The sequence below is a fragment of the Arachis hypogaea genome, chromosome 3, assembly GCF_003086295.3.
Source record: "Arachis hypogaea cultivar Tifrunner chromosome 3, arahy.Tifrunner.gnm2.J5K5, whole genome shotgun sequence".
NCBI lineage: Eukaryota > Viridiplantae > Streptophyta > Magnoliopsida > Fabales > Fabaceae > Arachis > Arachis hypogaea.
Genome location: NC_092038.1, coordinates 42,799,221 through 42,913,584, shown reverse-complemented (window position 1 = coordinate 42,913,584; position 114,364 = coordinate 42,799,221). Strand labels below are relative to the sequence as shown.

General features: G+C 30.2%; 17 protein-coding genes and 1 long non-coding RNA gene across 27 annotated transcripts; 13 read left to right on the top strand and 5 right to left on the bottom strand.

The window, feature by feature from the left end:
- The first annotated feature begins 2,158 nt into the window (after nt 1-2,158).
- Nucleotides 2,159-3,037, top strand: LOC112776697 (3'-5' exonuclease-like). Its single transcript, XM_025820926.2, has one exon. It carries the CDS (start codon nt 2,201-2,203, stop codon nt 2,849-2,851), a length of 651 nt encoding a protein of 216 aa, XP_025676711.1. The 5' UTR covers nt 2,159-2,200; the 3' UTR covers nt 2,852-3,037.
- An 865-nt stretch (nt 3,038-3,902) lies between these two features.
- On the top strand, nt 3,903-6,627 carry LOC112790421 (cytochrome P450 71AP13). The gene is made up of 3 exons (XM_025832815.3): nt 3,903-4,686; nt 5,205-5,618; nt 5,753-6,627. Exons 1-3 carry the CDS (start codon nt 4,153-4,155, stop codon nt 6,362-6,364), a joined length of 1,560 nt encoding a protein of 519 aa, XP_025688600.1. The 5' UTR covers nt 3,903-4,152; the 3' UTR covers nt 6,365-6,627.
- A 1,179-nt stretch (nt 6,628-7,806) lies between these two features.
- LOC112790419 (histone acetyltransferase of the MYST family 1) lies at nt 7,807-12,152 on the top strand. The gene is made up of 9 exons (XM_025832811.3): nt 7,807-8,163; nt 9,015-9,103; nt 9,264-9,326; nt 9,878-10,087; nt 10,691-10,759; nt 10,927-11,088; nt 11,355-11,448; nt 11,539-11,681; nt 11,756-12,152. The coding sequence occupies exons 1-9, from the start codon at nt 7,860-7,862 to the stop codon at nt 11,957-11,959; spliced, it is 1,338 nt and encodes a 445-aa protein (XP_025688596.1). The 5' UTR covers nt 7,807-7,859; the 3' UTR covers nt 11,960-12,152.
- A 246-nt stretch (nt 12,153-12,398) lies between these two features.
- Nucleotides 12,399-15,946, bottom strand: LOC112790420 (rhodanese-like domain-containing protein 11, chloroplastic). Of its 2 annotated transcripts, none has more exons than XM_025832812.2 (10): nt 15,569-15,946; nt 15,371-15,463; nt 15,008-15,115; nt 14,574-14,670; nt 14,403-14,442; nt 14,010-14,084; nt 13,709-13,796; nt 13,527-13,594; nt 12,900-12,972; nt 12,399-12,809 (listed from the first exon to the last, which is right to left on the bottom strand). In XM_025832812.2, exons 1-10 carry the CDS (start codon nt 15,719-15,721, stop codon nt 12,726-12,728), a joined length of 879 nt encoding a protein of 292 aa, XP_025688597.1. In that variant the 5' UTR covers nt 15,722-15,946; the 3' UTR covers nt 12,399-12,725. The 2 variants fall into 2 exon arrangements, with proteins under 2 accessions (XP_025688597.1, XP_025688599.1); XM_025832814.3 differs by having other exon boundaries at nt 15,371-15,460; nt 15,569-15,912.
- Nucleotides 15,947-17,824: 1,878 nt separating this feature from the next.
- LOC112790418 (uncharacterized) lies at nt 17,825-20,217 on the top strand. The gene is made up of 3 exons (XR_003196640.3): nt 17,825-18,084; nt 18,310-18,403; nt 19,342-20,217. It is a non-coding gene; the product is annotated as an uncharacterized lncRNA (long non-coding RNA).
- Nucleotides 20,218-21,867: 1,650 nt separating this feature from the next.
- LOC112776691 (probable ubiquitin-conjugating enzyme E2 24) lies at nt 21,868-22,767 on the bottom strand. The gene is made up of 2 exons (XM_025820917.1): nt 22,577-22,767; nt 21,868-22,480 (listed from the first exon to the last, which is right to left on the bottom strand). Exons 1-2 carry the CDS (start codon nt 22,765-22,767, stop codon nt 21,868-21,870), a joined length of 804 nt encoding a protein of 267 aa, XP_025676702.1.
- Nucleotides 22,768-26,145: 3,378 nt separating this feature from the next.
- Nucleotides 26,146-31,189, top strand: LOC112790416 (E3 ubiquitin-protein ligase RGLG2). Its single transcript, XM_025832809.3, has 12 exons — nt 26,146-26,479; nt 27,196-27,462; nt 28,158-28,242; nt 28,332-28,472; nt 28,565-28,678; nt 28,761-28,858; nt 29,079-29,158; nt 29,229-29,334; nt 29,448-29,575; nt 29,801-29,990; nt 30,105-30,161; nt 30,943-31,189. The coding sequence occupies exons 2-12, from the start codon at nt 27,208-27,210 to the stop codon at nt 31,021-31,023; spliced, it is 1,335 nt and encodes a 444-aa protein (XP_025688594.1). The 5' UTR covers nt 26,146-26,479; nt 27,196-27,207; the 3' UTR covers nt 31,024-31,189.
- Nucleotides 31,190-32,713: 1,524 nt separating this feature from the next.
- On the top strand, nt 32,714-38,311 carry LOC112790414 (pentatricopeptide repeat-containing protein At3g53360, mitochondrial). Of its 7 annotated transcripts, XR_011879844.1 has the most exons (5): nt 32,714-32,848; nt 34,216-34,289; nt 34,429-34,725; nt 34,827-36,991; nt 37,785-38,311. XR_011879844.1 is itself a non-coding variant. In XM_072232892.1 (4 exons), the coding sequence occupies exons 3-4, from the start codon at nt 34,723-34,725 to the stop codon at nt 36,762-36,764; spliced, it is 1,941 nt and encodes a 646-aa protein (XP_072088993.1). In that variant the 5' UTR covers nt 32,714-32,848; nt 34,216-34,289; nt 34,429-34,722; the 3' UTR covers nt 36,765-37,262. The 7 variants fall into 7 exon arrangements, 3 of the variants coding, with proteins under 3 accessions (XP_072088993.1, XP_025688590.1, XP_072088992.1); XR_003817730.2 differs by having other exon boundaries at nt 34,429-36,991; nt 37,796-38,311; XR_003817729.2 differs by having other exon boundaries at nt 34,429-36,991.
- LOC112790415 (aldehyde oxidase GLOX) lies at nt 37,669-40,124 on the top strand. The gene is made up of 3 exons (XM_025832807.3): nt 37,669-38,686; nt 38,928-39,219; nt 39,571-40,124. The coding sequence occupies exons 1-3, from the start codon at nt 37,669-37,671 to the stop codon at nt 39,995-39,997; spliced, it is 1,737 nt and encodes a 578-aa protein (XP_025688592.1). The 3' UTR covers nt 39,998-40,124.
- A 906-nt stretch (nt 40,125-41,030) lies between these two features.
- On the top strand, nt 41,031-41,993 carry LOC112770348 (3'-5' exonuclease). The gene has a single exon (XM_025814720.3). The coding sequence runs from the start codon at nt 41,143-41,145 to the stop codon at nt 41,761-41,763; it is 621 nt and encodes a 206-aa protein (XP_025670505.1). The 5' UTR covers nt 41,031-41,142; the 3' UTR covers nt 41,764-41,993.
- A 3,240-nt stretch (nt 41,994-45,233) lies between these two features.
- Nucleotides 45,234-50,957, top strand: LOC112790413 (probable galactinol--sucrose galactosyltransferase 2). The gene is made up of 13 exons (XM_025832804.3): nt 45,234-45,548; nt 46,537-46,832; nt 47,097-47,187; nt 47,294-47,434; nt 47,618-47,725; nt 47,828-47,947; nt 48,273-48,683; nt 49,008-49,149; nt 49,257-49,324; nt 49,409-49,543; nt 49,761-49,972; nt 50,338-50,426; nt 50,550-50,957. The coding sequence occupies exons 1-13, from the start codon at nt 45,355-45,357 to the stop codon at nt 50,844-50,846; spliced, it is 2,304 nt and encodes a 767-aa protein (XP_025688589.1). The 5' UTR covers nt 45,234-45,354; the 3' UTR covers nt 50,847-50,957.
- A 493-nt stretch (nt 50,958-51,450) lies between these two features.
- Nucleotides 51,451-54,334, top strand: LOC112790411 (28 kDa ribonucleoprotein, chloroplastic). Its single transcript, XM_025832798.3, has 4 exons — nt 51,451-52,272; nt 52,685-52,786; nt 53,353-53,634; nt 53,989-54,334. The coding sequence occupies exons 1-4, from the start codon at nt 51,628-51,630 to the stop codon at nt 54,049-54,051; spliced, it is 1,092 nt and encodes a 363-aa protein (XP_025688583.2). The 5' UTR covers nt 51,451-51,627; the 3' UTR covers nt 54,052-54,334.
- A 268-nt stretch (nt 54,335-54,602) lies between these two features.
- LOC112790412 (protein-L-isoaspartate O-methyltransferase 1) lies at nt 54,603-57,206 on the bottom strand. 2 transcript variants are annotated; one of them, XM_025832802.3, is made up of 5 exons: nt 56,879-57,150; nt 56,609-56,744; nt 56,168-56,438; nt 55,414-55,578; nt 54,603-55,114 (listed from the first exon to the last, which is right to left on the bottom strand). In XM_025832802.3, the coding sequence occupies exons 2-5, from the start codon at nt 56,696-56,698 to the stop codon at nt 54,864-54,866; spliced, it is 777 nt and encodes a 258-aa protein (XP_025688587.1). In that variant the 5' UTR covers nt 56,699-56,744; nt 56,879-57,150; the 3' UTR covers nt 54,603-54,863. The 2 variants fall into 2 exon arrangements, with proteins under 2 accessions (XP_025688587.1, XP_025688584.1); XM_025832799.2 differs by lacking the exon at nt 56,609-56,744 and having other exon boundaries at nt 56,879-57,206.
- A 4,536-nt stretch (nt 57,207-61,742) lies between these two features.
- On the top strand, nt 61,743-75,063 carry LOC112790410 (protein SIEVE ELEMENT OCCLUSION B). Its single transcript, XM_025832797.2, has 11 exons — nt 61,743-62,092; nt 62,846-62,891; nt 68,048-68,246; nt 68,865-68,963; nt 70,127-70,581; nt 71,451-71,560; nt 71,644-71,786; nt 72,363-72,842; nt 73,342-73,574; nt 73,678-73,747; nt 74,284-75,063. The coding sequence occupies exons 3-11, from the start codon at nt 68,070-68,072 to the stop codon at nt 74,596-74,598; spliced, it is 2,082 nt and encodes a 693-aa protein (XP_025688582.1). The 5' UTR covers nt 61,743-62,092; nt 62,846-62,891; nt 68,048-68,069; the 3' UTR covers nt 74,599-75,063.
- A 5,292-nt stretch (nt 75,064-80,355) lies between these two features.
- Nucleotides 80,356-82,507, top strand: LOC112790409 (leucine-rich repeat receptor-like serine/threonine/tyrosine-protein kinase SOBIR1). The gene has a single exon (XM_025832795.3). The coding sequence runs from the start codon at nt 80,410-80,412 to the stop codon at nt 82,321-82,323; it is 1,914 nt and encodes a 637-aa protein (XP_025688580.1). The 5' UTR covers nt 80,356-80,409; the 3' UTR covers nt 82,324-82,507.
- A 6,128-nt stretch (nt 82,508-88,635) lies between these two features.
- On the bottom strand, nt 88,636-92,689 carry LOC112776682 (uncharacterized). The gene is made up of 3 exons (XM_025820912.1): nt 91,883-92,689; nt 91,436-91,471; nt 88,636-88,884 (listed from the first exon to the last, which is right to left on the bottom strand). The coding sequence occupies exons 1-3, from the start codon at nt 92,687-92,689 to the stop codon at nt 88,636-88,638; spliced, it is 1,092 nt and encodes a 363-aa protein (XP_025676697.1).
- A 13,890-nt stretch (nt 92,690-106,579) lies between these two features.
- On the top strand, nt 106,580-110,673 carry LOC112790408 (uncharacterized). Of its 2 annotated transcripts, none has more exons than XM_025832794.3 (5): nt 106,580-107,125; nt 108,871-108,907; nt 109,009-109,245; nt 109,355-109,402; nt 109,780-110,673. In XM_025832794.3, the coding sequence occupies exons 1-5, from the start codon at nt 106,824-106,826 to the stop codon at nt 110,296-110,298; spliced, it is 1,143 nt and encodes a 380-aa protein (XP_025688579.1). In that variant the 5' UTR covers nt 106,580-106,823; the 3' UTR covers nt 110,299-110,673. The 2 variants fall into 2 exon arrangements, with proteins under 2 accessions (XP_025688579.1, XP_072089031.1); XM_072232930.1 differs by having other exon boundaries at nt 106,582-107,125; nt 109,790-110,673.
- A 1,872-nt stretch (nt 110,674-112,545) lies between these two features.
- Nucleotides 112,546-114,073, bottom strand: LOC112790407 (GCN5-related N-acetyltransferase 1, chloroplastic). Its single transcript, XM_025832793.3, has one exon. It carries the CDS (start codon nt 113,289-113,291, stop codon nt 112,704-112,706), a length of 588 nt encoding a protein of 195 aa, XP_025688578.1. The 5' UTR covers nt 113,292-114,073; the 3' UTR covers nt 112,546-112,703.
- Between the last annotated feature and the right edge of the window lie 291 nt (nt 114,074-114,364).

The following is a 114,364-nucleotide window of genomic DNA, read 5'->3' as shown; positions in this document are numbered from 1 at the left end:
GGTGATTATTCTAGCTGTTAGTTTAAATCGCCGCAAATTGTTTACCTGCAACCTATTTTTCAACGGATATTTAACCACTGTAATATGACTCTAGAACTGCTGTCATATGTCGGTAGTGTTGTAGTGGTCGAATATTAGGTAGATGAGTTGGGAGTATATCATCAATTTACTTAAATGAGCTAAATTTTTTTACAAAATTTTTAAAGAAATCATAGTTTTTACATTGTCCAAATAAAATTTAATTTCACCTTTATATATTATTTTATAAAATATGACATTAATCTTTTTTATTATTATATCATGTGACATGTCATATTGATAAAAATATCATTTAATTTTCAATTATATTTTATAAGGATTAATATGATTAACAATAAGAATAGTTTTATACAATTAGTTTAACTTACCTAAAGTCATCTCCTTAGTCTATGAGCCCAAGTAAAATTATGGTTGAATAATTTTTGCATAGTGTTTGAGTGAGAGTTTTAAAGAGGGTGTCGAAACTTACGAAAGGAGAATTTAGAAATCATTTAACATAATTTTTTAAGAAAATTAACGTAAATTTGATGTTTGAATATTTTTATTAAACAATTTTTTTTATATAGATATAAGATGAATTGATTTTTTTATGATAGTTTTATCAATGACATTTTTAATTATCTTTATAAATAAAAATAATACTTTATTAAGATGATACTAATTGATCTTTTTCACCATCTCTTTGTTCAATAATAATAATTACACATTGAACATCATTCTCTTTATAAAAACACAAATATGATGACAGGGAAGAATAGCTAATCTATATTAATAATTATAACACATTCAAAAATACTCTTTTTAAAAGTAACATATATTATTAATAATAGAAGGAGTAAATGGTCCTCATAGATTATCCACTTTTTAAAGAATTTAGATCTTTTAAAGTTTGAATTTCACTTTAAAGAATAAAGTGTGATTTTTTATCCTTGAATAGTTTTTTTTTCATATTTATTCTTGATCTTATTTATAAAATCAATAGTAAAAGATCACACTTTACTCTATAAAGTGAAATTCAAATTTTAGAAGATCAAAATTCCTTTTTAAAATTGGTTCTAAAAGATTTATTTTAATTAAATTCATCTTTAAAAAATTTTAAGTTGATTACATTAATATTTTTATCACTTCAATTACTAATAGCATCAGAATTTATTGAGATGTCATGTTAAGTTATATTATACTGATCACAATACATATTTGGCAGTTCTAATTGACTGTTAATATATAGTAATTTTATGAATTAAATTACATTAATTTAAAATTAATTTAATTTTATAAATTTATTATATTAGCAGTTAATTAAAACTATTAAATATATATTATGCTGTTATTTAATATATTGCAACAATTGATACCGTCAACAATAAAAGTAATAAAAAGACTAGTATAATTAATTTAAAATGTTTGAAAAACGAATTTAATAAAAAAAAACTTTCAAAAACTAACTTGAAAAAATGAGTGATTTTTTAGGCGTCATTTGTTTTGAGAATAGGATAAGACAAGATACTGAAAACAATATACAAAGGCTAGAGACATAAAATTTAGTGTTATTTTATTTTGTTTGGTGATAAAATAAAATAAATTATAAAAATCTAATTTATTTTTATTTTTTTTATTTATAAAATTTGAGAAAAAGTATAATAACAAAAAATATAATTATAAAAAATTAACAAAAATGATAAAAAATAAATTGTATTTTTTATTAGTGTTTTTGTTTCCTTTCCATTAGAATAAATACAAATATAGTAATTCAATATTTTTGAACACAATATTTTTATTTATGTCTTATCTATCAAACACAATTTTTATATCTTTTATATGTATTCCTGTCTTAATGTCATGTAAACAATTGCAACAAATGCACTTTCATTGGTGTACTCCATATCATCTCATTACTTAAGCAACAAATGCACTTTCATTGGGCATAACAATGAAGTTGGGAACACTAAAAGTCCATCCTAAAAAAAAGCATCATCACTTATTGAATGACCATTGATATGCTCACTATTAATTAGAACAAAACAAGAAGGAAAAACGTTAAATTCTTATTTGATCGGTCCATAAATACATCACATTTTATCAAATCTCTTCATATTCATCCTATTCCTACATAGTTTGAACCACCAAAGTTTGTCTCATCATTTTCTTTTACCTAAGAAAAATGTATAGAACATCAAGGATCCATAGATTTGGCAATAGTAGTAGTAATAGTATTAGTGGTGCTTCCAAATACACAATCAACTTTGGTGGAAAAGCAATTGAAACAACAGTTACAAACAAAGCCATCATTGTAGATCAATGGATTGAAGAAATCAATGTTCTTTATGCTGGAAAATCAACCGTAGTAGTTGGTTTAGATGTTGAATGGAGGCCAAATTATTCTCGCTACATGGACAACAACAAATCCGCAACATTGCAACTTTGCATTGATGACAAATGCCTAATATTGCAACTCTTCTACATTGACAATTTGACACTTTCTCTCAAGAACTTCCTCATGAACCCTAATTTCGCTTTTGTGGGGGTTGAGGTTGGTGATGATATTTCTAAGATTAGAAATGAGTATGATCTCAATTGTGGTGCACATGCCGATATTAGAGAGCTTGCAATGGAAAAATGGCCCGGCCGGTTTCGCCGGCCGGGGTTGAAGGATCTGGCTAAGGATGTGGTTGGTTTGAGTATGAAGAAGCCTAAGCATGTGAGTATGAGTAATTGGGAAGCTAGGGTTTTAAGCATTGAGCAAGTTGAGTATGCATGCATTGATGCCTATGCTTCTTACAAGATTGGTCACAAGCTTCTCATGGATGATTAATCATGTTTAATTAGTTTGTTTTATTGGGTTTTTCTTTATTTTGTGTCCTTATTAATCTTTATTGTCATTAGTACTAACTACTAAGTGCCTAGAGTAATGAAGAAACTTAATGATAGATATATAGTAGTTGTTGCTTGTTTTGATTTAGAAATTGAAGTCTTTGAATCATGTTTCTTGCAATTAGAAGTTTTGTGATTATGTTAATATTTTAACTATTTGGACTTTGGAGTGATGATGATAGTGATTTGTCTTTTGGAAAAAAATAGAAAAGAAGAAAAGTAAAAACTAAAATTGTTTTACTTGCATTATTTACAACCAATATAAAAGATTTTTTTCTCCTACGAGGATTGCAATAACCTTAAATAAATAAATAAATATGTAAATTACTATAATCTTACCAAAGAAAAATAATATTCTTAGAATCATTTTTCTCTTCACATGTCAATTTTTTTTAATAATTGCTTTACATATAATAAACCAATTCATGTTACTAATTTCACTAAAGACTAAATAACAAAAAATAATTTATATTAATAATAATTTTAATATTTTAATTTAATAATTTAGTAAATAATATCAAAACTTAAAATTTGAAAAAACCGGCCCAACCTGTTAACAAGTGTGTGTGTAGATATGTGATAGATACCATTTCTACTTTTCTAGAGTTCAAATGTGATTTCCCTTCTATAAAATAAAATATAGTTGAACCGTTTTCAGTGAATCCCAGTAGTTAAATTAAGAGATAAGGCATTCAAGTTATTCTCAATAAGACAAATGAGTAACAGCCACTAGTATATATCTTTATTCGAGGTACTTCATTAAAAAATCAAAGAGAGAAAAGATGGTAAATTATTGATCTATTAAAATATATTTATCTCCTTGTAATGAACATTAACTATATTGTCTTATATATTAGGTGTGTGTGTGATAAACATGCTACTTATATTATTTTTAATTACTTATAAATAGATTTCAATCTATTAGTATATATTTATTATTCCCTGCTTTGCCAACAATTAAAAAAATAAATAAAATTCCAAGTTAATTTTAATTTTTTTTTTAGTGATCACTTTTTTTTCTTATTGTTTTCCTTTACCCTTATCATCTCATTCTTGCCAACAATTCTAAAAATAGAAAAATCAAATTAATTTTAATTGTTTTCATGATCACTTTAGTGTTTTTTTTTTTACTTTTTTACCCTTATATGTCTCAAACTTCAAGATCATAATTAAGCTCATTCTTGCACTTTGCACACAAAGAACACTCTTCTTCTTCCCCTCTTTGTTTCTAAAAAATAAAAAATGTCTCTTGTCACATGGCTTAAGGAAGAAAGACTTATTACACCATTTTTCTTCATCTCCACACTAATTTTCCTCATTCTATTAACAAAGTTCCTCTTCACAAACAATTCAAGAAACAAGAAAAAAAGAAAACCCAAAAACAATATAAAAAATCTTCCTCCAAGTCCACCAAAACTTCCCATAATTGGAAACCTCCACCAACTAGGCACAAACCCCCACATTTCTCTTCAAACACTTTCACAAAAATATGGGCCAATAATTCACCTTCAACTAGGTGAAGTCCCAACAGTGGTTGTTTCATCATCTAAGGTTGCAAAAGAAGTGCTTAGAACACATGATCTTGCACTTGCAAGCCGTCCACAACTATATTCAGCTAAGTACCTTTTCTACAATTGCACTAATGTTGTGTTCTCTCCCTATGGTGCTTATTGGAGGCATATTAGAAAGATTTGCATACTTGAGCTTCTAAGTTCCAAAAGGGTACAATCATATAGTTCTGCTAGGGAACAAGAAGCTGCTCGTTTAGTTCAAAGGGTAATAAGACTATGTATTTAATTTGAATCATTTTCACATGAATAAGTATATGGAATTAACTTTTAATTAGTTAATATTAGTTTTTTTTAATATAAAATTACTTTTTTTTAATCTTCATATTTTGAAAATAAAATTTGGAATTTTTTAAAGAAATTTAGGATTTATAATTTATAATAAATAAATAATTTTTAAAAAATTAGTTGATATTAATTAAAAAATAATTAATTTTCTAATTTTGAGTAATTCTTTGAACATTAGAACTTTTAATATAATATAAATATTTATTGAAAAAAATTAGAGATATATCTGAAAACTCTGGTACAGAAAGTTGATAGTTAAGAGCCGTTAGATAAAAATTTAGTCAAATCAGTTAAATCATTTAACAGCTCTAGCTATCAACTTCACGTGAAGGCGACTGCACTTGAGTTTCCACCATCTAACTAATATATGTGGATTTGAAATATAATAAGTACTAAATTTAAGGATCCTACTAATTTTACAGTGTCTGTGCATGATAGGTCGCAGAGACTTATCCAAGAACTTGTAATCTTTCTAGGATGCTTGGACTGTACGCAAACGATATTCTTTGTCGCATCGCATTCGGAAGAGATTTTTCGGTAGAAGGAGAGTACCAAAGACATGGATTCCAGAAGATGCTTGATGAGTACCAAGAACTACTTGGAGGGTTCAGTGTTGGTGACTTCTTTCCTTCATTGGAGTTCATACATGGCTTAACAGGTGCAAAATCGAGGCTTAAAGAAACTTCTAGAAGATTTGATCAGCTCTTTGATCAGATATTGGATGAACATAAAGGATGTAACAATAATAAGGTGGATGAAGAAAAGGACCTTGTTGATGTTTTGCTTGAAGTTCAGAAGAATGGCTCACATGAAATGCCTCTCACCACTGATAATATTAAAGCAATTATTTTGGTTAGTGATGAAGCCTTATATAATCATGTTTAGATATATTGATTTAAAAATGTACCAAAAAATGACAGTAACATATAAAACAGAGCAAAAACAGAGCAAATAAGTGATAACATCTTTACTTTCAATGATTGCAGGACATGTTTGCTGCAGGAACTGATACAACATTCATTACCCTTGATTGGGGAATGACAGAACTTCTAATGAACCCACAAATTATGAAAAGGGCACAAAAAGAAATAAGAGACATCATGGGAGAAAGGAAAGTTATCCTAGAGAGTGATGTTCACCAATTTCACTACATGAAAGCCATAATCAAAGAAGTGTTCCGGCTACACCCTCCGGTGCCGGTTTTAGTCCCGAGAGAATCCATGGAAGACATAGTCCTAGAAGGATTTGAAATCCCGGCAAGAACAAGATTCTTTGTGAATGCTTGGGCTATAGGAAGGGATCCTGAGAGCTGGGAAGATCCTAATGAGTTTAAACCAGAGAGGTTCTTAGGGAGTGATGTTGATTATAAAGGGAATGATTTTGAGTTGATTCCATTTGGAGCAGGGAGAAGAGGGTGTCCGGCGATTGCGTTCGCGGCCGCAGTTATTGAGCTTGGTCTGGCTCGGCTGCTACATAGTTTTGATTGGGAGCTTCCTCATGGTGTTAAAGCTCAAGATTTGGACCTCACTGATGTCTTTGGAATTTCCATGCATAGGAGACAAAATCTTCATGTTGTTGCTAAGCCATATTTTCCATAACACTTAGAGTTTAATTAGTAATTTAGTATGTTAATTAGTAATTAGTTAGTGTTAAGGAGTTCTTAAGGTGATTTGTAAGTCAATGACTCCCTAGTCAGGTAGCAAAGTCAATTAGAAAAGAAGTGTTACTGTGTAAGAACTAAGAACTAAAAAGATCAATGGGAGTAGTATGATATTGTAAGAAGATTTTAAATTGGAATAACTAATAGTGAATTGTACGGAGATATTTCGATAAAAGAAGTTTAAAACGTCTTTTTTTTAAATGTTTGTTATTAATTAAAATTTAATATATATAATTGATTAAATTATATTATTTTTAGATTAAACAAATTGATTTGGTAAAAAAATTGATAAATTAAATTTTAAATAAATTTAAATTAATATTTTTTTATAGAAAATGACTACAATAATTTTATTATAGAAAATAACTAAAATATTTTTATTATATATTTTTTTAATTTTAAAAATTTTAAATTCTAACTCTATAACGACACAAAGAAAAGAAAAATGTTAGAATTTAGGGTTTTTAAAATATATATATAAATATTTTATTTATTTTTTATAATAAAAATATTATAATTATTTTTTATAAGAAACATATTAATTTAGACCGATTTAAAGTATAATTTATCAATTTTTTTGGCTAAATTAATTTATCTGATGTAATTTTGATAAAAATAATATAGTTTAACTAATTATATGTATTGAATTTTAATTACTTAAAAATATTTAAAAAAAAAAGATATTTTAAGTATCTTTATCTAAGTGGCTTTCATGAATATATTATTTTAGATGACTATTACGTAATTAATATAAAAAATAATATATCAAAATTAAACTTATATTAAAACATACATTGAAATATAAAAAAAAAGTCATTTTTTGTAAATATTATAGTTTGGAATTAAATGAACTTGTAATTCAATGAATTTTCCATTATCTCAATCGTTGATAATTTTGGTTTTTTTGAAATTAATTTTGTATGTTTTGGAAGACATTGATATGTATACACAAGATATTGTCTTAGATCAGAATTTCATTTTCTGCGTCCAATAGTCTATTGGCCAGCGACAGACCTTAAATAAAATTCTAATTTATAACAAATTAATCTTTAACCTGTTGGATTAGAAGATACCGTGGACAAAAAAAAAAAGATGTATAATTTAAATTGAATCAAATATATAAAAAATAACAAAGGTTATTATTTTGTAATTGGCATGATTTTATCCAAATTATTTTAATAATATCATAATATGTATATGATTAAATAATGTAAAAAATATTATACTAATAATAATGAAATAAAATTAAATTCACTAAATGTTAAAAAAAAATAAAATTCACTTTTCTAGGTTTTTTTAATTCTTAAGTGTGATTTATGGTGGATAAATATTTTTGTTTTTATTTAAATTAAAAATTATTTAATGTTTTACGATAAGTATATATTAGCAAAAAAAATTCAGACAAAATTATTCTACACATCACAGAGCATCCAATGGGTTCGCTCGAAGCACCAACGACTACCGAAAACGGTTCCACCGCCACTCCCGCCGGCAACGGCAAATCTCTGGCCACAGACGGCACTGCACGTGTTCCTCCTCCGGAGATGACGTCGGAGAAGCCTCCGGATTCGGACTCATCGAAGCGCCGGAGATCGTCGGTGCTTCCCCTGGAGGTCGGGACGAGGGTTATGTGCCGGTGGAGGGACGGCAAATACCACCCTGTCAAGGTCATCGAACGCCGCAAGGTTTCTTCCAGTGACCCCAACGATTACGAGTATTACGTTCATTACACAGAGTGTAATTACTTTCACTTTCTCTTTCTTTTAATTCTTGTTATTGCTCATCTTGGAAGAGTTAGGGTTTTGATTGTGAGGTGGAAATGTAGTTGGAGTGTGCAATTTTCTTTGATAATAACTTGACTTCGTCTTTTTTTTTGGAGTTAACTGCGATTAATTGAACTTTTAGCTGGAATATTAGGGTTTAGGGTTTCGATTTTTGAATGTTATAGTTTTAAGAATCGGTACCAATTGACGGATGTATTAGAATTCTACAGATTTTGTTATAGGATGGATTTAATTTCAGTGTTATCCATGTAGCAGAGGTTACCTAGTTGGAAAAGGTTTGGCTTTTTCTTTCTGTTATTGTTGGGGGTGTTTGGAAAATGTGATATTTAATGTATCATCATCATGCTTTCAACAGTTGTTGAGCTTCTCTGTTTTCTTTTGTTTTTGTGGGGATGAGGTGGTTGAGGAGGAGAGGAAGAAACAGAGATAGATTACTATGCTTTTTGACCTGGAAAAATGAGTAATATGATGTTTTATTAAGAAAAAAGAAGTTAAAATAAGAGTAATATAATGGCTTTAATTAGTGACACTTTAATGTATTATAAAGTTAACAGGGCAATGTTTTCAAATAAGTTTGCATTTGGTGTTTTTATTAATCACAAGTCACCATGTTTCCCTTGTATTGCTGTTTATGTATCTGAACCATTTTAGTTCCCTCTAGTTTAACAGCTGACCTCAAATTTTTTGCAAAGAATTTTGCTTTGTGATTGTGAGCACAGATGCCAACCGCTTAGTCTCTTGTTTTTATTGTTTCTTTTAGTCTTTCTATTTTTTAGTTATGATTATGGTTCTCTCTCTCGGCAGTTAATAGAAGGCTTGATGAGTGGGTGAAGCTTGAACAGCTTGATCTTGAGTCAGTAGAGGCTGTTGTTGATGAGAAAGTGGAGGAGAAGGTAATGATTATATCATCTTCAAAGTTCTTGGCAGCCTTTCAGGGGTTGCCTAAAATTAATTTTATATCTGTAGTCACTTGCTCCTGCTAATCCTGATTTTAATGCAATGAGTGGTGCTTTATGATTAAACATTTTGAAAATTACACATTTGGTTTCTCAGGGGGCAACAGGCTTGAAGATGACACGCCACCAGAAGAGGAAGATTGATGAGACACATGTAGAGGTATTGAATGGTTACTTTTCATTTACAATGTTGAAATAGGCTGAGCATACACGCACACACACACACGCGTGCAACAACAAAGTAAAACCTGCTAGACTAAACCTTTTTAGTCTCTGCTTCAGCCATTGCTAACCAGCATCCTGACCTGAAAACATACAGAATCGTATAAAATGACAATTTTTTACACTGACACAGATACCTACACACAATGTTCTGATTGAATAACTTCCAGTCAGTATTTGAGTTCTACTTTTAAATGACATATAAGAGACATGTGATGCCTACTAGCTATGGAAACAGTACACACCTTTGAGTACCAGTAACTCCGGTTCTGATATTGTCAGAGGGAAAATTTAATATTAATGTTATCTTGCTGGAAATTATTGCTGCTAATTACTATTTTCAATGAAATTGAAGCGACATAAAACATGTAATTTTATTATTATTCTGTTGAAACGTGAAGCTGGTGGTTGTTGCTTGCTGTAATTCTTATCCTGCTTCAAGCTGAAGCTTTGTTCCTTATATTCTACATTTCTCTTGATACATCATAGGGCCACGAGGAGCTTGATGCTGCCAGTTTGCGAGAACACGAGGAATTTACCAAAGTGAAAAATATAGCTACTATTGAACTTGGAAGATATGAGATTGAGACATGGTACTTCTCCCCCTTCCCACCAGAATACAATGACTGTTTGAAGCTGTACTTTTGTGAATTTTGCCTCAATTTCATGAAACGGAAAGAACAACTTCAGAGGCATATGGTAAGGGGTGCTCGAAATGTTCCTTTTCCCCGTAGTTCTCTTTGTTTTGGCTATTTTTGGTGTATATTCTTGTTGGAAGATCGTTGTACATATGATTAATATGTTCACTTGCAGTTTATTCTACCATTTTGCAGATTGCAACAAATGGTGTTTTTATAACTTGTGTTATTTTATCTCTTTTTGCAGTTAGAGAAGTTAATTGTATTCCTATGTGCGATATTTGTTTCCCCATGTGCAGTTCTATTATGTGGTTTTTTCCTCGCAAATATATTGCATAATGATACAACATACGATAATTTTGTATGTATAATGTATTTTACTTTTTGTGATAAGAATCTATCATATGCTCTTTGTACTATTCTTCTCATTTACTAGCTACATATTTGAAATGACCCCTTTAGTTAAAATGCCATTTTTTTGTGGGGGGAAAAAAACGATCATCAAATCCTATGAAATAGCTAGTGAAACTCGCTTGTGGTATCTCTTTCTCTATCTTCTGAGTAGCCAAAAAATAGAAGAAAGGTGACAGTTTTATATAATTAATGCAAATTATTTATATGCCTTTTTGAACCCATGTAACAACATTGGTTCCTGTTCGTGCAGAGAAAATGTGATCTTAAGCATCCCCCCGGTGATGAAATATACAGAAGTGGTACCCTGTCAATGTTTGAGGTATATTTACGTTATTATTAATATAAGTTCATCATCTATTCATTTTTCTCCTCCTATGGTAAGTTTTATCCTATACCACTATGATTGATATTTTTTATATCCAAACTCAATTCTTTATTTATTGCAACATTGCTATTACTTTTAATTATTGTTCCATGTCTAAACAGGTTGACGGGAAGAAGAACAAGGTTTATGGCCAGAATCTGTGTTATTTGGCAAAGTTGTTTCTTGATCACAAGACCCTCTATTATGATGTAGACCTATTTCTGTTCTATGTTTTGTGTGAATGTGATGATCGAGGATGCCACATGGTTGGCTATTTCTCTAAGGTAAATAATACTTGGCTCTAATCATTTCAGGTTGGCATGAGATATTTCAGTATTTATATTTTTTAATTTGCTAGCCCAATTCTTTCATCTCTTCTCAGAAGCCTGTGATGCTTTGTAATTGGTAAAACTTGACATTGGACATTGTTTTAATTTAAATATCTTATTTCCTCCATACTTATGCCTTGTGGTTTTGTTGCACTTATTTCTTCGTATTTACTTTACATGAACGATACCGGTGTTGATATTGACTACCTTTTATCATAAAGGAAAAACATTCCGAGGAATCCTACAATTTGGCATGTATCCTCACGCTTCCACCTTACCAAAGGAAAGGTTATGGCAAATTTCTAATAGCCTTCTGTAAGCTCTCCCCCTCCTCTATCCTTCTCACACGGATGCGCACACACATTTTTGTAGATTTCATCCATTCTAATTTCAAATATTGAACAGCATATGAACTTTCCAAGAAGGAGGGCAAAGTTGGCACGCCAGAAAGACCCCTTTCAGATCTTGGCCTGCTAAGCTACAGAGGATATTGGACCAGGGTTCTCTTGGACATTCTGAAAAAGCACAAGGGTAACATTTCCATCAAGGTAAGCATCTGTATAATAATTTTATTTCATAGAACGCGTGTTATCTTGTTACTGAGAAAGTTGTGTTTCTGCAGGAGCTAAGTGATATGACTGCCATTAAAGCCGAAGATATATTGACAACTCTTCAGAGCCTAGAATTGATACAATACAGGAAAGGACAGCATGTTATTTGTGCAGATCCTAAGGTTCTTGATCGCCATCTTAAAGCTGCTGGTAGAGGGGGTCTTGAGGTTGATGTTAGCAAATTGATCTGGACCCCTTACAAGGAACAAAGTTGAGGCAAGAGCTACCTACTATTTATGTAACTTTGATGAACTTGTATATATAGATTTTAGGTTAGGTTGGTTAGTTGTTTTAGCACTACCCACCTTTGTGTATTAACAAATAACAAATACATGGTCTTGTAAAGATCTTAGCTGAGCTTAGCAACACACTGATTGTTATAAGCTGAATCATTCTTACCTGTTTTAATTCATGACTCAATTTATTTGTGCTTAATTTCAACAAGAGGAAAAGACAATTCTTGGAAATTGACCTTTAATATTTTTAAAAAAATGGAAATTGGTAACAATTAGATTTAGTTCTGCCTTCTCTTATGAGCAATGTACTAAATCGCCTCTTTTGGTGCAGTTTGAGAGGCATGTATTGTATTTTCTTTTTTACGGTATCTTCCAATCGTGGAAGTTAAAGATTAATTTGTTACAAATTTGTGCTCGATTTAAGAGATAACATATTGAATTAGATTCTGAAATTAATATGACAACATTTTGTCATATAAGAGACCCAAAACTAAAAGGAGTTCCCAATCAAACTTGCATTTACAAGCCACCAAAATACTAGAATTAAGATGAGAAAAACTCGATCTATGAAAAGTTGAAAACCACTAAAAGACAGATATGCTATAAGGCTCTTGCAATGGTTGGTCATCAGAACACAAAATTGGTTTCCTTAGCCTACTGTTTCCTCTATATGCTCATCCATGACTAGCAACACTGTTTAACAAAAAGGGTTAGTCACTTCATGTTCAAGCAAACCATTGTAACCCTAATGACTCCTGATATCCTGGATATAGCGACCAATTTGCTGTGCACCGAGATATAATGCATCTACCGCAAGAAAGACTCCAAGCTGTGAGGAAATGATCAAACATACAAAACATCACGATTGAGAAAACGAGAGTTGCAACCAACAGAAAGAAACATAGATTTGGCAAATTACCAGCCGTGCCGAGAACACTAATCTATAACCCCAACCTTCCTTCGCTGCAGCCGCTCTTTGCTGATCAGTCCAACTGGATAATCATGAAAACATAAATTTTGCATTTCCAGTAGTAATATAATGAAACTATATTTAAATGGTGCACATAATGACTATGTTGCTTCAATTTTATATATAAATCCCTTTTTTATATTCCAATCATTTTGCAGCCATAGAATCTAGCTACACAGTTTTGTATTATCAACAAGCAAAGACAGGACATTATTATGATTTGTATCTCATGCTGAAATCTTCCAAACTTCTTTGTCTTTGCAATTTATGTACTCACATGCTTATAATGACAATTTGAATATTTTAAAAATGTTATTTGACTTCATCTTAAAAAAGGAAAATCACAATAAGATTACCACAATTAAAGTTTTGCATATTTTTCCAGCCAATTAATAAGTTCATAACTGTTAAAGGAAGCAAAAAAGTCAAGCATAGCAAGAACTTCTTTTGATAAAAAAAATGCATACAGTATACAATAATTCATATTTTATAAAATTGAAAAAGCTTCAAATTGACAAGGCAAACCACATCATATTGCATGCACTAAGAGAGATATAGTTGAGATTAGATAGTCACCCAAGGAATTCTGAAACGCCACCAATTCCGGCAAACTTAAGAGGCATAGGACCCTCTACGATGAGATCCTGCTCCGCAGTAATAACAAGAGAGCCGAGAATGAATAACACTCGTCAGATAAGCTAATTTTCATTTCCAAAGTACAATAGAATACAAAAACAATGTAAAATTGGAAAACATGCCTCGTCATCAGCAGCCTCTAATCCTCCTTGAACCCAGAACAGGTTTTGATAGCCGGCGTTGTATAACAGTTCACAAGCAGCTAATGATCTGAGCAGAAAATGAGGCTCAGAACTACTCAAGGACTATGTTCAGCAACAGTGAAATGATCTGAGAATTTTCTTTTATGCATGCAAACTAATTCAGTTGGTGCAACAGCTAGAAAATTAGTACTGAATGTGTTGCAAGGGAATGGAAGATTAGTACAAATAACGAATAGCAATTTAGCCTGCCAACAACTCGATTATGCGTACAAAAGCTCACCTCAGTCCCTTCTGGCATGCAACTATCAATTCTGTATCTTTCGGGAACTTCTCCTCGACTTTGGCTAAGAACTGGCTGTTGGAAAAAGGGAAAAGAATGAATGCAAAAATTCTTGTACACAGATCATGAATTATGAAAGTAAAGGGGAAATATACTGTCTTTGCTTCGTACTAGTCGATATTACATACATGGCCTTGATTTGTAAAACCATACACTAACCTCAACTAAGGTTTTGAATGATACCGAACTCAATAATTTGAAATTTTTGTAAAATATGACATTGACCTTCCCTATAAAGTATAAACATAACAGTAAGGTGCCGAATGTGACCTCACATGACCTTAGAGGAGTTCAGTGTAATTTATACAAAAAAGTAATGATGGTTCATGATACCTATCATAAGACAGAGTAGGCAAGCCACTCCACCAACCTCCTGTTTAACACAACATCAATTCAAATGCAGTAGATTTGTGCCGAAATGTTGAAAATTGCTGCATAACTTCTGAAAGTCTAGAATGAAAAATTAATAATGGAAGAGCCAGCATGGATCTTTCATTTAAATACCCATAACGAAATTCATGACTTTTCTTGGAATGCTTCCAGCATCTAGTCTTTTGTCAACATCAAATATCGGAATCCAGGTTGAACCTCTCACCCATGCCTAAAAATTATGCAAAAGGAAAAGACAATGAACATTATAATGATAAAGAAAAGACCATAAGAATGAAGACTAAGTTTTAGATTACATATTCGCAAAAAGAACTGAATCAAGAAGTGCAAGTTATGCTTTTTAACAGATGACAGCTACCAATGTCAATGACCATCATGATAATAATCATCATCATGTCTTGACACATACGGCACCATGTTTACGCAGTCGAATTATTTTCCTTTTGACCTCCTAAACTCCTACTTCAAGTAAATGGCTAACCAACATGCTCAATATATTTGCTAATATAAACAAACATAAGGAACAAGTAATACATCAAAAGAGAAACCTTGTTGTGCTCGTTCGAGGGTCGAACATCAAGAAAGGGCTTGTTCGAAAGCTGAACTGCATAACCAGCTTCCCTTGGGGTAAGAACTTTAACCTTTCCATCTCTTATCTACAAAAAGAAAAAAGGTTAACTTAAATCAAAATGAGAGATCCAATATGATCAGCATCATGATCTAAATTCTAAATTCAAGAAGGAACCAATCATATAGACAAGAAGGCACCTTTCAAAAACAAAACCTTTATCATAATACTACACAAGTTCAGGCCTTTGAGATAATTACAAACAATAAACACAATTTACAACTGAAAATTCAACTCTATGAATTATAGTTACAAGCATAAAATTGAATAAAATTATTATTACCAGAGCTTCCCATCTCTTTCTAGCAGCAGCCATGTCCCTCATTTGCTTCAATTCATAGTCCTCACTATCAGCTTGAACTCTAACAACACTCTTCTGCAAACAAAAAAGGGCACAGCATACATAAACAAGGAAAAATCCACAAACCCATCAATTAAAAAACAAAACTTGAATAAGAGGGAGATTAAGAATGAATAATACCAAAGAGAGTGTTGTGGTGGCAGTGAGAGAAGGACTGAGTTGTAAGGAAGAGAGAGAAGTATAGTGAGAAGTTGCAGAGAGAGAAGTGAAATTGGAATTGGAATTGGAATTTGTAAGGCTAACAATGTTTATGGGAAGAGAAACAGCTCCCATTATTATTATTATTAACACTGAAAACTGCAAAGTTCTTCAGAAATGAATGAATCAATGAAGAAGAAGAAGAAGAAGAAGAAGAAGAGTTGAGGTTCTTATCATCCCCAACTCTATTTTGTCCTATCTATCTTCCCTTCTTCTGTTCTTCACTTTATTGCTCATGCTCAATTAACAATGAAAATTCTCATTTTTATTAGAAAAAAAATTAAATAAGTAAATATCAATAGAAATTAGTTTTAATTACTCTCTTTGTTTATATAGTTTTGCAAAATTTTCAATTAAGTCTCTATACCTTTTTTCTTTTAATTAGGTTCTTGCACCAATTTTTTTTCAATTAGTAATTGGTTTAATTATATAGGGATCCAATTAAAAAAAAAATTAGTGCAGGACCCAAATAAAAAAAATATAAGGATCCAGTTAAAAATAAAATTTGGTGCAAAAACTCAATTAAAAAAAAGTATAAAGATTTAATTAAAAATTTCATAAAACTATAAGAACCAACAAAATAATTAAACCTAGAAATTATATTTGTATCATTTTGAAAATAAAACTCTTATCTTTTTACTTTCTATCATTTAGTTTTAATATTAAAAAATAAAAAAATATATATATATACAAAAGTAATATATAAAAAATATTGGTCAAATATCTAACCTTATCATGTTTATTTTGGAAAAGGACATTCTTAAGAGCATATACTTTCAGTTTTAACTATCAATCTTAGTTCAATTTTATTTTAGTTTTCACAAAATATTATTTTAATATTTAATTTCTATTTATGTAAGATGATACAATATAGTTTGTTTTTACTAAAGCAAAACTATCTATTTATGTTGAGACTTTTATTTTTAATACAAAATAAAATTTAGAAATAATATATTTTTATAAAAAAACAAGTCCAAAAAAAATTACTGAAGATTTGGAATTGTTCCATACAAATATAAATGACAATTGTTTTTTTTTTCTCATCTAAATAATATAGTGTATATTTAGATTAAAATTTGTATATTTGGATTAAAGTTTGTAAATAAGAATTTGTATTAAATTAATTTTACAAATATATTTTTGATAAAAAAATAAATTGGTATTAACGTTATTTATATGTGATAATTTTGTATTAAAATAAATTATAATAAAATGAATATTATTTGGATTATATTATTCAAATTCAAAATCGCGTACATTTAGATAAAAATTACTAAAAAAGATTTTATAATTTTGTATCATTCAAAATCATATATTTTTTAACATTATTTGAGTATAATCTCTTTTATAAAAAAAAGTGTTAAAATTTAGTATTTTTTTGTGGTAATTTATTAGTACTCTCTCTTAGTACTCTTTTTATAATTAACTGGCATTTTTAATGGAATTAATAATTTATATTATAAAAAAATAATAATAATAAATAAAGTACATATTAATTCAAAAATACATCGCGAAAATTATACAAAATTAAAAGAAATAACAAAGTTCTATAAAAAATATATATATTAATAAAAATGATTTTAAAAAATATATGAATATTGCGTACTCAAACATTGATAAAAAAATACAATAATATGCATTAGAGAACATAAAAAATTAAAATAAAGATCATAATCTTAGTAATATTTACTTTCTTCATCCATATACGAATAATTTGGAATAAAATATTAGTTGAAACTTGAATATAAATATGAATAAGATTAGATAATTTGCTATATTATATATTATTGAAAAATGTTTAAATAATGAATGTAAAATTAATAAGAAGATAACAAAGTTATTTAAATTTAAATGTTAACAAGTTATTAGATTCTAATCTAACTAAATCTATTTGTATACTATATTTGCTTTAAAATTAAGGAAAAGTATAGGTATTCAACTATTAATTTATCAACTATTGATAATAATCATTAATTATTATTTTTTAATAAAAAAGTATAGGTATCAAACTATTAATCTGTCAACTATTGACAATAATCATTAATTATTATTTTTAATAAAAAAGTATAGGTATTCAACTATTAATCTGTCAACTATTGACAACAATTATTAATTATTATTTTTAATTAAAATTAAAAATGTATTGATATCCATTAATTAGGATTTTGAAAATTAGGATTTTGATTAGTGAATATTTGCAACGTGAATCGAGGAGTCACGCAACCCCAAATCCTCTCACTCTTCTCTGACTATCTTTGGGCCTGGAACTTACACCGTCGCCGGAACGCCGCCAACCACCGCAATGTCTCCCTCGTGATTTGCAACACCACCGACCGCCGTCCGTCGCAGAGCCGTTCTTGTCGGGATTCGCAGTGACATCGACCATCACAGCGCCCTCCTCGTTGCGATTTGCAGCCTACCACCATATTTGAAAAAAGGTGTTTTGGACGTTTTGATATATTTTTTTCATAAAATTGTAGGTCTTTTTATGAAGAAAGATATTTCATGTTTGGGAGTTACGTTGCTTCTTATTTTTTTTTGTCATACTTCATATACTTATTAAACTCATTCTAATTGGTTCTATGAAATAAAATTATGAAGATTCACATATTCATATTTTGGCTACTTATATATTTATATTTCTTTTTTTTTTGACTGGGAAGGGAGGAAGTTCATTCAACGGGAACCAAAAGGTCCAACAACGCCAAATTGAGTACATGAACAGGAGCATCCTCCATCCACACAGAATTTGGATTGGTAGGTGCTAATTGTGCTAATTCATGAGCAATTTTGTTTCCTCCTCTCTTTACATGATTGAAACTAACTGATCTAAAATTATTTACTAAATTTAGGGTATCAATAATGAACGTTCCAAAATAAGAGTCCAAATTTTTTCCTTTTTTTAGAGCATTCACTGCCTCTATATTGTCACTCTCTAATATAATATCAGTAAAACAACACTCCATTGCTAATTTTATACCAATAAAGGCTGCGTAAACCTCTGCCTCTCTGGTTCAAGTGGGTATGGTATGACCCATGAAGCTGCTGCCATTATTTGGCCCCAATTGTCTCTAACTACCACTCCCACACCACCATTAAAATTTCTGAAGATTGCAGCGTCAACATTAACTTTCAAGACAGAGTTTGGTGGGCATTCCCAAGTTTGCATTGATGAACGCTGTTGTTTGTTGTCATTGTATATATTCCTTCTTAAAAATAAAAAAAGTTAAGAGTACCATAAGTTTTCATTGGTTGAGGACATATGTAGAGCATAAAAATTATATCATGCCTTTACATTGTGACATAAGCACCAAGATAAATCCAAGTTCCTAAAGAGTTGTTCTAGTTGTTATGTATTTTAATTTATGTATTACTTTTGTTTTGGTGAATGCTTCTTTTACATTCAAACTATGCTTATGGTTTTAAATTAACTCATATTTTTTTGTTTTAATTTTTGGTTTGTGCTGCTGAAATTAGTTTATGGTAATTGTTAGATATAAAACCAGTTAACCTAAGAAATTAAACTATTGATAGTGCCATTTTGTATACTGGATGTGTCTATATTAGTAGTAGAAATAAAACTGTTTCAGTTGTTGTCTTTATTCGCTAAACTTAGATGATTGTGTTTGATTCAGGGATTGTTTGGGTTTAGTTTTGTGTTTTCTGATTGATGTTTATTGTTTTTTTCTTGACAGATTAGAATAAGGAAATTTTGAAGGAGGAGGATAAAAAAGCACAGGTCCAAATAGATGTGTCTTTAATAGTTATAGGATTACTATAACCAAATAGATGTAACAAACAATAAAACTTACATTGATGTTAATATGTTTACAGAGAAATTGAGTAGCTTGAAAAAATGATGTGCACATTCATATATACTTAGAAAGTTTATTGATGAATAAATAGGTTCTTTGACATTCAAAATAAGAATCAAATAAATTTTTAAGAGTATAAATTACTTAATCTAAAAAATATTGAAAATCCAAAAAAATATTCAAAAATTTAGCTAAAAATTCAAAATTTAATGGCAACTAGAACTACGATGACTATCTAATTAAAACCACCCAAACCTCCAAAGATGATCATCAAGGTTTGATTAAAATAAACATATACATAAGAACAAAAGTTAAGTTTTTTGTTTAAGATTAGTATCAATAAGTGTTGCTTATTCAAATAAGTGTTGCTTATTCAATCTTCTTCTCCAAGCCAGTCTTCATGAGCATAACAACTAGGGGAGTGCACTTTTTAAGCTAGCAACACTCTTGATTACGCAATCTGAGATGGAGCTTCAGTTTCTCTATCTGACCTACTTGAGAGACTAAGTTAGTCGTAACTTTCTTCGTATGGGGATGGAAACCAGCGGCCTCTTGTACTCGCGACGACGACGTTGACCTATGCCCGAACTTGTGGCGGCAGCAATGAGAAGTGACGTTGACGGCGATTGCATTCGTTCAAGCGGTGATAAGACCGACGAGCTAAAAAAAGTACACAGACGGCGGTGATCAGCTTTCTTAACAACTACGACGGTGTTTCAACGACTTTAGTGTATAGGATAAAAGTGAATTGAAAAAATTGAGTGAAAAAATTTAGTGTATACGACTTTTATATTATTTTTTAATTAAAATTAAAAATATATTGATATCCATTCATTAGGATTTTGAAAATTAGGATTTTGACCTATATAGTCTTCCGTTTGCACTTTTACTTGGCATGCGGGGGATACTTTAATAATTTGAAAACAATTTTCTTTCAAACCAAAATAAAAAAATAGATATTTAATTTTATTCTTAATAGCGAGTCAAGTTAAAATAAAGTATCCCAGTGTCCAATAACTACTAATAGAAAACATCAAAGAAAAAGTTATAAACAAAAACATCAATATATATAAAAACAATAAATGAAAAATTGATAAAAAAAATTAAAACTTACTAAAAATAATAGTATAAAAAAGCGTTGTTTGTAAAACATGATCATGAAAAAAATACAAATACAAATACAAAAATTTTGATTAAGTATCTGTTGTTATAAATAAGATTGAATAACAAAATTAATTGAAAAACAATTTCTTCAACTATTTCTAAATTTAACGATTGAATGCAAAAACTATAATTTGTTATTTCTACTAAATAGGAATTAAAATAAAAAAAAAACAGACAAAATTTTAACATTCAAACAAATCAAACGTTCGATATATATTTCAAATACTAAGCTAAACATATTTGTAATTTTTAAGAATTAAATAGCTTATATATTTTTATAAAAAATTATTATTCTTTATATAAAAGATGGTAATGCCCGAAAGATGAATAATTAGAAGCTGTATTTTTAAAATCAGGTGATTGTCGATAAAAATGGATACAAAATGTTATTGAATTGAATATTTCTGTTTTTTTTTTACATATAAAAAGAGAAAATATATATTGCGTTAATATTAGAGAAAAGCTATAAAATGCCAAGGTTTTGATAGTTCTATATAAAGTAGTATTTTCATTAAATCACATATTTATATAATATTTTTGTTTATTATAAACTACGCAATTCACACATATTTTTTTATTGGGTTATACTAGGTAATTAATGATTTTTTTGAACAATATGAATAAGTATCAATAAAATAAAAACACACTATACATCTAAATTATTCACCTAAATTTTAATATTAGAATAAACATCCACACACCTAGTGAAATGAACATCCGATATATCTCTTATTTATATTATTTAGTATTTTCATTGTCTACCTATACTTTTCTTTCTTATTAACACAATACTTTTCTTTCTTATTAACCTATCTTCATACTTTGGTCTTTCTTTAAAAATAATATAAAAGAATAAGAAAAGAAAAGAATGTGAACTTTTATTGATTGTTGATTGATTGAATTGAATTGTAAATTATGAAAGTAAAACTAAATATATATAGAACATTGGTTTAAGAAATAAGATAAGAACAACCAAAGATAAGATAAAAAAATATAAGATAATAAAACCTAAAATTATAATTGAATTTATATATTCTATTGAGTTGAATTTGTAGGCCACGAGACTTCTTTATTGTTTTCATGTATTAAGGAGGAAGAGTTTGTAAGCCTAAAATAAGATTTTTTTTTCATTATCAAAATTTATAAACCCGAAAACATTCACTAAAAGAAATCGTAACCTTAACTAATCTCAATTATAATTTGCACATTAACAATAACATAAAGCAACAAAATCTCTATTATTTACATAATACACAATGGCAATTTGGAGAATCCATTCTTCTTCGTGATGTTGTTGCACTTTGCTTCCTCATAATCATGATTAAGAACTTGATTATAATGATGCTTACAATAACTTCCATTAGCTTCAAACGCCTTGATGAGCTTCCAGAATAGATTCTTCATAGTTTCATCCTTAGAATCCATATAATTCTTAAAGTTTCTAAGAATTGCATGGGCTTGAGTTCTAAAATGTCCCTTAACCAAAATTTCAAAACCCTCCAATGGTGACTCTAGCATCACAAGCATGGCCTCCCATGTTCTAATAATTAGAACATTTTTTTTATTGCTTGAAAACTCATCGTTGAGAAATCCTTGAATAGTGGCAAGTATATCTAATATTCTAAATGGATTTGAAGAAGAACATTTTCTCTTAGAGTGTGGTAGGTTGACTTTTCCACTCTTTTTCAAATTTGGACTCAAATCATAGTCATAAGAATGGTAGAAAAGTTTAGGAGGTTGATTAGGGTAATCACAAGTAAAACATATGTCGAAGCAAAATAATGCGTTATAATAAATGGTATTAGGAGGACCTTTTATTATAGCTCTCATAAGATAAGGTCTTGACTCATAAACCCTAACATAAATTGAAGAGTTTATTAGATTTAAATCTAATACTTCCCATTCTCTCCTAATTATGAAATTTACAGAATTTTTTTCACTAATGTGATACTTAACGAAGTTGTCGTGACTAGAGAATCGATGATCAATTGGAGAAGATTGTACCTTGTCAAAATTCTTTATCTTCCAAAAATTCATCTCAAGTTCATCTTGTAATTCTTCAATCTCTCCATAAATTTGTGCAACTAGCAATGTTTGTTCTTCCTTTGGCTTCTCTAATGGTAATTTGCTTTCTTCGTCCATGATTGATAAAAATTGTTTGCTTCAAACGTTGGAATAAAATACTAGTTGAAACCTGAATTTGAATATTTTTTTGGTGATTGAAAAGAAAATCAAACAACAACCAAAAAAAAAAAAAGGAACTGCTTTAAGAAAAAGATAGTCAATATTTTCAAATTCTTTTTAAGGCTAACTTGAATCTAAATACGAGTAAGATTATATATATATATATATATATATATATATATATATATATATATATATATATATATATATTATCGAGAGAAAGTGTTTAAATTTAAATAATTAATGAAAAGATAACATTGTTGTTTAAATTTAAATCTTAACAGATTATTATATTCTAATCTAAATCTATTTGGATACTATATTTGCTTTAAAACTAAATGGATACCACGCTACACATTTAAATATTCATGAATATTTTTCTTGTGTCGTCAATTTGCATTTAGAGGAGTGTTAGGACAGTAATTTTGTGATTTGTAACTATCAATTAGTCATTAATAATATTTTTAATAGTGTAAAATTTTATCGAAAATTATTCATTTTTCTTTTGCTAACTAAGTGCTGGCCAAATTTTGATAAAAATGCTGGTCCTTCAGGCCTTCTCTTTGCGTTTATACTTGGCATGTGCGAAATATTTTAATAATTTAAAAACAAATTTAATTTTTTTCTAAAATCAAAATAAAAAGAAAGTAAATATATACTTTAATAATTTGAAAACAAATTTAAGTTTTTCTTTTTTTTTTGTTTCAAACCCAAAATAGAAAGAAAATAGATATCTAACCTTATCTTAGAGTGAAGTTAAAATGAAGTGCTCAATAACTACTACTAGTAGGTTTGAAATTGAATATCAGTTCTTAATTATTGTATTGTGAATTTGTGACAGCTAGCGTCCTTATAGGAGAAGCTATTTTCAAATTTTAATTTTTTTTTAAAAAACTATTCTCAATTTTTGATTCATTAAAAAACAGAAGAACCGTATTGGCGTATTATTGTATCATATCATTATCATACATACACTCATATCAATCATATTTGATATGTGACAAACCAAAAAGTGAAACAAACAACGCCCGTGGTATCCCAATCCAACCACACCCATCTATAATAAATGATCAATCATTACATAAACAAATTAAAAAAAATGAAAATTTAAAAAATAAAAATAAAATATTTAAAATAAAAATAAAATTTATTAAATATTATTTTTTTAATAAGTTAGACACAATCTAACCGATATCATAACATTTATTATACATTTTTTACTAAAAAATTAATAATTTTTTAAGTAAATATAAAAAAATTATGTCATTTAAATTATAGTTCCTTAACTGATTTTCTAATATTATTATTATTGTTGTTAAAATAATTTATTTTCTTAAAAAATAAAAGATAATTATAAACTTTAGAAGGGTTTTTTATTCCGAATAATAAAAATGTTGTTTGTTTAGAAAATATAGCAGAAAGAAGAGAAATTGAATTAAATAATATTTTTTTTATTTATATCTATCTACATGTATTTGATATGGAAGTAAAATAAGTGATATATTTGAACATGGTAATTTTTAGTATTTTTTTAAATTGTGGGAGTACACAAATCGAACCCTCCGATTTGTGTTGAAAAAGTTGAAAAAAATTCAGAGTACACAGATCGGAGGGTCTGATTTGTGTTAAAAAATTGAAAAAACCCAGAGTACATAACTCGGACCATGCGAGTTATTTGGTCATCAAATTTTGCTTCACAAATTGTATGGTCCGATTTGCAGCTGATGGAATTTGAAATGTGAAACATGAAATTCAGACCCTCCGTTTTGTTTATTCTGGGTAATTTTTTTTTATATTCTGAGAGACACAACTCGCACGGTTCGAATTCTGCTTCCTCTGATCCCACAACGAGGTAAAGCACCCTTCTCCCCATACGTGAGTTCAACACTTCCTTTGATTCCATATTCAAATTAAAACTCTATTTGATACAATTATCAACATAATTCAGTCCTTGTTTTATCTTAGTAATTTGTGAAAAAACAAAAGAATTAATCATCTCAAAACACAATTTTATAATAGTTTATCTAACACGTACCTACCATTATTGTTGTTATCATAGTAATCATTATCATTATTATTAAGTTATAAGTCAAATAACTTCTCAAGTGTTCGAATTTTAAAAAATATTCTGATCTTTTAAAAATTTAAGTATAAATATATAATTTTTTGATTTATCAAACACAAAATAAAAAATTTAAAATTTTAAAAAGTATAAACACTTCTTTAAAAAACTTTACCAAACTAAATTTAAATATAACGAAAGATAGAGAGAGCGCAAATTTTTTTCGTCCAACACATTAAGTAATTTTTTTAATTTAAATTTTAAATTTAAATATTCTATTATAAATTTTAAATTTAAATTCTAAATCTAAAAAGCTAAAAAATAATTTTATTATAAAAAATAGTTACAATTATTATAATAAAATATTTAAATTTCAAATTTAAAATTTGAAAAAAATTAATTAATGTGTTAGACGAAAAAAAAAAAGTTGCGCGACTCATTAGAAACTAATTCCTATATATTTTCAATTTAAAAAAAATAATGAATACGACAGCAGCAACACTAATAGGAACAAAGAGAGCGAAAGGAAAAAAAAATTCCATATTTTGATGAATAATACAAGAAAACACATGATTAATAATTTTTAATCAAACTTATTATAAAAAGATAAAACGAGTTTACAATTTATGTAGTTAAACTTGGTCAACTCAACCAAATCAAAACACATGAACAAGGCATATCATCATTTGCTTGAAAATCAAATTTAACTATTTAAATTTATTTTTTTCTCCAAATATTTACTAATTTAATAAATTAAAGACTAATTTACTGTGAATTCAATGAATTATTATATACATAAAATATAATTTAAATTTATAATATTTATTTAAATAGACGAATAAATTTATTATTTGACCAACATAAATTAATTTCTATTTAAATTTAGATATTATCATCTTTATCTATACTATATACTTACTATATATAAGTCACCAAAAAAAGAAAAAAAATACTTACTATATATAATAGAAATACAAGAGAATTTTGGTATATATATATATATTTTTTTCAAAATGTCAAATATACTGTTGTTTTAGTAATTTTTAATAATTAATTTTAATTATAAAAAATATATAATATATATAATTAAGAGTTAAAATTATTAAACACCAATATACTGATATATTTTTCTAAAATATAATTAGATAAAACCTCAAACACCCCTAATCCCAATCCAAGGGCCTAATCCCTAAACCGCTTGATAAGAACGCAAATCAAAACCTGGTTGCTAAGCATTAAGCAACATTTTAATATGATTATGATTGTTTTTTTTCATTTATTCAGAACATAAATTGATGATTTAACAATAAACAGTTTTCCTTTTTAATCTCTTTTTTTTTTTCTGCCTAACAAAGTGAGTGAGTGAAAAGTGAAGTGCTAAGAGAAACTTCGTGGAAGCAACAACCTCTCTCCACCACTTACCAATCAATCAAAATCAAACATTTTGTTTTGTTTGTAACATAAAAACAATATCATAAGCATAAACATATCCATTGCTTCTATCTCTAAATCCAGTGTCACTGAAGACACTCAAACACACCAAAAGCTTCGATCTTTGTTAGTGTGTTATGCTTTTTCATTTCATTCTCTCTTACCCACCTCTTCAAGGTATAATCTTTCTTTCTTTATTTTATTTTCCTTATGCATTTTCATTTTTTCCTCATTTTTTGCTTGCTTTATTGGTCAGCTTTTCTGTTTCTGATGTCAAAGTTTCCAAAAGTATCTTTTTTTTTTCACAAAAAGGAAAAAAAAAGGGGGTTTGGTATGTAAGAGTTTTGGAACTAATGTGAAAAGGGATTGAAATAGAAATCATGGGATTCTTTTGTGTAGTTTTCATGATTTAAAAAAAAATTGAAAATCAAGTTTATTATTATAATGCAAATTGGGGTGTATCTTGACTTTTGCATAATGTGAACTGTGATTTTCATGAATTTTTTAAGGTAGGGAGAGAAAAAAAAGTGTTATTTTTTTAATTTCACTTAGATTGAGCTTGAAAAAGTGCAGTACAGTTCTTAAAGATTTGATCTTTGATTGTTTTTATTGTGTTGCTGAATATTCTGCAAGATAAAGAATTTAGCTTGGAAATTGAAAAACAAGTTTATTATTAAAATGCAAATTGGGGTGTTGTTTTGACTTTTGCTTTATTTGAATTGTGATTTTCATTATTTTTATAATAATGTGGGAAAAAAAGTTACTTGGATTTTCCTTAAGAGCTAAAAAAATGTGTCTTTGATCTCATGAGCTTGATAAGACACAGCTTTTAGAGTTAAAAAGATTTGATTTTTAATGATTTCATTTCATGGGGCTTCTGAACTTATCTGCAGGATAAAGAATCTATGGGTGGATCAAGTTCTAAAAGAAGTAGTTCTAGGCGTTCAACCACGAGGTCGAATTCAAATTCATGGTACCCTCAATATCAAACACCTTCTTATGCACAAAACCCTCAGTATCATGAGCCTCAGGGTTATCAATATCATGGCAATACATCTCAAAGCTATGGTGGCAGCGGGAGTGGCCGTCCCGCGGAGCAGAAGAAGAGGTTGGATAGGAAGTATTCGAGGATAGATGACAATTATCATAGCTTGGAGCAGGTAATTTTATCTCCCTAGTCTCTGCTGGTATCTCTAGAACGATTTTCAGGGTTGTCGTTGCAGAATAACTCGGTTCTTGTTTGCGAATTGCATGATAATTGGCATCTCTTGAAAGATTTTTTGGGGTTGTGCCGAAAAATGAAACTGGTCAAGGTTATCAAACTCTCGAGTTAATTTTATTTACAAGTTTAATTTTACAATCCAATTAAAGTATACTTCACGAATACAGGTGTACTCTCGAGTTTGGTAACTTTGAAATTGGTCATGTTGGAACTCATGCACTTTTATGTCAAAGTTTGAGAAACAAGAATCTGTTTAGGTGTTCAGCTCTTCAGGTCATGAATTATTTCGGAACACTATTGCCATTGCTATCAAATTGCTTAGAATTTTCTGAAGTTTGAGGGGAACTCCTTTTTCCGGTCTTGCGACTGTTGCTTTTAGTTGTTACTTGAAATTGTTATTATAAAGTTGGCGCCGGATTTGGTACAAGAAATCATCTCTCATCTATTTGGTGCAAGTTTTGTACATACATCTTGTTGCACATTGGCCATCTTTTTGTACATAGCTATTCGTTTCGTTTCGGCATTGTGTTGGAGGATGTAAAGATGTTGTTGTTTTTGGATTTTAGCCTTAGTTATTCTAAATTAATTTGTTTTCTTTTTCTGACATTTTGAATCAAATTTTCATATTCGAAGGTAACCGATGCTCTGGCAGGTGCTGGCCTAGAATCTTCCAACCTCATTGTTGGTATTGATTTTACAAAGAGCAACGAGTGGACAGGTTTTGATTCGGTCGACTTCTCTCTTTTCTATTTTCTATTTTCTCCTGCTTGTTTTGCTTCAACGTGCATAGCTTGTCGTTTTGACCAGGTGGAAGATCATTTCAAAGGAGATGCTTGCATCACATTGGTCACGAGCAAAATCCATACGAACAAGCTATATCTATCATTGGGAAAACATTGTCTTCCTTCGATGAGGATAACCTGATTCCTTGTTTTGGGTTCGGTGATGGTAATTCGAGAAACACTGTTATGATCTCTTTAAAATCCAATAGTTAATGTTCTTGTGAGTTACATTGTGTGTGCACGTTTACATATTGGCAGCATCGACACATGACCAAGAAGTTTTTAGTTTCTACCCGGATGATAGATTTTGTCACGGATTTGAAGAAGTGTTGTCACGATATCGGGAATTAGTCCCTCAATTAAGGCTTGCAGGTCAATTAAGCTTCATTTCATTTTTTTAGCATTCTTAGTTTGCCCCTTTTTTATGCCGTTTTTGCCTTCCAACTTGTGACAGGACCGACATCATTTGCCCCAATTATTGAGATGGCAATCTCCATTGTTGAGCAAAGTGGAGGCCAGTACCATGTCTTATTGATCATAGCTGATGGACAGGTACAATCTTTTTCAAATTGAATTTGAAAATAATAAAAATGATTTACGTGAATAGCATAGACCGAAATCCTTAATCTAAGGTTTTCTGTTAAATCATTTTTTACGTATTCCCTCTTAATGCATAAGGTTTTAGTTCTCAGTCTCACTTCTTAAATGTGGCTGCTGATAAATAACATTAGAGTTTTCATATCGAAATATTGAGGATTGTTACTTGTTGCAGGTAACAAGAAGTGTTGATACCGAGCGTGGTCAATTGAGTGCACAAGAAAAGAAAACGGTAGAAGCTATCGTGAAAGCAAGGTACTTATCTAACTGTTTCGCTTTATTCGTTGTTTTGGTTATCATATTTCTAAAACGTGCTTGTTGACAGCGAATATCCCTTATCGATCATTCTGGTTGGAGTTGGCGACGGGCCGTGGGACATGATGAGAGAATTTGATGATAACATCCCTGCCCGAGCATTTGATAATTTCCAGGTATGTATCGCCTCCGAAGTTATCAGTTTCGTGGTTCACAATTCATTTTTATTTCTATTAATGTGAAACTTCATTTTCACCCCTTCTTTTTTGTAAAATTATTCCTTCCATAGTTTGTGAATTTTACGGAAATAATGTCAAAGAACATGGATCGATCACGCAAGGAAGCAGAGTTTGCACTTGCTGCTTTGATGGAAATACCCTCTCAGTACAAGGCAACACTAGAACTTAACATATTGGGGTAATGAAGTTAACCCTTTTTTTTCACTTAATTTTCAAAATAAATGTCACTTTCATTTGTTTTGTATAACGGAAAACTAATGTATCCGGTGTAAATTGTATCCGAATACATTGAATTTCCAATTTACCAAAAGTGAGAGTGATGTATATTTAGAAACGGAGGGAGTAGTAGTCTTTGCAAGCTTCGCATAACGAAGTCATTTACATCGTATTATTTCTTGAGCAGTGCTCGCAGAGGGAAAGATATAGACAGGATTGCTCTCCCACCACCACTATATGGTTCCAATACGCCATCTTATAACTCTCTGAAAGCTTCGCGACAAAACAGTTTCCGCCCCACTGCGCCATCTCACAGTCAAAGACACGATGATGTTTTTCCCGCACATTCTCCTGCCACGTCTGCATCTGATAATCAGGTACTTGGACAGTTGAACAAACTTTTTTACTCTCTCTTGCTTTTGTACCTTACTTTCAACTTTCCTTGTGAATTACCATTACTCTGAACGTTCATTATAATGTGATCCTTGCAGCTTTGTCCCATTTGTCTTACTGATCCCAAGAACATGGCATTTGGTTGTGGGCATCAGGTAAGAATCCACTCGATTCAATGCTTTCTCGCATGCATGATACGAGAAAAACTTTCATGCTCGTGGCGTATCATTAGACTGTTTGATAAGTGTCTCGAGATAGAAAATAAAGATATCATCTTTGTTTTCGTCTTTGGTTTTTCCGGGAGTGTTTGGACTTGTTTGATGGCGACCAAAAACGTAAATTTTTGTCTTATGTTCTGTCTTCACAGCCGATTCCACCTAGAGGGATAAAGCTTCGTTGTTGTATTCTGTCTTCACGGTTTCCACTTTTCCGTCACAATTTCTTAGTCTAAACATGATAGATGCATTTTGCATGTTTTGGACTTTTGGTATACAAAAGTTGTTATGTGTGCACTAAAAATCAGCCACTATATATTTGTACATAACTACATATGTTGTTTTACACACTTTCAATATGTATTTTTGTATTTTAACATGTATTTTCAACAAATGATTAATTTTTTGTATACACAGAGCATAGTTGTTTTGTCTGAGAGAGAAATACAAAGACAAGAAAATTGAATCTTCTATCCCAATTGTGTTTTCTATCTTCAATCAGTGTCTTTGTATTTCTTTTCTAAGACAATTATCATGATCATGCACAATCACTCATTTTTCTTATTTTATGTATAACCTCCTAATGCTATAACCGAAATTAATTAATAATTGGTTGTGAATATTTTTAGAGCTTGTTATACATGATTGAATGAGCCTGCTATAATTCTTTATTATTATTATTATTATTATTTTGAATTATTTTTGGTAATTTGCATTGCAGACATGCTGTGAATGTGGACAAGAGCTTGAATTATGCCCCATATGCAGGAGTACTATTGACACAAGAATTAAACTTTATTAATGTTATATATCTCAATTTTTTTTTAAGAAAAAAAGAAAGAATTGTGTGCAACTTTCTTGGTGAGAAGGTGTGTAAGTAGGATGGGCAACAAAATATTGCTTATTCAGGTCCTTATTTGTAAATATTTTGGTATTTATTGGTTCAACAAATCTATGCTTTTGGCTTATTTTTATATTCCATTTACATGTGGTGGTTCATCAACATAATGCTCCTTGCCCCTCATTAGGTAGGGATTTAATTATTTAATAATTTTTTAATTTAATTGTATTTTTATTTTTTAATTTAAAAAAATAATATTAAATAGAAAAGTGATTTTAATTTTAGTTATATTTTTTCCCAAACCATCTAACATTGTCGGTGGAACAACATAGTTGTGTGAATTATTTGGATACCAAAAATCCTTAAATTTCACTAGTGAATGATGGTGACACTAATTTAGTGATGGGATATGACATGAAACATGATGAGTTGGACAAGATTGGTTTTGTAATTTTGTACATTAATTTAGGAGTGCTTTATATATTTATTGATGAACAAGCCTAATATGCAAGTGAGAGCTTAAAGCATCTTATTATCTTATCCACAAATCACTTTTCTTGACTCACTTTAAGAAAAGCAAATGTCTCTCCTAATGAACTTAATAGACTAAATTATGTTTAATGTATTGTGGGTGTAAAGTAGTTTTACGGCTAAAATTTTTATATATGAAAAATTTTAATATGAAATACAAAAATATTTTATCATTTTAGTGTTCTACAGAGTTGTGATTGTAATAATTATTTTTAATTATGAAAGAACAAAACGTCACTTTTTGTAATAAAAAATATTATTTTTAATTATTAAAATACAAAATGTCATTGAAGTTTTGTTAATAACGTTTTGTATATGGTCATAGTAGTGTTTAACACACAATTTGGTTTATCATAAAAGATTTCATTCCTAATAATATAATATTAAAAAAATTCTAATTTTACATGTGTATCTAATTATATAACGTTAATTATTAAAAATAATTATTATTTTTATTAACTGTGCAAATAGACATATAAAAAAACAAATATAATTGTATAATTATATAAAATATTTTATATTATTAATGTATTAAAATTAAACTCATAATATGATATGATATAACGTATAAAATGGCTTAGAGGGTAATTTTGCTTTGCCCACCATGATCAAATATGTGAATAGCTTAGCTTTTCACAAAAAGTCAATATTTCCAAAATTCTAAAAGTCATTGTTTCTGTTCCTATTCCCTAAAACTACCATATTATTATTAATGTTGGTGAATTGATAGGTATTAATATGCTTATTAATTTATTTTGTTATTAATTAAATATGTGTAATAAAAATAAAATATAAAATAAGTTAAGATGGTAAAATTATATTTTTGGATTTAGATTTTGGTAAAAAAAAAAATAGACTTCATTTTTTATTATATCAATCACATCTTTTTAAATTCTCAATATTTAATAAACATTAATCTAAAATTAAAATAAGTTTTTTATAAGTTTATTTTAATACCCTAAATAGCATAAAATAATTTATATAATCATCAAATTACAATTTTCTAATTATTAATTACACTATAACTATAAAAAGTAAATATTTTTCCTAATGTATCACTATGTAATTTCATGCCTAAACAATTTATCAATTTTTATTTTTCATATTATTTATTTTACCTAATTAATCAATAATTCAATATATCGGTATTCTAGTTTGGTCTATTTAACTAATCGTATCTCCGTTGACCAGAAACTTGATCGGAACCGCCTCTGGCGGTGGTCAACCCTCTCTTTTCCCTCATTGCTTCCTCAAGGTGCATACTTTTACTCCTTTACTAACAAGTTTGTTTTTTTCGGTGCATTTTCAATTTCATTTGGCATCTTCAATTTCACTATAATGAATATTTTGTGTTAGGGTTTAGGGGTTACTAATTACTGGTATTACTTCTGACTTTGCGAGAAGTTGTGAAATTTGTTAATTCAGCACTTAAGTTTTAGTTGGATTTTTGTATAATGAGTTGGGATTTTACTCATTAAGATGTAAAGTTTGAGCTTTTACGTTTTGCTTATAGGTTTAGCTTTTACTTGCAAACTCTACTTATAACACCCTTGATAGTGTGAACTATGAAGCTGAGAGATTAAACCCACACTTATAGCAGTAAGCAAAGCTTCAAGCTTTTGAAACTTAGATAATTAGAGAGTAAATGCTGAACTTAGCTCCCTGCTTCAGCACCACGGGTCAGTGCCTCCTTCTTTGGTTTGCTTGTCAATAATCTTCATTTTCCAGTCATAAAATTGCAGGAATGATGACATAGGAAGTAACAATGGCAGCGTGAAATTCGTTCACAAATATCTAGTAATATAGCACTCTACGTGTTTGTTACTTTGCTTGACAGAAATTGGAACTTTTTAATTACTTCTAGTTTGATATTTCAATAACTCTTTTGCCTTCTTAGTGTTAGTATGGGTTTGCTACTAGTTCGTTTTTATTCTTGTGGTGCGAATGTTAAAGTACATAATTTGTGAATGATATAGCTTATAATTTGTGGGTGTCTAAATCTTGATGAGTTAGAATGATTTGAGTACAAAGTTCTGATTTCAATGCTGAGTTTTATGTTAGTTGCGGTAGAGATACTTTCATTTGACACTGGAGAGGAGAAGAAGGGAGAAGAGGTCAAGAATGAGATTAATTTTTGGGAGTGAGGTTATATTTCATGATTTAGGTTGGGGACCAATTTGAGTCAAACAAAATCATTTGATGTCATCCTCCGCGTCAGCTAGCCATTGGAGTCCCACGTGAGCACATAACCATCCATGTTGGAGTGCTCTTAGGGACTAACGTGATTCATGGTGAAAATTTTGGGCATCAATTTGATGCAATATATTTTTCGGGGAACAACTTGATTCAAGTGTGAGATTTTAGGGACTACTTGAGCATTTACTCGATAATTAGATATCTTTCCACTAAGAGCTGCTACAAAGATGAAAGATGTTTTCGTTTCAATTAGCAGAGTGCTAATATACATCTTCATGCATTTCCATTTGAGAAGGAAATACTATAATTTTGTTAACTGCCCAAATTTTAGGATATATATAGTCGCTGGTTAATTCTAAACTGGCCAGTTTCATTTAACATTGCCATTGAGCGCAAAAATTTGATTCTTGTGTATGGTTCTCGCAGAAAGAAGCTGTTCACTTGGTTTTCAATGTTGGATTCGATTGCATCTCATTTTGTCAGTCTCATTGGCATCATAGGTAACATTTTTCATTTCAGCATTGCTCAACTTTTTGTTACTGGATTTGTAGGCACCTTTTTATTTCTTAATCTTTTTGCTATCGTTGTGAGCAATGAAACATCAAAACCTAATGGCTTCTTCCTGTTGAATTCATCTAGATAGAGGAGGCAGGTCAAGATGGAAGCTCTAGCCAAGAGTTTTAGTACTCTTGCTTTTTGATTATTCCATGTCAATGATTACACAAGGACAAGTTCGATATTTATCTAAATGCGTAAAACCTATTATACAACCAATATCAAGCAGCAGTTACATCGATTTGATGTGCAAGCAGCACCATTACGAAGAAGCACTCCATGCATTCGATTTCTATATAAAGAACTCAAGTATCCAGCTGGAACCAAGCACATATACGAATTTAATACTGGCTTGTACTAACTCTAGATCTCTTGAATATGGTAGGAAAGTTCATGATCACATTTTAAATTCCAACCATCGACCAGACATTGTTCTGCATAATCATATTCTTAATATGTATGGAAAATGTGGTTCTTTGAAGGATGCTAGAAAAGTTTTTGAAGCAATGCAGCTGAGAAATGTGGTCTCATGGACATTAATGATCTCTGGATACTCTCAAAACAGTCAAGAGAATGATGCCATCATCATGTATTTGCAAATGCTGCGATCGGGACATTTACCAGACCAGTTAACCTTTGGAAGCATACTCAAGGCTTGCTCTATTGCAGGTGATATAACTTTAGGTTGGCAGCTGCATGGCCATGTAATCAAATTAGGATTTGGTTATCATCTGATTGCACAAAATGCTCTTATTGCAATGTATACAAAATTTGGACAAATTAATCACGCCTCAGATGTGTTTACTACAATCTCTACAAAGGATTTGATTTCTTGGGGTTCCATGATTACAGGGTTTACCCAATTTGGTAATGAGATAGATGCTTTATATCTTTTCAGAGACATGCTCAGGCAGGGTTCCTATCAGCCAAATGAATTTATATTTGGTAGTGTTTTCAGTGCTTGCAGCAGCCTGCTAGAGCCAGAATTCGGAAGGCAAATACATGGAGTATGTACTAAATTTGGTTTAGGGAGGAATACTTTTGCTGGATGTTCGCTCTCAGATATGTATGCAAAATTTGGATTCTTACCTTCAGCAAAACTTGCATTTTATCATATTGAAAGCCCTGATTTAGTGTCATGGAATGCAATTATTGCAGCATTTGCTGACAGTGGTGATGCTAATGAATCCATATATTTTTTCTGTCAGATGATGGATTCGGGATTGGTCCCAGATAGCATTACATGCCTCTCCTTACTTTCTGCTTGTGGGAGCTCGATGGCACTCAACCAAGGCAAGCAAATTCATTCCTACGTTATCAAACTAGGATTCGATAAGCATGCACCTGTTTGCAACTCTTTGCTAACCATGTACACGAAGTGTTCAAATCTACAAGATGCATTTAATGTTTTTGAAGATATAAGCGAGAATGCCAATTTAGTCTCGTGGAATGCAATTCTTTCAGCTTGTTTGCAGCATAAACAAGCAGGAGAGTCTTTCAGATTGTTTAAACTAATGATTTCTTCTGCAAATAGACCTGACAATATCACCATAATGAACTTATTAGGAACTTGCGCAGAATTAGCTTCATTAGAAGCCGGGAATCAAGTCCATTGCCTTAGTGTTAAAAGTGGACTTGTGCTAGATGTTTCTGTCTGCAATGGATTGATTGACATGTATGCAAAGTGTGGATCACTGAAATCTGCTCAAAATGTTTTTGATTCAACTCTCAACCAAAATGTTATCTCGTGGAGTAGTTTGATTGTTGGTTATGCACAATTTGGGCTTGCACATGAAGCACTTAATCTCTTCAGAAGAATGAGAAAGTTTGGTATTCACCCTAATGAGGTCACATATCTTGGGGTTCTCAGCGCATGCAGTCACATTGGATTGGTGGAGGAAGGATGGCACCTATATAAAACCATGCAAGTCGAACTAGGTATTCCACCAAGAAGAGAGCACTTCTCATGCATGGTTGATTTGCTTGCTCGAGCTGGATGCTTGAATGAAGCAGAGACTTTTATCATGAAAACAGGATTTGACCCCGATATTACTACGTGGAAAACTCTCCTATCTGCTTGCAAAACTCATGGTAATGTTGACATTGCGAAGCGAGCTGCAGAAAATATACTAAAGCTTGATCCTTCCAGCTCTGCTGCAATGGTGTTACTTTGCAATATTCATGCTTCTGCCGGAAACTGGGAAGATGTTGCCAAACTAAGGAGCTTGATGAAACAAACAGGTGTAGCAAAGGTTCCTGGTCAGAGTTGGATAGAAGTCAAGGATAAGATCCATGTGTTCTTCTCAGATGATACATCACATCCTCAAAGGGAAAAAATATACACAATGCTTGAAGAGTTATGGTTGCAGATGTTGGATGATGGTTATGATAGTTGCAAATGGTTAGACATTGACATTTAGTGAGGAAGTTAGTTGGAAGGTTTCATCAAAGCTATGCTTTTTTTGGTTCCCGATTGAGCAACCTGCATCCAAGTCCTTATACTAAGAACCCAACTAACCTATCCCAAACCGGGACTACAGATTAAGGGACCAAGGGACTTACAATATTGACCAATCCCATATTGGTTTGTTGAAACTATGCTGCTGATATGTGACAGATAGGGTGAGTTAAGCTCCACTTAAACAAGGTATGCATCAGTTATTGGGATTGATGATATGCAGTATGCCTCTAAGTTATATCTTGTTTAATGCCATATATCACTTTGGGCTAAATAGATTGTTGCATATAATATATGACAATGAGTTATATGTTAATCAATGTAAGTTATTAAAATTTTTGTTGGAGATATTCTTATTTCTTTTGTATAGGAAAAATTATCTCTTTTATTATTCTCTTTTTTCTTCTATCTCTCTTCTTTATATTAAATGGTCAATATTACTTATTACTTTATGGAGTAAATATTTCTTACTGTAGTAAAAGTTAAGAATGCATTTGTATATAAGGATATAATTGACAATATAATGATAAATTTTAAAAAAAAAATGACATTGTGGAACAAAAAATAAGGTATCATATTTAATGAATGAGGGAGTATAAGATTATGTTAATCAATTGGATTCTCACCAAACACTCAACTGCTATTTACTTCCTTCAAGACACCACCACTCTTATTAAATTAAATCCTAATCAATCATCACACACTATATGATAATTAGGTTAAGATTTTGTCAAATTAATTTCTTCTTTACAAGAGCATGACTTCTAGTTCTAGTTACTCGCCCCCAACCAAAACAATGTCATGAAACATTACCCTTATATTGCTAAATCTTATAATTACCATAACCCTCTAGGCATCATCATCACATGGTGTATGAAACAATGGTCATAATAATTTCTTGCACCAAATCCATGATTATCACAATCTTAATCTTGATCATCTTTTGTGCTGTGTTGATTAATGGTGCCAATGTAAAATCTAGTTCCTCTATAGGCACCAAAGGGCAATGGCAACTTCTATTTCACAATTCTGGTGTGGTCAGCATGCACATGGCTTTGACCAATCGGAACACGGTTATAATGTTTGACCAAACCGGAGCTGGCCAATCAGGTTACAAATTAAGAAAACGCTACAATGGAACACGGTGCACCACAAGTCACAATGATCTTGTGGATCCTACATGCTATGCACACTCAGTAGAGTATGACATTGCTGCTAACAAAGTTAGGCCTTTGAGGCTTGACACTGATACATGGTGTTCCTCTGGTTCATTTCTTAGCAATGGAACACTATTGCAAACTGGTGGATATGGCAATCGAGCTAAAAGCATAAGATTCTGTAGACCCTGTGGTGGTGGTGGTGGAAAGAATCTTACATGTGGTTGGATTCAATCAAAGAAGACCCTTTTTGATGAACGGCGGTATGCTTCTAGTCAAATACTCGCAGAACATGACAGAGTTGTTGTTGTTGGTGGAAGAAACGTATTCACATATGAATATGTACCAAAAATTAATCATGAAGAAAAATCTTTTGCTCTTCCATTCTTGCACCAAACCAATGACAAAAATTCAGGAGGGAACAATCTCTATCCTTTTCTTCATTTATCATCTGATGGGAACTTGTTCATTTTCGCAAACCGTGATTCAATCCTGCTCAATGCGAGAAGGAACCGGGTGATCAAGACATTCCCTCGGATCCCCGGACATGGATCAAGAAACTATCCAAGTTCAGGCTCATCTGTGATGCTACCTTTACATCATAAGGACAAGTTCCAAAAGGTGGAAGTTATGGTATGTGGTGGTTCTACTACTGGGGCATTCAGGGCTGCTAACAAGGGCATGTTCCTAGAAGGCTTAAGATCATGTGGGAGAATGGTAATTACAGGTAAGAGTTAGAATTTCAAGTGTAAATAATTTGGTCTGATATGGGTTAAGATGTGGTGTGTGACATTTTTATGGTTTATCATTTAATTTGTTAATTTAGAAATTTTCAGAATTATCTTTTAGTGGATTGTATGAGTAGTAGCATATATCTATTTCCCCATGATTCTATTAATTTGACTTGAGTCAAGATAAAAATTACTTAAAAACTTGTGTTTGGAAATTTTCTGGATCTGTCACTGCAGGTAACCATCACAAATGGAACATGGAGTACATGCCGCAACCGCGCCTCCTCCATGACATGCTGATTCTCCCAACTGGCCAAATTTTGATCATCAATGGAGCAAAACATGGTTGTGCAGGGTTTGACAATGCAAGAAATGCTTCTCTTGAACCATACCTGTATAACCCCAAAAAGATATTTGGGAAGAGGTTCAAGGTGCTTAAGTCCACAAGCATTGCCAGAATGCACCATTCATCAGCAACCCTTCTTCCTGATGGAAGGGTCTTGGTTGGTGGTGGCAACCCTCATCCAAGGTATTACTTTTTAAAATTTATAAAACTTACAATGAAATCTCAACCATGAAGAAGCGAAAATTTTAATACAAAAATGTGTCTTTTATTATCATTTTCACTATTATTATTAAAGAATGGTGAAGGGAAGCCTTGGAGCAACGATTGAGTTGTCTCCGTGTGACCTGAAGGTCACGGGTTCAGACGTGGAATAAGCCACCGATATAATTATTAAGTTTAGACTGCCTACATTGCACCCTTTGGGTGCAGCTCCTCCCCAGATTCTGCGTTAACGCGGGATGTTTATACACCAAACTATTAACGACGCTAGAGTATAATTCCTATAATTATTCAGTTGATTATTATTCATAACAGGTACATATTTCGCAATGTGGCATACCCAACAGAATTGAGACTCCAAGCATTTGTTCCACACTACATGGACAAGAGGTACCAGAACAAGAGGCCTATGAACTTAACCATAGAATATGGTAATCAAATTGGGTACGGTAAAGAGTTTAGAGTGAAGTTTATGGTGGTTAAGAAGGGGCAAATTAGTAATAATACTGTAACGTTCAGTGCATATGCACCACCATTTACTACACATGCATTTGGCATGAATCAAAGGATGCTTAAGCTTAGGTGCAAGAGAATGGATGTGAGCAAAAATGGTTCAGTGAATGCAATTTTGGAAGCACCACCATCATCTTTTGTTGCACCTTCTGGTTACTACTTGCTCACTGTTGTTAATGCTGGAATTCCAAGCATTTCTCAATGGATTAGGTTCACACATAATGGTTAGTTGATTCATTTAATATACAATTTAGGAGTACTAATTACTTAGGAGTTTTCTCATATACAAAATGTCTAATGATACTGCTTATTATTATTATGTTATAGATGATAGATAATAAAATTGTTTCCAACCATTTATTTGAGCGTTAACAATTTAATTATGAACAATGTTATTACAACTTTTTATTTTTGGGTTAGATCAAATTGACTCCTCTGTTATGAGATGTGATATGAAATTTAATTGGCGCAAGTCAAAATTTCAAACGTTCATTTAATAATAATAAATAATTTTCATGATTGCATGCAATTTGTAAATACATATCGATGATCATTGATAATAGTAAGACATTAGGATTTGAATTAAAGTTTAAACGTGTGATCTATTCAGTTAATTGATTGAGAGACAAATTCGTTTAAATTCCAACAAGCTTTTTAGTATATTCCAAAATAATAACTAAATTTTATATTTTAGAGAGATAAATTAAATATAACTTATTTTTCTTTATTTTTAGAAATTAAATATAAGGCTAACTTATCCCAAAAATTAGCTTAATATAAAGGTGTCGAACTTATAATAAAAGGAAATAACATTTCTTTTAATAGAAAGTGATCAAACCATCAAGAATTTATGGTTCATTATGGAATCCAAAATTCCAAATTTTATTGCTTTAACCATGCCTTATCTTATTGGTCAATGCAATATTTTGTTGTATAATATCTTTAGAGCATTATTTAGCTAAATCTATGAAGATTTATATAATTAGAAATTGATTTGATTTTTGTTAATTTTTAATAATCAAGATTACAGTAGCTCTTTTAAAAGTTTTGGTTTCTTAAAATTTAAATACAAATTCAAATATGTAACAAACTAAAATAAAATAATAGAAGATCAATCTAAAATAGTATCTAAATCTAATGATAAAGATAAAACAGAATAAAATTAAATCCTAATAATTATTCTAAAGGTAAGCTTTCGAAATATTAGATTGTATATATACAAATCAAATCTTCCAACATATTTGATTTCATAAATTCCATAATTTTACAATGATGCCAAAAGGCACAATTTTTTTCCCTATATTAAATTGTTATTTCTTAATGATCAATTTATATTTTTTCTCTCTTTCTTAATCATCAAATTAACTTGCCTCTATGAAGATGGTTTTGATGGAAGACAATTCAAGTTCAAAATATGTGGTGTTTTTTGATGGATTAAGCATTGAAACAATCATCACTCACAAAGCCAGCATAGTTGAGGAGTGGATTCAAGAAATTTCATCAAAAGAAGACATGATTATTGGATTGGATACCGAGTGGACCAAAGATAAAAACAAGACAAAGGTGGCAATTTTGCAATTATGTGTTGAGGATAAGTGTTTAATCTTTCAATTTTTCTTCAATAATATTGTTCCTCAATGTCTTAGGAGCTTTCTTATAGATCCTAACTTCAAATTTGTTGGGGTTGGAATTGAGAATGATATCAAGAGACTCAAGAGTGATTATGGGTTGGAGTGTAAAAATGGCATAGATTTGGCTACTTTTGCAGGAGAAAAATGTGATCAAAATTATTCATCTAGAGGGTTGAAATTTTTGGCTAAAGAACTTGTGGGGCTTGATATGAAGAAGTCAAAGGATATTTGCACGAGTGAATGGAAGTCAAAGGAGTTGACCAAAGATCAAATTGAATATGCATGCATTGATGCCTATGCTTCTTACAAAATTGGCCACTATCTCCTTCTTCAAAAGGAAGAGGTTTACCCTAAACCTATCTAAATGATGTTTCTTATGTATGTAATTTGTTTTTTTGTAAGGATTATAGGTTTATTTTTTTTTTCTCCCCAAAATTAGGAGTGAGATTTGAATCCGAAATTTTTAGATAAAGATGTGTAGACTATGTCATTTGAATTATAGTTCGTTGGCAAGAATGATAGGTTTATTAAGAATATGTTTTCTTTGCTATTCTTTTTAACTATTTGATCTTATAATTGTTTTTGTTTATTGAATTAGCTCTATTATTGTAAATTTTTCTTAGTTTTTTAAAACTAATGATTAATATAACTTTATATTCTTTCGGAATTTTTCAAATGTTTTCAGTGGGAATAAGGGACTCTCTTTATTATTTAAGGTGAATGGTTAAATTTATTTTTGGTTTAATTATTTTGTTAGTTTCTATAATTTTATTAAATTTATAATTAAATTTTTATATATATAATTAAATTTTATATTATTTTTAATTTTATAATTAGGTTATTTTTAGTGTACAATTAATTGAATATTTTTTCGTAAATTAAAAGTATTTATAATTAAAAACATAATAATTGAATTTTTGATCGTATATATTTTAAAAAATTATTTTATTAATTTTAACATTTTTGACATAAAAAAAATTTAATTACAAAATTAAAAGTTATAAAAATTTAATTAAAAAATAATTATAAAGATTTAATTAAAAATTTAGTAAAATTATAAAAATTAATAAAATAATAGTTTAATTATTTTGTCGATCTTATAGTTTTACTGAGTTTTTAAGTAGATTTTTATATATTTTTTAATAGAGTTTTTATACCATATCAAATTTTGTAATGAAGTTTTTATTGTGACAAAAATGCTGAAATAACAGTAAAAATTTAATTATAAAATTTAATATATATAAAATAATAAAAATTTAACTAAAAATTTGATAAATTATAAAAAAATAGAATAATTAAATCTAAAATAATTAAATATTTATCCTCCAAAGATTATTTATCTTTTCAATTAATTTTAAGTTGAGTCATGTTGACATGGCACCGCGTGGAAAGCTAGTTTCAATAGAACCAAAAGATGCATATAAGCTGGTTTCACGCTTACTTTTACGTGTGTAATTCTATTGATGCTAACTGTAAAAAAAATATAAAATATATAGGCTCTTGTATACATGTGAATGGATAGAAATGACATAGATTTGATCGGATAATAAAGACAGATATGGATGAGAAATAAGAAAAAAAAATATCATATTGGGGTGATTTTGTTAGAATTCAAGAATATGGAAGAATACTTTTAAAAAAGATTTAGCTAAATTTGTGTAAAAAATTCATATTATTTGGAGCTTTCATGATTTTTTTATGTATGTGTAGGTGGGAGTTTTTTAGTATGATATATGAAAATGGGAAAGTAGTTTTTTTTAATTTTACAAACAAAATCTTTATTAATTTATATTATTATTAACTGTTTTGATCACTATATACTACACACAAAAAATTATCAATCATGTATTTTTATATTTATACGTATTACTTTATACATATTTTTAGTTTAATAATTATTGACTATTAAAATAGTCAAACCTTTTTTTAGTAGTATAATAAAAAATTTTGAGATACCAAATACTAATATATAGTAATTGATTGATGACTAAATTTTTATATCGGTATAATTAGGTATTTATTATAATTGATCTTTTAATTAGTTATTATTTATAAAATTTTAATAAAATAATTATCATAATTATTTTTAGATATTGTGTCTCACATTTTTTATATATTTAAAATTTAAAATTATATCTTCTTAAAATTAAATATTTAAATTTAAATTTAAATTTAATAAAATAAAAATAATAACCCAAAATTAAACTCTAATTAAATTAAAATTAAAATAATACTATCAAAATCAATCTTTTTCGATTCTAAATTGTATAGAATTATTTAACAAGAGAAATGAACGTAATTATTTTTGAATGAGTTTCAGATGCGTTAAAAAATTATTTAGTGAGTAATTTTGTAATTTTAGATGTGTTAAAAATTATTTATGTTAAAAAAATACAAACACGAGTATAAACGAATTTTAGATTTGTATAAAAAATATTGTGCGTTATCTTGTTAAAAAATAATTTATATTAAAAAAATATAAGTATAAACTTAAATAATTTTAAATATATACTAAAAATATTTTATTTGTTATCTTGTTATTTTAGATGTGTTATAAATATATGTAAAATAATAAAAAAATTTAACAAAACAAGGATGCGACAAAGAGAAATAAAGTAATTCAAATACAATATAATTTTTCATGACAAATGGTTAGTAAAATTATTAAAAGAGATTTACTAAGTAGTGCTTTATCATGCAATCAAGTAGTTAATTTCCAACTTCTAGTCAATTAAATAATGCACACATTGAGTAACACATTATTTATTAGACTAAATAGTTAGTAATATCTAGTTAGTTAATTCATAATGCATTGAACATTCATCTATGACAAAATGGTGTAAAGAAAATTAACTAAACATAATATAATTTTTAATGATAAAATGGTTGGTAAAAATTTTAATGAAGACTTACTAGCAACGCTTTAAAATATTATTAATGTAATATTGAATATCAATTTCTATAGATATTTATATGGTATACGTTTTTCATGAAACTAAAAAATAAAAATAATTGAAGTTGCGTATTTTATAAATGAAAAATATCAAACTTTTGTAAATTTTTAAAAATTAAAGTTTGAGATTTAAGCTTTAAAACTTCCATGATTTTTGAAAGGAGAAAGGAGGAGTGACTCATCTTTTTAGTTACACAAGTATATAATAATTATAAAATTTAAATTAAATAAAAATAATAGTGATTCCTTAAATATAAGAAAGATGATTAATTAAATAAATTAAAATATTTATATTGAAAGAAGGAATAAAGGATAAAAATTAAAAAATAAGTAGCATTTTCATATTTTATATATACTAGTATATATACTTATGTTTTGTAGGAGATAACGTACAAAAATATATAAAGTAATTTTTTAATAAAAATATACATAAAAATTTTATAAAATTAATTAAATTTAAAGTTTAATTATTTTTAATATTAAAAATAATAAAAACAACGAGTAATAATTTTACTCATTTTTAAAGTATAACAATTATTATAATATATATAGTTTGGAATTAAATTAAAATATTTATTAAAATTTTATTATTTAAAAGTTTTTTTAGATAATATTAATAGTTAAATTTATCGATATTTTTTTTAATTTTTGAATAAAATTTTAAAATTTTCTTACTAATACGATCAAATAAACTATTAAACAATTTAATATTTGTTTCAATTAAATAAATAAATAAATAATATATTTAAATAAATCAAATAAAATAGATAAAAAATTCCTTCAAGAATTATAATTGACTAAAATCCCATGTGCCGGGTCCACCACTTGAAAATTCAATTCCAACTGTAATATTTAATACCAACTGGTTTGCTTTTGTTACTATCCAAAGAAAGAAAACAAGTATTATGATAAATATATATATATATATATATACATAAATGAATACAGCTTGTGACTGAATTTCAAGCCATTATTCTTCAAGTTGATTTTTGGTAATAGAAGATGACAGTGAAGGTGGTGCCTAGTTTGAATGAAGAGAGGTGCCTTGTGGTGAGGGGAAAAGTGGTTCTGACTGATGTTCCCAAAAGCATTCAGGTTTCTTCAATTGGCACTGCTGAATCTGATTCTGCTGCTTTTTTGGGTGCTACTTCTCATCTTCCAAGTTCTCGTCATGTCTTCACTCTTGGCATTCTCCGGTCAGTACTTGATAGAGATATAACCATTTATATGTTTTCGATGATATAGTTTCTCTTAATATGATATCATATTAGAACTTTTATATTGTGATGATTCAACTTTGTGGCATATTTATATACATGACAACAAAAAAATAAATAAATAATTTGGTTGATCGAGCAATCAGCTCACTCACAAGCACGAATTTGAATCTTATCTCGCTTACGCAGTAACTTATTAGCTAGCTACATACCCTCTAATAAAGATCAAATTCACGACAGATTAATCGTTGACCTTTGGGTTAGGAATAAAAAGTAGAAACAAAAAAAAAGGTTAACTACGATTTTAGTTCTTAAGGTATAGGTCGAAAATGTTTTTCGTCCCCAATCTTTTTTGCATACAAAATCGTTTCTAAGATTTAAAACCAAGTTTTAAAATTATTATTTTTACTTAGATATTAAAATTTTGGACCAAATTATTCATAATAAAAAAATTATAAATAAAAAAAAGTAAAAAATAAGACAGAGAGTGTTTCTGCTCATGCGAAGGAGGAAGGGATGAAGGAAAAGGGGGAAGGGAAGAAGAAGAAGAAGCTGTTCACGATTCACCGCTTCACTTCTGCCGCCACCTCCGTACGATTTTGGCCTCTAAGGTAAGGACGATTTCAAAACCAAGTTAAATCTTGGGGATGATTTTGTATGCAAAAAAAGTTAGGAACGAAAAAAATTTTGGACTTATACCTTAGGAACCAAAATAGTACTTAACCTTGGTGGTCAGATATTTAGAGTTCAAACCCGATCTTGCGTATGTAGTAACATATTGACTAGCTGATCAAATTTGCAATGGATTATTCATTGACCTGTTGAGTTAGATTAGGGATAGAAACCAAAAACAAAATATGACAAAAAAGAAAGTCAAACTTAATTTACTCAAAGAAGTTATTAATTCAACATTATATTGATGTTAAGTTGTTAAGTGCTGAACTCTTGATTATGAACAAAAATGCAGGGGATATAAGTTACTATCACTCTTCAGAGTGAAGATATGGTGGATGATACCAAGGGTTGGAAAATGTGCAAGTGATGTTCCATTGGAGACTCAGTTCTTGCTTCTAGAAGCAAGAGAAGATTCTGCACTCAATGGTGATGATGATAATGATGAAGAGTTTTGTTCTGATTCAGATGAGGATCCTTCAACATCACAAAACACAAACTACATTCTCTTCTTGCCTGTTTTGGATGGACAATTTCGTTCAACTTTGCAAGGAACTCAATCAAATCAGCTCCAATTCTGCGTCGAAAGCGGTTCGTATAGACTCTTCTTACACTTTCATTTTCGGTTCATTTTGGAGGACCAATCTATCCGACAGAATTAATTTTTGAGGACTTTTAGAGAATAAAATTTTATTAGGAACTAAAGTATCCGATCTGAAATTCCTTGAGGAATGTCTATTCTTTAGTCAAAGTAGATGAACAATGGTTTTAACTTTATCATTCTATAAACTGTGATACTTACCAATTTAATAATTAACACTAATTAATGTGAGTTTTCATTTTTAAATGATCCAGGAGATGCACATATCAAAACTTCACAATCACTAGAAGCTGTATTTGTAAATTCAGGAAACAATCCATTTGAGTTAGTCAGAAACTCTATCAAGTATGTCTTATTTTTCTATGATGTCCTTATTAATTCTTCACAGTATGCTATGTCATGCAAAATTACATATTTATTATTCTTCTTCTTTCTTGTGTTAATATAATAGGATATTGGAAAAACTCAAAGGAAGTTTTAGTCACATTGAGCACAAGAAAATCCCTGCACATCTTGATTGGTTTGGATGGTGCACTTGGGATGCTTTTTACAATCAAGTGAGTCCACAAGGAATAAGAGAGGGCCTTCAAAGGTACAAAATGTTAATCAAAAGTTCAAGAGTTTAGGCCGTTTTTGTTTACAAGCACTAATTTTTGTATCTTTGTCTTTTGTGTCATGTTTTCGGTGTAGTGTCTTATTCTGTTTTCAAAACACCAAACACAGCTTGCAAATGTTGAGAAAGCAAGTGACAATACTTATTACTTTTACTTAACAGTTTCTCAGAAGGAAGTTGTTCACCAAAGTTTCTCATCATTGATGATGGTTGGCAAGACACATTCAATGAGTTTCACAAAGAAGGTGAACCACCAATTGAAGGAATACAGTAAGGCCATCATTTTTGTTTGCTTTTTTCTATTTTGGTAAATTACCCTTTCTACCCTCCATTTCTGACTCATCATGTTGATATTTCCTGTTTACCAAATAGGTTTGCAACCAGACTAATAGGCATGAAAGAAAACAAAAAGTTCAACAATGCAGACCTTGACAATTCTTGCAACAATCTCCACAATTTTGTTGATTTCATCAAACACAACTTTGGACTAAAGTAAGCAATCTCATGTCAATTAAAGCATTTATGCACTATTCCTTCCTTCGTGTGCTGGTCGCCTTTAACTATAAGCTGTTTTCGATAAGTATCTCAGAACAGAATATACATATACGAGATAGAAAGGTTTTGTGTATCTTTGTAAATATAAAACTGAGCAATTATTCTCTCAAGATAGAAGTCATCTATCTTGAAATAAGTTTGTATTTGCAAATATATCTATATTTCGAATTACTAAGACAGTTTCCAAACAAGGCCTAATCTACAACACCATGATTCACAATAACAAGAGAATTGAAGAGTTACAATTTTCTAAACCATGCAGATATGTTTACATGTGGCATGCATTAGCTGGTTACTGGGGAGGAGTATTCCCATCATCAGAAGCTATGAAGAAATACAATCCAAAACTTTCATATCCAATTCAATCACCTGGAAACACAGGGAACCTTAGAGATATAGCCATGGACAGCCTGCAAAAATATGGAGTTGGAATCATGGATCCTGAAAAGCTTCAAGATTTCTACAATGACTATCACAGTTATCTTGCTAGCTGTGGCGTCGACGGCGTCAAAGTTGATGTCCAGAATGTGATAGAAACCTTAGGCTCTGGTCATGGCGGACGCGTTTCGCTGACAAAACGGTATCAAGAGGCACTAGAGGAATCTATAGCCAAGAACTTCAAGGACAATAACCTCATTTGTTGCATGTCTCACAACTCTGATTCAATATACAGGTTTGTGTACTTAACTAAATATCAAGAAGGGTTAAGAGCAAAAGTATCTTACTCTAAGTTGATCTATATCTGAGATTTAATTTTGATGCACTATGAATGTAATGTAGTTTTACGCGTACGTCCAATTATGTAACGTTGTGTCAGCAAAAAATAACTACTTTTTACATTGACTGTATAAATAGTCATCCAAAAGAACAGATGTGATTGAATGACTGTCAATGAATCAAAATTAAACTCCTTTATGTATACCAGAAACGTATTTAACTATATAAAGAATTATTTATACCGAATCGAAGCTAAAGTTTTCTGTTGATAAATTTTTAGTTCAAAGAAGAGTGCATCAGCAAGAGCATCTGAAGATTTCATGCCAACAAAGCCAAAACTTCAAACCTTACACATTGCCTCAGTATCCTTCAATAGTCTTCTTCTTGGGGAGATATTTGTGTCTGATTGGGACATGTTCCATGTAATACAATATTCCTGTCACATTTTCTTCTCAAGTCTTTGATCAATGACTGAAATTGTTACAAGTTGCTTCATATGATTCTGAACATTTTTTCCTATTTTTTTCAGAGCAAGCATGACACTGCTGAGTTCCATGCTGCAGCAAGAGCAATAGGTGGTTGTGCAGTATATGTAAGGTAAATAATGCACCAAAAATGTTTTTCTTGTGCTTAAGAAAAAATTCTGAAATGATCTTAACCAAAATTTGATAAAGTATACAGTGATAAACCTGGAAATCATGATTTTGAGATCCTCAAGAAGTTAGTACTGCCTAATGGATCAGTCTTGAGAGCAAGATTCGCCGGCCGCCCGACTCGAGATTGCTTATTTAAAGATCCTGTTATGGATGGTAAAAGGTATCCTAAATTATCCCTAATCTTACAGGAGAGACTCATATGCAGATGTCGTGAAATTGACAATTGAGAATCGTTAGATGACAATTTAGTCAAACATGTCAAATTATCTAACGACTCATAGCTATCAACTTCACATGAAAACAACTGCATGTGAGTTTCGACCAAATAAGATTTGCTCAAAAAGGTATGCTAAATTATTATTATCCTTTTTGTGCAGTTTGCTGAAGATTTGGAACATGAACAAGTTCACTGGGGTGGTAGGTGTGTTCAATTGCCAAGGAGCAGGAAGCTGGCCACTGAAACCAGTTGATGGAACACCAAATAACATAACCTTATCAGGGAAAGTGAGACCCCTTGATGTGGAGTTTCTAGAAGATGTTGCAGGAGAAAACTGGAATGGAAATTGTGCAATATATGCCTTCAATTCAGGTTCAAATTTCAATTCAACAATTACATTCTTATTACATGTTGGTCAATTGATAGACTAGTTTGTAGTCTTCTTACTAGTAGTCCTAAATTCGAGGACTGCGGATTGGAAAGAATCTATATCCGGAGAAACAACTACAGTTTCTTGACTCAAATTAGTCGAATTTCTGATAATATGATTTGGATATCGGCAACAAAGACTAGAAAAAACCTCGGAGTATGTTTGGTTCATGTTTTTGTTTTCAGTGTCTTGTTTGTTTCTCATTCTTTGATTCAAATCCGAGACCTCTAGTTAAGGGATGAAAATACCCCCACTTTGAGTATTCCCAAACTCATATCTACTTCCCTAAAATGTGACTATAATGCAGGTGTTCTTACCAAGCTACAAAACAAAGAAAAACTAGAAGTGACATTAGAGACTCTCCAATGTGAAATATATACAGTATCACCAATCAGGGTAAGTATCCTACTATCTTAACATTGTAATTTATTTTATAAAAGAAAAAAGAAATCATGTTTACTAATACCAACATGCAAAGATGTTAATGTTAATGTTAATGCTAATGATTGAAACATACAGGTGTTTGGTAATGATGTAGAATTTGCACCAATAGGATTGCTTGACATGTACAATTCAGGGGGTGCAGTTGAATCTCTGAACTGCACCATGGATGCTGTCAATGATGAAGAATGCATGGTCAAAATCAAAACCAGAGGATGTGGCAGATTTGGAGCATACTCTAATGTTAGACCAAAACGTTGCATGGTGGAAATGAAGGAGGAAAATGAGTTCTTCTACAACCATGAAAATGGACTACTCGCAATTAATCTTGATGGTAGCGATTGCAAATCAAGGGGCATTGAACTTGCATACTAACTTGGGCTAATTTTGCAGTTACCTTTTTTCTTAACTGCTAAATCATGAAACTAATAATATTGTTATGTGTAATTTTAAATTTTTAATAATGAAAAATGTCAAGGGGAGTAATCCTAATGTCTCTGGGAAGGTTCCAGTACCTTAATCTTCCGGCTGCTAGAACAAATAAAATACTACTACAAATAATTTTTTTGTCAAGCATCCTATAGTAGTTTTTTTTTTTCATTTTGGTCAACTAGATTATGATACAAGAAAATAATAAGTGTAAACAAAATAATACATAAGTCAAAAAGTATAAATAAATAAATAAGTAAATAACTAAACATTAGTTGGCGCTAAGGCTAAAGACTAATCCGTCGCGAATCTGAGTTTCATTTAAAGATCTGCTACTAGCTAATGAGTTGCTGAATGCATAATGTGAGATTCAAACTCCCGACACTTGCTTAAGCAAACAAATTGGATAAAGAAAAAAGAATATAATTTTTTTTTGTTTATCCAAACGGTATCCCCCAACCCGACAGGTTAAAGATTAATCCGTCGCGAATCTGAGCTCCATTTAAGGGTCTGCCGCTGGCCAATGAGTTGCTACATGCACAAGGCGGGATTCGAACTCCCGACACTTGTTTAAACAGACGAGTAAGCTGATTCAACCAACCCAAATTGGTTAGAAAAAAAGAATATATGTCCTGCTTAAGGATTTTTTTTCTTTAAAAACCCAATTTAAATTCAGAGATGGAAAAGAAAAAAAGCCCAGCCCAAATAATCATGTGATAAGAGAAGAATGATCTGCTTGATATTTTTGGTGTTGTTGAGAATCACCGTAAACCCTTTGCTTTCAATTCCCACCCCCTCCTTCCTTATCCTCATTCCCTTCAATTCAAAACCCTTCTGTTCTTCTCTCTGTTCTTACGGTTACATGTCTATCATCACTGGCTTCAAATCCCTAACTACCATGGCAGAATCATGCCTTCTCTCTCCTCCTTCCTCTCTCTTCCATTCCAAACACATCACCCATTCAAATTCCAAACCCCACCACCACACTCTCTTCAAACTCGCTTCTCCATTCCCTTCCCTCTCTCTTTCTCTCACCGCAAGGCGCCATCATCACGTGCTCACTCACGTGGCCCAAACCTCCGACTGGGCCCAGCAAGAGGAAGACAACACTCTCACCTTGGAACAGCAAGAAGCTGAAGAACCTGCACTTTCCGATTGGGAACCCAGCGCTGAAATCGTAGGCGAAGCTGAAGTTGCTGAAGCCGAAGACGGAGACGAAGAAGAAGAAGAAGAAGAAGGAGAAGAAGAAGGAGGGGATTTTGTTGAGCCACCAGAGGAGGCGAAAATCTTCGTTGGAAACTTGCCTTATGACGTTGATAGCCAGAAACTCGCCATGCTTTTCGAGCAAGCTGGAACCGTTGAAATTGCCGAGGTAACTAACAAAACGAACCAACACTCTTCGGTTTTAGTTAGGTTTTCTGCTTTCTGCTCAATTGAGTTACAATTATTAATTAAATTGTTAAAAAAGTCATTTTTACCAATAAAAAGTATAATTTTTTAGGGAGTTATCATTTTTTATTATTGCTAGAGTGATTCCCAAGAAGCACATGCACTACTATAATTGTTTAGGTGTATACTGTTTCATTGTAATGGCTTGTGATGACTTTTGAGTTTTGAAGATGTTAGTTCTTTGTTCTTTATTTTTTGGTTTTTATTAGTTTTGTATGTTGTATTATGACACTTATTTGTTTGTTTTTATAGCTTTTTCAAAGATGTTTGTGTTCTGTGTTGAATATGTACTTCATGATTCTGAAGGTGTTGTGGTATTGTGGCTGTGGCTTTAGGTTATTTACAACAGGGACACTGACCAAAGTCGCGGGTTTGGCTTCGTGACAATGAGTACTGTCGAGGAAGCTGAGGCTGCTGTGGATAAGTTCAACCGCTATGTAAGTTCTTCTTCGACTTGTCGCTGATATCACTAGTTTTGTGCTGTGTATGATGCTAATTTGTCTGAGTTTGGAGTTAGTTTCTTATTGAATTAGGAGGATTGAAAACTCTAAATAGCTTTTGAATTCAAAATTTTCACGGAGAACGAATTCATGAACTCTTTTGGTGTATGTATTTCTGAGGAGATACTGAACTTAGTTGCGTGTGCTAGAAGCTTTTTTTGTATGTTTTCCAATTAACAAGTGAGGAAACAAAAAATTGCACCGAGCAATGTAATGGATCCCTGTTTTGTGTTTTATCTGTTGGATTCTAATGAGGACAGAAAAGTTCAATTTGCAATTGGAGCTGTAACCAATACTCCACACAATTATTTGCAATACTTTTGTATGTAGATCAATGACCTTAATTTTTTTCACTAAATGAAATTAAGCATGTTTTTATAATTTTGTTATTATGGACTTCTTTTGCTATAGAAAGTCTTCTATGCAAGAGTTTTGATTTGATTGCAACACTGAATGTCCTTAGTATTTAATTTTCGCCTCTTTTTTTTTCCCCCTTGCAACAGGATTTAGGTGGAAGACTGTTGACTGTTAACAAGGCTTCTCCAAGAGGAGAGCGACCTGAACGCCCACCCCGTTCATTCGAACAGGCTTTTAGAATCTATGTTGGTAACTTGCCTTGGGATGTTGACAATGGTCGCCTGGAGCAGATTTTCAGCGAACACGGTAAGGTTGTGAATGCTCGCGTAGTGTATGACAGAGAAACTGGACGATCACGCGGCTTTGGTTTTGTCACAATGACTGACGAGAGTGAAATGAACGATGCAATTGCTGCTCTTGATGGCCAGGTATTTCAAAGCTACTTTGTCACGTTATCAATGTTATACATTTCATGCATTGATAATTCAAAATGTTTTGAACTTTGAACTTGAGAGGACAACTTTTTGAACAGCGTAGTTGCTTTTGTCTTAGATTTTCCTTCTGTACACTGATTTAATCATGGGTTTTTAAAAAGAGAATATAATTTTTTTAATTACTAGGACATGAAATTGATGTTTAGACACAAACAACTGTTAATGGATATGATCCAATATCCTTAAAGTTTTAAGGGTATCGGAAAACTCCTGTACATATATTATGAAGTTTGTTGTCTCCCTTCTTTATCTGTGTCTGTGTAAATATGGTGTTTGGGTATGTTGCAGAGTTTGGATGGAAGGGCAATAAGAGTGAATGTTGCTGAGGACAGACCCAGACGCTCTTTTTGAGTATTAGCTCATGTAATCAACAACCATGGCAGCTGCTGGAGTTTTTTGTTTTTATATAGCGCTGAGAATATAGTGTCATTTTTTCTGAAAAATATTTCCTCTCCTGGGCAACCGGTTCCAAATTAAGTTAACACATTCTATTGTCATTATTTTATAGCTGTAATTCTAATTTTCCTCAGATTCTGAAGTGGTCTATGTTCTCCTTTACCCTCTCTTCTTTAGCTGTTTTGTTTTGTTTTGTTTCTATAAAACGGAATCAAATTAAGAAAGATTTACCTTCAAATTAATGTAGCTATCTTGTAAATTTCATAGCTTATGTTGTGAATTGTAGAGCAGAAACTAATTAGTGTTTTTAACTGTTAGAAGTTTTTCTATTGCAAATTTGAAATCTGAATTTACAAACACTTAAGACATACATTTCTATTCTCAAAGAAAAAGATTAAGCTGTTTCAAACTTTTATTACATGTGTCGCCCTTCTTTAGCTGATTATTTGAAACCTTCATCACGTGTTGAACTTGGTTTGCGGAACATAATTAAAATTCGTTGCACATTTTTAATACCAAAATTACTATCACTGCATATGAAGATGAACTTTATTTATATGATACAAGGAGTTGAGTAGCATCAACACTAACTATACAAATTCTAACACCATGTGAGGGAATCCAAGTTCTAACCACGGATATCTGTAGCATTAGCCTTTCAAAATTCCAAGAAACTTAACTATACAGACTCTTAACATTTGTGTATCCGCCATATTTCAAAACCAGAGAGAGACATGTGAACCAAAATTCAAGATCCCTCCTCCATTTCAGTAGCCACGAAGTTGAGCTTCTCGACTGGTGAGCGGTACATAACGAACGGAGGTCTCGGTGTGGACACTAATAGAGCCATCAGATTTCTTGTCCACCACCTTCAAATCTTGAAACATGTTTCCAACTGGGATCACCATTCTTCCTCCAGGCTTTAACTGATCAATAAGTGCTTGCGGAATTTCAGGTGCTGCTGCCCCAACATGAATGGCGTCATAAGGGGCAAACTCCGGCCAACCTTTTCTTCCATCTGTCAAAATTGCTCAAATGTATTCAGTTAGCAATTCAAAATCTGTGATTTGAATATTATGAATATCATGCTCAAATATCTCGAATATCGGTCACATGAACAATACTTCTGAACCAACATAGTTTCAAACAAAACATGAATCATAGCAATCTTTATATTTTCAATTTACAAAATGGACTAACTAAAAAATTATTAAACCAGTTGCGTTATGTTCTCATCACCAATGAATATAAACTAAAATCGGGAAAAACTAGATGGCTATGGTTGACTAAAACGAACTAATATATCAGGAAACTAACCAGCAGCATGAACTGAAAGGGAGCCATCTTTCAATAATTGAGCGGCAGCACTTTTCTGAATATTCTCTATTGAAGAAGAAACCAATTCAGGAATATGCTCCACACCAACAGCACAGCCTTCCGGTCTAACCATCATGCCGAAGCACGCTGTCAAATACCCTGTTCCTGCAAGAGGCCCATATGAAGATTGTTACTCAACACTAAATAGCAAACCTTGGAATACGAGAGCTATGTGAGAAACCAAATTCCCTTGTCAATCCCCTATGCAAGGTTTTACATAAAAAAATCTTCACATTATCTTGCTATGCCTATGAAACCTCGATGCAAATGAGGTATACAGTATAAGCTGCATTTTTTATCCATAATCTACCCAAAAAGAAAAAAATTAAATAAAAAGGATTCCAACTTGAAAGAAACTTACATCTTGGATAAATGCTCAAATTAGACATCAAATATTATATGCAAGACATTAGTCCTTCAATATTCTAGTATATAGCAATATGCCAATATGGTTTCCATAGTATAATAGATCCTACATTTAAGGACAAAGTTGATATCTCAAACTAAATTGATGTCTATTTAGAAATTTGAAAGAGCCGATAACCCAAAATCTTTACAGAACAAGCTTGACATTGCACATACATTGTTCATCGACTAATCTGAATATTTATTCTACCCAATCCATTTCTATAGAATCCGCTAAAGAGAAAATATAGTGCAAAACAATAGATGCAGTGTGTTTCATGGACTATACCGGAGCCAACGTCGAGAGCGTGCATTCCAGGCTGCAAATTCTTCTCCAGTAACTGAAGGCACATCGCATGCATATGCGGCGCAGATATAGTTGCGTTGTACCCTATCGACATGGGGCTGTCGATATAAGCTCCAGCCCCGTTGGGAACAAACAATGCTCTATCAATGCTCTCCATTACTTCAGCTACCTTATTTGATCTTATCACTCCATAACGCTGCAAACTTTCCACCATTGCTTTGTTCCTACTCATGCTGCTGCCAGAGCAGAATCTCTATATATTTGACAACCAAAACAACAAGAATTTCAAGCTTTTGGTAGTGGCAACGCGAAATTATCAAACCCTCAAATTAACTTGTAAACATTCCTAATCAAGTTTAGGGATCTAAGAGTGTAAACTCTAACAAGAAAATTGACAAGTTTAGCTATGCAATTCAAGTTTACCTTGTTGTGAAGGATTTGAATATGGCATAGTAATAGTAATAACCATAAGCCATGATTAAGAAAGTAAAGTAATGAATTATACTGTTTCATTATCTTCCTTTTCTCTTTTCTTTCTTCTCCCCTTCCTAAGAGGACACTAAATAAGGTAAAAACTAATCAAAATCACGAAGAGAATTAGAAATAACGCATATTTACAGCATGGGATACAATTTGCATGTTGGAAAATTCGCAATAAATGAAAAATTAGAAAGAAAAAGAAAGAGAGAATACCTGCATGGAATGGAAGAGAGAGTTTCCCGTAATGAAATTAGGGTTTTGGAAGAAGGAGAAGGAGGTGGTGAGGGAAACAGAGGAGGGAGGCGAAGAATGAGAAGGGAAGAGTGTTGCTGTTGCCGTTAGAGAGAGAGCGCGTGAAGGAGGTAGAGCGCGTGAAGGAGAGGAAGAAGAGAAGAGGAAATTATAGCGCGCAGAGGCAGAAGGAGAAGGAGTAGTATTCATTGTGATTCTGATTCTGTTATTTCTGGTTGTTTCCACACTTCTCCACTCTCTTCCTTTACACGCTCATGTCATATACCACTCACACGTGTCCACTCCACCAAAAAATTTATATACAGTTGTTATTTAATAAATTTTAATCGTTAATTTTAATTATATATATTATATATATTTTTTATAATTAAAATTAATTATTAAAAAGTATTGAAACATTAATATATTAATATATTTAAATTTTTTTATATAATTATTTTTATGTAAAATTAATATTTAAAAATTTTTAGATAATGACAATAATTGCATGCGTACCAATCCTTACTAATTTATTTTCAGCTTTGTATTACATCATAATACTTACACACACTACATATTCATACTAGTATTTTTATTTATAAGTACAAGATATTAAATTATGAATACAAAAATATAAAATTATATTTAATAAATAAAATATTGATACAATATTATATTTTAAAATATTAAATTAATATATTTTATATTTTTTAAGAAAAAACATAAAAATATTAATCAAAAATATAATTTTTTATTATTAATATTAATCTTTTTATTATTTTTTTAAATTGTGTATAAAAATAAAATAAAATAAATTTTTTATTATTTATTCTATCTTATATTCAATTTATCACTAAACAAAATATAAAAATATTAATTTTTATATTTTTATTTTTTATATTATATTTTTAATATTATGTCTATTCTCAAAATCAAACCCAATCTAAAAAAGTTTACAACTCTCTGATTTCCATTCACTACTAGTCTAACCTAAAACTCAAACCTCAATATACCTATTTCAAGATAAAGATCATTATTATTACACTAAGGTTTTGCGTGGGTGACTGAATGGTAAATTTTATACGAAGGCATATATTTTTTTTTTGTCGGTAGATTAGACAACCTCCAATTCTAACTACACATTATATAATATATTCACACATTTTTCACACATTTTATTATATTTTTTTTTAATTGGATTTTTTAGAGTTTGAATCTAGACCTTTAAAATAGAGAGAAAAAAATATGCCATTAGAATCAAGACTCATTATTATCACATTTTTTTTTTGGTATTAGACATACATCTAATTATTACAAGGCTTTAGGCTACTGGGTCCAACCAACAAAGTGGGCTAACTTCTTTCGTTATATTGGTTTTTCTTAGTTCCTCCTAAGCCAACCTCAGAAGATGGATCCAAAAATTAAAAAAATATATTTAATAAAAAATATTATTTTGAGTATATTATTCTTGAGTTTTTTTTTTAATAAAAAACATACAATTTTCACCATTAAAAAAGTAGTTTCAACTTTTAAAATGAATAATAATAGTGCTTTTAGACAATTAATCCACTTTAATATGGGTCAAATAGTCTTCCAATGACTTTGAAGTTTAAATTGACTTTCAATTTAATTGTTGTTTCTTGAGGTACTTATTTAAATTGAGACTTGAGGGATATAGACAAATTAATTCATCTCTATAGTCACAAGACTCATCAGATTAAGAACTGTTTTAATGAGGGAGAAGTAACTACCTAAGTTTCATTGCATGATTCGAATCTTCGACACTCATTTAAACAAACGAATAAGTTGACTACTCGACCAATTTAAATTAGTTAACAAATACTAGCAATCTAGTATATGCATATGTAGTACGCTAATAATAAAGAATTTATGAAAATTTTACAGAATTATAACACAATTATATATATATATATATATATATATATATATATATATATATATATATATTTGGTATTGGAATGTTTTTTACACCTAATTATTGAGTCATAATAATTCATCCTCAACGAATTTATGCTAAGGAGGAGACACTTTAATTTAATCAATATTCATTTTTTGATTGAGAAAAATTAGAATATTCATTCCTACTATATTCCTTTCTTCCTCTTCTAGAAGTGGTCCAGCCAATCGGCTTAAAAATAATCCTAAATCATTGTAACAAAAAAAAAAAAGACACATTGTAATTAACAAAATCATTTAAGAATAGAATTGAGTTATTTGTACATTAACTAAAAGTGAGCGTCCACCGAAATTAAAAGTGAGCCAAATTAACTCATAAATTGACTTTGACTTGATTCGTTAATACTTCGGTTAATACTTCGATTAACTGAGTTTATAAGATAAACTTGAGCTTAAATTTTGTATTTATATATATATTAAATAAAACGAATTTGAGTTTGAATAAGTATATAAATATGGTTTAATTATTTTATTAATTTTTATAATTTTATTAAATTTGTAATTAGGTTTTTATATTTTTTTTAATTGGATTCTTATACTACTTTTAATTTTATAATTAGGTTTTTTTTATATCAAAAACGTTAAAATTAACAGAATATTTCTTTCAAAAAAATATGTAGTTTAAAATCTAATTAAATTTTTAATTGTAAATATCTTTAATTTATAAAAAATTCAGTTAATTTTAATATTTTTATACCAAAAATAATCTAATACAAAATAAAAAACAATGTAGAGACCTATTAAAAAAATATAGAGACCTAATTATAAATTTAATAAAACTATAGGAACCAGCAAAATAGTTAAACTTATATATAATTAGTTTGTTATATAATTATAATTTATAATTTCTAAAAATTATTATTATGCTATTTAAGCTAGTTCATCATGGACTTTCTAGTGATAGAAATTGAGCTTCAAATTTACAATTATGCTCGATTATTAATAAATTAACTCGTAAGTTGAACTTAATTTTTGTAAAACAATCTTAAATTTGGCCTAATTTCGCTCAACTCTCCTCTCTTTTATCAATAAATATCTAAAATCAAATAATAAGAATAAGGTGCAAAAGTAGAGAGTTCATGTTCATCCAAATCTAACTATGACAAAGTGAATATATATTATAATTAGGCGCTAGAAAAAATATTTCTCTAGCTCTTTGTAATCATGACTAAGAATACATCATTTTACTCACATGTGCATGCTAATTAAAATATTGCCGGATCCTTCACATGGGACCATATATATAACTTAATTTTTTTATTTTCATCTTTTGAAAAATTTAGAATATAAAATTTATAATTTATAATTTATAATAAAAATAATTTTAAGAAATTAATTAATTTTTAAAAAAAATTGACTTTTTAATCAATATAAGGTCTTTGTCACTCATTGTTAATTCCTTAATTAACCAAACGCTTCCACATTTCTTTTTTCTTTTGATTTAACTCACTCAACTTTAATGCACAGACTTTGTTAGAAGGCACATTACTCGATCTGAGGCTATTTTTTATATTGAATAAATAAATGTGGAATACGTTGTTATCGAAAGATTGAGTGTTTTTTTATAGTGCTATTTCTTAATTGATATTAATTAAATTGGACGATCCGAATCTGATTTATTTGAACAAAAAAAATAAATTACAAATGAAAGAAGTTGATCTATACTTTTAAATTTTTTCATTTTTTAAAATAAAATTGGAGAATCTGATTCTCATGTAAATTTTTTATTTTAAAAAATTATAAATCAGACAATATATACGATTTCAATGTTTACATTTGTTTAATTTTTAAAAACACAAATTGGACCGTTTAATTTGTGATCGTTTATAAAAAAAAGTTAAACAATAAAAAAATTGAAGGCATCGATTTATATAATCTACATCAATGTAAATCACTTTTCTTCTCATATCATTTTGTGATACACATTCTCTGTAATATAAGAAAAATAATAAACACCCATCTAATTAAAATGAAAATTAATATGATAACCATTATTGTGAGAATTGGATTGAAATCGAACCAATTTAGTTAAAGATAAAAATTAACCAATATAATGAATCAATCAAAAAATTAAGAAAAAAAAGTAAAAAATTGGTTAATTAAATTGAATCGATTTGATTTGTTAGTGGTTAATTGATTTAAAATAATAAAATATAATTTTTTTAAAAAATATATTTTATATATAAATATATTATTTTATTATATTAGTTCAACATCAGTTAAACTTCTATTAAACTTTTGAACTTTTAGTTCTACTGAATTGATCACCAATTAATTTTTAAAATCTTGATGATAATAAGTGATACTCCATGGAAAAAAAAAAAAACTAAACTAAACTTAAATATCTAGCTAGCTACAAGCTACTAGCTAGCATAATATGGTTGGCTGCTTTTTCTTTACAAAAAAGAGAATTTTATTCATAATTACTCTAAAAAAAGTACTTAATTAGAAATCAAACAAAATATTAGACCTAAACCTTATATAAAAATAAATATATTAATATATTTTGAACTAATCAACGATTCGTGATTCTACTGATGATTTCACAAAAAAATAATGATGTCTAGTACTTTTATGTTGAAGACCACATGAAATAATGTGCTACAATTCAAAACATGTATTCTATCCATGGTTCTGAAAACCGGACCGGACCGGCCGATTCAACCGGAATAACCGGGAACCGGTGGCCTAGTCGGTCCGGGTGACGTAGAAAATCGTCTGACAAAAAATTGGTAAAAAACCGGTCGAACCGGCGGTTAATTGGCGAACCGAAAGTTGGCGGTTTAGTAGTTTGCAGCTTCAATGCCAAAACGACGTCGTTTTGGCTTAAAAAAAAAAATAAAAAAAGGCAAACGCGTAGCGCCGAAACAAATCTAACCCACTACCACTAACCCTAATCTCAATTTGAGCTCAGCTCCCCTTTCCCCTAACCTAATCTGCGCCAGCCTCCATTCACCCAGCAAGGCCACCATTTGCCACCGACAACCATCGACAGCAGCCGCGCGACCACCACCGGCCGAGCCCGCCTCCTTGTCGCCGGATGTCACTTAGGCCGCCCCTCATTCGCCACCCACAACCATCGACAACAGCCGCGACCACCACCGGCCGAGCCCGCCTCCTCGTCGCCGAACGTCACCTAGCCCGACCCTCATTCGCCACCCACAACCATCCACAGCAGCCGCGACCACCACCGGCCGAGCCCGCGTCCTTCTGAATTCGGTAAGACTCTGTTCTTTGCTCCTTCTTGATTTTGGATTTTGATTTTCTGAGGTTCTGTGAGCTCGCCTGTTCTATGCTGCCTTCTTGATTTATGATTTTGATTTTCATCATTGCTGTTGTTGATTTTGAATAATGAATATGTTTGCTGCATTCTCGATGCATGGCACTTGTTTTAGATTTCTGGGTTCTCAAACCTGCTTTACCTTCATTTGGTATTTGGCCTTGTTGCCCAGCTTGCCTCTTAAAAGCTACAAGAGATAAGAATAGGGGCTTTCCTTACAGTCCTCTATTCACATCACATTGCTTTTGTCATTGCAATTTGCAAAGGATGCTATAGTATGTCATATCACTTTCCTGTAATCGAAGGGATTCAGTCTCTCTAAATTTTTTTTGGTGGGTGGGGGGAAGGGGGTGGGATTTAAGTTTGATCAAATTCGATATGATTGTTGCAGAACATTTTGGCAGTGATTTTCATTGTACAACTTCTATTGGTCTTTATCCATAGCACTGTCTCAATTTATTGACTTCCCAATTTATCGTGCATAAACTGAGATTTGAAAAACATGTGTTGGATTTTGTCTTTTGACCCACTTTTGTGTTTACTTATTCCACTCACTATATGAAATGTGTGATTTTTTTTTGTGGCTATTCCTGATGAATGAAGAAATCCACCATTAATGAGCTGCCGATTACTTCCATTATTTTTCCTGTCTATTGTTTTTGAAATATATTGCAATTTGTTTAATTTTGCAGATCTATTATATGCTTATGAATGGCGTGGCTGGAGCTTGGAAAGAAGGTAAGTTATCTTTTAATTTTATAGTATATTATTTTCATTAAAAAAAGAAAAGGTTACACAGCTTGCAGGAGATCAGGCTGTTCCCATAAATAATGCTATGCCATATAATTTAAAGACATAATTTTATTTACTGACAATGTACTGTTTAATACCTGAGTGCAGAGAATTTATATGAATATTTCTAGAGCTTTGAATACATCTTCATTTAGGCGTGTGGCAGGGTCAAGCAGTGGACCTATTTAACTTTTATGTGCATAACATTAGGGGTGGGCAAAAAAATCCAAATTTTGGATTTTAATCCAAATCCAAACCAAACCATTTAAAAAAAAAACAGTTTTAAACCAAAAAAAATCCAAACCAAATTATATTTATTTTATAATTTGGTTTTTGATCCAATCCATTTAAATGGTTTTAAATCCGGATCCAGATCCAGATCTAAATTAAGATCCAAATCTTAAAAAACTAATTTGATTGAATTTAATTGACAAAAAGATTAGTACGTAAAATATTTCTCAATGAATATATTTAATCATGACTTTATATTATTGTACCTGTTTTCATTAGAGTTTTATAGCTTAATTATTTTGTATTCATTCTCTTATATCTATAACCATACAAATATATTACTTGATACCAGTACTGAAGATATTATCAAGCAATGTTGATAAAGACATGATTTAAAATCTCCCAAATTGGATTTACGAGCAACCTCGTTGATCACAATCTCTTGGTTATTTCTTTCGCGTTAAAATTTCCTACAAATATAAGCATCATGTCGCATAATTGGTGCGGTACATATCTAAATGCAAAATCTCATGCCATTGATTTAATATAATATATTAAATAAATAACTATTTTAAGTATATACTAAAATTAGTCATCAAGATAGAATATAATATTAGAATATAAAATATATATTAATAATGAATTAAATTACACACACATATATATAGATTTTTTTGTGGTATTCTTTTGATGTCTTGAGAATGATTAAATGTTATATAGATTAGTTATTGTCATTAGATTTATATAGAACCAAATTCTAGTTGTAAACTTGTAATGAACCTACACACTTTAAAATGACTTTAGTATTAATTTTACTTTTAAAAAAATTATGGTTTGAAAATTAAATTTCTAAAAACTGGTTTCAAAAGTCGATTTTTTGTTAAAATATCTGGTTTGAAAATTAGATTTTTAAAAACTAGTTTTAAAATTGGATTTTTGGTTGAAGAAACTGGTTTTAAAACTGGATTTTAAAAAATCTGGTTTTAAAGCTGGATTTCATATAAAAAAAACTAGATTTTAGATTTGAATTAAAAAAAACCATGATATGGATTTAAAAAAAAAACGGATTTAAAACCGGTTTTATATGTAAAACTGGATTAAAAACCGGTTTATAAGTAAAACCGGATTTAAATTATAAAACCGGTTTAAAACCGGTTTTTATTTTTTCAAACCGGTTTAAAACCGGTTTCTCTCTTCAATCCAGTTCTGGTTTGGTTTTATGAACCATAAAACTGGTTCTGAAATGGATCCAGTTTGGATTTACAAAAATCCAAACCATGCCCACCCCTACATAACATCCTTGACCAGCAGCCATTCATAGCCCCGAAAGCAATGACATTGTTTTGGAAATGTTTTCGTTTAGGTTGGTTTATGTTTCTAACATTCTTTGGTACGTTTCCACATGTAATTCATGGTTAAACCTAATGCTTAGTTGCAAAACCTCATTATTTGTGCTAAATTGTGGTCTGAGGGACGAGGTGGAATGTTGAATGTGTTCCATTATTAACAATCTATTATAACGAGTCACCTTCATTGTACTCTTAGTTGGAACACTTAATGATAATTATGATTTTTGATGAGTTGCACCTTTGATTAGTTGAAAACTTGCTAGTAATTGTTTCTTTTGAATGTAGAACATTATGGATTTGTCATTATGTGCGTTTTTTTTTTTGTTTAATTATAAATTTTGATGTTTGAAGTTGTTTGTGTACCTCTAATTAGGGGTGGGCATGGTTTGGATTTTTGTAAATCCAAACTGGATCCATTTCAGAACCAGTTTTATGGTTCATAAAACCAAACCAGAACTAGATTGAAGAGAGAAACCAGTTTTAAACCGGTTTGAAAAAATAAAAACCGGTTTTAAACCGCTTTTATAATTTAAATCCGGTTTTACTTATAAACCGGTTTTTAATCCAGTTTTACATATAAAACCGATTTTAAATCCGGTTTTTTTTTAAATCCATATCTAAAATTTGGTTTTTTTTTTAATTCAAATCGAAAATCTAGTTTTTTTTATATGAAATCCAGCTTTAAAACCAGATTTTTTAAAATCCAGTTTTAAAACCAGTTTCTTCAACCAAAAATCCAATTTTAAAACTAGTTTTTAAAAATCCAATTTTCAAACCAGATATTTTAACAAAAAATCGACTTTTGAAACCAGTTTTTAGAAATTTAATTTTCAAACCATAATTTTTTTAAAAGTAAAATTAATACTAAAGTCATTTTAAAGTGTGTAGGTTCATTACAAGTTTACAACTAGAATTTGGTTCTATATAAATCTAATGACAATAACTAATCTATATAACATTTAAACATTCTCAAGACATCAAAAGAATACCACAAAAAAATCTATATATATGTGTGTGTAATTTAATTCATTATTAATATATATTTTATATTCTAATATTATATTCTATCTTGATGACTAATTTTAGTATATACTTAAAATAGTTATTTATTTAATATATTATATTAAATCAATGGCATGAGATTTTGCATTTAGATATGTACCGCACCAATTATGCGACATGATGCTTATATTTGTAGGAAATTTTAACGCGAAAGAAATAACCAAGAGATTGTGATCAACGAGGTTGCTCGTAAATCCAATTTGGGAGATTTTAAATCATGTCTTTATCAACATTGCTTGATAATATCTTCAGTACTGGTATCAAGTAATATATTTGTATGGTTATAGATATAAGAGAATGAATACAAAATAATTAAGCTATAAAACTCTAATGAAAACAGGTACAATAATATAAAGTCATGATTAAATATATTCATTGAGAAATATTTTACGTACTAATCTTTTTGTCAATTAAATTCAATCAAATTAGTTTTTTAAGATTTGGATCTTAATTTGGATCTGGATCTGGATCCGGATTTAAAACCATTTAAATGGATTGGATCAAAAACCAAATTATAAAATAAATATAATTTGGTTTGGATTTTTTTTGGTTTAAAACTTGTTTTTTTTAAATGGTTTGGTTTGGATTTGGATTAAAATCCAAAATTTGGATTTTTTTGCCCACCCCTACCTCTAATATTAAGTAATGGATAATTTATTATGTGAAATTTTTAAATTTTATTAAGTTAGAAATTATTGAATTTATATATTTAAAATTATTTTTAGATTTTTTAATAATTTTATTTAATATTTACTTAAACCGGTTGAACCTCGATTGAATCCCGGTAGAACCAATAAACCATTAAACTAGTGACCTCACCGGTTTTTTGACCGGTCCGGTTCTCGCAACCTTGATTCTATCTCTTCTTCTATTAGATAAATGTTCTTTTTTTTTTTAATTACCAAAGGGATAACAAAATCAATCCTGAAGAGAATGATAAAAGAATTGTGTTATGCATATTTTTTTTATTTTACATATTTGTATATACCTTCCACTTATGAATAGTAAATATAGTGGCAAAATAAAAATAATCAATTAGACTATTTCTAAAAATATATACTTTAAAATGCACTAAAAAACACTACAACAATATAGATTATTTTTTAGGATTATATGTGTAAAAAAAGAATTAAAATTTGTCCAAAAAATAAATTTTGACACTATTTTAACTATGAATATATGTTAATAAAAAGTTTGCCAAAAATAGTATTTTTAACATATAAGTAATTATGAAAAAAGTTTAAATCTTATTTTGATAAATATTGGCTATCAAAAAATAATTTGTTAGAAAAATTTGAGAATATATTTTCTTTGATACTTATTAACCGTTAAAAATACTATTTATTGTGATACTTATTGACCATAAAATATTCTCAACACAAATTTTTAACAAAGAATGAGATGAGATCTTGAAACTGAAGGATAAATTAAGATTTTGAAGATAAAGAATGAGTAGTATGATCTCAAACTGAGAACAGTGTAATGTCAAAATTGACAGAGCCTGGTGAAGAAGAGAAATAGTAGAGTAAATTAAAAACAAATGAGTGTCAAACTTGAGAAGTAATTTTTTATGGTCAAATTATTCATCAAAAAAACATAGATAATTTGACATTTGTAATATTTATCAAAAATATATATTAATTTTGATATTTAATTATAGTATTAAAAAATAAAATGTTAAAATAGCTCTCTTTTTTGTAGTGAAATATAGTATAAATACTACAATAGAAGCAGATTTTAGCTACGGTTTTAACTGTGGCTAAAATTCATATAAAAATTATAGTGACACACTTTTGCTACCAAAAAAATAATTAAAAAAATGAAATACATAAATAACAAAAAAAAAAGAAAAAAAAAGGGATGAAACGATGAGGCAATACTTATTAATTAATCACTTTCACTTATATGAAAAGAAAAAAAATAAAGATGCCCGGATTATTAATAATTTAATATATAATTACTATCTCAAACAATACAAAAGAAGCAAGTCTAGTAGGCTAGTATATATAGTGATGACATAATCTATATGATGTCACATATTTCACTTTTTCACTGTTTATGCTAAGGTAATTATCCATATCTATATGATTATGTAAAAAGTTTATTTCTCTTTAATTATGTCTTGGCTATAGCTTAATTACTCCAATGTTTATGCTAAGATTCACTAAAGACTAAACAAAAAAAAGTTTGTCACTTTATGTGAAGTAAATTAGATGAATGGGGCCACCAAAGCTAACTAAGCCATGTGTATCCTTATCCTAAATAGCTAGGGTTCCATCATATATAACTTTAGCTTTTGTTTTATACACTTCAACAAGCAAGGTACTTGTTCAATAACGGCTTTATTCTATTGCCTTACATTATATAAACCCTAGTTTGTGTCACAATTTAATTGCACGTATTCAAAAAAGAGTAACACATAATACATACATTATTGTTGTGTTGAATAATTATGGCCAGCACCCACGGTGGTCCTAATAAGATGCAACAGAGGAAGGAAAAGCGGCGGTTGTTCGCGGCGGCCGACGATAGCGCCATGATGAAGCAAATTCAGGCAACTCATCAGCCTGATGGCCGTGAAGTTGATGTGAAACCGATCATTCAAATTGTTGATCAAGTCTTAATTCAACTCATTGCTCGTAGCATTGAGGGTCATCATGTAAGACACATTTTTATTTCATTCATGTTTTAATTAATTTTGTTAAACAAATGTTATAAGGTAGGTGTATATACTAATTAATTTTGCCCAACCACCTTTTACCATCTAACATAAAAAAAAAAGTTGAAATTTTAAGTGAAGTCGACTTTACGTGAAGTTGATATCTAAGAACCATTAGATAAAAATTTAGTTAAATCAGTCAAATCATCTAACGGTTCTCAAATATCAACTTTACGTGAAGTCAACTGCACCTGAGTTTCTAAAAAAAAAAACTTAAAAAATATCATTATTTATGCATGTATCTTCTTTTGTCATAATAAATTTAAAAAAATATTTAAATATACGTACAAATTAAAAGCTATTTATGTAGACCTAATTAATTATAAAATTTAGTTTTTACATACATGTGAAAAGGAAATAAACATTTAATCGTGCATTACCATTAAAATTAATTAATTTTTATATTAATTATTTAAAAAATCATCTAATTAAATGTGTGAATTTGATTAGATCGAATGATTGTGTTATACTGTCAGTCAGTGTATTAGAATTAAACGTTTAATTATATGTGCTAGATTTTATATAAATTATGTGTTACAATACAATAATATTTTTCAGGAAAAAAGTGAGAACGAGAAATTGGAAGCTGCTGCTGCATTGGCTGAATTTGACATGCTTGACTCGCTGGCTTTTGTCATACACAAAATCTCGTGCGAGGTAACATTTTCATGTAAAAATTTTTGTTAACTTTTGTGATAGTTACCGACATTTATTGTTCCTTTGCTTTCTGAAATAGAATATACTTGGCTTTGATGCTGGATGGTGGCAGTCTTTTTTATCTTACACATAAATAAATAAATAATGAGAAAGATAATTAAAAACACTTTATCTTAGCTTTATTTACTTTTTGTGCTCCTAGCTCCAAGTGTTTAACTATTTAATTATTTATAGCTACCAGCCTTGTGTTTTGTCTTTTTTTCTGAACTCTTTAGAATATTTTATTTATTTTTTCTGCCTAGTTGATTCTTGAGCATGATCATATCATTAATTAATTAATTACCATGTTCACTATTCCTATATATATATTGAAAGTTCTTCAACAAATTAAATTAAAGAACCTAGCAAACTTACTAATTACTATACAACAATTCATGATCTATCATGCATGGATATATATTACTTTAAACTCGGTACTCTATCAATATCAAGTATACTTTTTGTTTTTAAAATTTAGTAATTTAAATATTTTTAATTTTTATTTTATTTTAATTTTGTCTCAAAAAATTTTTATTTTTATTAAATATATCTCTGATGACTAATTTTTAAAAAAAATTAAGACTAATTCAATAATAATTTCATAATAACCCTCAACACAAATAAATCAAATATAATTTTCATACATTATTGTTATATTAGTTTTAATTTTTTTTTTTGAAAATTTAGATATCAAAAGTATATTTGATGCAAATTAAAAATTTTTTGGACAAAAATAAAACAAAATAAAACTGGGAGATATTTTTAAAACTTTTGATAAATTTTAGGGATACAAAATATACTTTTCCCTAAATTAAAGTACTACATATTTTTAGAAAGGTTTTTCAAGTGTTCCATAAATATTAGTGTTTCGACAATTTTAGTTATTGATCTTTATTATAATATATATATAATTGAGATCAATCATCCAAACATCAATATTTTTGAAATATTTAAAAAAATTTCTATTTTTTATACTAAGTATTCAAAATCTAATTTTATACTTTGATCATAAAATTTTTCTTTTTACTATAGGTCTTATATTATGACCAAAACGATGTAATTTTAATATTAATTTTGTTTCTATTATAAAATTTTCTGAATTCGTCACTGATCGATTACTGTAGCTATCATGCAAGTGCTCGGGAAGCGGAGATGCACATGGATCAACAATGGTGCTCCTAAACTACCTATCAAGTTATGCATGGCATGGAAAGGTGGTTCTAACCCTAGCATCATTCTCAGTAGTGTTTGGAGAGTTCTGGCTAGTGGCTGAGATGAGCACAAAAGAGAACAACACACTTGCCAAATCAGTGGCACTTTTGAAGCAACTCCCTGACATAGTTGAGAATTCATCTTCATTGATGCCACAATTTGATGCTGTGAACAAGCTTGTGAAGGCTTCATTGGATGTTACAATGTGCATTGTTAAGTTTAAGGAGCTTCCAACTCAATATATTTCTGAAGACTCTCCTCCTATGTCTCTTGCAACTGCTTATATTCCAATTGCTGCTTATTGGGTTATTAGAAGCATTGTTGCTTGTTCCTCTCAGATTTCTGGTTTCATTGGCATGAGAAATGAGTAAGTATATCATTATTGTTAGGAAAAAATTTAGGTGTAGTCAACTTCACGTGAAATTGATAACTGATAGTCATTAGATGAAAATTTAGTCAAATCAATTAAATCATTTAACCGCTCTCAGTTATTAACTTCACGTGAAATTGACTGCACCTGAATTTTCACCTTATTATTATCTATATATCCTTCCTTTTAATTTGATTACTTTTCGAATATTTGATACGTATTGAGAGGATATTTTCGTCATTTTAAAAATAATGTGTAAAATAGTGTTTTATTCTTGGTTCGTATTCTCTTATCAATATGTTAAATTACTTGTGGTGTGTTTAGAATAGGATAAATTTTTAATTAATTTAATTTTATTTGATTTGATTTAAAATGAAATGATTGAATTAGAAATTAACTATATATTGTGTTTGGAATTAATCATGTAAAATATGAACTAAATTAATCTACAAATCAATACTTATGTTTGGATTGTAATTTAATGATAATTAATTTAATTTGAATTGATGATTTTATTTTTATAGCATTTATTTATTAACACAAATCTAAAAATAACATCTTATTACAATTATTAGTTATTTTATCTTAATTATAATATAAATCTCATATGGATTTACAAATCAAATTAATTCTCATTTTATATGTATTTCAAACGACGAATTTAATTTAAAAATCAAATTAATATCAATTCCATTATATATATTTCAAACATACCCCTTAAACATATAGAAATATTTTTCGGTGTTTTATGTATCTAAAAAAAAGCGAAACTAAAAAATATTTTATTATTTTTACTTTTTTTATTATATTTTATTTAAAAAAAATGAAAATACAAATCAAATTATTTTGTGTATAATATTTTACAGGTCGATGTCATCAGCCACAGAGGCATGGGAATTATCTAGCCTTGCTCACAAAATGGCTAGTATATATGAGCACCTCAATAATCAATTGGATCAATGCTATCGAGCCATAGGTATATATAATTATAACCAAATTAAATATATAATTACTGATTAATTAATGAACATATTAAGAAATTTAATTTAATTTGTGCAGAGGAAAGGATGCAAATAGAGGCCTTCCACAATCTGGTCCGTTTGTTTGAGACAGTCCACATAGACAACATGAAAATCCTCAGAGCATTGATATATGCCAAGGATGATTTTCCTCCACCTATTGATGGAACTACCAAAGCAAAGGTATGTATTCATTAATTATATAATCTAGTAATTAAACTTGTAACCAACCCTCTCTTTTGTTATAGGAATACTAGAGAGACAAAATAATTAGTACTTGTTAATTATTATAATAATTAATGAAGGTTAAATAAGATAAATTATAATTATTTTTTGTTTTTTTATCAAATATTTCTATTTTATTATTATTCGCTATTTTTTTCATCGGTTAGAATTTAGAATTTTAATTTAATTCTTGAAATTTTTTTATATTATATTTTAAATGAGTTAATCAATTTTAAATTTTTTTTACTAAATCAGACGATTTTATAATTTAAATACTATATTAATAAAAATAATAAATTTTTATATTAATCACGTAAATGAACATTCATAATGAATATAATTAAATGATTATGTAAAATATTTTAATTTATACTATTAGTATATATATTAAAATTAAATTATATATATATATATTTATACATATTTTATTCTCGCTCATTATTATATTACATTTACTTTCACATTGAAAAAAAAATTATGCAAAATTTTCTGAATCCGTCGCTAAAAATAAAATTTGATTTATTGAAATTTCAGACTAGTCTTGAAATCCTAAGGAGGAAGCATGTGCTACTTCTAATATCAGATCTTGACCTATCACAAGAAGAGATAATGGTTCTTGACAACTTATACAAAGATGCAAGAGCAAGAGGTGAAGGACACTATGAAATGGTGTGGATCCCAGTTGTGGAGAAATCTTCATGGAATGAAGCAGCAAATCAAAAGTTTGAGTACTTGCAATCAATGATGGCATGGTATAGTGTTAGAGACCCATTCATAATTGAGCCTTCAGTTATAAAATACATAAAAGAAGTTTGGAACTTCACAAAGAAAGCCATTGTTGTTGCACTTGATCCACAAGGGAGGTTGTCTTCACCAAATGCACTTCATATGATTTGGATTTGGGGTAACTTGGCTTTCCCTTTCACAAGAGAGAAAGAAGAGTCTATGTGGAAGCAAGAGATTTGGAGTCTTGAGCTTCTTGTTGATGGCATTGACCCTAGTGTCTTGGAATGGGTAAATACTTATTATTATTATTATTATTATTATCTTGAAATTGGTAAATATTATTTAACAGCGGTTTAAAAACTGTCATTAAATATATTTTGTATTTCAATATATATTTTATAATAATAACTGATTTTATTATTGATTTTTTTTGTATACATGTAACATAATAGTTGTAAAATATATTATTCTAGAAAAATAAATTTAACAAAAAAGTTAACACCCTAGTTTTTTTTAAGTTTATTAAATTATTTATTATATATTTGTATTTAAAAACATATGTTTATTTAACATATTTTCAATGCGTATTTTATATTTCAATATTTTTTTATATTATAACTGATTTAGTAATTGATTTTTTATTTTTGATGTACACGTAATATGGTTATATTGTTGTGTGATATATCATTCAATTTGACCAAAAAAAAATACTCTAGCTATATTTTTTTTGTTCTAAGTTTTATGATGATACTTATACTAAAGATTTCGCTTGTTGATATTGCTACAGATGACTGAAGGCAAATTCATATGCCTGTATGGAGGTGAAGACCTTGAATGGATTTCAAAATTCACGACGGCCGCACTGAGCGTCGCGAAAGCCGGCGGATTCGAGCTAGAGATGGTTTATGTGGGGAAGAGCAATGCCAAGGAGAGGATGCAGAAAATGATCAACACATTTGCCACAAGGAAGTTCAGCTACTATTGGCCTAATGTGACTTCAATTTGGTTCTTTTGGGCAAGGTTTGTAGCTATATATGATGAACAAACATTTTTTAAATTTATTTAATTAATCATTAATTTTTTTTTATTTAATACTTATATTCGAATTTGTTTGACACAACAGGTTGGAGAGCATGCTTTACTCAAAGTTGCAGCATGGAAGAACAGTGGAGAATGATGAAATCATGAGTGAGGTGATATGTTATCAAAAAAAAAATTAATTAGGTTAAATTTGTTAGTCCTAAAAATAGTTTCTGAAAAATGACATATAAATTAATTTAGTAATATAAATTAAAATTAATAACTCAATTTATTTTTAAAAATTAAAATACCTGCAGCCTAAACCAAGTTGATTTTTTAATTATCTTATCTTTTCACTTACGAGATAAAATTTTTTGTATATCATATTTTCAATTTTCCATAAACAATAATTTGTCAAAACATTAACTTGACTCGTATTAAGTCATTTTAGAGATCAAATTAACTTGTGTGCATTTTTTCGTCTAGATCATAATAGGTTTGTTATCAACCTATTTTAATTTATATCTAAGAAATTATATCAAAGGATTAAACATTTCCTTTTTCTTATTTTACTAGTTTTTTTTTATTTCAAAAACGTTGTATACGATATAAAAAAAAAAAGGGTTGGTCACCTAAAATTTCTCGTATAATAACTCTTGAACATTCTATTCATATAATTCTTTTTTTATTTTTTATTTTTTTATGACAGGTGATGACTGTGCTTAGCTTTGATGGTAGCGATCAAGGTTGGGCTATATTTTGTAGAGGTGCATCAGAAATGGCTAGAGCCAAAGGTGACACTGCCCTAACAAGCTTGTTGGAATTTGATAAATGGAAGGAGAACATTGATAAGCTTGGTTTGGTCCAAGCTCTCAAGGATTATCTTGATCAGCTTCACACCCCTCACCACTGCAACCGCCTCATACTCCCCGGTAGCACCGGCGGCATACCACAGAAGGTCGTTTGCGCCGAATGCGGCCGCCAAATGGAAAAATACTTTATGTATCGTTGCTGCGTCGAGTAGTAATAACAAATCGAAGAATTTCTGTACGTTAAATATACTGCAAAAAGTGTGTTTGGTTTGTATTTTTATTTTTAATATTTTATGTTTTTAGAATTTTGTGAAGAAAATAAAAAAAATAATGAAAACAATAAAATTATTTTTTTTGTTTTCATAATTTAATTTCTTTTTTTTTCACAAAATTATAAAAACAGAAAATACAGAAAACAAAAAATAAAAATACAAACCAAACACATTTTTAAATACTTTGTATTATGTTGTGTCAGTTTGATGTATGAGACAGAAATAATTTATTTTTAGTGTTGATTTTATGGGATATATATAGTGATTATAAGATATGGTGTTTGTGCTACTAGCTAGCTCTTTCAGTCCTTGCTAGGAATTAAAGAGCATTTGTAATGTAAAACTTTAGTGTTGTAATAATGATTAACAGTCATATGTGTTATGAGTACCTTATTTTTATTTTTATTTTATTTCTTTATTATTTGGATCTCTTTGGCTTTACCTTTATATCAATATTTTTATTTTTATTTTTGAAAAAAAAATACTAGATTTGTCTTTAAACTAATAAAATAAAAGTATATGTTTATTTTGAGTAATAAAATATATATGATGGTTATATTATAACTTGTCAATTAAGTAATCTAAACAATAAATAATACCTACTCCAATTCACTTTAAAGACAAATATGCTTTACAGAAAAATAAAAATATAAAAAAATATACATGATTGAACCAATGAGAATAAAATGAACGAGAATCAAGAGTGAACAAAATTATTTTGAGAAACTCTATATATGCTATACTCCCATGATAAAAAGAAAATCACTTTGTTTTCATCCTACATGCTCTCAGTCTCAGTAATTTTATTAAAAATAAAAAATATAATAGAAAGTAAAAATAAGCTCAATAAGTTGTCTTAAATAATATATATATGAAAATATAACTTTTTGTCATTCTTTATTTAAGGTATTTTTACTCCTAAAAGTGTGTTTGATTTGGACGAACTATAGAGTAAATAAAAATGTTTATGTATAAAACTATAAATACATATGGAAAATATTCATGGACATTCATTTTTAATTATCCCAATCAATATTCAAAGACACTCTAGCTAGTATTGTCCTGATAAAAGAAAATCAAAACTCTTAACATTTACTTTCTTTAAATTTTGAATTGTAATCCTTTTCGGATATACATTTTTTCATACATTACACCACACACAAAGATATTGTAATTATTATTATTATTATTATTATTATTATTATTATTATTATTATTATTATTGGAGTTTAGAATTTATATACTATCATATTAACGAAAATAATTAAATTTTAATATTTATGACGATGGTCGTAAGAAACAAATTTCTCATTTATTTTTGTCAAAAACATGAATGAATGAATTTATCCGATTGATCAAATCAGTCCGTGCAAGACATTCTTGTGACCAATTCAATTCGATCATTTTAAAATATGAAATTTGTGTGTTATATATTCCATAGAGATAAAAAAAAATTAAATAAAGCAACGACTTTGTGCACATCTATTGATCCATCAATTAAATTCCATCACTATCTTTCCTTTTCGTTTATCAAGCATATGTATTAAAATTTATCTATTAAATATAATTCTTTTTTAAAAAAAATATAATTGAAAGTTAGACATAATAATAATAATAATAATAATAATAATAATAATAATAATAATAATAATAATAATAATAATAATAATAATAATATGTTAATAATTTGTTAACTAATTTTTAGAATGAATTCAATGACATAAGTACATTACTTATATATATATATATATATATATATATATATATATATATATATATATTAAGTATATTTAATCTTAATCATTTAAATAAATTCAATAACTATAAATACTTTCTCACATTTTCATATAAATCCAGAATCTAATATATATATATATATATATATAGAAAAAAAAAGTTAGCATTATTTTTATTATGTTTAAAGTTAGGTGAAAATTCAGGTAACGTAAAGTTGATATTCAGAGCTGTTAGATGAAAATTTAGTCAAATCAGTTAAATTATTTAACGGTTTTCAAATATCAATTTTACGTGAAGTCGACTGTACCTGAATTTCTACTTTAAAGTTATCAATCGTGCAATACACGTGCTGCGTTAAAAAATTATAAATAATAAATCAACAATGAAAGCATAGCTCTACTTTTTTTGGATAATCATGCTTGTCATGCTATTCAATAGTATATATAAACACATTTGTAGATTAAATGATTTTAATTACCTTAAAAAATTCACAATTTAACCTAATTAACAAAAATTATACAAGATATAAAATTTAGAATAAATCCTTCAATATAACCTAGCTGGTTATATTTCTCTAAAAGACAGCATGATTATGATTCCTAATAAAAGAGAAATGTACACCTAATTTCTAATTTTGTGAATTTTCTCCATCAAATATAAATGGAAGCTACATATTTTTTTAAAGGAGATATTATTCACCCAATCAAAATGCCATGGTTCAGCCTTTGGGACCAATAATCCAAAAAATGACAAAATGTGTGTTTTTCTCCTTTCTAAAAGCATCATTAACACGCAAAATAAAAATAAAAATAAAAATAAAATTAGTCCAATAATGAGAGGAAACATGATTCATCATGAATGGGAAAAGGACACATTATTGATTGACCCACCAGCTAGCAATAGCAATGACTTGTTGACTTCAAGGGTTGACTTGACCCAAAACCATTAAAAACGTTATGGTTTTATTATCCAAAAGACTTTATAAGCTTATAAAAAGGGGTAAGGAAGTTTCATTGTAAGTAACAAGAACAAACATAGAATATGAAAATATATAAAAATATACAAAAATATTATTTGTATACTAAAATTAGATACTACTATATTTGTATATAAATATATATAATTTAATTTATTTTTAATATATATTTATATTTTAATATGTATTTTATATTAATGGTTGATTTTGATAATTAATTTTAGTGTTCACGTAGCATAATTCTAAAAAGATACACTAGTTTTTTTTATAAAATTTAAGTTGTGTGATTTTTATATATTTTTTATAAAATATAACAATAAAATTATTATAAGAATATATGATAGAATTAACGAAAGTTATGTCTAATATAGTAATATCGGTTAATGTTTAAACGCTTCTAGTGTAATTTACTATAAAAAATAAAAAATATATAAACTATTTACATAAATATTTGAGAACATCATTGTGTATATATTTCTCAATTTATAGAGTCTTTGCCGTGTTAAGACTTCATAAAGAATGAGTCAATTTATTGTATAATTATTTACACACCCTTTTTTGTTATCAATAAAGAAGGTTTTTTTTATGAAATTAATAAAATTATGCTATATAAATGCAGCCAAATTAAGTTTCACTTTAACTTTATTGATGAATGTACTTTTTTTTTATTTGTGAGTTTTTTTTTTAATTTGTGGCGGTTTAAATCATTAAAAAAAGTTTAGTTATTCTAAAAACTCTTAAAATTTAAAGTGTCATGAGTTTTTTATGGTAATTTTTAACAGCCGTCATAACTCCATTCATATTAATTAATATCTAATCAAGTCTTATTATTATGTATTTTTTTAAAATATTTTTTTTCATAAAATAGTATGCATAGAAATTAGAGATTTTTTTTTATGATAACACTTTTTTTTCGATCGGTAGTTACAGACTCTCGATTTCGAAGAGAAGAAAAGCACTCAGTACTTGCACAACAACTAACAAACGATAAATTACAATGATTTACGAAAAAACTAATAACAAGCTAAAAGATAACAAACTCAAATATAAAAACAACCAAAACAAAACAGAAGACAAAGCACCTCTTAAAATTCCTTTTTTCGATAAAAACAAATATCCTCAACCCCATCAGAGAAACTAAAATATAAAAAACATGAATCAACTGAAAAAAAATTTTTTATTTTAGTATTAAAGAGTGAATAGAGTTTTGCGTTAATATTATAAAAAATTAGACTTTATAATGTTCTGAGATATTATTCTGTACAAGTACAATACACAGAATATGTATTGCACTGACAATACACAATTTGTGTATGTACGATACGCAGTTCATGTATTATAATTTAATATTAAAATAATACAATACGCAATTTGTATATTATCTTTATAAATGAAAAAAAAAAATTTGATCGGATAATCTGCACTCTGCAAATTCCACAATCTCCATAATTTTGCAAAACACCAAAATTTCCAATATTAAAAGATTACACCAATTCTCTAATATCTAAAAAAATGAACCACCAAAAGACACAGATATACCAAGAGACACAAACAAGAGCTATACGTTAAAATTTTTAAATTTTATAAAATTAAGATATAAATTCTTCCGTCAAAAATCTCTCAATATAATAATTTGTTTTTAAAAACAAAAATATCCTACACAAAATTTCTTAAAAATCTATTTGAATATGCACTCTTACAAAACTTTAGGTTTGTGATGCTTTGATTATTATATTATAGGGAGTTCCAAAAATAGCTAATAGTGTTTGGTACTATAACACAAGTAAAAGGTTCATTTTAGAATGTCCCTTGAGATGAAACTACCAACAACATCCCAACATATTGTGGTTATTGTTTGGTTTACACTCTACACTTTAATTAATAATGTTAATGTGAAAGTCCCAAAAATGGAGGCTACTACACACCAAATGAATACTACTGAAACGTGAAAACTCACCACCGTGTAGCCACACCATAAATAAAAACATATGTATACTTTGATTAATGTAATATAATAATTTTGAAAGGTTAGATAATATTTCTTTTCCTAGAAACCTACGAATTTTATAAATTTGTTTTTTGTAATATAAATAAATAAATAATTGTGAGTTAGAAAGAAAAAAAATGAAATTAATCCCTACTATTATAACACATACAAATTAACTTCACACTTATTATTCGTAAACTAGTTTAATTTTACTTACATTTAAACATTTTTAGACAATAATCAAAAGAATATTTTCTTTTAAACAAAAACAAAAAGTCATAATTCAAAGTCATTCCATTGTTGTCAATACCATAAGAACCAAGAGAACGATAGTAAACTAAAAAAACAAAAAAGTTCAATCAATATTTCGGCCTCTCATTAAAAGAAAGGATGAATACTTATTTCGGTTTTTGATAATTTTTTTAAAAATTATGAGTCTTTTATTTAAAAATAATTTTTTATTTTTTATTTTGTGAGACTAATTAATTTTTTTGTTAATAATTTTTTTTAAATTAATAAAACATACTTAGGTAACATGTTAATTAATTGAATAATACTACTATATATTATTAAATAAATTTTTAAATTTAACTGGGAGACTCCGGCACTTGCCCCACTACTATATGCATTGGTCCCTTTCTCTGCATATTGGACAAATTGATCTCAAATAAATTTTGTTATTGAATAATTAGATTCCAAAAAAAATCACACAAATTAATTCTCTTTTAAAATTATAAAAAAATTAATCTGTCTAACAAAATTAATTTTTAAAAAACTAAAAAAAACAAAAATTATTAAAAAAACCAATAAATGTGATCGAAAATTTGTTGATGATCAACTTGCTAATTACTCCAAAATAAAATAAAATAAAATAAAAAACCTTTGAATTGGTAAACTCCCCGGAGAGCTGGTGGAAAATTCAGTCCAAAGAGGGACCCATCAGCAAAAAATTCCACACGCTTTTAGCACCTTATAATGTTTATAAACAACCATTAAACAAACACATTAAAAAAATTAAAAAACACCATTCTCTTCTTCTTCTTCCACTTCAATGGCTTCCCAAAATCCTATCTTCTTCTTTCTCTTTCTCTTGTTATTCTTCTTCTCCTCTTCAATAATCAAAGCCAAGCTTGATCTCCACCCTTCAGACCTCACCGCCTTTAGAACCCTCCAAAGAGACCTTGGTCTCAATGCACTTTTAGTCAACGGTCAACGCTTCCACCCATGCACCATCGAAGGTGTGTTCTGCGAGAGAAGGCTCTCCACCAACGACACCGCCACAGCCACCTACGTCCTCCGCATCACGCGCCTTCTTTTCACCTCCAAGAATCTCAATGGAACCCTCTCTTCCGCCATTGGACACCTCACTGAACTTAAAGAACTCTCTCTATCTGATAACCACCTCGTTGACCGCATCCCAAACTCCATAGTCAACCTCAAGAAGCTCGAAATCCTCGACCTCCGTGGCAACGGCTTCTCCGGCGAAGTCCCGCCTCGCCTTTCTTCCCTTGCAAGGCTCCGAGTCCTCGACGTCTCCTCCAACAAACTCTCCGGCAACCTCAACTTCCTCAAGTATTTTCCGAACCTGGAAAAGCTAAACGTCGCCGACAACCTCTTTGTTGGTCGTGTCCCGGTTTCTGTTCGCTCGTTTCGGAACCTCAGACACTTCAACTTCTCCGGCAACAGTTTCCTCGAAGGCTCGACGCCGATTGTTCCACGACGCTTCATCTTCGCCGAGGACGACGGAGAGAGCAACGACGGCATAACCGCTCTCGCGCCATCTCCGAGATCAAACAAAAGGAGGAGGAGGAGCTACTTTCCCAGCGCTTCTTCTCCGGCTCCCGGACCGGCACCTCACCACCACCACCACAACAATCACAGGAGAAAGATTCTGGGATGGATCCTCGGTTTTCTGGCCGGAGCATTTGCAGGAATAATATCCGGTTTCATATTCTCATTGCTTTACAAACTGACAAAGGCATTACTGAAAAGAGGAGGCAAAGGCGCTGGCCCTGATATCTTCAGCCCTCTGATCAAGAAAGCCGAGGATTTGGCATTCTTGGAGAAAGAAGATGGTTTGGCGAACTTGGAACTCATCGGAAAAGGTGGCTCCGGCGAGGTTTACAAGGCGGAGTTACCAGGAAGCGACGGAAAAATGATTGCCATAAAAAAAATCATACAACCACCGAAGGATGCGAGTGAAATGGCGGAAGAAGAGAGCAGAGATTTGCATAAAAAGATGAGACAAATCCGGTCGGAAATCAACACAGTCGGCCATATCAGACACCGGAATCTGTTACCCCTTCTTGCTCATGTTTCCCGCCCTGATTCTCACCTCTTGATTTATGAATACATGAAGAATGGAAGCTTGCAAGATTTGTTACACAGAATTCAAGAGGGAAATCAGGAACTGGACTGGTTATCAAGGCACAAGATCGCCATTGGAGTAGCTTCTGGACTTGAGTACCTTCACATGAGTCATAGTCCAAGAATCATTCATAGAGATCTCAAACCAGGAAACATTCTTCTTGATGATGATATGGAAGCTAGGATCTCCGATTTCGGTCTTGCAAAAGCAATGCCTGATGCTCAAACTCACATTACTACTTCCAAAGTTGCGGGTACAGTTGGTTACATTGCACCAGAGTATCACCAGATTCTTAAATTCACTGATAAGTGTGACATTTTCAGCTTTGGGGTGGTGCTTGGAGTTTTAGTGACCGGAAAACTTCCCTCTGATGACTTCTTCCAACACACGGATGAGATGAGTATAGTGAAATGGATGAGGAAGGTTATCATCTCGGAGAATCCAAAGGAAGCCATTGATGAGAAGCTTCGTGGGAATGGTTTTGAGGAGCAAATGCTTCTTGTTCTTAAGATTGCATGCTTTTGCACTATGGATGATCCTAAGGAGAGACCTAATAGCAAGGATGTTAGGTGTATGTTAACTCAAATCAAGCATTGATGACATGAATCTCTCTTAAATAAAGTGAAAAAGAAACAAAGGACTAGATTCTCTCTATTTCTAATGTATTATAATATGTTTGGGTAAAATTGTATTTTTCTAGCAAGTGTAATGAACAAATATAATGATAGTGTTTTCTTTATAACATAATGTTAATAAACTAGCATTGTGATTGTGAGCCTAATTGTTTAATGTGATATATAGTATGAATAAGCAAGGTGGCAAGAATTGGACCTGTCATTGAATCTGTTAAATAATTGGTTTAATGATTTAATTAGAGTTGAATTGTGATTAATTTGGTTTAATTAAATAAAAAATAAAATTTAAAATTTGATAATTTTAATTTTTATGTAATAAATTATTTATAATTTATTATTAAAAGTTCATAAACAATTTTAAATATCAAAATTTATAGTTAAAAAAAATCAAAATGCATATAAATGACAAACACAAAATATTCTACCTTAAAAAATAATATTAAACAAATAAATTTTCAATTAAACAAAGACACTACTCATCAGAAATCATAATCATCATTAAGTGTTTCAATATCTCCATGTACAAGTAATTTAAAATCATAGTCTTTAGAAGTACTACAAAAAATATTTAAAAATTCAATTACAACATCAGACATATATATCCACTTTAACTTATATATCTCCTCCATCTAATAAAATAAAAAAAATTTTAATAAGAAATCAAAATTAACAACATATATCTTTTTGGAATGAAACAGAGTTTATTATGTCACTCACCATCAGAATACAAAGGCATAGCATTAGCATTATCAGTGTATATTAAACTTTCAATGTCATAAACATCTCCATTAATAAATTCAGAATCATCTTCATTTGCCATTACCTAAAACTCTACCGTGTTAATGCTTTAAATATCAATTGGATCATAATTCTTCTTTTGATGCAACTTAGATTGAAGCCGTACGCTATAAGTCACATAAATAATGTCACTTAGCCTTTGTTACTCTAACAAGTTCCTCCTTTTTGAATGGATTTGTTCAAAACGACTCCAGTTCCTTTCACATCCAGATAAAAAAGATGTTTGATGAAAAAGGCAAATTGTCATTTTTTACAAATTAGAAATTCTCCCACCATGTAGCTTCCACCATTTACCTATATATATATATATATATATATATATATATATATATATATATATATATATATATATATATATCAAATACTGTTTAATATTTATCACTTAACATATTAAACTTTCAAACTAAATTGAGAAAATAAAATAACTTACCAGTTCAAGTTTTGTTGCCACTCTCTTGACACTTTTTTTCCCAAAATTTTTTTTATAATTTGGGTACAATTGTTTCTCTTGCATTGCGATAACTGAGTCATTGCAACGTGTTCTAACATCAAGCAAATCAAGTAAAGATTTCAAGATATTTGTCTTTTCAACCAAACTCTCACTATAGAAAAAGACTGAATTTAAAAAGTACGCCGCCGCATAGAGATCGCGCTTCAAATGCTTATCCCACTGCATTTTCAAGATACTATGACATATAAGTATTTTTTCGATTTCTAAACATTGTCTTGATAGCATTTTTGGCTCTTTGCATACCTTTATACATGTATCCCAAAGAGAGTTTTTCATTAGTATCAACAATCTTCAACAACTTAATAAGAGGACCAACAATTTTCGCAGTGATAACACAATCTTGCCAAAACTTACTATCCAAGACAATTGAACTAACAATCTTCCTATTAGCACTTTTGGCTAATTTATGAGAAGTGAAATATTTGTTCATCATCAATGCTTGCAAATCTTCCCTGTGATCATATATACTTTTCAAAATAATAAAAATAGTGGCAAAACGTGTGACTTCTGGTCGAACAATTTTTTTCCAAATTTTTCTTTTTCTAAGCCATGACAAGAAGATCATATGATTGTATATAAACACAGTCACTTTTAAAGCACAGAAAGCAAGGTAAGCTATGTGAAATCAAGTCCAATTGCAGTAATACCATCGAATGCAGGTTGAAAGTAAGGTGATTGAATTGCATTAAAAGAAATACGTGCATCAACGATCCATTTAGCAAGTCCTGACTTAGCCTTGTGCACAATTTTAATTTTTTACTGGCCAAAACACTTTTTAAAGTCGGTTGAGACTCTGGAGTAGTTCTTTCTTTGAAATAACTTTTTGTGTAGCAATAATAGCTTTTTTTTGTCTTCCATTGTTGTAGAAACAGCAAGTTGTACATGATTAGATGATTCAGACTCTTGTGCTTGTATTTAACATTATAAGACTCCTCTTCAAATTTTTTTTCATCTTATTTTTTATTTTCCATCAGAAGCCTTTTGAATTGAAGTTCAACCTTTTCAGTAACTTTGTTACATACTTTAATTTGTCCAGAAATTTTTGCAAGGTAATATTTCATTCTATATATACCCCCTCCATTATAAGTATTCAAACAAAAGATATATGTATATGCTCTTTGTGATTTTTGTTATACTTCACAGTAAAATATTCTCAAGTTGGGTAAGATTTTTCTCGAGAGAAAGCTGTTTGAGATTCTTGGATGGCATTATTTTGTAGTTGTTGATCACTTTGCGGTTGTTCCATCTAAGTTATATACAATATACAAATTACAAATTACATATAGCAAAATAAAAACTCAGCCATTACAATAATTATAACAAAATTTAGAATGACAAAAATTCAGAATCCAAAATTATATCAATCCATATAGCATTTAAAATTCAGAATTATATTCAACAAAATTTAATATAGCATTCAAAATCCAGAATCCAAAATTGTATCAATTTTATATAGCATTCAAAATTCAGAATCTAAAATTACAGAATGATTAATTCGTATAATTAACAAAATAAAAAAATTAAAAAGCAAAAAAACTCTGCATCAAGCCATCAATTCATACCATTAATAAAATAAAAAAATTAACTGAATTCAAATCAGTGAACTAAATTCCTCACTGCAGCAACCAGCAATTCATATAGTTATTTAATAAGATAAAAAAATTAATTGGAAAATATGAACTCACCGCAAGAGAGTAGAGAAGGCCTAGAGTTCACGGCAACAGAATAGATGTCCGACGATGACGCTGACAAAATCTTCAAACCGTGATTCCGATGATCAGGACGACTAGATGACGATGTCGTTGACAACTCTTTGATCCGCGATGGCAAATTTCTTCTGTCTGCTGACAGCAGCTTCGATCCGACGTCGATTGTGGTAGGGACGATGGAATTCGTTGGAGGAAGACTGGAAGAGGAAATTAGGGTTGAGGAGGTGTGGTGAGTGGCTCTTCGAAAATGGGTCTGGTGGGTCAGCTATGTGGGTGGTAATTAATAAAGATTTTTTTCGGCATCAAAATGACGCCATTTTAGTGGATATTGAAAAATCGGAACTTTAAAAAACCTGGCTGGTTTGGCCGGTTTGTCGGTTAACTACCAGCTCGAACGATTTTTTACCATTTTTTGCAAAATAGTTTTGGGGTCAATCGAATCGGCCAGATAACTGGTTTCTGATTAATCCGATCAAACCAACCGATTCAGTCAAATACGGTTCACGGTTAACTATTTGTTTATTGAATGGTGAACTCCAATGAGTTAGAAATTCGTTGGATCCGACCTACAAATATTTGTAAGTATGAATCCTTCAAAAATAGGGTTAACTACCAATTGACCAATTCAGTATTTGAAAGATTCAGTCGCTAATAGAAAGATTCTTGAAAAATAATATCAAAAAATAGTTTTTGAATGATTTGAAAATACGACAAAAAAATAGTTACTTGATCTAATTTCATAAATTTATCATGTTAGCCACCAATTAGGACTACTAGGTGTCTATTGTGGTGTTACTTAATGTGTCACATCAATTAACTTTGATACTATTAGCAATGGAAGTGATAGAAAGATTAAAATTACTAACTTAAAATTTTTTTAAGGACGAATTTGATTAAAAAAATTAATTGGGGACTAATTTGGAGAATGAGTGAATTTTTGAGGACTAATTTGACCATTTACTCATATTATATTTTTATAAGTAACAAAAAAAACTTTTATATTTTGATTATGGGTTATTCATTAGCTCTAATTTTTTGTGACAATATTTGAATGAATATTTAGAAGGTGCACAAAAAAAAATTTGGAACAAAATTTGATTTCTAGATTTTTCTTTTTATTTTTCAAAAAAATGTGGTCATTAACAATAATTTTTTAAAAATTTTTACTTGACAAAAATTTATCAAATTTTAAAGATGAAAAAATCTTATTTTTCTAATAATTATTACAAAAATTTGTATCAAAATTTGATCTCTAAAATTATTTTTTAGAATATATATTTAATATTTAGTTCTTTTGTAGTGTTTTTAAATTTTTCGAAAACTTATTTATTGTTAGCGTCTTTAAAATTCGTTTTATCAGTGATACAAATTTTTTAATATCATTTTAGTAGTTTCCTCTAAAATAATGTATGTATAAGTATTATTATTAAATTTAGTGTCTAAACAAAAATCTTTTGTATCCATAATCTCTTTATTTTGTTTAAAAAATACTTAAAGATCAAGAGAATAGTTCAATTTTTTTCCCATGCAACTGAGGTGCACAAAACAATTATTAGACAAACCTTTTTCAAAAATCATGTACTTCTTTTATGTCAGGATTAATATGTATTTTAGAGACATCAAAGTGGCTCAGAACTGATACCTTATCTAAAAACATAAACAATAAGAATCAGTTTTGCCTCTGGTCCAAATGATATTGATGGGACCCTCCTGGAGGATAGCGCGTGACTGGATGATGATACAACTAAGACTTTGGCATCTTTCCTACATGCCAACTTCGACCTGGGGACAACGTCTCTCCCAACTACAATATTCACAATGATGAGACCGCCTTCATTGTTCTCCTTGGGTTCTTGTCTCGGTCTCACGGCGCAGCTCTTGTTGTCGCCAGATCAGTCGCGATCCTACCTCCTCAGTTCTCTTATTAGGTGAGAGAACTCAGCCAGCTTGTCTTCCCAGATTGCCTGCTCTAGAGCATCTTTCAAATCGAAGCAATCTTGGGTCTTGAGTCCGAAGCCCTTGTGGTAGTCGCAGTAGAGGTTTTTGTTCCCTCCAGTTCTATCCTTGAGTTGTCGGGGCTTCGACAGAATGTCTTTTGTCGGCTATCTGCTGATATACTTCGACGATCGGGGCGGTCAGGGGGTGTAATTAGTAAACTTTCCTACCCGGGGGAACTGCTTGAAGGCTTTAGCTGGCCCTTCGTCCTTGGGGTACTCCTTAGGCCTTTCTCCGTTACCAGGCCGACGAGCGTGGTTATTGCCGGGTTGCCGCTTGTTGGCTGCCACAACCTGGCTAACTTTCTCGTCATTGATATACTCCTTTGCCACATTTTGGATTTCTTGCATTGTCCACACGGGCTTGGTGGTAAGGTGTTTCCTAAAATCCTCGTTCAGCAACCCGTTCGTCAAGCATAAACTGGCTACCAAGTCGGTCAAGCCATCAATTTCCAAGCATTCATCATTGAATCTGTCCAGGTACTTCTTGGTCGGTTCGCCGCTTCTTTATGTCACCCGAAGCAAGTTGATCGGGTGCTTCGCTTTAGCAATACGTGTGGTAAATTGAGCTAGGAAGGCATGGGTGATGTCCGCAAAGGTCGTCACGGAGCCTTGGGGGAGACCGTTGAACCAACGGATTGTCGGCCCCGCAAAGGTTACGGGAAAGGCGCGACACCTCACCTCATCGCCCACCCCTTCCAAATTCATCCTGGCCTCGAAGGCCATTAGATGTTTTTACGGGTCCTGGGTCCCATCATACCTCATGTCTGTTGGCTTATCGAAGTGCTTCGGTAGCCGGACCTCGAGGATCGAATGGTGGAAAGGGGTTGCCCCATGATTACGGGTTGTCACCTTTTCCTTGGTCTTTCTCTGCTGTGTTCTCGGTTTTCCTCCATGGTATTTCTCGTCGGAAGTCGACTGTAAATTACAGGATCTCGCCGTCTTCTTGGCAACTTTCTGCTTTCTCCTTGGCTTTTTTATTCTGAACGGGGGTTCGTGGTGTGTCTAAAGTGACTTCTTCGGGGGCTTCTTCCTCTCCTTGAGGAGATCGGGTATGATCTTGCCCCGGAGCTGGTTGGTAGCGCTCCCTGCTTGCCAGCTCTCGCTCCAGATTTTGCACCCTGTGATGCAGCTCTTGCATTATTCTGGCGCTGTCACTCCTTGTTCCTCCAAAGGGTCGCCTCTCCTTGGAGCGCGAGGGGAGCTCCGCTCGTCGCGGGAGGGATCTCGTGCGTTCGTGAGCTGAAGCCATCGAGGCTACCTTACCGCTTCGGGGGACCATTTCCTCCCCGCGCTGCTCGCCTCTGCCGTCTACCTCCATAGGACCCAACAGAAAGTCCATTTAGGTCAGTCCCCACAAACAGTGCCAATGTTCGGTACTTCGGGTTCCGGACAGGTCGAAGGAACTCTTCGGTATGAGATGGTAAGAACCGGCCTAGATCTGGGTCCAGAGGATGGCGGCGTAGACTTCGCGACCTCCCGAGCTGTTGCGGTGTGAAGGGGGGTGCCACCTGCAATGATACTCCGACGCCCAAGTCAGTTTTTGCAGATAGTAAAGAGAGTAATGGGTGAATGACGTACCGTGGAGGAGGGGTAGGGCTCTTCTTATATATACTCTGTCAGTAGAGTGGGTCCCGCAGGGCAGGTCCCTTTCCTGGAGGTTTTCTTTCTCAGTTGTCATACAGTTGGTTGATGGAAAGTAAGTGTCCAGGTCGTGGTCCGAACATGGGACGTCCGCTAAATCGACCGGTCAGATCGAGTTATTCTATATACCAGACCGGGTCGGACAATGCAGTAGTTGGACCAGACCGTAACATAAATGATTTTGTATCAAATCAAATATATATATATATATATATATATATATAATACATAATATGATTATGAATGTATTATGTGTATTGGACTATATTTTATGTTTAGGGTTTGTGTTGTAGAAATGCATGTAACTCACAGGTATCGGCAAAATCAGTAATCACTGCATTCAACCTCTTTAGGGGGCGCCATTCTTTCACTCCAAAAAAAACTAAAGGCCAATAAGTTTTACAAGTTAGAACCCTTGTACACCTACTTATTTAACAATATTCTTTGGTGAGCAATTAATCTATCATCTTTTACCAGGCAACTCATATTTTATCTACTACTATTAAATAAATAAAATAAAAACCTCAATGGGTTTATATCCTACCATCTTATTAAAAAGAATGTAATTGATATGATATCTCATGTCATTTTAAAACAAAAATAGTACTTATTCCCAAAATTTTGGGTTCAAATTAAAGGTATAAACACTACTACTCTATTTTAATCATTCATCCGGGAAAAGATTAATAAATTTATGTTCCCTAAAATACATTATGATTAAATGGATAGGGCGTTAGTGTTTATAACTTCAACAAATTAATTTTGGGTCGGAAGTAACATTCATTATTATTTATTGTTTGCATATGAAAACCATTTTTCTCTTTCTCCTTTTATTTGCTCCTCTCAAAACGAGTTACCACTTGATTACCAAAAACAAAGAAACTCTATAAACATGCATTGCATCACACGTAAGAAGAAACTTACGAACTTGCCATAAATTAGGAGAAGTTACCAATTCTAAGACACTCACTAAAATGAGATCTTGTTTCACTTCCAAAAACAAATTAATAGGGGGCAAAAAAAATAAAATAAAAATTATGAGATCTTGTTTCAATTTTCTTTAGAAAAATTAAATCCCACAAACTATCACAAGCACACTTGTTTGATGTACCAACAAAAATGTCATTTTCTTCTCCTAGTTCTCAAACAAGAACATATTGGTCAATGTTTTCGTCATCATGGACAATTGTAACTTTCGTTCTAGTCATGTCCATGATGACGACGACATGTATCTCCGCTGAGACGAGAGAGACTAGTTTCATTGAGCATTGCATAAGGATGAAAATAATTTCTCCGCCTCCGGTGGCTAAAAGATACCAAAGAATGGTGGATTTTGGTCATATTGTTTGCCGAGATCAGTTTCGGATTGTATGGTTTTCGATACGATCAACCGGAAAATTGCCCAAACATTATTTGGAGGCACTTTGTAATATCTATAATGATGATCAAAAAAAGGTTAATGGTTATGTCAAAGATAATTTTGTTGGTTCTGATCCGCAAAAACTCATAGGAGGTGAAACTTGTGCTACCATTAGAGAATATAAGAAGAAATTATTGAAGGCTCCACCACCAAGCTTGAAGAAATTATAGAGTATCAACAAGGTATAAAGAAGATATAGATTTATAGATAATGATACTGGGGAAAACATATGAATAAATTAAGTCCCATTTTTTATCTATATATGTTGATCTTTCAATATTGACCCTTCAATTCAGATTTGCCATTGAATAAATTTATAAATCTATGTTGTCATGGTTTTATTTAATTTCCAAGTTATGAAGAATATATGCACTTAAGCTGGTGAGAAAAATAGAGTTAATTAGTAGATAGTAAATAATAATAATATATATATTTGTCTTTTAAATTTTTAATTGGTTCATGGAAATTAAGCAGTGATCAAAACCACAGTACCACACCCTAATTGTTTTTATGACAATAATAAATTCATTTAAGTTTGTTTTCCCATAAAATTTCTCTACATTGTTATTACTTTCTCGTGCTCATTAAATTTAAATTTGAAAGTTATGTATCCAACATTATTGTTTGACCTTTGTGTGGCTTGTCCATAATTTTACTCAAGAATAAGATAGAGCATCAAGATTATATTGTCTTCTTTAATTCTGGACTTAATTTTCTTTTTCTTTTTTATTTTCTTTAAAAAAGATGACAAATTTTTCATAGTTTCTTTTTCTTTTTTGATCGTATCGGAAATATGCCCTAATCCATGCTTCTCTAGGCCACTTATCCAAATATGCCCAAGCTCCCTCGTTGAGTCTCTTTAACTTATCCATCTTCTGATCAAAACCATGGCGTGTTGTTTCCCTAGCACAGTCCCATAATAGTCCTCTGTACTCCTGCTCTTTTCACTGTTTATTAAAATTCTTCCAGAGATGCCAGACACAGAATCGATGGTGTACATTGGGCATGAGCTCCTTTACTGCTGAAGCCAAACCCTGAAAAAGTAACACATGAAATTTCCATTATCGTGCCTCAAACAGACCCCCCAAATATATTAAGTGACATCAAACAGACCCTCGCAACGAATACATTTACTAATCACAGTCCTCACAGCAAGTACGAACTGATTATAAAAATACATTTACTAATCACAGTCCTCACAGCAAGTATGAATTGATTGTAGAAATACATTTACTAATCACAGTCTTCGCAGCAAGTAGGAATTGATTATACAAATATATTTACTAATCATAGTCCTCACAGCAAGGGTGAATTGATTTGACAAATAAATCTTTTTTTTATCACAGTCCTCACAGCAATTTGAATTGATTATATAAATAAATCTTTTTAATCACAGTCGTGACAACATATATGAATTGATTATACAAATACATTAACTCATTTACCTTTTGCATGTCTGACATAAAAGCCCATTTGTTAGCCATGTAGTCACCCAAGTCATCAAGCAGCAGGTCCAAAAACCACCTCCAATTCTCTTTATTCTCAACATCAACGATTGCCCACGCAATTGGATATATATGGTTGTTGGCGTCCTGAGCCACTGCTGAGAGTTGTCCACCGAACCGAGTCTTCAGGAAGGCTTCGTCGAGTCCGATCAGTGGGCGGCAGCTAGCCTTAAAACCCTTCTTACATCCATCCAAGCATACATACATTTTTTCAAATATAGGATCATCCCCTTGAAGATATGTACCAATCTTTACTGTTGAACCAGGATTACTCTTCAGTAGAGTTTCTGCATAATCTCTAACCAAACCGTACTGGGCAGCTGCATCACCGTAAACAATATTTCTTGCATCCATTAAAGCTCTGGTTAGTGATGATTTGTTTAGATCGAGGTCACACCTTCTCCTGAAATATGCTTTAGCTTCACTGTGCTTTAAGCTCGGATACCTCCTCAATTTCTTTACCAACTTGCCAGCAAGCCATCTCCTATTGGCTGCCCTGTTTTTGCTCATCCTAGGACATATGTGTTCATTTTTAAATGTTTTTAATTGCCAGCATGTCTCCTCAGAATCCCTAAATGCGTAAGCAACCCATGGACATCTAACCATATCCTCATCTTCTCCAGTTGTCCACTTGCAAATAGCTTTGATTCTGTAGCTCTCATTCTTTCTAAATTTAATCTCCCTACCCTCTTGAATGGTGAATTCTCTCACAGCATCCATAAACTCATTCTTGTTACTGAACTTCATTCCAACTTGTAGCTTTAGTTCACTAAATCGGCCACCCTCGGAAAAGATTGGGTGCACATCATCAGCATCATCGTCATCACTCCACTCCTCATCTGAGTTTGGGGGGTTTTCAATTCTTCAGACTTCCAAGAATCATTTCCAACAGAATCATCGTGAATTGGATCATATGCATCATAAAATTCTTGATTGTTTTCTCTGTTGCCCAGCACTTGTGCCCAATCTACTTCTTCATCGGAATTCTCCACAACCAAACCGTCATCTTCTTCTACTATTTTCTCCTTGCCCTTCTTCCAGGCAGCACCTGGAGCATGCTTCAACTTAAATTCCCTCAACCTAGCTGCCGAAAGACCACCTTCAATATCTGATTCAGTAGAACTGTCTTGTGGTCCAGGCTTGTATAGGCTATCTTCTGCAGATTCGTACGAGTCATGTGAATCACTGTCACTGTCATTGTTGTCATCGAGGCTTATATAGGTTTTCTTGCTGCCAATATCTTGTTTTTGTCCCACTACTCTTCCTTTTAGTCTAGCAGAGGATCTAGTTGCAGTATGAATTGATTTGGGTGAAGTGGCTTTAGATTTGCGGGCTGATTTGGGTGTTGGATTGGGTTTGGATGCTGATTTGGGTGTTGGTTTGGGTATGGGCTTAGGTGTCTCCTTAGGTGTAGGTTTGGGCTTAGGTGTAGGCTTAGTTTTCTCCATATGTGCTGGCTTGGGCTTAGCTGTGGGTTTAGGTGCGGGTTTTGGTTGGGGTTTCTCCTTCACCAGGGAGATGGAAGCAGATGCTGGTAGGGACTTGGATGCCTCTTTAGAAGGGCCTTCACTTGTGCTGTTGATGGATGATTTGATATGGGATGGAATGGTTGGTGTATCATTCTTTGGGCTAGGTGTGGTCTCCTTGACAACGTTTTCTGCACCAGTGCCATTGGGTGTTAGCTCCATCAATTCAAGTGCTTCTTCCTCTACCAGGGATTGGGAAACTCCATGCTCATAGTATATGTGCACTGTTCCCCCATTGTTCTTTGCATTGAAGCACATCTCTATTAACTCTTTGTCATGACTTAGTGCTCGCAGTCCACTCTTCATAGGTCTACCAGGAACAAGCCACCAACACTCATCCATGTTATCATAACCTAGGATCTTGTAGTAGTCTCTTAGTGAAAATATATCTAATATGTCCTCATCTAGCCCAGTCAACTCATCAGTGTGATCATTGTCATAAACCAAACTGCCATTTGGTTTGGTGACAAAACTGCCTCCATGATGATACACAATCGTTATACCTTCATCCATCTATAAATAAGATTCAGGAGACACAATGGTTAAAAACAACACTAAATTCAATAAATTGAAAATAATAAAAAAAGATTATAGACAATTCAGTTGGGGCTTAGTTCTAATATATTAAACAACTTAATCAATTAAAAGTGTTTTGGCTACCATTATAAAATATGAATATTTTATTAAAGACAAATATTTAGTTTAATTTCAATTTATCTCGTACAATACTTAATCATCAAACATGAAAGAATAAAACAAGTAAAATCAACAATATTTAGATACAATTACAACTTTGCTGTTCAAAATGCATTAAACCCCGAACTTGGCCAAGTAATCACACGCGTTAAGAATTCCCATTACACATCATAGGCTCATCATTGAAACTATCTCATCTCCATTGTAATGGAGCAGTTACAAAACCAGGCTCACCATAAAATTCATCCATAATTTGAAAAAAACTAAAGTTCTGCACTTTCACTTTAATTTAGAGTAAAAAATAATCCAAGGAATAAAAAAAGAAATCAAATGAAATGGCAAAATTAAAATAAGAACATTGAATACAACAATCATACAAACCCACACAACAATAATCAGAACATTTCAATCCACAAAATTCAAGGTAAAACTAAAATAATAACAACACAACAAGAATAATATAGAGCTATTTTACAAGGTTCACTGGAAGAATCGATCAAACACCAGGTACCAAAAGAATTACTCATCCTAGTCAAAACAAAACTATGTACAAAGTACTAAAATCAAAATTCTCACAAAAAAAATGAATGGCCAAAATGAATAGGGACTAAGAGACCAGAGATCTTTAACCATAATAATAATAATAATAATAATAATAATAATAATAATAATAATAATAATAATAATAATAATAATAATAATAAACAGAGAAATTTTCAACAAAACATACTATTTTTATCTGTGTTTTAATTATTGTTAAAACCAATGAATATTATTTTCAATCTTTAAGTAGAAAAGCAAATAAGAGAAACTCATTGTCCTATCTAAAAAAAATGATAAGAAAATAAAAGGGCAAATATTTTTCACAACTGATTGTCAAAATAGAACAAAGAAATTAAAATCTTCACACAATCAATTACATAACTAACAGTCACAACTGTCTGAAATACCTAAACATGAAGGATTATGCTTTTTACAAGGATAATTAATGGCAGAGTAATTCAGACACCAGAAGCAAAAAAATCCATTTCATTTCCCATTTAACAGCTTAAGAGAAGGGTTCTTGATAAATAAAATAGACTACACTTTAAAGTTATTCCTTCCCTCAAAGATTTCAACTAGTAATCACACCTTTAAAGTTCATGTATAAAAATAGGAATTTTTAATCAAAATTATGTTCTTGTTATGATCATTACATAATGCAGTACTCTCTTTACACTTATCAGTACTCTTGTAAACAATAGTACAAGAAGAAACAAGGAAACACATGAAAGCAAACTTGTCAGGTGTGTTCATTAGTAGTGGGATATGAAGGAGTAAATTTGTTATTTTAAAATAGAATATGAAGAATCAAAGATTGCTCAAACGAACAAAGAACTGAACGATTCAGTTGATCACAGATGCAAAAAAATTAAACCCTAACAAACAAAAACTCTATTATCATCAACAACCATAATCAACCACATTCTCCCAAAGTTACACTGATGAAGTGGACTGAAAAAATTGAAAACAACCCACAACCAATATTTTGAGAAAAAACAGAGCATGAAAGTTGAGAGTAGCGTTTTTGTTACTAACCTATTTTTCAAAAGATGACTCCCAGTTAATTAATCTTCACAATGGAGAGCGAACCAAGTAAGAAAATTTTCAAACCTCCATTACTGAGACACCCATGGTGCTTCTCTGAAGAGAAGGGAACGTATACGACGGGAAGAGAAGGAAGAGAAAGGGTCAATTGGGTTTCACTTCAAAAGTGGTTACTGTTTGGATTTCATTTGACCCCTTTTTTCATGTCAACGACGTCGTTCTAAGCATTTCGGCGCCAATAGTAAAACGGCGTCGTTTTGATACTGCCAGGTGTCATTTAAAATTGCCAGATCAGCTTTCCGGTGACGGAAAACATAAGAAGGGCCAATTTGAGGCGCGGGTCAAAATTTCAGGGTACAATTTGAGTCAATTGAAACCAAAATGGCTAAATTGAGTCAGGAGTCAAATTTCAGGGGCCAATTTGAGTATTAACTCGATAAATTATCTACAAAAATTATGAATGATTCACTCTTCAATCGAAAATACGCTTTTCATTTTTAAATCTGTAAATCTTTTTTAATATGGAGCTGTTTAACTTTATCCCGCCTTATATTAGATATAGATAGATTATAGAGTACGATATTGTTGTAACGTTTTTTCTTATTTATGTAATTAGTTTGAAAACTAATTTTGATTGCCAATTTATTTTATATAATATGATTAGTTTAGTTTTTTGCGGTTTGATTTGAATTACTTGCATGTAATTTAATTTTTTAAATTCAATCCAATTTGATACAAATTCAACCGTTTAATTTGAATTAAACTGATTTGATCCATTTTTGACGTGTAACTTATAAAGCCAATAACTTGAATTATTAATAAAATAGATAAATAAACATGGGAGGAACCTATTAAATTATGTATATAACATTATTGAGAGATAATTAAACTTAAACAAATCTTTTATTTTATTTATTTTATTTTATGTAATACTACTCTGATTAGATTAAATAAAATTTAAGATGAGATTTAAAATTTAATCCATTCCAACCATTCAAATTATATAATTCATTGAAAAAATAAAATTAGATAAGATAAGATAAAATCTAATCTAATCTAAATAAAATATTATTGTTTATAAATAACATCAATTGTCATTAACACCACGCATACTTGGTTGATTGTTTCTCATACCAATAAAATTATCAAATATTCTTGTTTAAGAACACTTTTAGCTTCTTCAAGTCTTCAACAATGTCTTCATCAAAGTTCATCATCATTCTTCTCGTGCTAATTATGTCCATCATGATGATGCCACGTGTCCCTGCCATTACTGTCGTTACCCACTCAATAGAACACTGTTTACGAAAAGTAATAAACCCTCCTTCACCACTGCCTCTAACCGCCACTAAAAGTGAACTTAAGCTGTTGGATTTTTCTAGAATTCTTTGCCGTGACTCGTTCCGTCGTGTCTCGCATTATGTTAAAGTGATGGAAAAGTTGCCCTTACAATACATGGAGGCTCTTTGTAACATCTATGATGATGATCAAGAAAAAGTTGAGACTTTTGTTAACGGTGCATTCTTCAATTATAATACACAAGAACTCATGAATGGTGAAACATGTTCAACGATAAAAGAGAAGATGCTACGTTTTGCTTCACCTATTTAGGAAGATAATAACCAAGAAAAAGAAGATCCAATCTTATACAGGTTATTATGAAGACAAATAAAAGCAATAATATTATTCAATGAATTGAACTAGCCTTTCATGTGTTGGTACTTATAGACTTATAGTTATTCAGATTTGACCAATTCATGTTTCTTTTATTTTTTTAGGTCTATTATTATCCTCTTTTTATTTTTAATTTTGTCTTCTTTCTTTTTTTTTTAACAATATATGTAGTATATATAGAACACATTATTATTATTATTATTATTATTTCTTCTGCTTTTTCAATAAAAATATGAGTTATTCTTGTATACTCTTATATATTCTTATATATTTTGGAGACGATGATACCAGTTGTTATTATCTATTACGAAGTTTAAGAATTTGAATTTGAGTCAGCCAAATCAGTGGATGTATCTTCGACGCTCAAAGCTCCAAAATTAATGGACAGAGTTATCGAATCGTCGGCTGTATCTTCGTCGGCAGCATCTTCATCTCCATCGACATCCTCATCGTCTTCATTCCGCCAAAACTTTGGTGGTCTTTAGAGTTTTAAATCTTTCGTTTCTTCAAAGCTCTCCCTAATTGTCCTGAGGTCATCGTTCATCCATCGCCATGACCGCTTATTCTCCAGTTTCATTTTCAACCCAAATTTATGAGTCTAGTTGACGCCAAAACCTGGGCCATCCTCTTTTGGGACCGAGGAGGCTATTGGTTTGTTTGTTTTTTTTTTTTGGACTTGAGGCTAATGGTTAAAGAAACTCAAACTAAGAGAAGATGTGTTGGGTAGAATTAAGTGAAAATGAAGGATATTTAGTTTGCAGGTATACATGGCCCAGGTTGCTGAGGCCCAACTTGAGAGAGTGGACGATCACTATTCATTAAATAATTACAACTAATTTTCACCAAAAAAGTTGCAGTTTTGGCCCATAAATAGTGCTAGAAAGTAGAGACAAGGAAAAAAATTACACATGCACAAAAACGGTTTAAAAATAAAGAAAATTCTTATGGCTGGCCCAAGGCCATATCCAAAAAAAAAAAATATATATATATATATATATATAAAGAAAATTCTTGACCAAAAAAAATATAAAAAAATTTAAGTTGGTGGAGTGATTAGCTATTTTGTCTATTTGTTTTAAATAAGTGTTAATAATTTAAATATTATTTTATGTATATAATAGTTTATTAGTCAGTGATAAGCTCTTAAATAAAATTTAAAATTTTAATAAATTAATCTTTAATCTATCAAATTAAAAAAATACCGTAAATAATAAAAAAATAATAAAAATAGTCAATTTTATGACCGCCTTTTGTTAAACAACTTCCTCTTAAAATTAATTAGTTAGGTGAAAGTTGAAACTATGGAAAATTTATTTCGCATAACTCCAGAAATAATTTTATTTATTGGAGCACTTTTAATTTTTTAAATTAATTTAACATTAAAGTTTGTTCCATCTAACTTCAAAATTAACTTTTCATTGTAGAAGTATCCAATTTTCGGAGGATGTTATTCATTGATTTTATAAATTCACTGTAGAAGGCCAGAAGCTATTCATTAGTTGGAATATAATTACAAAGTAATTAATCTTGTAACTTCAATTGCTAGATAGTAGTTAATAATAGAGATTTTATTTATAATGGTATAATATATAAAATAAAGAAAACAGTATTTTTTTTTATGCTATGCCAGATAAATACAGCTACTACCTTTTGCGATGGCTCTAACATTCATTGGATGCATGCATCTTTATACTATTTTTCAATTCAGTTTTATTTATATTATTATGTTATACTGTATATTAAAACAATTTTTCAATCATGTTAATTTTATACATATAAAAACAATAATTAATTAGTTATTATGTATAAAAAGACACATCTAATGTTTTATAAAATTATATTACTGTAAATAAATTTAATTATTGATCTATTATATAAAGTTAATTATTCTATTAGTGTATTATTTAATTAAAAATATAATTTATATATATAATGACTAATTAAGAATTATAAAAAAATTTAGAAATTATTTTTAGAATATGTTTTAATTGGAATAAAAGTTCACAATTATCTTCAATTGAACATACTTTTAAAGGAGAATCAATTGTGTATTTTACTTGACAAAGATATTAATTAGTAAATTTAGAAATTATTTTTAAAATATGTTTTAATTGGAATAAAAGTTAGATAGTTTTGTATAAACAATTTTTATTTATAAAATTAAATGCATAAAATTACTTTATATTCTTCTTATTTTTATATCCAATTAAAGTTATCCTAAATGTAAGGAATGAGTCAACCTAAACAAAATTCATACAAGAAACTCATATATAAGACATAAAGTAATAAGTTGTGGAATCAACCACCATGATTGTGTGATCTTTAATTCATCAAATACCTTTTATTTATACATAAATTACAGATATATAAAACCCCAAATTATATATGTATGTCTAAAAGTTTAAAACGTGTAGGTAAAGCCATAATTTCAAATCATTGTACACTATTTTATTCTCTATGTTGGCATTTTGTAGTAGCATAAGAAACTTCAAGCCTTCAACTTAATTATTTATTTAATTAAATTAATAATATTTAGTATGCTAATACCTTGCTTATTGGTTGTTTCTCCCTACAAAGCTACCTAGGTGACACATGGCACAATTTAAGAGGTGAATATTGAGTCAATACTCAAATTTGATTCAAATCAATTATTTGAACTCAAATTAACTCTTAAAATGACAATTGACCCAATTCGACATTCAAAATTTATAATAGTAATTTACGTTTATTTTTTAGTTAATTTTTGTAAATAACATATTAACTTTGTATATTAACTCATTCAGATTTGAACTTTTCAATTAAATTTTATGTGACTAAAATTTACTAAATCTCATAGAAGCTTGATTGACTCTATAACATACATCTTTGTAAAAACGATAATAACAAGTTCAAATTAAAAATTTTAAAACTCTAATAAAATTTGATTACATAGAATTTGAATAAAAAATTTAAATTATAACAAGTTAATACATTAAATTAATACATTGTTAATAGATATTAACTCAAGAATTATAATATGAATTACAAATATAAATTTTGAAGTTTAATTTAAATTTATTACAATTTTAAGAATTAATTAAATTCGATTTTAAAATTTAGAGACCAAATTAAATATGGTTTCGACGGACATTATTTCTAACAAAATGGGCCCCACATTTCCACACCCTTGTGTCTTGGGATTCTTATTAGGGTTTTCAATTGGAGCCGTTGATGGGCCTTCATTACCCTAATCGAGGTCCTTTGTTCAAAAATTCCCCTACAAAGATTCTTCTTCCTAATGTAATTTAATTAATTAATTAATTAAAATAATAAAGGGAGAAAGTTCCTATGATGGGGATGAATGAATTAATGGGGAAGCAACAACATGCCATTGGAATTGGAATATACAGGTATACACAGTAAACATCCCCCTCTATTTTGTTATAAACATGATCTTCTGTCATATTAAAATATTACTCTATCTAGATACAATAATATTTATATTCAATCAAAGTAACATGGATAAAATAATTAATTTGAATCGAAGCAATAAAAGTTGGCATAGAATTAAAAATACAATTGTATACTTTTACGGCAGTAATACTAGAGACATAATTTAAAATTATTTTATTTAATTTAATATATATAATTTTATATATATCACATTAATAATTATATATTTATTATATTTAAATTTATCTAGCTATTTATTTTAATAATAATTAAAAATTATAAAATAAAAAGTTAATATAAAACAAAATTACTTTATAAAACTAATCTTTTATTATCTCTCAAATAGTCAAATGTTGTTACTACTGCAATTCATAAATTTATATTTGATTTTGCTAAAGAAAAGAAAAAGAAAAAAAAAAGGGTCAACTAAGACCAGAGAAAGCCATTAAGCCAATAAAGTTATCTACACAAGTAAATTTTAATGACAATAATAAAGGTAGACGAGGAAAAGTGAATAAGAATCACAATTTCATTAAATAATAATAAAATAAGATTTCTAAATGATTATATCGCCTTCCCTAATAACACATTAATACCCTGAAGGACACTCTTAAATTCTTGACCTAATTGTGTCCGGTTTTAATTTGATACGGTATCTTTTTTTTAGCGATTAAAAAAAAATTGAAAGAAAAGTAAAAAAATTATAACAAATTTTTAAGGAGAATATATATTGCACACCATATTTTTTATTTTTCATCTAACTTCACTCCTCACCATAGCATTATTATTTTCTAAAAATATAAAAATTAGTTTAAAAATAATTCTAAAAAAATATATATTTATATTATCTCTCTACATTGAAAATAAAAAACTAATTCAAAATTATCTTAACATCTAACAAGCATAATTTAAATTTTATTGTCATATTTTTTCTCCCAAAAAATATACTTGTAAATTCAATAAATGACTTGTATTATGTTTGTCAAGTTTTAGTTTACGCATATTTCTTAAATATATATAACTAACTTGAATTAATCGAGTGATAGATTAATTCATTCATCAAATTAAATAAAAATAAAAGTTTAATTTTAATCTTTTATATACAATAATTTATGAGTAATGTTAGGGGGCTAGTAATATTTGTGATTGGTAGCCATCAATGATAATTTGATGGTGTGAGATTGGTTTGAGATTTCATCCAATGACTCACCTTTCTCTGCTGGTTACATGCTGGCTAAAATATAATAAAATTGCTGCTCCTAGACTTTTCCATAATTTATTTCAAGTCCTTTAATCAAACACTCTTATCCACAAATTAAAAGCTTCATAAGAAGAGGAGGACATTGGTAGAGGCATGTCAACGTGAGGTCCCATAATGGTGAAGAAATAGGGATAATAAAGGGCCGAAAGGGAGATTGTGGTTCCTTAGGAATGAAATCATGGGTGATGGTAATGAGAGAAGCATGCATGCATGGACATGGGTTTTGACAACAACATGGGACAACCTGTTTTTGATCCAACAAATCATTTTACTAATTCAAACTCTCTCCACTTTCCTATGTTTTTGTGTGTTTTTTACTCAAACCCCTCCCTCCCTCTACTCATTTTCAATTGCTCCTCTGGTCTCCACTCAAATCAAATTAATTATTATTACTCTCCACAACCCTTCTAAATATATCTTCCCTATTTATTTTGGATTCTTATCCACCTTCTTTGTGTATGACACAAATTAAAGCATTAATTAATATTGCAATAATGTTATGTAAATGATCAATAATATTTAGAAAGCAAACAAAAAAAAGTTAAAATAGTTTAAATTTGTCTTATATAATATTTATTAATTATCGCTACGATTAATAAATAATAAATAAAATAAAAGTTTAATTATTCTATTAATTCCTATAATTTCGTAAAATTTTTAATTAGATTCTTATATATATTTTTTAATTGAGTTCTTGCACCAAAGTTTTTTTTAATTGGGTCCTATACTCTTTTTTTCCTTTTACTTGGGTTTCTGTACTAATTTTTTCTTTTTAGTTGGGTTCTGTTCATACCCTGACCTAATGATAAAGCCCAGGTCCCAACAAAAGGCCCAATCCAAAAGGATTGAGCCTCACCCTATATCGACCTCCTCCCTACGAAATCGGTTCTTACCACGACTAACCCTAAAGAAGTCGGGGACGAAGATTAGCTGGCAGATAATCACTCATTCAAATGAGTAACTGCCCCTAAAATCTCTCTACCCACTTCCAGGAGCCATATCTCAACCTCCCTAAGATAAAGGGGGCGGTTATCCACCTCAAAAGGCGGAACTACCTCAACGGTGGTTATGGGTTCACCCCTATAAATACACTGACACCTCTCAAGTATCTCAGAAGCCCAATACTCTCTAGACCTGTTTTACCCCTTTGCTGACTTTGGCATCGGAGTGTCTTTGCAGGTACCACCCCCCATTCTCCCTTACACAAGTCGGACGGGAGTCTCGGAGCGCAAACTCACTTGGACGTTTCATCGTTCAAACGATTGGGCCAACCAAACTTGTCCAACTCATTAATCTCCGGTTACCCATTGTAACATATTCCTATACAATTAAACCAATTACTATTAAGAGGGACCTAATTGAAAAAAAAAATGGTGTAAGAACCCAATTAAAAAAAATATAAGGACCTACTTGAAATTTTTACGAAATTATAAAAACCAATAGAATAATTAAACCTAAAATAAATTTGGACTGTTTTTTTATTTCTCTAAAATTATTTGCTTTGACAATCATAGATAATTATGTAGTAGTTTTTTTTTAGAATAAAAAAATAATTATTGAAGGCATAAACATACACCTTTTTTTATATAATCGCCTTGTATAGTTATTTGTTCCAATTGTTTGTATAACAATAATATTGTTAGCATTATGTGCATAATTGATTTTATGTTCTTTTTGACAAATTAGGTTAATATTCACATAATTTGTTGAAAAGTAAAGTTATTGAGATTTAATATATAATACTAGCTATTTTCATGTAAGGGGGGAAAAATATGTTTCATTGGAATATATAAGGTTGTTAATTGTAGGGTTATTAAATACATTATTTCTTATGTAAAAAAGAAAAAACTTTAAAAGATTATTCATCTACCCAACCAACAAGATCATTATAATTGTAGTAATGTTCTTCCCTGTCTATACAGCAAATAAAATTAAAGGGGTTATTAAAAGGATTTGAATGAAGGGTGATTTTGTAGTATTCATTCTATATATATTATTAATTCATTATCAATTAGACTAATCCATCTTGAGGAATAACTATATTTATCCCTTTTTCTTTTCCCAAAAAAAATAAAAAAATGTGTCCCCAAAACTTAGATATATTTTGCTTACCATTCAAGCAACTTGATGGTGGTGAATAAAGGATAATCTAATTAAATAAATTAATATCTTTTTTATATATGAAATTTGGTTCCATTTATTTATTTATTTCTATTTAAATATTAACTAAATTATGCTCTACCACTAAAATTCTGTCAGTGCTGTTATGTATGTTGGAAAAAAATTATTATATTATTATAAAAAAAATTAATTATTTTATTATAATAGATTTAATTGTTGTGATAATTAATTATTTCATTAAAATATATAAATTAATATATAAATATATAATAATTGATTTAAAAATTTGTTTTTAAAGTATACAAAATATTTTAAGAAAACTTATCTACATATATATCCTTCTTTGATTTGATTTTAAGTTTTTAACAAACAATAGCTATAATGGAAGGGACTAGGCCTATTTTTCTTTTATTTTAAAAGGGAAAAAAGAGATCGAATTTTGCAATTACCATAAATTAAATAACCAAAATGGAAGGAAGTGAATGAAATAAAAAACAATTGAGATGAATTGGGTTAGAACTTAGAAAGAAGAAAAATGGACCACAACTATGGTTGATGACTGAAGAAGAACCAGAACACGTGGCAGAGAATAGAGAGCCGAAAAATAAAAATAAGTAATATTTAATGCATGAAACAAAACTTGTTATGGTATATATACATGAAAGGAAATACTCATAAATAAAAAGGGTATAAACTAAAGTCAAAATTATTTAAAGAAATTGGGATTCATTTCCTAAAAGAAATTTAAAATTATATGGCAAGAATAAGAAAGAAAAAAGAACGAGTTTGACTAATTTTTTTCCTTGTTTCAATGATCTTGTAAATAAAATTGTACAATAAATAAATGATAATATATAAATTTCTACTAAAATATTTTAATAAAATACAAAAATATGATATGTCAAAATCATATATTAAAAAATATAATGTGTCAGCTATATTAATATCCCACCAATTATATGTCAACAGAATTCTGTCAAAATCACTTTGGTCTGAGAAACATTTTTCGATAATAAATATGATATGATGATGAGAAGGGGAGGCTTTACTTGTTCTTAAAAGAGATTACTAAGATGTTTTCTAATCTTGGTCAGAAAAAAAAGTTTACATTATTTTTTAATTAATAATTAGTCAATATTTTTAAATATTTTTTATTTACTATGTTATAAACTTATCTTAATTACATTATATTATTAATTATTAAATATTAAATATTATTAATTAGAGGGGGGATTGTAGACTTACAATGATTGTATCTAAATCAATAATACATGAGATGTGAACAAAGTTAGAGACAATATCTCACTAGGTGAATCCACTTGTTATAGCTCCCGAAAAATAAGAGGGATGTCTTTGTAAACTTGCTTTGAGGATAAAATATTCACAAAAAGTAATATATATATATATATATATATATATATATATATATATAGAGAGAGAGAGAGAGAGAGAGAGAAATTACTATTTTACTTTTATCTTTTATAATGTTACTCCACATATAAGTTTTTTACATAGAATGTTAAAAAAATTTATAAAAAAAATCAATTTAAATTGGTTGAGTGATCAACTCATTTATTCATTTAAACAAATATCAAAGGTTTAAATCTGATCTTATACATATAATAATTTATTGACCAATAACAAATTTTTAAATAGAACCAATATAAAAGTCAAAATATTTTTCAAAAAATACTAAATAAGTAAGTGAATAAAAATGACTCCTTTTTTGGGTAATTATTTAAATTTTATTATTATATCTTTTTATTATTATAAGGTGAATTCAATTAATCAATAATTTATTCAATTACTTCTTAAGGTGATAAAAATAAAAAATAGTATATTCCATTAAATTAAGTATTATATTTTTTGTACAATATGTTATTCTATATATTTTTTATAAAATAATAAATTAATAAAATAATAAATTTGAAATAATAAAATTTTACAATAACATAATCAATTTTTTTAATAAATTTAAGTAGATACTTTTATATAATATATATTTTTTGTATGTATATCTTATTAATTTAACAATAAAAACACTTTAGATCTCAATACCACAAACCCTAAAAACAAACTAATAAAGGGTTAGCTATTGGTTAAGTACTTATTAAAAAAATTCATATAAAATAAAAAATTTCAAGTTCTCAACATTTTTTCCCTCCCCCCCCCTCTTATATTTGGACTAATACTAACTAATTATTTATGAAATAATAATTAAAAATATTAAATAATTAAATATATTTAATTGAAATATTTACATAAATATGTCAATATTTATAACTATTATATTAATATAAAAATATTTTTTATAAATATAATCACCTTCTTTTTTTTACCATAAATGCATAAATATAATTATCCCAAACCAAAAATAATAAAAACTCTCTCTCTCTCTCTCTCTCTCTCATTTCATCTCTCACACACAGCACAAAACCAACATAATCATCATCCATCCCCATAACACCCAAAAAAAAAAAAAGTTGAAACCAAACACAGAACAAAAAACAAAACACCACAACCAGTTATGTGAACTCTCTCTCTCTCTCTCTCTCTCTCTCTCTTAACAACAAGATCTTCGAAGATGGGTGGAGTAACTTCATCCATGGCAGCAAAGCTCGCTTTCTTCCCACCAAACCCACCATCATACAAGCTCATCAAAGAAGAAGCCACAGGTCTCTTACTCTTGGACCCATTTCCACACCGCGAGAACGTTGAGGTTCTCAAATTCCCCAACCGAAGAGGAACAGAGATCGTAGCCATGTACGTCAGACACCCAATGGCCAAGTCCACTCTTCTCTACTCTCATGGTAATGCCGCTGATATTGGACAGATGTATGAACTCTTCATCGAGCTCAGTATCCATTTGCGCGTTAACCTCATGGGGTAAAGTTCCCACCTTTTCTCTCTCAGATTATGATTTCGGTAATTGCCTTTGTTTTTTAAGCTTTTCTAAGTAATGGGGTATCTGAAATGTCTTCATCTGTGTTTGGAGTCATGCTTTCACCTTTTATTGGGTTCAATCTTACTGTTAAGTTAACACCTTTTTTTTTCCCTCAGGTTTTTATTTTTGTTTTTTGTTTTTTCAATTTGTTTATGTGATTTGGGTACTGATTTTTATGCTTTGTTAAGCAATGAGGGGTCTCTGGGTTGAATTCATTAAGCATGCTTCACCTTTTCTTACTGTTTTCAGCTTCAAAAGATTTTTTTTTTTGTGATTTGGATAATTGGGTTGAATTTTACTCTTACTTTTAATTTTATTATTTTTTTAAAAAAAGAGCTTTCTTTAAATTTATATGGTTTGGGTTTTATTACGTTCTTTGAATTCGGAGTCATGTTTTCAGCTAGGATTGGGGACAATATTACTCTTAATTCTAATTTTATATTATAAAAATTGAATTTTTATTTATTTATATGATTTGGGTAATTGGGTTTGTTTTATAAGTTTTTCTAAGTAATGGGGTATCTGGAATTACGTTCGGAGTTATGTTTTTGCATTGGATGGGGACCAATCTTACTCTTGATTTGAATTTTAGTATAAAAATGATCTTTTTAATGTTCTAGTTTATTTTTTGTAACTTTTTCTTTATGAGGATTTGTGTTGCATGGTTGTCTCCCCTTTGGAATTTTGTGGATCAATTGAAACTGGATGTGTTTTTCTGTGGTTGGATTTTTGGCTGAATTTCGGTGGCATGTGTTTGTTTTGGCGTTTGATTGGATTATGACCATTCATTTGAGGGGAATGAATTGGCTTGGATTTGTTTTGTTGTGCTTTTGATGTTGATGGATTTGTTTTGCAATAAAGAATTCAATGGCTTTGTGGGGGGTTTGATTATTCAATGATGGGTCCAGTTTGTTAGGTCATGAGTTCCGGCTTATCTGGCAAGAGTTTTCATGTTGCAAGCAATGATTTCCAGTTCCTGTGTATAATTCCTGTATCAATAGTACACTAATCCCTTACTTGTGAAGCTTGATCCATGTTTTGTAATTGAATCTTGCACGATTCAAAGTTATGATGTGAAGGTGTGAACATGGCACTTCATAACTTTCATCGGTACTTAATGTATCGTCCGTATTTGTTCATCGTCAACCAAGTTGAAATTTTGATTGTGGAAGAAAAAGAACTTTGAATTTAGCTAGCTTTTTGGTGAAACACTACTTTTAGAGGACATGAGTCAAGCATATAAAAATGTAGAAGGTTAAAGCATGTGTAGTTAAAGAAAAAAGAATATAAATTTGGGAAGTTGTCGTTGACAAGTGACGATGTGACGTCCGGTTAAGCATTTTGGACCACGGATTGACCAAAACTTTGTTCTTCAGCTCTAAGATTGTCTGATAAACAATGAAATTGTAAACTCTCATGGAGTATTTTTGGACTAAAAATGACAGGAACTTGTGTTGCAGTTGATTTGATATACTAATGACCTACATCCGAATGATTATAGTTAGATCTCAAATGAAAATATGTCATATTGATCTTTTGCTCCCTAAATTAGGGATTTGTTCCTGTTACTTCTTGCCCTGCTGTCATGATATTGTTGTGTTGTTGTCAAAGAAATGATATGTAAAATGGAACACATTTGTAAGTCAGAGGTTATTGATTTTGAAGTATCTTTTTTCGACGTATGCAGATACGATTATTCAGGCTATGGACAATCATCAGGGAAGGTAATGGATACATACACTTATTTCTTGTTTATTTAATACTCTTAATCATTGCAGGCAAATGAATGCCGAAAAACTTGTTTATCTTTGATGCTCTCTTGCAGCCAAGTGAGCATAATACATACGCCGACATTGAAGCTGCATATAAGTATCTGGAAGAGAACTACGGGACAAAGCAAGAAGACATAATCCTTTATGGTCAATCTGTTGGCAGCGGCCCTACTTTGGATCTCGCGGCTCGTTTACCCCGACTGAGGGCTGTTGTTCTCCACAGCCCTATACTATCTGGGTTGAGAGTCATGTATCCTGTGAAGCGGACATACTGGTTCGACATTTATAAGGTTAGATTCTTTATTGTCTGATGTGCTTAATGTCATTTGATTTGAGGATTACATACATGCAGCATTCTATCCCTGAACTAACTCCTGTTATTGTCGTGCCATTGTGCAGAACATCGATAAAATTCCATTGGTTAAGTGTCCGGTGCTAGTAATTCATGTAAGTAATCCATTGGCAGGTTTAACTTTTCACTTTGTCATATTTTTTCTTCCAATAATTAACTTTCATATGTTATCATAATTTCTTCGATTGGGGTTGTCAACTCGTGTGCTTAGCATCGAAGTGACAACTGCAGTCTATTTAATGCAAATAATCTGCACTATTTTACTTGGTTGATACATTTTCCTGCTAAATCTTGTAACGTAATCGTGATACAACATGAACTGGTAATCGGCACAAGAAAAAGGATTCTGTTTCTACCAGCCTTTGCTGCTGATTGAAACATTTTTAAGTTGTATTCAAGTGATCATGCTTTCTATGTAGTTATGTTTACGGGTACTAATGTCAAATTTGGCTTTGTGTGTACTTTTCTTCAGGGAACTGCCGATGAGGTCGTCGATTGCTCTCATGGCAAGCAATTGTGGGAGCTATGCCAACAGAAATATGAACCTCTATGGCTCAAAGGAGGAAACCACTGTAATTTGGAACTCTTCCCGGAATACATTCGACATCTCAGAAAATTCATATCTACTGTAGAAAAGGCGCCGTCGCAAAGACTAAGTTTTAGGAGGAGTGTAGATAGAGTTGAACAATCCAGGGGAAGTGTTGATACCTTTGAAACTCCGAGGAAGAGCACTGATCAGAGGGACAAACCAAGGAAGAGTGTCGATAGGACCGAGAAGCCGCCGAAATTCCACGAGTACAAAATCAATAATGCAGACAAATTGGAGAAGTTGCGAGTCCATTTCGATCAGGTGGAGAGGTCGCGAAGGAGCGTGGAGTACGACAAGTCTAGAATCATGGACTTGCAAGATAAGTCCAGGAGAAGCGTCGATGTTCAGTTCGAGAGGCCGAGGAAGAGCATCGATTGGCTCGACAGAGTTCGCCCCGGCTAAACCAACCTCTTCTAGAAGCACAATGTTACATTGGAGATACTGAATTTGCAACATGGGAGGGGGGAAAATACAAAGAAGAATACAGACACAATTACTTACACTGAGAGGGGGATCTTAACTTATGGTTTGAAGAATGCATATGTTGCTTTTGCAGTTTCATACTTCCATTGCAATGTTCATGTAGATTTGGATATGTTGGTATTGGATATTCTTAGTTCTTCTTCTTCTCCTTCTTCTTAATATTATTTCTTCTCATTATTCTTATTTTCAAATGAAGTGACTCTAACCTTGTTTTTAGTATTAAAATGAACCTAAATCAAAGGTGGGCACTCCTATGATTTGTAAAAATTCACATGAATTGAATATCCTTGTTTATTTTTCTTGTTCCTGCTCATTCATTCTTAGTTTCTATTTTTAAGAACATTATATTCTAAGTTTGTCATTTGTATAATTGAATTATAGAATAAGGCTTTATTATTTGTTATAGCAACAATCACCTCCTTTGTAAAAATAAGCTCTTGTACAAATTTCAAAAAATTTAAAACAATGACTAAATCAGAGTTATAATCTTTATTGGTGAAAAATTTGTGGCCACTCTTTGAAATTGCAAGAGCTGTTTGCTGGGTTAATTGTAATCATTGTTTTATATTATTGTTTACAACTGTAATTGCAATTGCAAAATTATTATCGATCATTCTACGTGCACACAAAAAATCAACTACTAAATCAATTGATCGTGTAAAATATGTTAGAATATAAAATAAAAATATTGAAAATAAATGAGATAACACATGTATTTATAGACAAACATAGGATAACTAATTTTCTTTTGTTTCTCACGGTATATCCTAATTCGACAAGTCAAGAACTAATTCATCGCAAATCTGAACTCTATATCAGAATTCTATCGCTGACCAATGGGTTATTGCATACACAAGACAGAATTCAAAAATTTTAACACTTGTTTAAATGAATGAGTGACCCGACTATTTAATCTATCCAAATTGATTTACACAAAATAACTAATTTGATAGCTGATTTTTTATATACTTTTAATATTTTTGTATTATTTGTGTAAGGTGCATTGCATATTTGCATTTTTTGAAATTGCAATGACAATTATTACATAAATGTGACCAGAATTTAAAATTTGAGCGTCCTTGAAGAGAGCTATGAGTGAAAAGAAAAAGAAGTGAATTTAAAACGTGGAATTTCCGCAATGATACAAAAGCTGTATGTTGTAGAATGGCTTAATGCTGGGTTCCAAAAGGCAAAAGCTAAAGCTTCTGTTCAAATTCAAGAGAAGGAAGGTTCAATCATGGAGTTGACTCAAGTTATGTTGCTTTGGATTCACTTTTCTAACTTTTAACATTCAGTAACTTTATTTCTTTTATGCCATCAAGTTGAACTTATGATTGCAAACAAAATAATTCACATTTTTTGTTCAAGGATGTGCGTTATTACAAGTGGACTAAGAAAAAAAATAGACAAAAATATATTTTTGTTTCTTTCATTTTAAAAATTATCCCTAATGTTAATTGTGTTTAGTTTTATTTTAAAAAATTAAAATAAATTTTAATTCTATCAATAATATTAATTTGATTAATTATCCAAATCAATTTCTAAAATTTTTAAAGAAAAAGTCTAGGAGCCAGTATTTTTTTAACAATCTAGCAAGCACTTAATCATTAAAAGAAAATTAAGTGATCTTCTATCATTAAATATAATCTCACACCATTAAAAATATTATTGATAGCCAATTGATAGTTACAAAACATAAAATTTGTTAGCCTCTAGCACTTTCTATTTTTAAAATCGGATACTCTAGTGTCTCAATTTTTGGAATATACAAAAAAAATTTCCTAAATTTAGTTCCCACAGACGAATTAATATCTAGTCTTATTTTTCTATCAATAACTAACAGAAAATACTAATATAAAAACCTGAATTAATACACGTGACAGTCAATTGTTCATCTATACAACAATTAGACAAATTAAAAAGATCAATATAATACAATGTGTATTAATTTAGGTCTCTATGTCAATATTTTTCATCTATTATCGATGGAAAAACAAAACTAAGAATTGAATTGTCTGTCAAAATTAAACTCTTGGTAGGATATTTTGTATATTTCAAAAATTAAAAGACTAAAATATTCCAACTAATTTAGGTAATTATTCTATTAATTTTGACAGTTCAAATTTTTTTTTCAACTTCTAATTTTACCTCAAAATTACACTTGAATTTTCATTGTCAATATTATATGAGTATTCAAATATCCTAATGTTGCCTAAGCAATGTTAAAAGGAAAACCAGAATAGAGAGTAACAACTAACAACAAACAAAAAAAATGATTAACAAATATTTTATGATAAATAAAAATAAATAAATAAATTGTAAAATTATTTGTTCTTGTTCTTCTTGTTCTTCCTGGAATACACCATTCCCCGAATGCCATCAGGGTCAGCAACAAACCCTAGAGGCCTATAGAACCCAAGAACCCTAGGCTCGGAGTAAAGAGCAATGTTCACGATCCCTTTTTCTAGAAGCTCCGATATCATTCTCTCCATAACCGCTTTCCCAAGCCCAACTCCTTGGAACGATGGATCCACTACCACGTCCCATATTATCGCGTTGAACACTCCGTCGCCGGTTGCCCTCGCAAACGCCACCGGCCGCCGTGTACGGAGGTACTCCACCCACAGCAGCGATTCAGTGTGCTCCAGCGCTACGCGGATCTTCTCCGGATCTCTCTTCGGGAACCCTACCGCCACGAAGACGCCGTTGAGATCGTCGAGGTTGAGGCCGTCGGCGCTGCGGCGGAGGACGAAGCCGCGAGATTCGAGGACCTCGTCGGAGATGGAGAGAGGGTAGCTTGTGGCGTTGGTTGGGGTTTGCGATGAAACGATGACGTTTCGGGTTTTGAGTTTGGGTTTGAGTTGGAGGCGGAGAGAAGGGAGAGGACTCGAGATGATGCCACGTAAGAGCATTATATTATTATTATTATTATTATATTATGTATTTCTAAAAAAAAATAAAATTTGAAAAAGAAAATGGAAAGTTGGTAGTGTTTAAAGGTTTAAGGGCCTTATGAAATAGATGATGAAGATTGAAGATGTGAGTTATATTTGATGAAGTGAATAGGATTTTTTTGTTGTTGTTGTGATTTGTGGTTGTGAGAGAGGCTTTTGTGGATAACGTTTGTGTTGTTTGGTTGGGAGAATTTTGGGCAACAAGTGTTTTTTTTATTTTATATATAAAAGAAGGCAATTTAAATTGGTGGAATAGTAAATTTATTTAAATATTAGAGATTTGAATCTCTTCTTGTATATACAGTAAATTATTGATGAATATAGTGGACAATTAAAAAAAAGGGCTTGTGTTCAATATTAATAATAATAATAATAATTTTGATTAGAATAAGAGCTTTGAAGAACAGAAGAGCATATAATATGTGTTGTTGATGCTCTGTCCTTGTCAACTTCAACACACATATTGTTGAGAGTTGAGACAACCCTGCCTAGGAATGTTGCAGTGTTTCTGCATAATGTCAACTCCCTGTATTGGATATTTCAACTTGGATTGGGGCTAATCTTAGCTTTATTTTGAATTTTATTATAAAATTATATTTTTTTTTTATTTTATATGTTGATTACTTTAGTGAAGCTGTGTGGCATGTTTGCCTACCCTTTTGGATTTTTATGGATGAATTAAAATTGGTTCTGCTTGTATATTAAATTAATTTATCCCATGCAATTTGTAAAATTTAAGGTTCAATCCCTTTCTCTTTTTTTTTTTAGCTCAAGTAAATTTCAACAGCGAGATATAAATTCTGACAAATCTATGACAATAAAAAGTATTAACATCCCCGTAATAATAAAATTAGTAAATGGGAAAATAAAAATTCAATTATTATTAAATTTGCCATTTTTATTTTATGTAAGTTTTATTAGGTCATTATCTTGTTTTAAAATGAGCAAACTCTTATTACCGTATTTTTTTTATGGAACTTTTCTATTTCAGAGAAGTTAGGTCCCTATATTTACAATTCTAATTAATGAAA

What these genes read in the sequence shown, in the direction of transcription:
- LOC112770348 (XM_025814720.3), top strand. Translation starts at nt 41,143, where the DNA reads ATGAAGATGGTTTTGATGGAAGACAATTCAAGTTCAAAATATGTGGTG.
- LOC112790421 (XM_025832815.3), top strand. Translation starts at nt 4,153, where the DNA reads ATGTCTCTTGTCACATGGCTTAAGGAAGAAAGACTTATTACACCATTT. An exon ending in CTGCTCGTTTAGTTCAAAGG is followed by an intron (nt 4,687 to 5,204) that starts GTAATAAGACTA and finishes TGTGCATGATAG; the next exon opens with GTCGCAGAGACTTATCCAAG. An exon ending in ATATTAAAGCAATTATTTTG is followed by an intron (nt 5,619 to 5,752) that starts GTTAGTGATGAA and finishes CAATGATTGCAG; the next exon opens with GACATGTTTGCTGCAGGAAC.
- LOC112790419 (XM_025832811.3), top strand. Translation starts at nt 7,860, where the DNA reads ATGGGTTCGCTCGAAGCACCAACGACTACCGAAAACGGTTCCACCGCC. An exon ending in TTACGTTCATTACACAGAGT is followed by an intron (nt 8,164 to 9,014) that starts GTAATTACTTTC and finishes CTCTCTCGGCAG; the next exon opens with TTAATAGAAGGCTTGATGAG. An exon ending in ATGAGAAAGTGGAGGAGAAG is followed by an intron (nt 9,104 to 9,263) that starts GTAATGATTATA and finishes TTGGTTTCTCAG; the next exon opens with GGGGCAACAGGCTTGAAGAT.
- LOC112790412 (XM_025832799.2), bottom strand. Translation starts at nt 57,106, where the DNA reads ATGAATACTACTCCTTCTCCTTCTGCCTCTGCGCGCTATAATTTCCTC. An exon ending in CTCTCTTCCATTCCATGCAG is followed by an intron (nt 56,439 to 56,878) that starts GTATTCTCTCTT and finishes TCAAATATATAG; the next exon opens with AGATTCTGCTCTGGCAGCAG. An exon ending in CGCTCTCGACGTTGGCTCCG is followed by an intron (nt 55,579 to 56,167) that starts GTATAGTCCATG and finishes GGCCTCTTGCAG; the next exon opens with GAACAGGGTATTTGACAGCG.
- LOC112790414 (XM_072232891.1), top strand. Translation starts at nt 34,497, where the DNA reads ATGTCAATGATTACACAAGGACAAGTTCGATATTTATCTAAATGCGTA.
- LOC112790407 (XM_025832793.3), bottom strand. Translation starts at nt 113,291, where the DNA reads ATGCTCTTACGTGGCATCATCTCGAGTCCTCTCCCTTCTCTCCGCCTC.
- LOC112776697 (XM_025820926.2), top strand. Translation starts at nt 2,201, where the DNA reads ATGTATAGAACATCAAGGATCCATAGATTTGGCAATAGTAGTAGTAAT.
- LOC112776682 (XM_025820912.1), bottom strand. Translation starts at nt 92,689, where the DNA reads ATGAAGTTCAGTAACAAGAATGAGTTTATGGATGCTGTGAGAGAATTC. An exon ending in TTATGTCAGACATGCAAAAG is followed by an intron (nt 91,472 to 91,882) that starts GTAAATGAGTTA and finishes TTACTTTTTCAG; the next exon opens with GGTTTGGCTTCAGCAGTAAA. An exon ending in TAAAGGAGCTCATGCCCAAT is followed by an intron (nt 88,885 to 91,435) that starts GTACACCATCGA and finishes GTATCATTGCAG; the next exon opens with GTGGCACCCCCCTTCACACC.
- LOC112790415 (XM_025832807.3), top strand. Translation starts at nt 37,669, where the DNA reads ATGGTGTATGAAACAATGGTCATAATAATTTCTTGCACCAAATCCATG. An exon ending in TGGGAGAATGGTAATTACAG is followed by an intron (nt 38,687 to 38,927) that starts GTAAGAGTTAGA and finishes CTGTCACTGCAG; the next exon opens with GTAACCATCACAAATGGAAC. An exon ending in GGTGGCAACCCTCATCCAAG is followed by an intron (nt 39,220 to 39,570) that starts GTATTACTTTTT and finishes TATTCATAACAG; the next exon opens with GTACATATTTCGCAATGTGG.
- LOC112790408 (XM_025832794.3), top strand. Translation starts at nt 106,824, where the DNA reads ATGGGTGGAGTAACTTCATCCATGGCAGCAAAGCTCGCTTTCTTCCCA. An exon ending in ATGGACAATCATCAGGGAAG is followed by an intron (nt 108,908 to 109,008) that starts GTAATGGATACA and finishes GCTCTCTTGCAG; the next exon opens with CCAAGTGAGCATAATACATA. An exon ending in ACTGGTTCGACATTTATAAG is followed by an intron (nt 109,246 to 109,354) that starts GTTAGATTCTTT and finishes GCCATTGTGCAG; the next exon opens with AACATCGATAAAATTCCATT.
- LOC112790409 (XM_025832795.3), top strand. Translation starts at nt 80,410, where the DNA reads ATGGCTTCCCAAAATCCTATCTTCTTCTTTCTCTTTCTCTTGTTATTC.
- LOC112790411 (XM_025832798.3), top strand. Translation starts at nt 51,628, where the DNA reads ATGATCTGCTTGATATTTTTGGTGTTGTTGAGAATCACCGTAAACCCT. An exon ending in GAACCGTTGAAATTGCCGAG is followed by an intron (nt 52,273 to 52,684) that starts GTAACTAACAAA and finishes CTGTGGCTTTAG; the next exon opens with GTTATTTACAACAGGGACAC. An exon ending in TGGATAAGTTCAACCGCTAT is followed by an intron (nt 52,787 to 53,352) that starts GTAAGTTCTTCT and finishes CCCTTGCAACAG; the next exon opens with GATTTAGGTGGAAGACTGTT.
- LOC112790410 (XM_025832797.2), top strand. Translation starts at nt 68,070, where the DNA reads ATGCAACAGAGGAAGGAAAAGCGGCGGTTGTTCGCGGCGGCCGACGAT. An exon ending in TACACAAAATCTCGTGCGAG is followed by an intron (nt 68,964 to 70,126) that starts GTAACATTTTCA and finishes CGATTACTGTAG; the next exon opens with CTATCATGCAAGTGCTCGGG. An exon ending in TTCATTGGCATGAGAAATGA is followed by an intron (nt 70,582 to 71,450) that starts GTAAGTATATCA and finishes AATATTTTACAG; the next exon opens with GTCGATGTCATCAGCCACAG.
- LOC112790420 (XM_025832812.2), bottom strand. Translation starts at nt 15,721, where the DNA reads ATGGGAGCTGTTTCTCTTCCCATAAACATTGTTAGCCTTACAAATTCC. An exon ending in GAAAGAGATGGGAAGCTCTG is followed by an intron (nt 15,116 to 15,370) that starts GTAATAATAATT and finishes TTCTTTTTGTAG; the next exon opens with ATAAGAGATGGAAAGGTTAA. An exon ending in TAGTGTTCTCGGCACGGCTG is followed by an intron (nt 12,810 to 12,899) that starts GTAATTTGCCAA and finishes ATTTCCTCACAG; the next exon opens with CTTGGAGTCTTTCTTGCGGT.
- LOC112790413 (XM_025832804.3), top strand. Translation starts at nt 45,355, where the DNA reads ATGACAGTGAAGGTGGTGCCTAGTTTGAATGAAGAGAGGTGCCTTGTG. An exon ending in ATAAGAGAGGGCCTTCAAAG is followed by an intron (nt 47,435 to 47,617) that starts GTACAAAATGTT and finishes TTTACTTAACAG; the next exon opens with TTTCTCAGAAGGAAGTTGTT. An exon ending in AAACACAACTTTGGACTAAA is followed by an intron (nt 47,948 to 48,272) that starts GTAAGCAATCTC and finishes TAAACCATGCAG; the next exon opens with ATATGTTTACATGTGGCATG.
- LOC112776691 (XM_025820917.1), bottom strand. Translation starts at nt 22,767, where the DNA reads ATGGACGAAGAAAGCAAATTACCATTAGAGAAGCCAAAGGAAGAACAA. An exon ending in AGTCACGACAACTTCGTTAA is followed by an intron (nt 22,481 to 22,576) that starts GTATCACATTAG and finishes AATTTATGTTAG; the next exon opens with GGTTTATGAGTCAAGACCTT.
- LOC112790416 (XM_025832809.3), top strand. Translation starts at nt 27,208, where the DNA reads ATGGGTGGATCAAGTTCTAAAAGAAGTAGTTCTAGGCGTTCAACCACG. An exon ending in GAGCATTTGATAATTTCCAG is followed by an intron (nt 29,335 to 29,447) that starts GTATGTATCGCC and finishes TTCCTTCCATAG; the next exon opens with TTTGTGAATTTTACGGAAAT. An exon ending in CTAGAACTTAACATATTGGG is followed by an intron (nt 29,576 to 29,800) that starts GTAATGAAGTTA and finishes TTTCTTGAGCAG; the next exon opens with TGCTCGCAGAGGGAAAGATA.